At 42.9% G+C, this 144179-nt stretch overlaps 2 protein-coding genes across 5 annotated transcripts in view; both read right to left on the bottom strand.

Moving 5' to 3' along the window:
* Positions 1-39440: 39440 nt before the first annotated feature.
* On the bottom strand, positions 39441-91488 carry LOC137378032 (bactericidal permeability-increasing protein-like). The gene is made up of 16 exons (XM_068048071.1): positions 91411-91488; positions 90963-91106; positions 88876-88975; positions 83825-83953; positions 75316-75471; positions 74617-74680; positions 74406-74466; positions 68682-68773; positions 67951-68127; positions 59832-59891; positions 59511-59678; positions 59340-59407; positions 47258-47300; positions 46280-46343; positions 45314-45390; positions 39441-40953 (listed from the first exon to the last, which is right to left on the bottom strand). Exons 2-16 carry the CDS (start codon positions 91090-91092, stop codon positions 40912-40914), a joined length of 1431 nt encoding a protein of 476 aa, XP_067904172.1. The 5' UTR covers positions 91093-91106; positions 91411-91488; the 3' UTR covers positions 39441-40911.
* Positions 91489-133367: 41879 nt separating this feature from the next.
* Positions 133368-144179, bottom strand: part of gnas (GNAS complex locus) — a 392017-nt gene continuing 381205 nt past the window's right edge. For all 4 annotated transcript variants that reach the window (XM_068048067.1, XM_068048068.1, XM_068048070.1 and 1 more), the window contains exons 11-12: positions 138164-138231; positions 133368-135232 (exon numbers count right to left, since the gene is read on the bottom strand). In XM_068048067.1, coding sequence (XP_067904168.1) covers positions 135086-135232; positions 138164-138231 — 215 coding nt within the window. In that variant the 3' untranslated portion in view covers positions 133368-135085. The remainder of the gene's footprint in view (positions 135233-138163; positions 138232-144179) is intronic.

Below are 144179 nucleotides of genomic sequence, written 5' to 3'. Positions count from 1 at the left end.
TTACTATTGAGCTACCTTGAGCTGTTTGTTCACATCTCTGTTCCTGTCTCTTGGTTGTTAATCCCACCCCCACACTGACTTTGTGTTAGTTGATTTCAAGTGACTGCGTACTACAGCTGCTTCATCCGCTATCTGGTTGTATAAATTTGTTCCTCTCAGGAATATGTAAGCTTTTGATATCCGAATATTGGCTTCACATCCTGCCTCCAGCTCTTAGTTTCCCAGACTCTTATCTACTCTCTGTCTTTGAGTTCCAAAACTGTCTTTTGTTCACACACAGATACGAATATACGAACGTACGAACTCGGCGAAAGAGTAGGCTATCCAGCCCCTTGAGCCTGCTCCACCATTCTATAAGATCATAGCTGATGTATTTGTGAACACAACTCCACTTTCCTGCCTACCCCGAATATCCTTTGACTTCCTCGTTTGTCAAGAATCTGTCTACTACCTTCAAAACATTCAATGACCCTGTCTCCACTGCTCTCTAGGGAACACAGTTCCACAGACTCACAACCTTCTGAGAGAATAAAAATTCTCCTCAACTTTGCCTTAAATGGGAGACCTCCTTATTTTTAAACCCCTAGTTTTAGTCTCTCCCACAAGGGGAAACATCCTTTCAACATCCAACCTGTCAAGTGCCCTCAGGATCTTGTATGTTTCAATCAGATCACCTCTCATCCTTCTAAACTCCAATGAATACAGATCTTTCCTCATAAAATAACCCTCTCATCCCAGGAATCAGTCGAGTGAACTTTCTCTGAACTGCTTTCAATGCAATTATATCTTTTCTTAAGTAAGGAGATCAAAAGTGTACACAATACTCTAGATGTGGTCTCACCAATGCCCTGTACAACTGCAGGAAAACATTTCCACTCTTTTATTCCATTGCCCTTGCAATAAATGATAACATTGCGTTTGCCTTCTTAATCACTTGCTATACCTGCATACTAACTTTGTGTGTTTTGTGTACTAGAACACCCAGATCTCTCTGTATCTCAGAGTTCTGCAATCTCTCTCCATTTAAATATTACGTTGCTTTTCTATTTTTCTGGCCTAAGTGGACAAGTTCACACTTTGCAACATTATACTCCATCTGCCAAATCTTTGCCCACTCACTTAACCTATATCCCTTTGTAGACTCCTTATGTCGTCTTCACAACATACTTTCATACCTATTATTATGTCATCAGCAAATTTAGCAACCATACATTCTGTCCCTTCATCTAAGTCATTGATAAAGTTCAGTTTCTCCTCTTTCCACTGCTGGTGGATTCTGAAGGGGCTTGACTGGATAGACACTGAGAGGTTGTTTCCGCTATCTGGGGAATCTAGAACGCAGGGACACAGTCTCAGGATAAGGGGCCAACGACTTAGGACTGAGATGAGGAGAAATGTCTTCATTCAAAAGCTTGTGAATCTTTGGAACTCTCTATCCTAGAGGGTAGTGGATGCTCCATTTGAATATAGTTAAGGCTGGAATAGACAGATTTCTGGCGTCTCAGGAAAGCAAGGGATATGGGGAGCGGGTTGGAAGGTGGAGTTGAAGCTCAAGATCAGCTATGATCGATCATATTGAATGGTGGAGCAGGCTCGATGGGCCATGTGGTCTACTGCTCCTATTATGTTCTTATGGTGCAAAGCAAACTGGGATGCTTGACTACTTTCTTAGATTTAAACCGATATTAGAATATATTAATGTGTCCCATCCCAATATCTGGACTCCATGGGTTTACCTGGAGCAGGTCTCTTGTTCCACCTTCTCACCCAGGGAGGGCAGGCTTTCGGGTTAAAATGCACAGTTTGACTCAACATATTGGTTAATGAACAGACAACTGATCAATTCAGCCAGTCGAGTCTTTTAACAGATAATATTTTAAGAAAAATATTGGTTGAATTTCCTCCAATTAAATATTGGGAAGACTGGAACCATTCTCTTTGGTCCCCACCACAAACTTCACTGCCTCACCAGAGACGCCATCCCTCTCCCTGGCCACTGGTCTGAGGCTGAACCGGTCTGTTTGTAACCTCGGTGTCATATTTGACCCTGAGATGATTTTTCAAACACATATCCATGCCATCACTAAGTCTGCCTATTTCCACCATTGCCTGACTCTGCCATTGCCTCAGCTCTTCTGCTGCTGAAACCCTCATCCATGCCTTTGTGTCCTCCAGACTTCACTATTCCAACACACTACTGGCAGGCCTCCCACATTCTACCTTCCGTAAACTTGAGGTCATCCAAAACTCTGCAGTCCTTGTCCATTCTTGCACCAAGTCAAGTTCATCCATCACCACTGTGCTGACTGACCTATGCTGATCCTGGTTAAGCAACACCTCAATTTTAAAATTTTTATCCTTGTTTTCAAATCCGTCCATGACCTGGCCCCTCCTCATCTTTGTGATCTCCTCCAGCCCTACAATCCTCTGGCTACATGTGCTCCTCTAATTCCGGCCTCTTGAACATCTCTGATTTTAATCACTCCATCATTGATGATCGTGTCTTCAGATTCATTGGCCCTTCGCTCTGGACTTCCTTCCCTAAACCTCTCCACCTCTCTACCTCCCTACCTCATTTGCCTTATTTAAGACACTCCTTTAAATCTACCTCTGCCCTAATAACTCCTTATATGGCTCAGTATCATGTTTTGCCATGGGACCTTTTTGTTATGGTAAAGGCACTATATAAATGCAAGTTGCTGTTGTAATTATAGTAGATACTTTATCCAGAGAGGATAACAGTCATCATAAACAAACAATCTTAATCTCATTGGAAAACCTGTTCATATTGTTAAAATTGCTATTCCTAGCATTCCTTCTTTCAAAACCATTATTTCTAAATTTGCAGGAAGTTTTTCATCACCTGCCTCTGGCTGGAATCTAAAAAATTCCTTGTGGGAGGGGGATTTTATAGACCCAAACACCACTTAAATAGCATAAGAAAAATCCTTTGAAATACAAAGCCATGGATGTATCTGGCCTGTATTCCTTAATAAGCAACGTTTTTCACTCTGTGGCTTCTTCCTTGGTTCATAGTTAATTTACCATCCCTGGCCTTTGTTAGTGCAAACCATGACTTTGGATCAGTGTCCTTATCTCAACCATCTTCACCTGTTTTATTGATGAGCTTCAACAGCACCATCGTCAACCAGCCTTTACCATCAGCCTCCTGGAGGGGGTGAGGTGGTCATCACTACCCAGAGTCTTAACTGGACTAGCTTTATCAACCATGTGACTACAAGGCTCACAGTTTCTCTACAATCCTGAAGGTTCACATCAGGAGTGTGATAGATTATTTGCCATCTGCTTGGATGAGTATAGCTGCACAAACACTCAAGAAGCTCAACAGCAGCCAGGATAAAGCAGTCCATTTGACCAAGGCCCCATCCACTTAATATCCACCCCCTCTAGCATTATATATAGGATACATTTCAGCAACTAATTTCGACAGAACCTCGCAGCCCTGTTGACCTCTCTCACCACAAAAGGAGAAGAGCAACAATGTCATGGGAGCATTATCGCCTCCACGTTCCCCACCAAGTCACACACTGTGCTAATTTGTGTGTATATTGCCATTTCTTCATTGGTGCTTGTTCAATATCGCAGAAATCCTTACCTAATGCCATTGTAGGAGCACCCATCATCACCAGGATTTCACCAATTCAAGAACTTGGCCCACCACCTTGTCATGGCAACTATGGATGGGAAGTAAATGTGTCCTTACCAGCATCACCCATGTCCTCAAAACCAAATGTATCCCATCTGTCCGGGTTAAGCAATACCTCAATTTTAAAATTCTTATCCTTGTTTTCAAATGGCTGTGTTTGCTGACAATGTAGCCAATAGGTGGCGCAGTACTAGCACATGCACAAATGCAGCCTCTTCCACTGAAACGTCACTGTCTGTGACATTCAGGCAGCTGCCAGGATTAAAGATGGTGCTACTCAATTTGTCACTGTTAATGCTTAACTATTAGAATTGAATGATTTTAGCAGTAAAACTAGTAGTATCAAATTTGATGAACATTTTTTCGATAGAATTAAGAATGTGAAAATAGATAGAGCAGCCGATTCGGATGACATCCACATGATGGTCCTCATGGAGATGGAAAACATGCTGTGTGAGACACGACCTGTATTTTTAATAACTCAGTGGACTCTGGGATAGTTCCCATAGACTGGTTAGAGGCTACTGTAGTCCTTGTCTTTGTAAAAGGTGACAAGACAGACCTGGGTAACTATCGGCCTGTCAATTTATAGGACAGATGCTTACAGGAATCATGAAGGCTGCAATATATGATTGCTTCACCAGAGAGGGGCCAATAACCCAACGTGGCCTCATAAAATGATCATGTCTTACAATCTAATTGTATTTTTTGATGAATTTATGAAGATGGTGGATTAGAGAAGCCCAGCAGACATTGTCTACTTAGACTTCAAAAAAGCTTTTATAAGGTACTGTACAAGAGTCTTCTCTATAAGATTAAAGTCTCTGGTATTTGTGGTAATTTATTGAGCTGCTTTAAGAACTGGTTGGAGGACATGGGCAAAAAGTAGTCACAAGTGGATCTGTTTGGAGACTGATCATCAGCAGTGTCCTACCTACAAGGACTGTTGCTCTTTACTATATTTATACTGCAAAGGCTAGGGGTCCTGACAACATCCTGGCTGTAGTACTGAAGACATGTGCTGCAGAACAAGCCACGCCCCTAGCCAAGCTCTTCCAGTACAGCTACAACATTGGCATCTACCTGACAATGTGGAAAATTGCCCAGGTATGTCCTGCATGGGAACATAGGAAATAGGAGCAGGAGTAGGCCATCCTGCCCCTCGGGCCTGCTCTGCTATTCTACTAGATCATGGCTGATCTTCTACCTGAACATCATTTTCCTACACTGTCCACATATCCCTTGATATCTTTAATACCTAGAACTCTAGTTATCTCTGTCTTGAACATACTCAATGACTGAGCCGCCACAGCCTTCTCGGGTAGAGAATTCCAAAGATTCACCATCCTCTGAGTGACGAAATTCCTCCTCATCTCAGTCCTTCATGGCCTACCTCTTATTCTGAGACTGTCCTCTGGTTCTTGACCCTGCCAGCCAGGGGTAACATCCTTCCTGCATTAACCCCGTCAAGCCCTGTAAGAATTTTGTATACTTCAATGAGATCACCTCTCATTCTTCTAAACTCTAGGGAATACAGGTTCAGTCTCCTCAATCTCTCCTCATAGGACAATCTTGCCATCCCAGGAATAAGTCTCGTGAACCTTTGTTGCACTCCATCGATGGCAAGTATATCGTTCCTCAGGTAAGGAGACCAAAACTGCACACAATCCTCCAGGTGCGGTCTCACCAAGGTTCTATACAATTGCAACAAGACTTCTTTACTCCTGTACTAAAATCCTCTTGCAATAGAGGCTAACATATCATTTGTCTTCCTAATTGCTTGCTGCACCTGCATGTTAGCTTTCAGTGACTTGTGAACAATGACACCCAGGTCCCTTTTGGACATCAACACTTCTTAATCTCTCACCATTTAAGAAATACTCTGCATTTCTGTTTTTCCTACCAAAGTGGATAACTTCACATTTTTCCGCATTATATTCCATCTGTCATGTTCTTGCCCACTCACCTAGCCTGTCTAAATTCCCTTGCATCCTCTTCACAACTCAGATTCTCACCTAGTTTTGTGTCATCAGTAAATTTGGAAATATTACATTTGGTCCCCGCATCCAAATCATTATGCACAAAAAGCAGGGCAAATCCAATCCGGGCAATTACTGCCCCATCAGTCCACTCTCGATTATCAGCAAAGTGATGGAAGGTGTTGTCAACAGTGATATCAAGAGCCATTTAAACTGCAGTAACCTGCTCACCGATGCTCAGTTTGGGTTCTGCCGAGGTCACTCGGCTCCTGGCCTCATTACAGCCTTGGTCCAATCATGGGCAAAAGAGATAAATTCAAGAGGTGAGGTGAGAGTTATTGCCCTGGATATCAAGGCAGCATTTGACCGAGTATAGCATCAAGGAGCCCTAACCAAACAGAAGTCAATGGGAATCAAGAGGAAAACTCTCCACTAGTGGGAGTCATACCTAGCACAAAGAAAGATGGTTGTCGTTGTTGGAGGCCAATTATCTCAGCCCCAGGACATTACTGCAGGAGTTCCTCAGGGTAGTGTCCAAGGCCCAACTATCTTGAACTGCTTCATCAATGACCTTTCCTCCATCATAAGGTCAGAAGTGGGGATGTTCACTGATGATTATCCGATGTTCAGTAACTCCCCAGATACTGAAGCAATCTGTGTTGTTCCGATCAAATGAGGAGGGGTCGAAGGGATCCCCTCTTTTCCCTCTCCTTGTTTGCCAGCAACAGGGTTAATTTCTTTCTTTTAAAGTGGATATACTTGCCAGTTCAGCGAGTGTTTAACTATTTACATGCTATGATCATAAAAGAACCAATCAGATGGGTTTTCTTGAGTTTAACAAAGTGTGACGACTGAGGCGGGAACAATGCACTGTCAATTCAGTCCCATCGCTCCACAGGTCACAGCATATTATTAAAATTTTCCCACCCAACCAGAAAACAACTAAATTAAACACTCTAATAACCCCCAAAATAAAACAGGTATATTTAGGCAACAACAAATTAACAATTTATTTTTAAAAACTAAGTCTTAAACACTATTAAGATCAACCTATGTCTAAAGACCTTATAATTTCTTATCTTAACCTAACTTACCCATTCACACACATACATTCAAAACTATCAGTTAACTGGTTTTAAAAAGTGGTGTTTTAAAAAATTAGCTGTTTCTTAAGAATAAATTAAGAAGTAAGTCTTTGTGGGTTATCTTCCTGATGGATGAGGTATTCAAATGTGAAAACTAATCAAATGCTCCTCGAGGTCTCCAAGCAGATTTGATGAAATAGTCTGTTCTTGATAGGCATTCAAAACACTTTGGCTGCAGAAGGCATCAAACAGTTCTTTCAATGATGAGCACAGCGTCAGGCAAGCCCCCAATCGACCAACACTGAGGTACACATTATTTCACCACATGAACATTAAAACTTAAAATTGCAAGCCCTGACTGGCAGGACATTTGTATAGTACTAGCAGTTTTGGAATAATGGGGACCCAGTCGTTGCTTCTCCAATACATAGAAGAAGTGGTCAGACCAGTTTTACTCGCATGACTACCTGCCTGTCGCAGAGAATTTGAACTTCCAACAAAGGATTTTGAACTCAGAATGCCATGTGCTCCTGGAACTGAAGCAAGAAGACCTCGTTCCTGCCTGCTTGTATCTCCTACCCACGGAACTGAATCTGGTGAAAACATGTGAAACTCAAGGAGAGAAAAGTTTCCTACGTGAACAAGCTTTTAAGAAGAGTACTGGGCCCCAACGAAAAGCAAGACTACTCACAAAAGGACTACAGTGAGCTCGAAGCACTGTAACAAGATATTGCCTCAAACCCCTCTCTACTATATTTTCCATTTCTCTTTTCTGTCCCTATCTGCATGTGCATATCACAGATGCATGCTAGCATGGGCGTGTCATATATCCATAGGCATGAATTGTATTAGAGTTTAAGTTTTACTAAAATTTCATCTTTCTTCTTTAAACCTCAGAAAGCCTGTGTGAATTGGTTTATTTGTCTTATAATTGGAAGGTTGTGAACAAGGATTCACAATGGAGTAGCTCAAAACACAGTGTGTTTAAAATTAAACCCTGTTACACTAAGACCAGGTAAAGACAGCAAAACACCCTGAGACACATTTCTCACTTGGTCAGAACAACAGCAATAGCTCAACCTGAATTTTAAAACTGACAGGCACTCAGTTGAAACTTTAGTAATACAAACAGTCTCTTCATAGAGAAAGGGCTTGTTTCCATCAGGCAATTGACTTGGCCTGTAGCTCCTTGTAGAATTTTTGCTGAGAAAAATAAACAGCTCTTCTCTACAGTAGTACACTTCGCTGAAGGGTATGTCAAAACTGGTTTCAGCTGTTTTTTATAGAGTTAAGTGGAAACATTATACCTTGTGACTGACCTCTCCCTATTGCTGTCGCCTAGGTAACAAAATGCAGCTGGCACACTGTGCCCCAGAAATCCAAAAGCTTCTTCCACAGCACGTAATTAAGAAAGCTAATAGAATTTAAAAGGTGAGAGATTGCCGAGCTCTGAGATGCAAAATGATCTGGTTGTCCTGGTGCATGAATCACAAAAGGTTAGTATGGAGGTACAGCGAGTAATTAAGAAAGCTAATTGAATGTTATCATTTATCGTGAGTGGAATTGAATACAAAGTAGGGAGTTATGCTTCAGCTATATAGGGCACTGGTGAGACCACATCTGGAATACTGTGTACAGTACTGGTCTCCTTATTTAAGGAAGGATATAAATGCATTGGAGGCAGTACAGAGAAGGTTTACTAGACTAATACCTGGAATGGGCAGGCTGTCTTAGGAGGAAAGTTTGAACAGGCTAGGCTTGTATCTGCTGGAATTTAGAAGAGTAAGAGTCGGCTTGATTGAAACATATAAGATCTTGAGGGGTCTTGACAGGATGGATGTGGAAAGGATGTTTCCCCTTGTGAGAGAATCTAGAACTAGGGATCACTGTTTAAAAATAAGGGGTTGTCCATTTAAGACAGAGACGAGGGGAAATTTTTTCTTTCAGAGGGTCGTGAGTCTTTGGAATTCTGTTCCTCAAAAGGCAGTGGAAGCAGAGTCTTTGAGTATTTTTAAGGCAGAGGAGGATAGATTCTTGATAAGCAAGGAGGTGGAAGGTTATCGGGGGTAGGTGGAAATGTGGCGTAATCAGTTCAGGCATGAACACTGAATGGCAGAGCAAGCCCGAGGGGCTGAGTGGCCTATTCCTGCTCCTAATTCATATGTTTGTAGGTTCTCTCCCTGTCTTAAAGATACATTGTTTTAATCCAAGGAGAAAATAAATATGGTACTGTGACAAAATAAAGAGGTTAACTGTAGTTTACCTAAACTGACCTAAGTAAAATAACAAACTACGGTCCAACTTTCACACACATGCACACACAAATAGATTACAGAGTGGGCAAGGATAGATTAGTCGGATTAGAGTCCGGCGTAATAAAAAGGGGTATACAGTTTGTGGAGTTTGGTGACTCGGTTGTCTTCCGACTGAACTCAGTAGCCATGCGGCTTCTGGCTTGCAGATCTAGCCAGGTGGTTTGGTGGTTTTCCTGGAGAACAGCGAGGCAAATGATATCCTTCACAGGGTCTCTCTCTTCAGCAGTTATAGGCCTCGGTTGTTGCGGCCAGGTACAGGGGAGGTAGTAGAGGATTGTCGAGTGGCAAATGTAACACATGCATTCAAGAAAGCATGTCAGGACATAACTAGTGACTGCAGGCCAGTCAGTTTAACATCAGTGGTGGATAAGGTTTTGAAACAATATTCAGGGGAAAAAAATCAACAGGCATTTGGAGAGCTTTGGTTATTTAAGGAGAGCCAGCACGGATTTGTAAAAGGCAGATTGTGCTTGACTAATTGATTTTTTGATGATGAAGTAACAGAGAAATTTGCTGAAGAGAAAGAAATGGATGCGGTCTATATGGATTTTAAGAAAGCCTTTGACAAAGTACAACATAAAAGGCTGGTCACCAAAATTGAGGCTGTTGGAATTTGAGGGTCTGTGTCAGCTTGGATACAATATTGGCATAAGAACAGAAAACAGTGAGTCGCGGTAAATGGTTGTCTATCAAACTGGAGGATGGAAGATAGCAGCATTCCCCAAGGTTCAGTGCCAGGACACATGCTTCTTTAATATATAAATGACTTGAATATTGGAATACAGAGTAAAATTTCAAAATTGATCCATGATACAAAAGCTGGAGGTGTGGCAGACATTGAGGATGATACCAATCAACTACAACAGGACATAGATAGGCTAGACAGGACAGACAAGTGGCAAATGGAATTTAATACAGAGAAGTGTGAGGTGACATTTGGACTGAAAGGATAGGGAGAGGCAATATAGACTAAATGGTACAGTTCTAAAGAGTGTACAGGGACAGAGAATCTGAGGTTCATGTGCATAGATCTTTAAAGGTGGCAGGACATATTGAGGGAGTAGTTAGCAAAGCACATGAGATCTTGGGCTTCATAAATAGAGGTATTGAGTACAAAAGCAGGGAGGTTATGCTGAACTTTTATAAAACTCATGTTAGGCCACTACTAGAGTATTGCGTCCAGCTCTGGTTCCCACACTTTAAGAAGGATGTGAGGGTCCTTAAGAGGATACAGAGGAGATTTACCAGAATGGTTCCAGGGATGGTTCACTACAAGGTTAGGTTGGAGAAGTTGGTGTTGTACTCCTTGGAGCAGAGGAGATTGTGTGGAGATTTGACAGAGGTGTACAAGATTCTGATAAGTTTGGATAGGGTAGACAAAGAAAGGCTGCTTCCATTTGTTGATGGTACAAGGACTAGGTGGCACAATTTAAGATTTTGGGCAAGAGATGGAGGGGAAATGTAAGGATGAACTGTTTATGTAGCAAGTGGTAATGACCTGGAACTTGCTGCCTACAAAGTGGTGAAAGTGGAGACAATGAATAATTTCAAAAGAAATTGGATGAGCACTTAAGGGAAATAAACCTACAGGGCTACGAGGATAAAGCCGGGGAATTTGACTGATTGGATTGCTCTGCAGAGAGTTGGAATGCACTCGATGGGCCGAATGGCCTCCTTCTCTGCTGTTATGACTCTGACTGTAAGATGTGGTCTACTATTTTGTCCTTGTAGAAGACCTTGGCCATACCTCACTTGGAATAATGTGCCCAGTTTTTGTCTCCTCACCTATTGAGACACTAGAGTAATTCCTAGTATAAAACATTTTAATTATCAAGATAGGCTGAAATAGCTGGGACTGTACACTTTAGAGAAGTGTAAACTTAAGAGTGATCTGATTGAGGTTTATAAGATGAGAAGGGAATAGATTGGAACAACTTGTCAACTTGAACACAATTAAATAGGTTAGGGAGGACCAGAGGTCACAATTTCAAGTTGTATAAGGCCAGATCTAGGTTTGATGTCAGGCAGTGGTCCTTTTTCCAGAGAATACTGGGCCTCTGGAACAGGCTGCCATCTCGTACAGTGGATGTTAATTCGCTGATTTCCTTCAAGCGAGAGCTGGACCTGTTTCTGGTTGGGGGCGGATGTCACCTCTTACAAAAGACAGGTACTTCAGGGCATGAGTGATCTCCGAAACTAGTTTCAATCACCTCGATGGGTCGGAGAGTCATTTCCCAGATTCTTTTCCACCACTTTGGCCTGGGTTTTTATCTGGTTTCTTGCTTCTCCCAGGAGATCACATGGTTTTGGGTGGGGTGGGGAGTGTATATATTGTGATATACAGGGGACCACAATTGTGTGGGACAGGCTGGATCGACCAGATTGTATTTGTCTGTCTGTCATTGTTCGTATCACCATTAGGATTGACCGAGAGAACACAAAGCATGCTTTCCAATCATGTTGAAATAACAGGTGATTACTCTTACCCAAATTGATCATTGTCCGGGAATATATATTTTCAACAAATATTTACTGCTGTGCATGGCTGTAATGGTAAATGAAGGATACAAGAGCTGTGGAAGTAACTAAGTATGTTAGAATATTGAAACCATTAATACACATTTGGTTTTATCTCAGTAACACTTGGCAGTCTCAGAACTGGAGTTGCTGCAAGTATTTATTACACTGGACAGAACAATCCACCTTAAATTTAAGATACAAAATAATAAGTTAAAGGTCTTCCATGCAGTGTGCATTTGCTGTGTCACAATTACTTCCTGAATCACTTTCCATTTTGAAATTCATTCTCAGGATGTGGGCATTATTGACAAAGTTGGTATTTATTGCCCACCCTCGTTGCCTTGAGAAGGTGGTGATGGGCCACCTGTAATATTACTTGTTCATTTGATACGTGAACTGTTGTAAGACTCAAGTAATTTCCAAAGAAAAAGTGGGTTTTTACTATACTTTAAACTAGAACATATATGTATATGTATACAGTTACTGCACAAGCCACATCTAAACACATCTTACTCTGTTGGCTATTCCCACAACTCCCTGGTCATGTGTAACATAGACATATAATTTCCTGCAGTGACCTTCACTTTCAGTTCTTAAGTGGTCTGCTGTTAAAGTTGTCTCCATCCTGCACCATCTCCCTTTTTGCCAAAGATAAAAACATATGTACAATATACAGTGATGTTGCAGTTCGGACTAACGATACATGATTACATCAAAACATTATTTACAAATGAGTAAGTTTAACACTCTCTAAAATGTAGAGGAGGTTTTCTTATTTGTCTCGATCTTGTTATTGTAAACCTCTTCCTGGAGCTGAGCTCGCCTTGACGACTCCTCTGAGACTCTGGTGACTCGGAACTCTGGTTAGTGTGTTCTTCCTCTGTGCTCGTAACCTCTCTACAATCATCTTCAGACTTTGTTTTTGAACGTGTTCACAATGCAGCAGCGTTGTCACATGTAGTGTTGTCATACAGCTCTCTGAGTTGACTTCAGTTCTGTCTGAGAATCACACCATTGGGTGTCTGGACCTCATATTATCTGGGTTGGTCGCATATCTTCACAACCTCTGCAGGATACCAAGTTACTGACACATGATTGAGGACTTTGACCCTTTGTCCTACATGCCATTCAGCTAATTCTGGTCCTGCTTGCCTGTCATACAATACTTCATCTTCCCTTGTTTAGAAAGCTTATAAAAATGATGACTGGCAACATCACCATTCACCGGCAAGCCTGAGGAGAGACTCCCATCGTTTTGCCTCTTCGTGTCAAGACTCTCAGCTTTCTGTTGTCCATTTCATGGACCGACCCGATTCACTTGACCTGGATATTTTCTACCATCTTTGGTGTGTTACTGACTTCATGTATTGTGACAATATGTAGAGCTTGGCATACTGGACGTCCTGTGACAGCTGGTCGAGTTGTGTCTACAATATAAAACATTTGTGGTAGCCATTCAGAGCTCTCATAGCTGCACTCTAAGGTTATTGTACCAATGCACTTGATTGGAGAACCATTGTAGGCCGTCAGCCTAGCCATGGTGGGTCACAACGTAGATTCCCATTTCTTTAAGTGCATGTCCTTCAGTACATGGGTGGGCATAATATTTGCATTTGCTCTGGTGTCAGTTTTTACTCTGAGCTTGTGCTTGCCACTCTTCTGTAGACATATAACCCTCAGACTGCATGATAGCATTGACATGCTGATACAGATTAACTATGTGGAATGCTTACTCACTGTTCGCATGAGTGCATTCTTCATCCATGGCCTCCTGACAATCTGTCTCTGCTGTCCTGATGTACCTGCTTGGGCTTTTGTTGTGCTTTGGCATAGCTCTTGTTGTGTTTGCCATCCTCTCTTGTAGACGTTCTCTCTGCATGTGATCTGCCATCATTGTTGTATGCAGTATCTGAGCTCAGCCTTCTGCACTGTCTTGCCCAATGACCTTGCATGCCACAAGCTTTGCACAGGTCCTGGTGCGCTGGACAACTGCAAATTGGTTGAGTCAGGCCAGGTTTGCCACAAAGCTTAGTAGACTTCTGAGCATTAGTTACCATACCAATTGTTGTAGCCACTACAACGCTTGTAACTCTTGGTGCCCAGCCATGATGACTTCAAATTTCCTGCCATCATTAAGTAGTGATCTATGGTGTGCCCTTTCTTCTTTTCTAGCAGGTCTTTTTGAAAGGCCTCTATTGGAGTAGACGTAATTACTAGCTCTACAATCCGTTCCAACAATTCAATATCTAGAAAATCGCATTCCTAAGCCTTGTCTCAGCACCTTACAAGAAACTGTTCAATGGACTCATCTTGTCTTTGTTACGACCAAGGCGGGAGTAACGCACTGTCAATTCAGTCCCAATACTACACAGGACACAGCATATTAAAGTTTTCCCACCTACCGGAAATTTAGCCAAATTAAACACTTTATTAACCCCCCAGAATAAAAGAGACCAAACCAGGTATCTTCAAACAACAGCAAATTAACTATTTATTAATAAACTAAATCTTAAACACTATTGAGATAAAACACTTTATGACTTCTGCTTTCTCCTAACCTTCATGCACAAGCACATACATTGAAAAAACAATGGTTAAATGGTTTCAAAAATGATGTTTAAAATTAGAGCTCTTTCTTAGGAATAAACAAGTAACTGGGTTGTAAGTCTTTGTGGGTTATGTTCCCGGTTCGGTGAGGTGTCCCAGGGCCGAACAGTCAGATGCCACTTGAAGTCTCCAGGTGAACTTGACAAACAATCTTTAATGGATAGGCATTCAAAGCACTTTGGTTGCAGCAGGCGTCACACAGTTCTTTCAACAAGGAGTACAGCAATAGGTCTATTTGTATTTTTAAATTGGCAATCTATCAGTGGAAACATTACTGAAAATTCTAGAACTTCCAGAGATGCAAAAAGGCAATGGCAAGTCACCCCTGAAGCAAATACTTCTTAGAGATTGGAAGTAAAAAGGAATTTGCTACCTCTAACAATACAAAGATTTCCTTTCTATGTTTTTTTCCCTCCTTAGGTAATATACAGCCTGTAGATCAGTGTAGAATTTTTTGTTCAGGGAGAGAGATCCTTCCTTCAGGGAGCACATTTTTCTGGCCTCCAGATCAAACTGGTTCTAGCCAGTCTCTACCCACAGTCAACTGATACAATACAGCAGGTAGCCCCTCTCTCCTACTGTTGCCCAGGAAACAAGCTTGCTGCTGGCACACTGTGCCCAGAGAATCTGAAAGCTTCTCTCTGCCTTAAAGTTACACAGCACCATCACTAACCCCCCCCCCCCCCAACTTAGTTTTTAGAGAAGAAGAAAAAAACTACACTTCCATGACACTTTTGTTGGTAGGACAAAAGCTCAAGCATATGCTCTCAGAAATTTAGCTTCACCTTGAGTTGCTGTTCAGGAATGTCCATAGCTTGCTAGGGTTGTTCTGATCCTCAGCTGACAATCTTGATGTATTGATCCATGCAGGCCCTCGTTGCCCAGTGCAATCTTAATTTGATAGCTTGTATTGCTGGTTCGCTCACTCCGGTAAATACAATTGCATTCGCGATCAAAACAGTTTAAATTTAGACACTATGTCCAACCCCTTCCAAGCTATAACTGGATATCTGAAAGCCATTGTCTTAATGATCCTGCTTTTTTATAAATATAGGACTTTTTAAAGGTTTTCTTTTTCACGGTACACTTTTTTTCTTATTTAGACCGATGCATTTTCTGCAGGCCTGCCCCTTTAAGAATGAGACAACTTTTTTTAAACAGTGTTATGAGTGTTTCCTTTTTATTTGTTAAATTTTTAGCATTTGTGTATTAAAACTGAAAAGGATTCGAGAGATGCTGGAACTTTGAGTATTTTTTTTAAAAAAGGAGGCCACCAAAATGTTTGGACTGAGTTTGAACTGTAAACAGTTACTGGAAGGCATCTGTTTTCAAATAACCCAGCAGGGGTTGTTTTTGACTTGGGGAAATGTTGACAAAGGAGTGACAGGCCACATTTATGGACATCAGGAGACTTGACTTCTGGAATGTTTCTGTTTCAATTTGAACTGTTAAAAAGCCAGTTGGTGTTTTGTCTGCAACAGAAGAACAGCTGAGTTCTCTCTCTTGAAAACAAATCCTGCATCTTGTGTTTCAGTTTCCTATTTCCTCCTGTATTTGAAGAAACATTGCATGTTTGAAGGAACCTTTGCATCAGACGTGTGGGAACTGAAACCTTTGTTGCTCCTATTTGGAACCTCATTAGCTGCATCTCTTGGAAAGCCTACCCAAACTGATCATCAACATCGCCTGGAAAAAACTGTTCGAGGAAGATCCCATTGACAGCCGCCGACACACATTTGGGATGCCTAATTGAAACAAAGGACATCTTTCCATACCTTCCTTTCAGCCTAAGTGTTTTTTTTATTATTCCTTCTAGTTCTTTATAACAGCTGTAAACAAAAAAAACCCTTTTATTTTTCCCAGTTAACCAGTCTGTACGTATGTGTGTTTTTGTTTTATTTCTTCAAGGGATGTGGGCATCACTGGCAAGGGCAGCATCTATTGTCCTTCCCTAATTGCCCTGGACAAACTGAGTGGCTTGCTAAGCCATTTCTGAGGGCATTTAAGAGTCAACCAAATTGCTGTGGGTCTGGAGTCACATGTAGGCCAGACCAGATAAGGACAGCAGATTTCCTTCCCTAAAGGACATGAGTGAACGAGATGTTTTTTTTTTTAACAACAATTGACAATGGTCTCATGGTCAACATTAGACTAGCTTTTTAATTCCAATTTTCACCATCTGCCATGGTGGGATTCGAACCCATGTCCCCAAAGCTTTGGCCTGGGCATGTATTTGTGTGTGTGTGTGTGTGTGTGTGAGGCCTAGGATAAATAAGGGGCTTTAATATTTCAATTTGTGTGTATGTTTTACTTCATTATTGGTTAGGACTTGATTTATAATAAACTGATAATTTTTTTGTTAATTCATGAAACCTGGTTGGTGTGTTTTATTCTGGGAAAAATAGAGTATATGATTGACTGTATCAGTAGGTGGGAAAATTTAAATGTATACTGTGAATGTTGGAGAAGTGGGACTAGAATAAAGGGTGCTCTCCTCCTGCCTCGGTCGTGACATATAATTGGGGGCTCTTGTCAAAATAAACCCAACAGCGACAATGTTCAACTGTAAGTGGGCTAATAATAATTGAAAAAAGAAAACTAAACGACCAGGTTTCTTGTGTAATAGAGTCAAATCTACAACACCGGAATGTCTTTAATAGTTGCGACTATTTTGGCGAAAGAGGATGTATCCCTGAGTGATTTGAGGTATTTAACCAAGGTTAAGCTAATTGCATTGTAGCAAAATTGATGTTAGAGTTAAAACCAGGAGCTAAGAAAGTAGATATAATTGAAGTGTTACGACCACGGTGGGAGCAATGCACTTGTCAGTTCAGTCCTGTCACTCAACAGGTTGCAGCATATTATTAAGCTTTCATACCCAATCGGAAAACAGTCAAATAAAACACTCGAGTAACCCCAGAATAAACAGACCAACCCAGGTATCTTTAGACAACAAAAGAAATTAAATTTTAAACACTATAAAGATAAACTTATGTCTAAAGACCTTATGACTTCTTATTTTAATCTAACTCCCCCATGCATACACACACACTTAAAATTAACAATAGTTAACTGTGCTTAAAAGTGGAGTTTTTAAAATTAGTCGTCTCTTAAGAATAAATAAGTAAGTCTTTGTAGGTTACATTCCTGATGGATGAAGTCTTCTAATATGAAAAATAATCCAATACTACTCAAAGTCGTCACGTGAATTTGATGAAAATAGTCCGTCAGTAGATAGGTATTCAAATCTTTGGCTGCAGTAGGCATTAAACAGTTCTTTGAATGATGAGCACAGCAATACAAACAGTTTCTTGAAAAAGAAGGCTTTTCTTCTTTACTCAGGGAATTAACTCAGCCCTGTATCTCCTTGCAGAATTTCTGCTGAGAGTGAATAAACAGCTCCTTTCTCTTCAGTATGCCTCACTGGAAAGTCTATCCAAACTAACTTGTCTCAGCCAGTTTCTGCCAGTTTTTTCCAGTTTTACACACAGTTAAGTGGAACCATTACATTATGTGACCTCTCTCCTGCTGTTGTCCAGGGTAACAAAAATGCTTCTGTGGCACAATGTGTTTCAGAAATTCCAGAACCTTCTCCCCCTTAAAGGTGCACTGCTTTTAACAGAGTCTTAAAGGCACACATTGTTTTTAATCTGAGGAGAAAAATAATTATAGGTCCGTGACACCTCCGCCCTTGGTGACATGAAATGCCATTCCAGAAATGCGTTTCATTACAGTACAAAAAAAAAGAAACTAGAAAAACTATCCAATGTTTTTCACATTTACACCAATTCATTCTACTGATAATTTACTGCATTTTCTTCATACCATCGCCATCCATATAAGTTAACATGGTAAAATTCATGACAAAATGTCGGCGCTAACATTATTTTTCCCCGAAATAGGCATCATTTTTAGATGATAAGGCTGGAACAACAAACTCCATCTAAATATTCGAGCATTTGTGTTGTTATATTTTTGCACAAATGTTAATGAGTTAGGTCAGTGTATATTAGCATTTCTTTATAATCTAGGCGGATAATGTTTCTTTTTCTACAGTGGAATACTTTTTTTGATGGCAATTTAGTTTTTTTGAAAAGTTCCCTAGTATTTTTAGTACCCTAGTATCTAGTAGGTAGTGTTTTCTTTTAGGAAATCAAGGTCCCTACTGTAAATAATCTAATTGTTGGGTAATTTAAGGGGATAAATTAAGGGTAAGTCATGGCAGGGCAGCTCGTCAATGTGGAGTGCTCCTCCTGTGCAATGTGAGAAGTCAGGGATACTTCCAGTGTCTAGGGCGAACACGTGTGCAGGAAGTGTCTCCAGCTGCAGCTACTCAAAGTCTGCGTTTCGGATCTGGAGTGGCAGCTGGAGACATTGTGGAGCATCCACGAGACTGAGATTATCGTGGATAGTATGTACAGGGAGGTGGTCACACCGCAGGTAAAGACTGCTCAGGTAGAAAGGGAATGGGTGACCACCAGGCAGAGTAGAAGAACTAGGCAGGTAGTGCAGGAGTCCCCTGGGCCCATTTTCCTATCTAACAGATTTTTCATTTGGATACTGTTGAGGGAGATAGCTTCTCAGGGGAATGCAGCAAGAGCCAAGCCTGTGGCACCACGGGTGGCTCTGCTGCACAGGAGGGCAGGAAAAGGAGTGGGAGAGCTATAGTGATACGGGATTCTATCATAAGGGGTACAGATAGGTGTTTCTGTGGCCACAAACATGACTCCACAATGGTATGTTGCCTCCCTGTTGCTAGGGTCAGAGAGGACATTCTGAAGGGGGAGTGTGAAGAGTCAAAGGTCATGGTACACATTGGTACCAACGACATAGGCAGAATGAGGGTTAAGGTCCTGCAACAAGAATTTAGGGAGCTAGTTAGCAGATTAAAAAGCAGGACCTCAAAGGTTGCAATCTCTGGATTACTCCCAGTGCCACGTGCTATTGAGTATAGGAATAGGAGGATAGAGCAGATGAATGTGTGGCTGAGGAGATGGTGCAGGAGGGAGGGCTTTAGTTTCCTGGATCACTGGGTCTGTTTCTGGCAAAGGTGGGACCTGTACAAGTTGGATGGGTTGCACCTGAACCGGAACGGGACCAACATCCTTGCTGGGAGGTTTGCTAGTACTGTTGGGGGGCTTTAAACTAATTTGGCAGGGGGATGGGATACAGAGTGGAGGTATAGTAGGGGGTGATGCACAGTCAAATGTAAAAGAGAAACTGAGTCAGTCTGGAAGTTGGAGCAAATGGAAAATGCAATGCTGGATTGCATCTATTTTAATGCAAGGAGTCTTACTAGTAAGGCAGATGAATTGAGGCTGATGATTAGCACATGGGATTATGATATTATTGCTATCACAGAGACATGGTTGAGGGAGGGGCAGGACTGGCAGCTCAATATTCCAGGGTATAAAATCTACAGGCAAGACGGAAGGGTGTAAAAGAGGAGGTGGCACTGTACTGTTGATCAAGGAGTCAATTACTGTAGTAAGGAGGGATGATATCTTAGAAGGTTCCTCAAATGAGGCCATATGGGTAGAACTTAATAATAAAAAGGGGGCAATCACTTGGCTGTGTACTACAGGCCTCCAAACAGTCAGGGAGAGACAGAGGAGCAGATATACAAGCAAATCTCGGAGGGGAGTAAAAATAATAGGGGATTTTAACTTCCCAAATATCAACTGGGATAGTCTTAGTGCAAAAGGCTTAAAGGGGGTGGAATTCTTAAAATGCATCAGGAGAGCTTTTTGAGCCAGTATGTAGAAAGTCCTACAAGAGAAAGGGCAGTACTGGTCCTAATTCTAGGGAATGAAGCTGGACAAGTGGTAGAATTGTCAATGGGGGATCATTTCGGGTCTAGTGACCATAACTCTGAAAGATTTAAGGTAGTTATGGAAAAGGACAAAGATGGACCTGAAATAAAGGTACTGAATTGGGGGAAGGCCAATTTCAATATGATAAAACACGATCTGGCCAAAGTGGACTGGGAGCAGCTACTTGTAGGAAAGTCCACATCAGACCAGTGGGAGTCATTCAAACAGGAAATAGTGAGAGTTCAGAGCCAACATGTACCCGTTAAGGTGAAGGGTAGGACCAACAAATCCAGGAAACCCTGGATGTCAGGAAAAAAAAGGAGGCCTATGGCAGATTCAGAGCGCTGAAAACAACGGAGGCCCTAGAGGAGTATAGAAAGTGTAGGGGGGTACTTAAAAAAGTAATTAGGAGAGTGAAGAGGGGACATGAGAAAACATTGGCGGGCAAGATAAAGGAAAATCCTAAGGCGTTTTATAAGAATATTATGGGCAAGAGGATAACCAGGGAAAGAGTAGGGCCCATTAGGGACCAAAGTGGCAAACTGTATGTGGAACTGGAGGACATGGGTGAGGTTTTAAATGATTATTTTTCATCTGTGTTCACTATGGAGAAGGACGATGTAGGTGTAGAGATCAGGGAGGGGGATTGGGATATACTTGAACATATTAACATCGAAAGGGAGGAAGTGTTAGCTGTTTTAGCGGGCTTAAAAGTGGATAAATCCCCAGGCCCAGATGAGATGTATCCCAGGCTGTTATGTGAGGCAAGGGAGGAGATTTCAGGGGCTCTGACACAAATTTTCAAATCCTCTTTGGCCACAGGAGAGGTACCAGAGGACTGGAGGACAGCAAATGTGGTACCATTATTCAAGAAGGGTAGCAGGGATAAACTAGGTAATTACAGGCCAGAGCCTAACATCCGTGGTAGGGAAACTATTGGAAAAAATTCTGAGGGACAGGATTAATCTCCACTTGGACAGGCAGGGATTAATCAAGGATAGTCAGTATGGCTTTGGCAGGGGGAGATCATGTCTAACTAACATGATTGAATTTTCCGAGGAGGTGACTAGATGTGTAGATGAGGTTAAAGCAGTTGACGTAGTCTACATGGACATCAGTAAGGCTTTTGATAAGGTCCCGCATGGGAGATTGGTTAAGAAGGTAAGAGCCCATGGGATCCAGGGCAATTTGGCAAATTGGATCCAAAATTGTCTTAGTGGCAGGTGGCAAAGGGTGATGGTCGAGGGTTGTTTTTGCGAGTGGAAGCCTGTGACCAGTGGTGTATCACAGGGATCGGTGCTGGGACCCTTGCTGTTTGTAGTGTACATTAATGATTTAGCCCTGAATATAGGAGGTATGATCAGCAAGCAGATGAGATGAAAATTGGTGGTGTTGTAAATATTAAGGACAGCCTTAGATTACAGGATGATATAGATGGGCTGGGAAGATGGGCGGAGCAGTGGCAAGTGGAATTTAATCCTGAGAAGTGTGATGTGATGCATTTTGGGAGGACTAACAAGGCAAGTGAATTTACAATGGATGGTAGGACCCTGGGAAATACAGAAAGTCAGAGGGACCTTGGTGTACTTGTCCATAGATCACTGAAGGCAGAAGCACAGGTAGATAAGGTGGCTAGGAAGACATATGGGATACTTGCCTTTATTAGCTGAGGCATAGAATATAAGAGCAGGGAGATTATGATGGAGCTGCATAAAATGCTAGTTAAGCCACAGCTGGAGTACTGTGTACAGTTCTGGGCACCACACTATAGGAAGGATGTGATTGCAATGGAGAGGGTGCAGTGGAGAATCACCAGGATGTTGCCTGGGCTGGAGCATTTCAGTTATGAAGAGAGACTGAAAAGGCTAGGGTTGTTTTCCTTCGAGCAGAGAGGGATGAGGGGGGACTTGTTTGAAATATACAAAATTATGAGGGACATTGATAGTTAGATAGGAAGAAACCTTTTCCCTTAGCAGAGGGCTCAATAACCAGGGGGCATACATTTAAGGTAAGGGGCAGGAGGTTTAGAGGGGATTTGAGGACAAATTATTTCACTCAGAGGATGGTTGGAATCTGGAACGCACTACCTGAAGAGGTGGTAGAGGCAGGAACACTCACAACTTTTAAGAAGTTTAGTTTAGTTTAGAGATACAGCACTGAAACAGGCCCTTCGGCCCACCGAGTCTGTGCCGACCATCAACCACCCATTTATACCAATCCTACATTAATCCCATATTCCTACCACATCCCCACCTGTCCCTATATTTCCCTACCACCTACCTATACTAGGGGCAATTTATAACAGCCAATTTACCTACCAACCTGCAAGTCTTTTGGCTGTGGGAGGAAACCAGAGCACCCGGAGAAAACCCACGCAGACACAGGGAGAACTTGCAAACCCCACACAGGCAGTACCCAGAATTGAACCCGGGTCGCTGGAGCTGTGAGGCTGCGGTGCTAACCACTGTGCCACTGTGCCGCAGTGAGAAACTGATACTTTTGATCCAGCCAAATCGTTTCCTAGGAGTAGATCAATTCCCTCGACTGGCAAACTGTGAACAATTCCAACAGTAACCATCCCAGATATTAAGTTACTGTCTAGGTGTACTTTATGTAAAGGTACAGGTATATACTCCCTGCCAATTCCATTAACTAAAACTTTAGCATTCAAGGCGCTTTCTGGTGGAAATGTTATATCTTTCCCCAGCAAGAGTGTTTGGGTTGCTCCTGTATCCCTGAATATAATGATAGTTTTTCCTGCCTCACTTAAAGAATATGGAGTTACTTTCCCCTTTGACAAAAATTCATTATAACTTTTGGGTATCTTATTCTTAACCTTTACACTCACTTTAGTTTTTGTAACTGGTTTTACAGCAGCTGTTAAAGCTTCAGCCTGGTCTGCTACACTCAGTCAGTGTCTTTTCCTCTGCATTAGCTTTGCATACCCCAACAAGTCCTATGGGTTTACCTCACAATTTCCAGCATTCTGAACGAAGATGACCTGTTTTGTGGCAATGATAATACTTTGGCTTGCGAACCTCACTTCTACTCTCAGCACCTTCCTTTCTGGCCTGAGGAGCTGATCCTGGGGCATTCCCAACTGTTCCTTCTTGTCCCCAGCTACTTGCCTTCCTTTTACTCTCCCATTTTCTATCCTTCTCGGGTTAATGGGAGTGACGGACAACAGATTTTGGCCAATTCACAAGCTCAAAATCATCAGCAATTTCCGCTGCTTGCCTAGCTTTCAAAACTTTTAGGTTATCTACATGAGTTCTCACTACTGAAGGAACGGAATTTTAAAATTCCTCCAAGAGAATCAACTCTCGAAGGTTCTCCTATGTGATTTTCATCTTTAATGCTTGTATCCAACAGTCAAAATTAATCTGCTTCACAATCTCAAATTCTACATATGTCTGCCCAGCCAATCTCCGTAAGTTCCAAAACTTTTGACAGTAAGCTTCAGGGACTAACTCATACGCAACGAGAATAGCCTTTTTTGCCATCTCATAATCTGGAGAAGCCTCTTCAGGAAGCATGGCATAAACCTCAAGAGCTCTGCCTGCTTTGCATAAGCAGTGTCCAGCTTTCCTTTGGCCATTTCATCTGTTTGGCTATTTTTTCAAAATACATGAAAAATGCCTCTACGTCCCTTTCCTCAAACTTAGGAAGAGCTTGTATAAATGTAAACAGCTTTTCACTGGGTCCTGAGCTGAATTCTGATTCTTCCTGACCAGAATTTTCCCTGGATTCAAGACAACCCCTTTGTCTTAGTTGCATCTCTTTTAATCTAAATTCCCTCTCTTCTCTTCTCTGAAATGCTCTCTCTTTCTCACTTTTCCCTTTTTCCAATTCAAGTTTTCTTATTGCAATTGCTTTTTCTTTGTTTTCTTGTTCAGGTTCCAGTTTCCTCAACTGTAACTGAATTTTAGCAAATACCACTTCATCACTCTCCAACTTAATACCATCTTGTTCCTCATCATCGTCTTCTAATTCCAGATGTTGGGCCATTAGGTCAGTTATCACTGCTTTTTTGGCACCTGAATTCAATACTAACCCCAATTTTGGTGCCAATTCTTTTAGTTTATTCTTAGTTAAAGTTATCAACTCACTGAGGGAAACATTCTACTTTCCCAGAAAATTTTCTGCACTGCTAATGCCATTCTGATGCTATAGACTGTAGCTTATTACAGGAGAAACCTGGTTCTTTACTTTTTGTAATTGGCATTAGATTTGGATCCCAAACATCGAGTTTCCAATTAATATGATCCCAGATGCAAGAACAATATGATGCCAGAAGCAAGACCCCAATTTATATGTTATCCCAGAGACGAGTAATTCATATGATTCCAAAAGCAAGCCCTCTCCACCCCCCAGTTAGTCTGATTATGATGCCAGACGAGCCTCCAATTAAATATGCTATGACCATAGTGGGAGAAACGCACTGTCATTTCAGTCCTGTCACTCCACAGATCACAGCAAATTATTAAGCTTTCACACCCAATCGGAAAACAGCTAAATGAAATACTCAAGTAATCCCGGAATAAACAGACCAAACCAGGTATCTTTTGACAACAACAAATTAACTATTTCTTAAAAACCTAACTCTTAAACACTATTGAGATAAATTTGTGTCTAAAGACCTTATAACTTCTTATTTTAATCTAACTGCCCCATTCACACACATACACTCAAAATTAACAGTAGTTAAGCAGTTTTTAAAAGTGGAGTTTTTAAAATTAGCTGTCTCTGAGGAATAAATAAAATAAGTAAGTCTTTGTAGGTTACATTCCTGATGGATGAGGTTTTCTAATGTGAAAAATAATTAAATGCCACTTGAAGTCTTCACATGACTTTGATGAAAATAGTCCTTCAGTAGAAAGGCATTTAACTCTTTGGCTGCAGTAGGCATTAAACAGTTCTTTGAACGATGAGCACAGCAATACAAACAATTTCTTTGAAAAGAAGGCTTTTCTTCTTTACTCAGGAAATTAACTTGGCCCTGTATCTCCTTGTAGAATTTTCTGCTGAGAGAGAATAAACAGCTCCTTTCTCTTCAGTCCACCTCCCTGGAAAGTCTCCCCAAACTAACTTGTTTCAGCCGGTTTCTGCTGCTTTTACACACAGTTAAATGGAAAAGTTACATTATGTGACCTCTCTCTCGTCTGCTGTTGCTCAGTTTAGCAAAAACGCAGCTATGGCACACTGGGTCTCAGAAATTCCAGAACGTTCTGTCCCTTAAAGGTGCACTGTTTTAACAGTCTTAACAGCACACACTGTTTTTCATCCAAGGAGAAAAATAATTACAGGATCGTGGCAGAAGTAACAGCGCAACATTTGGAATTGGAAGAAGAAGAAAGCAAACCAGAGGGTAGGGCAATTGAATTAGCTAAAATTCAGTTACAGATGAAAAAACCTGAGCTGGAACAGGAAATGGAAAAATTTAAGCTTCAACAGGAAAACAAAATAGAAATTAGAAAACTTGAGCAGGTAAAAGAATTGAAAAAAACTTGAGTTTGTAAAAGAACTTACAATGAAAAAGTGGATAGGGAAAAAGAGAGAGCATTTCAGAGAGAACAAGAAAGAGAAGAAAGGGAACTCAAAGTTAAAAAGCTGAAACTAAAACAACAAGGTGGCCCTGACTCCAGTGAAGATCCTGGTGAGGACAGATCTGACCCCAGTCCAGGACCCAGCAGAAAGCTGTTTAATTTTATATAAGCTCTCCCTAGATATGTGGAAAGGGATATAGAGGCATTTTTCATTTCTTTAGAAAAGAAATGAAATGGGCAAAGGAAAGCTGGACACTGCTTATGCAAAGCAGGTTGATGGGTGGAGTTCATGAAGTTTATGCCATGCTTTCTGAGGAGGCTCCTCCAGATTATGAGATGGCAAAAAAGGCTATTCTCGCTGCATTTGGGTTAGACTCTGATGCTTACCAACAGAAATTTCGGAACCTCCAGAGATTGGGCAGATTTATATCGAATTTGAGAGTAAAGCAAACTAATTTTGATCGTTGGGTACGGGCACTAAAGATAGAGGCCACGTATGAGAATCTTTGGGAATTAATTCTCCAGAAAGAATTTAAAAATTCACTTCCTCCATTAAGAAGAACCCATGCAAAAAGCCAGAAGGTTTCAACAGCCAGACAGGCAGCGGAAATTGATGATGAGTATCCGCTTCTGCATAAGTCCAAACCCTTTGTCCATCACCCGCACAAACCCAAGAAGGATAGAAGGTGCGGGAGCGAAAGGAAGACAAGTGTTATCACGTTCACAAGGTTGGACATCTTGCGCAGAATGTTGGAAGTAGCGAGGTAAACCCATGGGACTTATTGGGGTACACAATGCCGAAGCAGAGAAAGGGGCCCTGACTGAGAGCACAGCAGATCAGGCTGTAGTTCTAATTGCAGCTGTAAATCCAAATACAAAAACCAATGTGAGTGCAAGAGTTGAGAATAAGATACCTGAGAGTTATAGGGAATTCTTGTCGAAAGGAAAAGTAACTCCTTATCCCTCAAGTGAGGCAGGCAAACCTATTGTCATACTTTGGGATACAGGAGCCACCCGAACTCTTTTGCTGGGGCAAGGCAGAACATTTCCACCAGAGAGCGCACTGAATGCTAAAGTTTTCGTGAATGGTATTGGTGGGGAGTATGTAACCGAACCTTCAGGTGCATCTGAAATGAGACCTAATGTCTGGAACGGTAACGGTAGGAGTTGTTCATAGTTTGCAGGTAGACAGGGTTGACCTACTCCTGGGGAATTGGCTGGAGCAAAAGTAGTAGCTTCTCCAGTAGTCACAAAGAAACCAAGTTACAGAAACAGAACAGATACAGGAAAAGGTTCCAGAAGTTTTTCCTTCACGTATGGTAGCCTGAGTAATGGTTAAACAGGTTCCATTGTCGGAGGTCAAATTGATACCACAGACAGATAGCCGAATATCTGAAACTTTCTTTGGGGATTTGGATAAACCCAAGGAAACATTTAATAATTCTTCTCTGATGATGGTTCAGCAAGCTAATCCACAGTTAAATAAAGTGGCACAATCATTCAAACAGAAGCTGAGGCAAAAGGAGTTCCAGAAAGCTATTATATTATAGATGGGATTCTGATGAGGATTCTGACCTGTGGACGAAGGATGGATGGTTGTTCATCAGATGATGGTACCGCCTAAGTATCACCGGGAACTATTCACATTAGCACATGGAATTCGTGTAGCATGACATGTTGGGATCTGGAAGTCCAAATCACATATAAGTCAACATTTTTACTGGCCAGGTCTTTCCAAGGCCATGGGGCAGATTTGTAAAACATGCCGTATGTGCCAGATTGTGGGAAAACTGCAACCTGCTGTAAAACTGGAACCTCTAATTCCCATAGCAGTTATTGGAGAACCATTTAGTAAGATGCTGGTAGACTGTGTAGGACCTTTACCGAAAACAAAAGCGGAACATCAATATATACTCACGACCTTCCCAGAGGCCATCCCTTTGAGGACAGTTTTGGCAAAGGCAGTGGTAGAGAAGTTAACCCAGTTCTTCACTCGATATAGATTACCGATTGAGCTGCTGTTGGATCAGGGTTCTAATTTTATGTATAAAAGTTTTCTCAAATTCTGGGTATAACACAGTTAAAGTTTTCAGCATACCACCCACAGACACGGGGAACTTTAGAAAGGTACCATCAAAACAATGATCAGGGCATACTGTCATGAATATTCCCATAATTGGGATAAAGGGCCAGAATTTCTTTTGTTTGCCACTAGGGATTCACCTAATGAATCTACAGGTTTTAGTCCTTTAAATTAGTTTATGGACATGAGATAAGAGGTCTGCTAAAACATTTGAAGAAAATTGTTAGAACAGAGGGATAAATCTTCTGTATGTGTGTTCCGAGAGCTTGCAAAGTGGCTCATGAACACCTTAAAGCTTCCCAAACATCCATGAAAAAACGGCAGGCAAGCATGCCAAGACCCAAACATTTCAACCGGGGATGAAGTGTTAGTTCTTTCTTTTCTTTTCTTTTGGGCCTCCTTATCTCGAGAGACCATGGATACGCGCCTGGAGGTGGTCAGTGGTTTGTGAAGCAGCGCCTGGAGTGGCTATAAAGGCCAATTCTGGAGTGACAGGCTCTTCCACAGGTGCTGCAGAGAAATTTGTTTGTTGGGGCTGTTGCACAGTTGGCTCTCCCCTTGCGCCTCTGTCTTTTTTCCTGCCAACTACTAAGTCTCTTCGACTCGCCACAATTTAGCCCTGTCTTTATGGCTGCCCGCCAGCTCTGGCGAATGCTGGCAACTGACTCCCACGACTTGTGATCAATGTCACACGATTTCATGTCGCGTTTGCAGACGTCTTTATAACGGAGACATGGACGGCCGGTGGGTCTGATACCAGTGGCGAGCTCACTGTACAATGTGTCTTTGGGGATCCTGCCATCTTCCATGCGGCTCACATGGCCAAGCCATCTCAAGCGCCGCTGACTCAGTAGTGTGTATAAGCTGGGGATGTTGGCCGCTTCAAGGACTTCTGTGTTGGAGATATAGTCCTGCCACCTGATGCCAAGTATTCTCCGAAGGCAGCGAAGATGGAATGAATTGAGACGTCGCTCTTGGCTGGCATACGTTGTCCAGGCCTCGCTGCCGTAGAGCAAGGTACTGAGGACACAGGCCTGATACACTCGGACTTTTGTGTTCCGTGTCAGTGCGCCATTTTCCCACACTCTCTTGGCCAGTCTGGACATAGCAGTGGAAGCCTTACCCATGCGCTTGTTGATTTCTGCATCTAGAGACAGGTTACTGGTGATAGTTGAGCCTAGGTAGGTGAACTCTTGAACCACTTCCAGTGCGTGGTCGCCAATATTGATGGATGGAGCATTTCTGACATCCTGCCCCATGATGTTCGTTTTCTTGAGGCTGATGGTTAGGCCAAATTCATTGCAGGCAGACGCAAACCTGTCGATGAGACTCTGCAGGCATTCTTCAGTGTGAGATGTTAAAGCAGCATCGTCAGCAAAGAGGAGTTCTCTGATGAGGACTTTCCGTACTTTGGACTTCGCTCTTAGACGGGCAAGGTTGAACAGCCTGCCCCCTGATCTTGTGTGGAGGAAAATTCCTTCTTCAGAGGATTTGAACGCATGTGAAAGCAGCAGGGAGAAGAAAATCCCAAAAAGTGTGGGTGCGAGAACACAGCCCTGTTTCACACCACTCAGGATAGGAAAGGGCTCTGATGAGGAGCCACCATGTTGAATTGTGCCTTTCATATTGTCATGGAATGAGGTGATGATACTTAGTAGCTTTGGTGGACATCCAATCTTTTCTAGTAGTCTGAAGAGACCACGTCTGCTGACGAGGTCAAAGGCTTTGGTGAGATCAATGAAAGCAATGTAGAGGGGCATCTGTTGTTCACGGCATTTCTCCTGTATCTGACGAAGGGAGAACAGCATGTCAATAGTCGATCTTTCTGCACGAAAGCCACACTGTGCCTCAGGGTAGACGCGCTCGGCCAGCTTCTGGAGCCTGTTCAGAGCGACTCGAGCAAAGACTTTCCCCACTATGCTGAGCAGGGAGATTCCACGGTAGTTGTTGCAGTCACCGCGGTCACCTTTGTTTTTATAGAGGGTGATGATGTTGGCATCGCGCATGTCCTGGGGTACTGCTCCCTCGTCCCAGCACAGGCATAGCAGTTCATGTAGTGCTGAGAGTATAGCAGGCTTGGCACTCTTGATTATTTCAGGGGTAATGCTGTCCTTCCCAGGGGCTTTTCCGCTGGCTAGGGAATCAATGGCATCACTGAGTTCCGATTTGGTTGGCTGTATGTCCAGCTCATCCATGACTGGTAGAGGCTGGGCTGCATTGAGGGCAGTCTCAGTGACAGCATTCTCCCTGGAGTACAGTTCTAGGTAGTGCTCAACCCAGCGGTCCATCTGTTTGCGTTGGTCAGTGATTATGTCCCCCGATTTAGATTTGAGGGGGGTGATCTTCTTGATGGTTGGCCCAAGAGCTCTCTCCATGCCATCATACATTCCTCTGATGTTTCCGGTGTCTGAGGCCAGCTGAATATGACTGCATAGGTGTTGCCAGTAGTCGTTTGCGCAACGCCTAGCTGTTCTTTGTGCAGTACTTCTGGCTGCTTTAAGTGCTGCGGATGTTAAATCGCTGGGGGCTTTCTTGTAGTTCAAAAGTGCAATGCGCTTAGCGGCTATGACAGGTTCCAGCTCTTCATTATGAGATTGAAACCAGTCTGCATTTCTCTTCGCACTTTTGCCGTAGGTGGTCAAAGCTGACTCATAGATGGCGTCTCTGATGTGGGCCCACTTGGTCTCAGCATCCCCTGTGGGAGTGTTTTGAAGGGCTGTTACAAGTGAATTTAGAAATTTTTGTAACAGCTGTGGGTGAGAAATTCTGCTCGTGTTGATGCGCGGGTGGCCCTTCTGCTTGGAATGATGCAACTTCTTTGGTCTGAGTCTAACCTTGCTGCACACCAGGGAGTGGTCGGTGTCGCAGTCCGCACTGTGGAAGCTGCGTGTGATTTGAACACTGTTTAAGGCGGCTCGCCTTGTGACAATGAGGTCTAGCTGGTGCCAACGACGTGATCTTGGGTGCCTCCATGAAACCTGGTGACAGGGTTTAGTGTGAAAGAACGAGTTGGTGATGCAGAGGTTATGATAGGTACACAACTCAAGCAGTCTCTGCCCGTTCTCATTCATCCTTCCAACGCCATAGCGCCCAAGGCAGGAGGGCCATGAGTCATGGTCGGCCCCAACCCTGGCATTAAAGTCCCCCAGCAGGAATAGGTGTTCGGTGTTGGGGATGCTGCTAATGATGTTATGGAGTTGTTCATAGAACTGGTCTTTAGCTTCAGGTGCGGAACAGAGTGTTGGAGCATAGATGCTGAGTAGGTGTACTGGACCAGAGGTGGTGAGCAGTCGGATGGACAGTATGCGTTCCGAGCCATTTGAGGGAGGCTCTATCATGCTGAGCAAGGAGTTTCTGATGGCGAAGCCCACTCCATGCTGTCTTGGTTCTTCAGGATCCCTGCCCTGCCAGAAGAAGGTGTAGTCTTGCTCTGCTAGAGAGCCACTCGCGGGGAGGCGAGTCTCCTGAAGTGCTGCAATGTCCACATTGAGTCTACTGAGCTCGTTGTTAATGATGGCGGTCTTCCGAGAATCGTTGATTTGTGTAAGGTCTTCCGACAGGCCAGGACACATAGTTCTGACGTTCCAGCTTGCAAAGCGAAGGGCTGGTACCTTCTTTCCTTTTTTCATGTTGTTTGGTGCGGTGTGTCAGTCCACCTTTCGGGCCTTTACAGGGTGAACTTTTAAAAGCATGGTTCAGTGGCCTATGTGAAGTGGTCAAGAGAATTGGTGCAGTAAATTATTTGATTAACACCCCAGATCACTGGAAAAAGAATCGACTGTGTCATATCAATATGTTAAGATAATTGTTACAACCAGGCAAGAAAGGGGTCTAGGGGTTCCCTTCAGCCTTTGTCTGGTTTAACCTAACTTAATTTTAAAAACACTGTGTTTCTCGCTCCCCCTCAGTGAATCCTTGTTCACTGCTTTCCAATTGTGAGGCAAAGAAATCAATCAGACAGTTGTTCTTAGATTTAAAGAAAAAGTGGAAATTTATTAATCTTAAACTCTAATTTGGTTAACGACTACGAATATGCAATGCGACCCACGCTAGCATGCATATGCGATAAACACAGACGCAGATAGCGATAGAAGTAGAAAGAATAAAGGGGAAAAGTTTGAGGCAATAGCTGGAATCTATTTACGGTCCTTTGAGCTTGATGTAGAGTCTTTGGTTGTCGGTACGTCTTGCCGTTTCATTGGGGCCCAGTGCACGCTTTAAAACCTGTTTTGATGTAGGACTCTTTTCTCTCTTCAGGTTTAAATGACTTCAGTGGATCTGGAGATTAGTGAGAGAGAGAGACAGGGAGCCAGACAGGAGAGAGGCTCTTGTACCAAGTTCAGTTGCAATTTGCAGTCCGACCCAAGCTATCCTGTGAGCAGCTCAAAACCAGACCTGGGCCAGATTAGTCATGTGACTTGCTGTTTAGACAAACTCCTGCGTACGTGGATTCCAAAGCTCTTGATGGGGGGTTGTAGTGCTGTCTCTCATACTGACAAGATGTGGATCACCATTGCCCAGACCAATCTCTGTTAATTGAATCAGTGAGCAGTTCCCATTGTCTTTTCCTAGGCAACTGTCTCTTAGAATGCAATTTTTTGACAGCCGCTGCTGATCTCTTGAAACAGGTCATCACTCCACTCCAGCAACAGTTTAAAATTAATTTTCCTGTGATGAAGTTAATATGCCTCATTCTTGGCAGGTGGGGGTCTTGATGACACAATTCTATCACTGGGAAGAGAATAAGCAAGCACAGGTATGTAGGCAGTAAGGACAGTGAAGAATGAAAAGGATGTTGATGAGGCAGAAGGAGGCTTAGACAATTCTCAAATTGAACCCCCAACGATCCAGTTAGCTAATACTGAGTCGCTCGGGAGATTAGATACTACACTTTCATATTTAGATGTAGAACAAGGTGAAGACCTAACAAGGCTACTCACAGCATTTAAAAAAGTCTGTAAGGATAAGCCAGGATGTACAACCTTAGCCACACATTATGTGGATGTAGGGGAATCCGTTCCTATAAAACAGCATCCTTAACGCTTAAGTCCAGAGAAACAGACCCAGGTAAAAGCAGAAATCCAATATATGCTGGAAAACCACCTAACTGAACCCAGTCAAAGCAGTTGGAATTCCCCAATAGTATTAGCCTGAACCTGATGGTTCAACTAGACTTTGCATAGACTACAGAAAAGTTAATGCAGTAACAAAGGCAGACTCCTACCCAATCCCTCACTTGGAAGACTGTATTGACAGAGTAGGCAGTGCCATGTTTCTTACAAAAATAGATGTGTTAAAGGGATGCTGGCAAGTTCCTCTAACCCCTGAGCTAAAGAAATATCAGCTTTATTCCAGTGCCAAGTGATACCATACAGGCTAGGGAGTGCCCCAACAACTTTTCAGAGACTCATGAACCCAGCGGTAGCCAGTGATCCTAGCTGTGTGGTTTACCTTGGTGATGTGCTGATATATAGTAACACTTGGAACAACTGGGGGCTCTGTTTGGAAGGTTGCAATCGACTAATTTGGTGATAAATTTTGTGGAAAAATTAAAAACGCAGAATGTCAGGCTGTTTTGATGGAGTTTACTATTACAGCCATATCACTTAAAGTTTATCCACATTGCAAACAAAAACAATGTTATTGCAAATGGTTTATCAAAAGTTTAATTTTGTTTGAGTTATATGAGCGCAGAGATTATATGAGCGCAAAGCAAAATTATATTAAATACAGGTAAAGAGTGAATGGGGATGAGTATGAGAATGTGTTTACAATGTTTTTATCTTTTTTTTTAACACATTTAATAATGGTGTTTCATTCCTCCAAGGGCTGAGGTGTTACGAGCATTTCCATTTTTTTGTTAAATTTTGAGAATTTGTGTTTTAAAACTGAAAAGAATTCAATAGATGCTGGAACTTTGCGTGTTTTATTTAAAAAGGAGATCGTCAAAGGTTTGGACTGAGTTTGAACTGTAAACAGTTACTGGAAGGCACCTGTTTTGAAATAACCCAGCAGGGGAGATGTTGACAAAGGAGTGACAGGCCTAGATTTATGGACATCAGGGACTTGCCTTCTGAAATGTTTTTAGCTTTAATTTGAACTGTTACAAAGCCAGTTGGTGTTTTGTCTGCAACAGAGGAACAGCTCAACTCTCTCTCTTGAAAACAAATCCTGTACCAAGTGTTTCATATTTGAAGAAAATCTGCATGTTTGAAGGAACCTTTGCAGAAAATGTGTGGGAATTGAAACTTTTGTTGCTGCATTCCTCCTGTAAGACCTATTTGGAGCCTCTGTAGCTGCATCTCTTGGAACGCCTACCCTAACTGATCGTCAACATCACCTGGAAAGAATTGTTCTAGGAAGATCCCATTGACAGCCGTTGACATGCATTTGGGATGCCTAACCAAAACAAAGGAACATAGCAACAGGAGTAGGCCATTCAGCCCATCGAGCCTGTTCCACCATTCAATACGATCATGGCTGATCATTCACTTCAATGCATTTTTCCCACACTATCCTCATATCCCCTTATGTCATTCGTATGTAGAAATCTGTCTATCTCTGCTTTGAATATACTCAATGACTGAGCTTCCACAGCCCGCTAGGGTGGAGAATTCCAAGGAATTCATAACCCTCTGAGTAAAGAAATTTCTCCTCATCTTGGTCCTAAGTGGCTTTCCCCTTATTTTGAAATTGTGCCCCCTGGTTCTAGACTCTCCAACCAAAGGAAACATCTTACTTGCATCTACCCTATCTATCCCTTTAAGTATTTTGTAGGTTTCAATTAGATCACCTCTCGTTCTTCGAAACTCTAGAGAATACAAGCCCAGTTTCCCCATTCTCTCTTTATAGGACTGCCCGCCATCCCGGGAACAAGTCTGGTGAACCTTCGTTGCATTCCCTCTATGGCAATAATATCCTTCCTAAGGTAAGGGGACTCCAGGTGCAGCCTAACCAGGATTCTATACAATTGAAGCAAGACTTCATTACTCCTGTGCTCAAATCCTCTTGCGATAAAGGCGAACATACCATTACCCTTAATTGCTTGCTGCACATACATATTAGCTTTCAGTGACTTATTGACAAGGACCTTTGCCCCTTTGTACATCTACACGTTCTAATCCCTTACCATTTAAGAAATACTCTTCACATCTTCCTCTTACCAAAGTGGATAACCTCACATTTTTTCATTATATTCCATCTGTCACGTTCTTGCCCACTCACTAGGTCTTTCCAAATCCCCTTGAAGCAGCTTTGCATCTTCCTCACAACACACATTCCCAACTAGTTGTCTGTCATCCGCGAACTTGGAAATATTACATTTGGTCTCCACATCCAAATCATTGATATATATTGTGAACAGCTGGGGCCCAAGCACTGATCCCTGTGGTACCTCACTAATCACAGCCTGCCAACGCGAGAATGACCCATTTATTCCTACTCTGTGTTCTACCTGTTCACAAATCCTTAATCCATGCCAGTATATTTCCTCCTATCCCATGTGCTTTAATTTTGCTAACCAATCTCCTGTGGGGGAATTTATCAAAAGCCTTCTGAAAATCCAAGTCGACCACGTCCACCAACTCTCCTTTAAGAATTCTGTTAATAACATCCTCAAAAAACTCCAACAGGTTTGTCAAACATGATTTCCCATTCATAAATCCATGTTGACTATGCCCAATCGGAAGTGTCCATTTATCACATCCTTTAGAATAGATTCTAGCATTTTCCCAACTACTGATATAAGGCTAACAGGTCTGGAATTCCCTGTTTTCTCTCTCCCTCCTTTCTTAAATAGTGGGGTGACATTTGCAACCTTCCAATCTGCAAGAACCGCTCCAGAAACTATAGAATTTTGGAAGATGATCACCAATGCATCCACTATCTCCATTGCTACCTCTTTCAACACTCTGGGATGTAGAATATCAGGTCCCAGGGACTTATCAACCTTCAGCCCCATTAATTTCTCCAATACAACCTTCTTACGAATACTAATTTCCTTCAATTCCTCATTCCCCCAAATCCCTTGGATTTCTAACTCTGGGAGATTTATTGTATCTTCCTCAATGAAGAGAGACACAAAGTAATCATTTAGCTTCTCTGCCATTTCTCTATTCCCCATTATAAATTCTCCTGACTCTGCCTGTAATGGATCCACATTTGTCTTAGCCAAATGTTTCCTTTTTACATACCTATAGGAACTTTTACAGTCCGTTTTTATATTTTTACTAGCTATCATTCATATTCTATTCTCCCTTTCTTTATCAGTTTCTTTGTCCTCCTTTGCTGTTTTCTAAAAGCCTCCCAAACCTCAGATTTACTACTCTTTCCGGCAACTTTATGGGCCTTTTCTTTTAATCTTATACAATCATTAACTTTCTCTGTTACCCATGGTTGACTGCCTTTATTTTTGGGGTTTTTGTGCCTTGAAGGAATGTATAGTTGCTGCAAACTATGTAATATTTCTTTAAAGACTATCCATTGCCTATGTACTGTCATACCTTTTAATGTATTTTCCCAATCCAGCTCAGCCAATTTGCCCCTCATACCTTCATAATTCCCTTTGTTCAAATTTAACAACCTGGCTTCAGATTGAACTACCTCACTTTCAAACATAATGTAAAATGCCATCATATTATGGTCGCTCATCCCTAAAGGTTCTTTTACAACAAGATTATTAATTATCCCTTTCTCATTACCTAATATTAGATCTAAAATAGCCTGTACTCTAGTCGGTTCCTCAACATACTGCTCTGGAGAAGCATCCCTAACACACTGCAGAAACTCATCCTCAACAGCATTAGTGCTCATTAGGTTTACACAGTCTACATGCAGATTGAAGTCACCCATGAATACTGTATTATCCATGCTACATGCTTCTCTAATCTCTTTTTAATGCCATGCTGCACACTATCACTGCTGTTTGGTGGCCTATAAACAACTCCTACCAATGTTTCCTGCCCCTTGCTGTTTCTTAGCTCCACCCAAACAGATTCCACATTTTGTTCTTCTGATCTGAGATCCTCCCTTACTAATGTACTGATCCCATCCCTTATTATCAGTGCAACACCACCTCCTTTTCCTTTTTGCCTGTCCTTCTTAAATGTCGAGTATCCTTCATTATTCAGTTCCCAGTCTTGGTCACCCTGTAGCCACGTTTATGTTATGGCAATTAGATCATCTCCATTTACCTCTATTTGGGCCTTTAAATTATCTACCTTGTTGCAAACACTGTATGCATTCAGGTAGAGTGCCCTTAACCTTGTCTTCTTGACATTCTGCATTCTAAGCCAAGTTGATGCCCCACCTTTGTTTTGCCTGCCTTCTAATGCCACTTGCTACTTTTCTACCTCCTGTTACTAGCTTTACTTCCTCCCAATTTGAGCTACCCCTCAGGTCCCATCCCCCTGACAAGCTAGTTTAAACCCTCCTCAACAGCACTAGCAAATTTCCCTGCGAGGATTTTACTTCCGGTCCTGTTACGACGTAGCCCATCCATCTTGCACAGGTCCCACCTGCCCCAGAACCAGTCCCAATACCTCAGAAATCTGATGCTCTCCCTCCAACACCAATTCTCAAGCCACATGTTCAATCAATCAATCCTCCTATTCCTATGCTCAATAGCAGGTGGCACTGGGAGTAATCCTGAGATTATTGCTTTGGAGGTCTTGCTTCTTAATTTCCTTCCTAACTCCCTAAAACCTGCTTTTAGGACCTCATCCCTCTTCCTACCTATGTCATTGGTACCAATGTGGATCATGACCTCTGGCTGTTCACCCTCCCCCAGAAGGATGTCCAGCAACCGTTCCGTGACATCCTTGACCCTGGCATCAGGGAGGCAACATACAATCCTGGAGTCACATTTACTGCTGCAGAAACACCCTGTCGGATCCAATTACTATCGAATTCCCAACATTATTGCTCTTCCACTCTTTTTCCACCCCTCCTGTGCAGCTGAGCCACCCGTAGTGCCACAGACTTTGTTCTGGCTGCACTCCCCTGATGAATCATTGCTATCACTAGTATCCAAAATGGAAAACCGATTAGCAAGCAAGATGGACTCAGGAAACTCCTGCACTGCCTGCCTGGTTGTCTTAGGTTGCCTGGCGGTCAACCATTCCCTCTCTGCCTGCATGCTCCTAATGTGCGGTGTGACCACCTCCCTAAATGTGCTATCCATGTAGTCCTCTGCCTCATGGATGCACAACAGTGACTCCAGCTGCCACTGGAGTTCTGAATCCCGGAGCTCAATCTTATGCAGCTGGTAACACTTCCTACAGATGTGTTCGTCTGGGACACATGGTGCGTCCATGACTTCCCACATACCGTAAGATGTACATTCCACTTGGCTGAGCTGCCCTGCCATAACGTAACTTTTAATGAGATGTAAAATCACGTACCAGTTATTCAGCAGTCAACTTCTTCCCCTGTACCGAAGAGAGGCAGCTACTGGAGGCTGAAAAAAGGTAGAAGAAAGAAAGGAGCCTCTCCCTCATGCTGCAAACTCCCACTTTATACTCTGTGCACTCAAATTTATTTTCTTCTTAATTTATAGTTCCCCTCCTTACCGAACCCCCTCAAATACCAAACTCCCTTCTTCACACTCTGTGCCCTCCATAAGCACTCAATGCAGACAAGCAGCAGTGAGTGTCCCCTCAATGTATTCTCTGAAAACAAAGCTGTGTCAGCTCTGCTCGAGCTCTGCTAAAGCTCAGAAATCAGTTTAAGCTAGTTACCTAATTAACCAGTTAAATCTACTCTCGGAATGGTTGTATACCCCTGTTTAAAAATACAAGAAACCTAACTTACCTCTTAACTGAAACAGGAATTTCAATCAATTGCTAGATGTAAACAAAACAAAAACTAGACTTGAGAGATTCACCTTTAAAATTCACTCACTTGCCAACTCCTTTCTTTACATTCAGTGCAGACGTCTTTCCATACCTTCTTTCCATACCTTCCTTTTAGCCTAGAATTTTTTTTAAATTATTCTTTCTGTTTCTTTGTAACAGCTGTAAACAAAAATCCCTTTTATTTATCCCAGTTAACTGATGTGTGTCTGTGCGGGCTAGGATAAATAAGGGGCTTTAATATTTCAACTTGTGTGTACATTTTACTTCATTATTGATTAGGACTTGGTTTATAATAAGCTGATTTTTTTTTGTTTATTAACAAAATCTGGTTGGTGTGTTTTATTCTGGGAAAAATCAAGTTTCTGATTAACTGTGTCCATAGGTGGGAAAATTTAAATATAAATTGTGACCTGTGGAGAGGTGGGACTAGAACTAACAATTCATTCCTCCTGCCTCAGTCGTAACAACAGAGCAGTTGCTTGTCTGCATCCAGCTACACATTGCAGTACCAGCAGCTGCCACAGTCAGCCTTTCTTACAGTGCTGTGAACCTCAAATGGCGATGTTGAGTTCTTCTTTTTCTTTTCAGCTTAGGCCCTGCTTAGGAAGCAAACAAAAAACAATTGGGAAGACAGAAACAGTAATGGCTGCAGCTACTGTTTTTCAGATTTTTCGACCCCTTTGCCAGATTAGTTGAAATCTCCATGCGCCTGGCAAATTTCCTGCTGTACTCTCAGAGTTTCAACACCTCCCAAGGTCCTATCTGTGGTCCTAGCTCCCTGCACTGTTGTGGGATCTTTAGCCACTCCAGGTAAGCAACCTTTGTTCTCTCTGTGTGTTCCTCAGAAAAAAATCAAACGTTGTCACGATGTAGTATTTGGTGGTTTTAAGAAAAAATATATCCCAAAATTGTCACCAATTACTTTTTCCTTTGATTTGTGAACTGTTGTAAGACAGACAGGACTACAAGTAATACCCAAAGAAAATGTGAGTTTTTATTATACTTTAAACTAGAACATATACATACAGTTACTGCACAAGCCACATCTAAACTCATCTCACTATGTCGGCTACACCCACAACTCCTTGGTCATGTGCAACATGACATCACTTCCTCCAGTGACCTTCACTTACAGCTCTTAAGTTGGTTTCACATACCACAACACCATATCCAGGAACAGTGATATATGTTCAAGTCAGGATGGAGCATAACTTGGAGGTGATGTACCTGTTAGTTGGGAGGGACTGCTGAAGATGCCTCGGTGAGTTTCTGCAGTGCATCATTTAAGACTGCACACCGCAGCCACAACACCATGATACTTTAATTATAACACCCCTTTTATTATAAAATATCATATTATTTTACTATCAGATGAAAACCATGGCAGATCTGTTAGTGAACAATGAAATCCATGTTAGGTTACTACTGAGGGGTAGCTAGGCAGTAAAATACTGAAACCCTTTATTGATGCTTTTCCTCAGCACATTTATATTTTGAATTTTGGTGTAGCTGCAGATCGAACAGCATAAAAAAAAACTTCAGCAACCCACTCATTTGAATACCATTGCAAGATCATGGCCCTGGATGTCACAGTGGTTGATGGACATGTTCATTGTGTTTTTGAAAAGAATCTGTATGCAAGAAATATCAACTAGTGTGTGGGAGGATGGAGATTCAGTTTTGTAGGATCGTTAATTTAGTTTCACAAATGTACGTTGAGAAGCACTTAATAAGGTGGATCGCACAGACTCAAATATATGTTCATCAAAGTTTGTATTTGATTTAAAAAAGCAAGAAATTACAAGGAACTGCATAGGAGATAGTGAGAACTCCACAAACACATACTCAAAAAACCTAATGCCGTATGGACTTCATTGAGGGGGAGTAAATCCTGGTCTCAAATAAAAGCCAAATACTGTGTATGTTGTAAATCTGAAATAAAAATAGAAACACTGGAAATACTCAGCAGTTCTGGCTGCATCTATGGAGAGAGAAACAAAGTTAATGTTTCAGGGCAATAACTTTTCACGTGAATTTCTGATGAAGAGTCATCAACCTGAAACACTAACTCTGTTTCTCTCTCCACAGATGCTGCCAGACCTGCTGAGTATTTCCAGCAATTTCTGTTTTGATTTCTGTTCTGAAACCATTCACTTATCCACAAAGTGAGACTTTGTTTCTTATTTATGAGGACCAAACCACAACGACTGAAACTAGTTTCACTTCCTTGTCGCTTTTTTTTTCATTAGGTGTCTTGCTTGATTGAAAAGTGTCAAATTAGAAATTAACATTTAACTGAAAATATGGAAAATTTTAATGTATGGCCTTGTGTAAGCTTTGCCAGTTCTCAGCTTAAGAAATAGTTGGATTGTTCCAAGTAATCAAAGCAGTCAAGTGCATGGTCTTGTTTCCATCACCATGTTTTGCTGGGAACGGCAGCTGGTTAAGAACGGTAACGGAGATCAGTCCCAATCACCAGAATATTCTGAAAAAACAGCAATATTACAACATTACAAATGATCCTTCCTTCTTTCTCAGCACAACACTGTTGCATGCTTTGAATCACAGCATCACAGTTTAACTCTAGATTCGAACTCCATGCATTTCCAAAGCTTGGCATGCCACATCTTACTATTTATTTCTTTCCCTTAATGCCAAATGGAAGGGATAGAATCATAAAATCATACAGCACAGGAGCAGGCTATTGGATCCATTGTGCCTCTTTGAAAGAGCTATCCCATTAATCCCACTCCCCTGCTCTTTCCCCATAGCTCTGCATATTTATCCAATTCCCCTTTGAAAGTTGCTATTGAATCTGCTTCCACACCTCTTTCAGGCAGTAGATTGCAGATCATAACTCGTGATGGAAAATAATTTCTCATTTTCCTCCTGGATTTTTTAACCAATTACCTTAAATCTGTGTCCTCTGGTTACTGACCCACCTGACAGTAGAAACAGTTTTTCTGCGTCAAGTCCTTCAAAACCCCTCATAATTTTGAACACCTCTATTAAATCTCCCCTTACCCTTCTCTGCTGTAAGGAACATTCCCAGCTTCTCTAGCCTCTGCACATGACCGAAGTCCCTCATCTCTGGTACCATTCCAGTAAATCTCCTCTGCACCCATTGAAAGCCTTGACATCTTTCCTAAAGTGTGGTGGACAGAATTGAACACAATACCCCAGCTGAGGCCTAACCAGAGTTTTGTAAAGGTTCACCAAGCTTCCTGTGCTCCTATTTAAAAAGTTAAGGATGCCACACTTTCTTTTAAAATTGGGTTATAAACTTGTTCTGCCACCTTCAAAGAATTGTGTATGTGAAGCCTCAGGTCCCTCTGTTCCTGCAAACCCATTTAATTTATATTGCACTTGAACTGTGGTACTGGATCTAATTTGCCCTAAGCTATTAGAGAACAGATCTTCATCTCAACTGCCTGGAAAGGATTTGAACCCAGGTTAGAAAGGACAGTGTTTGAAGCAAAGTAAATACTGAGGCAACATAGAAGGTAGTGTGGATATCAGGGTAGAATGAATCAGTTCTTCTGATTTTCTATTCCAATTAAAAATCAAGTCGTGATATGATTACTTTTCTAGTGCTCTGTTTCTAATTCCTCTTTATTTAGAATCTTCAGTATTATACTATTTAGTCAGGTAACAGACGACTGTATAGTTTGTACTCATTACTATAGAAAATATGTGAGGACAAGGTCATCTCCAACCAAACTTCAGAGTTGGCCAGTGAGAGGTCTCTCTCAAAGTTCTCCTGAGATGTTAACAGGCAGAAAGCAGAGAGTAGGAATAAACAAGTCATTCTCGCGTTGGCAAGCTGTGACTAGTGGAGTACTGCAGGGATCAGTTCACAATATATATCAATGATTTGGATGTGGGGACCAAATGTAACATTTCCAAGTTCGCGGATGACATAAAACTAGGTGGGGATGTTGTTGTGAGGAAGATGCAAAGTGGCTTCAAGAGGATTTGGACAGACGTAGTGAGTGGGCAAGAATGTGGCAGATGGAATATTATGTGGAAAAATCTGAGGTTATCCACTTTGGTAGGAGGAATAAATGTGCAGAGTATTTCTTAAATGGTAAGAGATTAGAAAGTGTAGATGAGCAAATGGACCTGGGTGTCCTTGTCAATAAGTCACTGAAAGGAAACATGCAGGTGCAGCAAGCAATTAAGCTCACGGTATGTTAGCCTTCATTGCAAGAGGATTTGGGTACCGGAGTACTGAAGTCTTGCTTCAATTGTATGAACCTTGGTTAGACTGCACCTGGAGTACTGTGTGCTGTTTTCACCCCCTTACTTAGGAAGGATATTATTGCCATAGAGGGAGTGCAATGAAGGCTCACCACACTTGATCCCGGGAAGGCAGGACAGTCCTGTGAAGAGAGATTGGGGAAACTGGGCTTGCATTCTCTAGAGTTTCGAAGAATGAGAGGTGATCTCATTGAAACCTACAAAATACTTAAAGGGATAGACAGCGTAGATGCAGCTAAGATGTTTCCCCTGGTTGGGGAGTCTAGAACCAGGGAACACAATTTCAAAATAAGGGGGAGGCCACTTAGGATGGAGATGAGGAGAAATTTTTTCACTCAGAGGGTTGTGAATCTTTGGAATTCTCTACCCCAGAGGGCTGTGGAAGCTCAGCCATTGAGTATGTTTAAAGTAGAGATTGACAGATTTCTAAACACCAATGACATAAAGGGATATGGGGATAGTGCGGGGAAAAGGCATTGAAGTGAATGATCAGCCATGATCGTATTGAATGGCAGAGCAGGCTCCATGGGCTGAATGGTCTACTCCTGCTCCTATGTTCCTATTTACATGTCATCCTCTCATGGAAACCTGTGCAGGTCTCATGTGAAATGGTAAAGTGATTTAGGGCAGGAGGCCAGTGTCTACAGGGGTATTCTGTAGTGAGGCACAAGTTTACAAATAAACGTTGTACCAAAAATGACAAAGATCATCCAATTGATCAAAAATGATATTTTGTGTTGTCATGTAAGTGTAGTTTTTTTTTCTCTCTTCTGTTTAAAAACTAAGGAGGGGCTATGTACCTTTGAGAGTTGTTCTCTCTCTCTGGGCACAGTGTGCCAGCAGCAAGCCTGTTTCCTAAGCAATAGCATGAGAGAGAGTGGGCCACCTGCGGTATTGAATCAGTTAGCTGTATAAAGACTGGCTAGAACCAGTTTCATCTGGAGACCAGTGATGCGTGCTCACTGAAGGACAGATTTCTCTCTCTTAGCAGAAAAATCTGCATTGCTCCACAGACTGTATATTGCCAAAGGAGGGAACAAACCCTGGAAAGGAAATCTTTGTATTGTTAGAGGTAGCAAATTTCTTTTTACTTCCAATCTCTAAGAAATTTTTGGCTCAGGAATGACTTTCTGTTGTCTTTTTGTGTTTCTGGGAGTTCTGGAATTCTCAGTTAAGTTTCTACTGATAGACAGCCAATTTAAAAATCCAAATACAGCTGTTGCTATGCTCCTCATTAAAAGAACTGTGTGACGCCTGCTGCAACCAAAGTGCTTTGAATGCCTATCCATTTAAAGACTGTTCGTCGAATTCGCCTGGAAAATTCGAGTGGCATCTGACTGATCAATCTGGGAGACCTCCCCAAACCAGGAACGTAACCCACAAAGAGTTACAACCCAGTTATTTATCTATTCTTCAGAAACAGCTCTAATTTTATTGAAACTGGTCAGCCATTGGTTTTTGAATGTATGTGTGTGTGCAGGAAGGTAAGGATAAATCAGAAGTTATAAGGTCTTTAGACATAGATTTATCTCAGTATTGCTTAAGAGTTAGTTTATTAATAAATGGTCAATTTGTTGTTGTTTAAATATACCTGATTGGTTCTGTTTTATTCTGGGGGGTTATTAAAGTGTTTATTGGCTAATTTCCGGTAGATGACAAAACCTTAATAATATGCTATGACCCGTGGAGTAATGGGACTGAATTGACAGTGCATTACTCCCGGCTTGGTCGTAACATTGTAATGAAATAGATGAAAGCTAAGGGTGCAATCAGCAAAATGTGCTCAGAATGCACTGGACAGTGTGTTGGTTTTGCCAAAATGAAGTTATGCTCAAATTTTCACTCATACTCAGTGGCATTACCCAGAATGCAGAACAATCTGCCATGAATCAATACTATCAAGCTACATAGTTGATCATAATCAAGACTGATTTAATACTCTTGGTTTTACTTTTTAATTGGCTTCAATTGACTGTTTTGATCTGCCCTTGGTACAACAGACCAATGACCAGCAGTCAATTTAAGCCACATGTGTGTCCTGCTCTGCTGTAATTGACTGAATTTAGACTATTTAAATTGAATTTAAAGCAATGCAGTAACAGCAAGAGACAGAGCTGGGTTAGGCTTTGATGGACAGCTTGTGCCGGCAGTTCCAGTTGAGTAAGACTGACTTTATGTGACTTCTGGTGCCTGTGCACCTGGAAATCTAGGCACAAAGTGATGAACACTCCTGAATGGGCACAATCGGTGGAAATTCACCATTCCACCTTGGAGGCCTGCCCGGTTTTGCGGGCAGGGGCTGCTTTGGGTTTAAAATTCCGTCATCTTTAGTACTATTTCATTCGATTCTGCCCAGATTATGCTAATCTCTGGGTGAAATCATGTAGAAACCGTACATCATAATGTTATTTGCCAATTAAAGAAAAGCTGTGGGCAACCATCCCCAGGCGGGAGAAGAAAGAAGAAGCAAATGACTTAGTCTCATTTGTTTCTTTAAGAGATAAGTGTTTTCTTGTGATTTCTTCCTGTTGGATAGATTGGTCTGTCAAGCATAATAAACATCACTATGAGGATCAATTACTCACCTGGTTCGCCTGAAGGAATGGGTTTACAAAGCTTAAGTGATTCACACTTGGAAGTGGAACTCCATTGGCCAGTTTTGCTGGAAAAAGAAATGATAATTTGCAACATTATTCATCGAACTGAATGATTGTAGTTTCACACATGTGCCTCTCACATTCCCTACACTCCTTCAACATCCCTATATTTGGGTATTAATTTATTGCGCAACAAGGGTAAAATATTTTTTTAAACTTTGGGAAAAAAATAAATTGGAATATTGGTTTAGCTCAGTTTGTAGCACTCAAGTTGGGAGATTTTGTGTTTGGGTCCCAGTCTAGAACCGGAGTACAGTGCAGTAGTAATGGAGAGCTAAAGCAGTTGTCTATTGATGAAACCAGTTCAGATGGATGTAAGAGATCCCATGGCACTATTTCAAGAAGAGCAGGCAGTTTGACTGGTGACCTTGTTAATACTTTTCCCTCAACGGTAACTGATCATTCATCCCAATTGTTAGGAAGACATTGCTGTGATCAAATTGCCTACAGCATTTACCGATATAACAATAGTGACTGGACTTCAAAAGTAATTCATTGATTGTGAAGCACTTTGAGATGTCTTGAAGATGTGCCAAAGATGATAAACTAATGCTATTTCTTTCTGTAATTTGGTGGGACATACTGGGGGCAATTTTAACCCAATCAGGAGACAGACGGGGTCGGTTGCAATGCAGGTTACCCCCACCCTGCCTGATTTTACTCAATGAAGTGGAATATTGGGAAAGGTATAAAACTGGTATTCCATCCGACAGCAAAACCTTTTTTTGCAAGATATAGTGTCAGAAACAGTCTCTGATATTAGCACTGTGCAAAGTGTATTCTTCTAGATTGCAGCCTGTGAGTTTTATGCCGTGGGGAAGTTGGATTCTAAGTGATGATGGTGCTTCATATTACTGTCCACTTTCATCTTTGATTTCTCTGCCATGGACTTACCATTGATTTCCGGTAATACCACCACCTCCGTTGCAATGCTCAATATCCGGTTTAAACTGTCTACCTGCAATAAGAAGCAGAGTATGAGTTTAATCATTATTAGAAAGGAAGTATTAACAGTTTTCTCTCTTTTTAAGTGCCCTTCCAGAATAGTGTGAAGTTTATGGTTGAGTACAGAAACACAGGCCAAAAGTGTAGAGATCAGAGGACCAACATGGAGTTGGGTTGGGAGGTATAAGTCTTAGAGTTGCCCATTTTACATGGCCTCAACAGGATAATTTATTGAAATATAAGCAACACACAAGTTTCAAAATAAAGACATTTTTAAAAGGCCTTTGACTGAATATTTTAAACTAAAACGTATGAACTTCTTCAACTAAAATAGCGGCATGTATCTTTATATGAATGGAGAGGAACTCAGTCAAATTCTGTTTTCATGAATGGTATCCCAGGATTTCTGTGGTTCAGTCTGTTGATAATTTAGGGCCACTGGTTTATCATGACTGAATAAATTAAATTCTGTTTACATTGAATTTTTACTGCTATTTTGGGATTGAACTCTGCAATTTTATCAATTTTTGCCTGAAAATACGACTAACTTTGCTACCACTGAAGGGGATAGAGTCTTTCCATAAATGGTCAAGAGCCTCTTAGACCAGAGGAAGGGTAAAGAACACCTTTCCCATAAATAGTTGCATGGTATGAAGATAGGGAGTGGTTGAATACTTGCCACAAGTGCTTTGGTCACCAGCCCTCGATACCAGGTTGCCACAAGTCACGATGAACAGATTATGATCTTCGAGCTGTGAAGCATTATTCTGAGCAGTTCATTTCAAAAATGGTGAATGACTAAGGCTGCTACATTGAGCAGTCCGTGGCAAGACTTGAGTTTTTAACCACAGCACCATCAAGCATTGGTCTCAGTGTGTTTCACAATAAACAAACAAAATTGTTCACCTTGTAAAAAGTTGTTCTTACCTTGAAAGGGCCAACATCAGAACGCCCAAGAGACAAGCGCAGACTATTCAAAAAAAATGTAAAAGAGCAGTATTCTACGTCAGAGGACATTGCCAATAATCATAGTTTATAATAATGATAGAACCTGAGCACACAGACTGTACATTTCAACCCCCTCAATAGATAATGTACCCTGCAGTGACGGTCTGTACCATAGCAACCAGGAAAATCTCAGGTTTAACCCCTGATCTGTGCTGAGCTAGTTAATAGTGAGCATTTGACAGGACTTGGTCTCTAAGAAAAATGAGGAAATTTCTGTCTATTTTGTACAGCTTTCAAAATAAAGAGAGTTAAAATGGAAGCTGCCTTTCCTGAGCAAAATTCAACATGGAGGACTGGAAACAAAGTCTTTGTTCAGAAACTAATTCAAGTTATTTTCGTGGTTGGAATAGTTTATTTGAAATATTAATGTATGCAAATTCACAGATAACAGGACAATCCTAAACACTCTGAATGCAGAGCAATTCGAGGAATCCATTATAGGGACAAAACTTTGTCTTGGGGAAATATATGGAGGAAGTACATGCTTCAGTTCATCCACACTGCAGCCCACATCCTTGCTCACACATTGGCCGGGATTTTATGTTGGGGCAGAGGACCCGCCGACAGCCTTAAAAGTCAGGGGCAAGCCTGCCTCCGCCAGGCCTGGGAGCCATGCAGAGATTTTACGTGGCCCAGGCCCTTAATTGGCCTCAAGTGGGACTTCTGCCCCACTGAGGCAGGAAGTCCCGCCTTCAGGAGCTGCTGGCCAATCAGGGGGCCGACAGTTCCTCAGGCCCCCTGATTGGCCAGCAGGAGCAGTGGCCACTCCTGGGACCGCACCCATCTTTAGGAGGATTGTTGATGCTGACGCTGAGGAGGATAAGTGGGGTTTTGGGGCTCACCGGGGACAATTGGCTGGGCAAGGCATGTGGGGGTAGGTTGGGAGGGGGGAATGTAATGCAGTGGGGGTGACTTGTACTGTGGGGGGCCCTCTGTGGGACACAGGATGCCCAATCAGGTGGGCCTCCTCCAGCTCGCAAGGAGGCCACCAGGTTTTATAGCCACGGCAGTGGGAGGAGGCTCTTAAGTGGCAGGTAATTGGCTACTTAAGGGCTTTAATTGGCCTGGGACTGGCAGGCCATTTCTCGCCATTGGCGCTTGTAAAATTGGAGCAAGGGCGGGAAGGTGTCAGGAATGGCAACACCCCGCCTCACATTCAATTTTATCCCACCCCCACCTCCAGCCCGCTCCTGCGGAGGGCGTAAAATTCCAGCCATCGTCTTGGACATCCATCACTCCAGTAGTACCCCATGCCCAAAGAATTGACTTCAGAAGTTCTTGTTTTCATCAAAGCTCTCCATGTCTTTTACCCCAGTCTACTTCAGTGATCTTCTCCAGGCTCAATCACACCTGCATACCCTTTACTCTTCAAACTCTAGTTTTCTTCATGCCACCCACGCCTTCTGTTCCACCATTTGCAGCTGCTTATTCAGCCACTCTAGTTCTGCCCTCTGGGTCTCCCTATCCAATTTCCTCTGCCTCACCAGCTCCAACCTTGCTTTCAAAATCCTCCTCAAAATCCTTCTTGCATCTATGCCTTTGGTTCCCAGCCTAACCTTCTCCATTTCCCCTCCTTACTCAGTGTCCATTGGCTGTTTAGTCTTCTTAATCTAAAGCATTTTATGATATCTTTCTGCCCACGAAAGGCACTATTGAAGTGTAAGTTGCTTTTTTGCATGTAATCATGTTTCTGGGTCAGTCTGTGTCTCTCTCAGTTCTTCAATCTTTTTCCATTTGACACTCCTGTGCAGTTTTTAGTTACAGCCCATTTCTTGTCCTTTAAGACTTCTTTCTTTCTGTTTTGATTCTATAGTCTTTGCTACATTATGGTAACAATTAGCATTTTTTATTTCCTTCTGAATTCTTCCAGACTTAGAACCTCTTATCAGAGCTGTATTAGCAATATAAACTGGGAGCTGGTCTTTTGCATTTGATCTCTTCAAGTTTCTATATAAAAGTGGAATCCAGAAAACCTATAGAGACTAAAACTCCAGAACAGGCTGCATGGAAGTTACTCTGCACAAAAGGATGTCATGATAACATAGGTATAAAAATACCTTTAGTTTTAATACAGTATTTCTCTCCTGGGTACTACTTTGCTTTGGTTTCTTCTTTTTATTTGATGCGTTCTTCCCCCTTTGGCCCTGCTGTACAATAGATATTCACTTTGCCAGATCCTCAATAGTAAATGTATCAGTTCAATCTCTTCTTGGTTCCCTTCTGCTAGTTCTGCTTTTGGCAAATGTATGTTTGTTTATTTCTAATGCCTTTTGACTTTTTACTGCAGCTGCAACTCTATTTCTGATTGCATTCCTATACTCTTTACAATCTGTGTGATGGGTTTTGTAGCAGTGTACAGTCGGCTTTGTAACAATATATTGGGTTCAGCTTTCTTTTACTGACCCACATTCTGCTCTGTCTTCCTTACATCATCTGTTTCCGGTTAATACATTTTGGGGTATTAATCCTATATCTTTTTCACCACTGATCATTTGTTTAAGTAGACTTTGAGCTTAAAATAGGTTAAAAAGTGCACATTACATCGTGTATTTTGCAGCTACAACAAAGTTTTACCCTCTCCTTAAAATGTCAAAAACAATAAAGCTGCTCATGCTGTGCTGATCCTCAACATAAAACTGACCCTCGAAACACAGCTGCTTACTTCATACACAAAGCCTCTGATTAACCTTTCACAGTATTCCAACCAACTCCTGTCCTAATGTAGTTATGCCCAGAACAAAGTGGCAATAAAAAACCATGCAGGTGATACTGGCCTTTGCCAGTAATGACATGAGCTCATCGCAAATCAACAGCTATTTACACAGTGCCCTATTTTCTTAAAACAAGCTTCTGATTTGCTACCAGTTGATTTCTTGTTACTAACAAAGACCAATTTCACCCAATATATCTCAGAACTGCATGTCAAATAAGTATGTCCTCTAAACCAAGCTGCTTGTATTTAAATTGAATTGATTTGTTTCAATCACTTTTAATGACCTGTTCAGTGAGTTTTCATCTGAGGACCACGGCAGTTTCGCCTTGTATATCAAAAGACTTCTTGAGTATTTTATATTTCTATCTTGTTCTCAGGCGTAAATCAGTCGTCCAAAAAGTGTTTGTAGCTTGCAGAAACAGCAACCAGTAAGTCACTTGAAGCCAGTGTGTGCTGTGACCAGCAAGAAAGAATCCGACAAATCAACCATGACAGTGCTTGAACTCAAGTTCCAAGTTTTGCAGCTTGTGGAAGGGCTGGAGTTACTGCAGTGCATCTGACAGTTTCCTCAACAGTCTCATGGTATCAGGTCAAACACGGATAAGGAAACGTCCTGCTGATTACCACCTACCACCCTCCCTCAGCGGATGTTGAACAGCACTTGGAGGAAGCACTGAGGGTGGCAAGGGCACAAAATGTACTCTGGGTGGGGGACTTCAATGTCCATCACCAAGAGTGGCTCGGTAGCACCACTACTGACTGAGCTGGCCGAGTCCTAAAGGACATATCTGCTGGACTGGGTATGCGGTGAGGAAACCGACAAGAGGGGAAAACATACTTGACTTGGTCCTCACCAATCTGCCTGCCGCAGATGCATCTGTCCATGACATTATTGGAAGGAGTGACCACCGCACAGTCCTTGTGAAGACGAAGTCCCGCCTTCACATTGAGGATACCGTCCATCGTGTTGTGTGGCACTATCACCGTGCTAAATGGGATAGATTTCGTACAGATTTAGCAATGCAAAACTGGGCATCCATGAGGCGCTGTGGGCCATCAGCAGCAGCAGAATTGTACTCAACCACAATCTGTAAGCTCACGGCTCAGCATATCCCCCCCTCTACCATTACCTTCAAGCCAGGAGACCAACCCTGGGTCAATGAAGAGTGCAGGAGCGCATCCCAGGAGCAGCACCAGACATACCTCAAAATGAGGTTTCAAACTGGTGAAGCCACAACAGAGGTCTATCTGCATGCCAAACTGTGTAAGCAGCATGCGATAGACAGAGCTAAGCAATCCCATAACCAACGGATCAGATCTAAGCTTTGCAGTACTGCCACATCCAGCCATGAATGGTGCTGGACAATAAAACAACTAACTGGAGGCGGTAGCTCCACAAATATCCCCATCCTCAATGATGGGGGAGCCCAGCACATCAGTGCGAAAGATAAGGCTGAAGCATTTGCAACAATCAGCCAGAAGTGCCGAGTTGATGATCCATCTCGGCCTGCTTGTGAGGTCCCCAGCATCACAGATGCCAGACTTCAGCCAATTCGATTCACTCCGCATGATATCAAGAAATGACTGAAGGCACTGGATACTGCAAAGACTTTGGGGCCTGACAACATTCTGGTAGTAGTACTGAAGACCTGTGCTCCAGAACTTGCCACACCCCGAGCCAAGCTGTTCCAGTACAGCTACAACACTGGCATCTACCCTGCAATGTGGAAAATTGCCCAGGTATGTCCTGTACACAAAATGCAGGACAAGTCCAACCCAGCCAATTACCGACCCATCAGCCTACTCTCAATCATCAGTAAAGTGATGGAAGGGGTCATCAACAGTGCCATCAAGCGGCACTTGCTTAGCAATAACCTGCTCACTGGCACTCAGTTTGGGTTCCTCCAGGGCCACTCAGCTCCTGACCTCATTACAACCTTGGTTCAAACATGGACTAAAAAGTGGAACTCAAGAGGTGAGGTGAGACTGACTGCCCTTGACATCAAGGCAGCATTTGACCGAGTATGGCATCAAGGAGCTCTAGCAAAACTGAGGTCAATGGGAATCAAGGGGAAAATACTCCGCTAGTTGGAGTTGTACCTAGTGCAAAGGAAGATGGCTGTGGTTGTTGGAGGTCAATCATCTGAGCTCCAGGATAGCACTGCAGGAGTTCCTCAAGATAGTGTCCTAGGCCCAACCATCTTCAGATGCTTTGTCAATGACCTTCCTTCAATCATAAGGTCAGAAGTGGGGATGTTCGCTGATGATTGCACAATGTTCAGCACCATTCGCAACTCCTCAGATACTGAAGCAATCCCTGTAGAAATGCAGCAAGACCTGGACAATGTCCAGGCTGGGCTGATAAGTGGCAAGTAACATTCACACCACACAAGTGCCAGGCAATGACCATCTCCAACAAGAGAAAATCTAACCATCTCCCCTTGACATACAATGGCATTACCATCGCTGAATCCCCACTATCAACATCCTGGGGGTTACCATTGACCAGAAACTGAACTGGAGTAGCCATATAAATACTGTGGCTACAAGAGTAGGTCAGAGCCTCGGAATCCTGTGGCAAGTAACTCACCTCCTGACTCCCCAAAGCCTGTCCACCATCTACAAGGCACAAGTCAGGAGTGTGATGGAATACTCTCCGCTTGCCTGGATGGATGCAGCTCCAACAACACTCAAGAAGCTTGACACAATCCAGGACAAAGCACCTCGCTTGATTGGCACACCATCCACAAACATTCACTCCCTCCACCATCGACGCACAGTGGCAGCAGGGTGTACCATCTATAAGATGCACTGCAGCAATGCACTAAGACTCCTTAAACAGCACCTTCCAAACCCGCGACGTCTACCATCAAGAAGGACAAGGGCAGCACATGCATGGGAACACCACCACCTGTAAGTTCCCTCCAAGTCACACACCATCCTGACTTGGAATTACATCGCCGTTCCTTCACTGCCACTGGGTCAAAATCCTGGAACCCCCTTCCTCACAGCACTGTGGGTGTACCTACCCCACATGGACTGCAGCGGTTCAAGATGGCCGCCCACCACCACCTTCTCAAGGGCAGCACAGTGGCGCAGTGGTTAGCACCGCAGCCTCACAGCTCCAGCGACCCAGGTTCAATTCTGGGTACTGCCTGTGTGGAGTTTGCAAGTTCTCCCTGTGTCTGTGTGGGGTTCCTCCAGGTGCTCCGGTTTCCACATGCCAAAGACTTGCAGGTTGATAGGTTAATTGGCAATTATAAATTGCCCCTAGTATTGGTAGGTGGTAGGGAAATATAGGGACAGGCGGGGATGTGGTAGGAATATGGGATTAGTGTAGGATTAGTGTAAATGGGTGGTTGATGGTCGGCACAGACTCGTTGGGCCGAAGGGCCTGTTTCAGTGCTGTATCTCTAAACTAAACTAATTAGGGATAGGCAATAAATGCTGGCCTAGCCCGTGACGCCCACACACCAGGAACAAATAAAATAAACTTCTATTGTTCGAACAGATGCGAAGAAGATGGAAAACCTGGGAGAATGGAATAGAATCCTGACAGGCAGTGAGGTGTGAGGAAGCATAATCAAGGTAGCTGTGGGAGTCGGTGGGCTTACAAGGGAGGAAGCAGTGTTGGATCTGGTTCTGGGAAATGATGTAGGGCAAGTGGAGTATGGTACAGTAGGAAATCATCTAGCTAACAGCGACCACAACATAATTTGGTTCAGAACAATTATGGAAAGAGACCAGAAACTATCAAAGGTAAAAATGCTGAACTGGGAAAAAGCTAATTTCAATGATTTCGGAAGGAACCAACAGAGGTCAATTGGAAAAGGTGATTGCAGGATAAAGCAGTAACAGAGCAGTGGAGTGAAGGGATAGTTCTGATACACACTAAACATATCCCTTTGATGGTAAAGGTACAGCATCCAAAGCTAATGCACTCTGCCTAACAAAGGAAATAAAAGTTCAAATAAAACAGAAAAAGGAGGCTTCTGACAAATGTCAAGAGCACGATTCAGATAATAACCTGGAAAATTATGGAAAGTACAGGAGGGAACTGAAAAAAATAATACAGGAGGCAAAGAGAAGTCATGAGAAAAGACTAGCACACATTAAATTGAACTTATAAAATGTAAGTGATTAGCTAGGGAAAGTTGGGCCTGTTAAGGACCCAAAGGGAAATCTTCATGTAAAGGCAGAGGACATAGCTAAAGTATTAAATAAGTACTTTGCATCTGTGTTCACAAAGGAAGCAGATGATGTTAAGGTCACAATAAAAGAGGAGAGAAAAGTTATCGCCAGGAAAGTAATAGAGAAGATGTACTAAAAAGATCAACATTACTGAAAGTTGGTAAGTCATGTGGTCCAGCATCCTAGATTGCTGATAGAAGCAAAGGTAGAAATAGCAGAGGCATTGGTCACAATCTTTTAATCCTCACTGAATATGGGAGAAGTGCTAGAGAACTGGAGAGTTGGTAATGTTATACCACTATTTAAGAAAGGGGAGAGGGATAAAGCTGGAAATTACAGAGCAGTCAGTTTCACATTGGTGGAGGGGAACGTATTGGAAACAATTATCAGGGACAAAATAAACTTTCATTTGGAAAGGCATGGGTTAATCAAAGAGTGCCAGCATGGATTTATTAAAGACAAATTGTGATAACAGAGAATGTTGATCAAGGTTGTGCAGTAGATGTATATATTGATTTTTGGAAACCTTTTGACAAAGTGTCAAACAGGAGGCTTATTAAAAAGATGAAAGCCCATGGAATAAAGGTGAAATTAGTCGTATAGATACAAAATTGGTTCAGTGACAAGAAGCAAAAGATAGTGGATCGATGAATGTTTCTCAGACAAGTGGACTGGTGATGCATCAGGTCTTTTTTGGGTCCATTACTCTTTGCAGTTTATATAAATGTCTCGGGTGTAGGGAGCAGCATTTTAAAGGTTGTAGATGTTGCAAAACCTGGCAAAATAGTAGACTGTGATGAGGGATAGTTATAGGCTTCAGGATAACATAGAAAGAATGGTGAAATGGGCAGAAGCATGGCAGATGGAGTTTAATGTGAAGAAATATGAAGTCATGCATTTCGAGAGGTCGAATATGGAAAGATGGTATACTATAAATAGCATGATTTTAAAAGCATAGATGAGCAGAGACCTTGGTGTCCATATACACAAATCCTTAAAAGGTGGCAGGGTAAGCTGCTGAGGTGGTTAAAAAAGCAAATGAATTACTTGGATTTATAAATAGAGGAATAGAATATAAAATCAAAGAAATCATGCTAGAACTTTATAAATCACTGGTTAGGCCTCAGCTGGAGCATTAGGGAAAACTCTGGGCACCACGCTTCAGGAAAGATGTAAAGGTCTTAGAAAAGGTTCAGGGAAGGTTTACCGGGATGTTAACAGGAATGAGGGACTTCAGTTCTGAGGAGAGATTGGAAAAGTTAGGATTGTTCTCATTAGAACAGGAAAACTGAAGAGGTGACCGAACAGACGTTTCCAAAATAATTAGAGATTTTGATAGAGAAGAACAATTCCCTCTGGTGAATGGGTAATAACAGAAGGTCATAGATTTAAAATCATTGGAAAAGATCGAGAGGGAAAACAAAGAGAATTTTTTTTTCACTTGAAGAGCTTTTGGGATCTGAAACACTCTATCTCCATAAATACTTTTAAAAGGGAGTTGAACAGGTACTCGAGGATGAAGCACTTACAGGGCTACAGATAAAAGACCGGGATGTGGGCTCTGTGCTCATTTCTATGAGCTTTATACCAATCAGTCCTTGAGTGTGCCATCGCTAGTCCACTGTGCTATCATTGATCAGCAGTGTTACGACCAGGTAAGAAAGAGGTCAAGGATTCCCTTTCAGCCTTCACCTGGTCTTACTGTAACAGGGTTTAATTTTAAACACCCCGTGTTTTTAGCTCCCCCTTGGTGAATGCTCCTTCACCGCTTTCCAATCATAAGGCAAAGAAACCAGCACAAACAGGCTTTCTTAGGTTTAAAGAAGAAAAGTTGAAATTTATTAAACTTAAACTCTAATTCAGTTAATGCCTATGAATATGTGACTCACTCATGCTCGCATGCGATACACACATGCAGATAGGGAGAGAGAGAGCAGAAGAAAAATAAAGTGGAAAGGTTTGAGGCAATCTCTGAAGAGGTTTTTTTGTTACAGTGCTTCAAGCTCGCTAAAGAGTCCTTGATTGTAGGTAGATCTTGCTTTTCGTTGGGACCCAGTATTCTTCTTAAACCTTGTTCACTGTAGGAGATTTTTCTCTCTAAGGGTTCATGTGTATTCAGTGGGTTTTGGAGTTCCGTGAGAAAGAGATGGGAGCAGACAGGAGAGGCTGTGGTGGGCGAGCCAGCCAGGAGAGGTCTTTTCAATCCAGGAGCAAATAGCTTTCTGCAGACTCTCAGTTCAAATTGTACAATTCAGGAAAAAACCCAGACTGCCAAGCAGGTTAGTTATGTGACTAACTAGTTTGACCACATCTGTTTGTGGATTGTATTGGAGCAGGGGATAGTTCCTTTGTTCCAAGCACTGTCTGTTAATATGCAAAAATGTCTTTCCAGCCAGGGTCCTGGCAACCCCTTGTCACAGCCCTTCTCTTCTTCCCAGCAACAGCTTGAAGTTTAATCTCCATGTGGCGAAATTAGTGTGCCTCATTCTTGGCAGGTGGGGGCCTGCATGACAGCAGGTTAATAGTGTCTGATTTTAAGTTCTTGGCTCTCAAATCTCCTTCCCTCTCTTATCCTGTCTTTCTGTCCACACTCACACTGCTTTGGGGCAAGTTTCACAAAATGCTACCAATATTTGAGTTTCCATTTTAAGAAGATAAGGAAAGTTAAAGACAAACAAAGGCCATTCAAAATCATTGAACCTGCCCCTCTAGCATTTTCATCCACCCAGCCCAATATCCAAACACTTCTTGAATTGCCCTTTGCTTCCAATACTTTCCAAATCTTCTGAGTAACAGTATTTGTTTCCAAGATCTGTTATGAATTTTCATTAAGTTTATGAAACTTTGTTCTACTGATTTTCAGAATTCACCTCATCTCTGCCATTTAATACTTTATATACTGCAGTGGGGCCACTCCTTAATCACCTTCTCACTATACCACAGCACTTGAGCTTCTCTAATCTTTATTGCTTTTTTTCATTTGGGATCAGTTTTATTGCTCTTCCATCCAATCTCTAATACCTGTATCTCCATTTTGAACTGTGAACACAACATTCTAAGTGTTGATTGTCTGGGCCATTATTAACATCTCTGTAGACTGATAGTCCGTTGCTTTGGTTATGTATCCAATTATTCTATTTGCTTTTTTAACTGTTTCTCTGCATTGCCTTGATAAGCAAATTCGATGGCCTGCACAGCTGCTTCTCTTGCTCCATCTCGTTCTGTCTCTCTCCCAGAACTGGAGTTTCCAGGTTAACAACTTTTATAGGCCACCTACACATCCTCCTTTCCACGGCCAAGATCCAGGGCCTACCCAACTAGAAATATTTCTCAGCATGTCCAAATAACAGCACTCTCCAGGTAAGGTTGCCAACTCTGGTTGTTACAACACCTGGAGGTTATATCACATGACCTACCTCCTGCAAGTCAAAGACATATTTCCTCAATCTCCAGTATTTTTATAGTTAATAAAGGAAAGTGATCAAAGAAAATGAAACACTGGAGGGTTGGTGACCTACCTCAAGGACTTGGTGCTGGATACTTTCACAAAAGAAATTTTACCTGTTTTTCCTTATATGAGTGGGATCTGAGAGCTGACCTGTTTTACATCATTACCTCGTTTCATAGATTCACAGTTGGAAATGCACACAAGGCTGTGAGTACTATCGACACAATGCACTGCAGCAACTCTCCAAGGCTCCTTCGACAGCACCTTCCAAACCCCCAATCTCTCCCACTTAGAAGGATAAGGGCAGCAGATACATGGGAACACCACCACCTGCAAGTTCTCCTCCAAGCCACACACCATCCTGACTAGGAGCTATATCACCGTTCCTTCACTGTCACTGGGTCAAAATCCTGGAACTCCCTTCCTAACAGCACTGTTGGTGTACCTACACCCCGAGGACTGCAACAGTTCAAGAAGGCAGTTCACCACCACCTTCTCAAGGGCAATTAGTGATGGACAGTAAATGCGGGCCTAGCCAGCAACGCCCACATCCCATGAACAAATGGAAAATAAGGCTATGAATCAAAACAGGCTGGTTCCTGTCGTCATTTTCACAGAAGCGCTCTCCCACAGTTAATTCAAATCATCAAGTAAAGATAGTTGACGGCTATGGTAAAAATAGCAGCTTCTGATTCGTCAGTAATAAGGTCATGAAAGCAACATGCGCACAACTGTCGTGGTGAGGGGGATGTTACGAGTAACATTTACGATCCTTAACACTAACTGCCTGCACTGCAATGTAAACAATATTATTGTTGCTTTTCATTTTTTTCAGCGTCGGGTAAGAGTTTTTACATAAACACTTTCTCCCCTCATGAAGGAGTCACCTTCTGTAGGGATACAACAGCCCTCCAATTCCTCACCTACTTGGGAATTCTTCACCTTTGAGCTAGATAGTGAAAGTTACACACCTGATGCATTCCTTGCCCAATGCCCACACTTGCACATATTTCCATAGGAGTCACTGAGTAAGAATCATGAGAGAGAATTCTGACTGAATATTCCTGGTGTGGCAACACTGAGTTCAACTACTGGTGGCCTTTCTGAGTTCAGCATAGGCTGATATTTGGACCTAAGTCCTTCCTGGTCTGTTCATGTAAATTGACTATGGGCAGCTGGCAATGAGTGGAAATTGGTAGGTCGATGCATTTGGGCACTCAATATTGAAATGAAGCATCTACCTGTTGTTATCTGTGGGTAGTGCACTTATCTTTGAGTCAGAAGATTGTTGGTTCAAGTCCCACTCGAGACTTGAGTATGTATTCTAAGCTGACACTTCAGTGTTTAGTACTGAAGGAGTGCTGCAACTTCTTTTGGATAAAACATTAAACTGAGACCCCGCTTGCCCTCTAAGGTGGACATAAAGGATCCAATGGCACCATTCAAACAAGAGCAGGGTGTTCTCCCCGTGTCCTGGTCAATATTTATCCCTCAACCAACATCACTAAAAGAGATTTTCTAGTAATGATCTCATTGCTGTTTGTTAAACCTTGCTGTGTGCAAATTGGTTGCCAAATTTCCCTATATTACACCAGTGACTGACCCTGTGATAGGCACTATATAAATGCAAGTTTTTCTTTCTTTCTTACCTGTTGAGTTTCAGCGATCCAATGAGTTTCATGTTAGAGATAGCTACCTTAGCAGACACACTGGCATACTGTAACGATCAGAAACACATCATAAAATATCTCATGGCAACTTTGAATGTAAAAATATTAGGATGCATCACAGACAAATAAGATTTTAATAACTGTACTCACGATGTCCAGGACAAAAAGCGGTGCGAGAGATGAATTTGGAAGAATTGCAAATGTATCAATAGCACCATACACTTGAACGGTGATGTTGTTCAATGTGGATTTCAGAACAGGCTGTCGACTGGCATGAAGGTTCATTAGTATCAGCATGTTGGGATAGAGCTTCTCCACCTGGAGACAGGTACAAGCTTATTAATATTTACATCATCTTCCCCTTGGGGACAGGGTACAAAGTGTTATTATCTGGAGACTGTGCCAGGGTGGAAGTGAATAGAGACCGTTAATATCAGGTAACAAAGTATGCAAACCTCATGAAGCACTTACCTGAGGTATCAAAACACCGAAGGTGGATGTGTTTAATCTGATCGGAAGGTGTTTTGGAATCTGGAGAAAACAAAAAGTCAATCAGCCAAAGTTGTTACAGTATTTTGTGTGATTATTTTGTTAAACAATTTGCAAAGGGAAGTGTGACATAGCAGTTATAAATGGAGCATAATCTGGATTTCAAAACCCGTGTGCACTTCTGAGGTTGGATTTGAGTTATTCTGTTCCCAATTGGCCTCACAGATTGTACAGATCCTGGCCCAGAGAATTTGGTAAACATTGAAAAGAATACAATATTTCTAAAGAATTTGCTCTCTATGATTAAGTTTAGATTGGTTTAAAGTGATTGATCGTTGATCTTGGTCATGTCCCTCAACCTGCAAACACGAAAAACAAGGAAACAGACTCTGAAAACCACAGCAAAATGGCCAAAATCAGGGATATAATTCTAACATTTATTGCACTCTGGGTATTCAAATCTAATATGTCCATTTTGAACCATTCTTTTCTAACGCTGTGATATAACCTCCACAAATGGAAAATAAAAATGAAGGAAGCTTCACTCTGGAATGTGCTTAATTTCTTTTGTTCTCACACCTGAAGGGATCAACATATTAAGATCTGTCATGCATGTCCCCACCTGCCAAGAATGAGGAATATTAATTTCACCACATGAACATTAATTTTAAATTGTTACTGGAGAAAGAACTGGTTAAAAAACCCACAATGGATCCTTGGCTGGAGAGACATTTCTGCATATTAACAGAAAGTACTTGGAAAGGACAAAGGGGCTACTCTCTGCTCCAATTTAATCCACAATGGTCTTTTGATTACCAGACTTTGAGGGTGAAGGAGCTTGCATTCTAGGTTAACTGCTAAGATATCCAAATACACAAACAGACATGCTCAAACCAGTTTAGTCACATGACTAACTGGCTGTTGCAGAGTTCTGAACTGAGTGTTTTAAATTGGTGAAAACAGTGTTTGAAGGCAGAAAACTCCTGGATTGAGAACACCTCTCTCCTGTCTGCTCTTATCTTGTTCTCACCAGCTTCGGAATCCAATGAAGACACCGGAACCCAAGAGAGAGAAGTCTCCTACAGTGAACAAGGTTTAAGAAGAATACTGGGCATCAATGAAAAGCAAGAATTACCTACAAAAGGACTACAGTGAGCTCAAAGCACAGTAACAAGAAACTCTTCAGATATTGCCTCAAATCTCTCCACTTTATTTTTCTTCTGCTCTTTTCTGTCTCTATTTGCGTGTGCGTATTGCATATGCATGCTAGCATGGAGGGGTGGTGTGTATCCGTAGGCGTTAACCGAATTAGAGTTTAATAGAGTTATAGAGAGATACAGAACTGAAACAGGCCCTTTGGCCCACTGACCATCAACCACCCATTTATACTAATCCTACATTAACCCCATATTCCCTACCATTCTCCTACCACACTAGGGGCAATTTACAATCGTCAATTTACCTATCAACTTGCAAGTCTTTGGCTGTGGGAGGAAACCGGAGCACCCGACGGAAACCCACGCGGTCACAGGGAGAGCTTGCAAACTCTGCACAGGCAGTACCCAGAACCGAACCCAGGTCGCTGTAGCTGTGGTGATAACCACTGCACCACTGTGCCACTTTTCTTCTTTAAACCTAAGAAAGCCTCTTTGTGCTCATTTCTTTACCTTATAATTGGAAAGCGGTGAACAAGGACTAAAGTGTGTTTCTTTTTAATTAGTGTAATTTATTGAGGAGTGAAGATTGTAGTCGGTAGTGTTTGGAGTAGAACAAGGCCCCTAGCATAATTAATATTTTTAATGAAAGGGATTAACTAAGTCATCTAAAGGTAATTCATGGCAGGAGAGCTCGCACCCGTGATCTGCTCCTCCTGCGCTATGTGGGAGATCAGGGATGCTTCCAGTGTCCCGAACGAGCATGTGTGCAGGAAGTGTATCCAACCTGCAACTACTGGCTACCCGCATTACGGAGCTGAAGCTGCGGGTGGATTCACTGTGGAGCATCCGCGATGCTGAGATCATCGTGGATAGCACGTTTAGCGAGGTGGTCACACCGCCGGCAAATGCTGCAGACGCAGGAAGGGAATAGGTGACCACCAGGCAGAGTACAGGAAGGAAAATAGTGCAGGAATCCCCTGTGGCCATCCCCCTGTCTAACAGATATACTGCTTTGGATATTGTTGCGGCAGTTGGCTAATGGGAAAGTAGCAAGAGCCAGGTTCATGGCACCATGGGTGGCTCAGCTGCACAGGAGGGGAGGAAGAAGAGTGGCAAGGCTATAGTGATAGGGGATTCTGTTGTAAGGGGTACAGATAGGCGTTTCTGTGGCCGCAAACATGACTCCAGGATGGTATGTTGCCTCCCTGGTACTAGGGTCAAGGATGTCATGGAGCAGCTGCAGGACATTCTGAAGAGGGAGGGTGAAGAGTAAGAGGTCATGGTACACATTAGTACCAACGGCATAGGTAGAAAGAGGGATGAGGTCCTGCAACAAGAATTTAGGGAGCTAGGCAGCAGATTAAAAAGCAGGAACTCAAAGGTTGTCATCTCTGGATTACTCCCGGTGCCACGTGCTCGTGAGTGTAGGAATAGGAGGATAGAGCAGATGAATGTGTGGCTGAGGAGATGGTGCAGGAGGGAGGGCTTTAGTTTCCTGGATCACTGGGTCTGTTTCTGGCAAAGGTGGGACTTGTACAAGTTGGACGGGTTGCACATGAACCGGAACGGGGCCAACATCCTTGCTGGAAGGTTTGCAACTGCTGTTGGGGGGTGTTTAAACTAATTTGACAGGGGGATGGGATACAGAAAGGAGGTACAGTAAGGGGTGATGCAAAGTCAAATATAGAAGAGAAAATGAGTCAGTCTGGAAGGCAGAGCAAATATAGACCTGTTAAGGCACAAGCGAACAATGCAAAGCTGGATTGCATCTATTTTAACGAAAGGCAGATGAATTGAGGCTGTTGATCAATAAATGGGAATATGATATTATTGCTATCACAGAAACATGGTTGAGGGAAGGGCAGTTCAATATTCCAGGGTATAGGATCTTCAGGCAGGAAGGGGGTTGGGGGGGTGGGGTGGTGCAAAAGAGGAGGTGGCATTGCACTGTTGATCAAGGAGTCAATTACTGCATTCAGGAGGAATGATATCTTAGAAAGTTCCTCAAATGAGGCCATATGGGTAGAATGTAAAAACAAAAAGGGGGCAATCAATCACTTTGCTGGGAATGTACTACAGGCCTCCAAACAGTCAGGGAGAGATAGAGGAGCAGATATGTAGGCAAATCTCAGAGAGGTGTAAAAATTAATAGGGTAATAATGGTATGAGATTTCAACTTCCCCAATATCGACTGGGATAGTCTTAGTGCAAAAGGCTTAAAGGGGGCGGAATTCTTAAAATGCATACAGGAGAGCTTTTTGAACCAGCACGTGGAATGTCCTACAAGAGAAGGCTCAGTACTGGACCTAATTCTAGGGAATGAAGCTGGACAAGTGGTAGAATTGTCAATGGGGGACCATTTCGGGAATAGTGACCATAACTCTGTAAGATTTAAGGTAGTTATGGAAAAGGACAAAGAAGAACCGGAAATAAAAGTACTGAATTGGGGGAGGGCCGATTTCAATATGATAAAACAAGATCTGGCCAAAATGGACTGGGAGCAGCTACTTGTAGGAAAGTCTACATCAGACCAGTGGGAGTCATTCAAAAAGGAAATAGTGAGAGATCAGGGCCAACATGTTCCTGTTAAGGTGAAGGGTAGGACCAACAAATCCAGGGAACCCTGGATGTCAAGGGATATAGAGGATTGGATAAGGAAAAAATTGAGGCTTACGGCAGACTCAAAGCGCTGAAAACAGCGGAGGCCTTAGAGGAACATAGAAAGTGTAGAGAGGTACTTAAAGTCATTATGAGAGCAAAGAGGGACATGAAACAACTCTGGCGGGCAAGATAAAGGAAAATCCCAAGACATTTTATAAGTATATTAAGGGCAAGAAGATAACCAGGGAAAGAGTAGGGCCCATTAGGGATCAAAGTGGCAATCTGTGTGTGGAGTCGGATGACATAGATGAGGTTTTAAATGATTATTTTTCATCTGTATTCACTATGGAGAAGGATGATGTAGGTGTAGAGATCAGGGTGGGGGATTGAGATAGACTTGAAGTAATTAGCATTGAAAGGGAGGAAATATTAGCTGTTTTAGCGGGCTTAAAAGTGGATAAATCCCCAGGCCCAGATGAGATGTATTCCAGGCAGTTATGCGAGGCAAGGGAGGAGATAGCAGGGGCTCTGACACAAATTTTCAAATCCTTTCTGGCCACAGGAGACGAACCAGAAGACTGGAGGACAGCAAATGTGGTACCGTTATTCAAGATGGGTAGCAGGGATAAACCAGGTAATTACAGGCCACTGAGTCTAACATCCATGGTAGGGAAACTATTGGTAAAAATTCTGAGGGACAGGATTTATCTCCACTTGGAGAGGCAGGGATTAATCAAGGATAGTCAGTATGGCTTTGTCAGAGGAGATTGTGTCTAAAAAAACTTGATTGAATTTTTCGAGGAGGTGACTGGATGTGTAGATGAGGGTAAAGCAGTTGATGTAGTCTACTTGGACTTCAGTAAGGCTTTTGATAAGGTTCCACATGGGAGATTGCTTAAGAAGGTAAGAGCCCATGGGATCCAGGGCAATTTGGCAAATTGGATTCAAAATTGGCTTAGTGGCAGGAGGCAGAGGGTGATGGATGAGGGTTGTTTTTGCGAGTGGAAGCCTGTGACCAGTGGCATACTGCAGGCATCGGTGCTGGGACCCTTGCTGTTTGTAGTGTACATTAATGATTTAGCCCTGAATACAGGAGGTATGATCAGCAAGTTCGCAGATGACACAAAAATTGGTGGTGTCGTAAATATTAAGGAGGAAAGCCTTAGATTATAGGACAATATAAATGGGCTGGTAAGATGGGCAGAGCAGTGGCAAATGGAATTTAATCCTGAGAAGTGTGAGGTGATGTATTTTGGGAGGACTAACAAGGCAAGGGAATATTCAATGGTTGGTAGGACCCTAGGAAGTACCGAGGGTCAGAGGGACCTTGGTGTACTTGTCCATAGATCACTGAATGCAGCTGCACAGGTAGATAAGGTGGTTAGGAAGGCATATGGGATACTTGCCTTTATTAGCTGAGGCACAGAATATAAGAGCAGGGAGGTTATGATGGAGCTGTATAAAATGCTAGTTAGGCCACAGCTCGAGTACTGTGTACAGTTCTGGTCACCTCGCTATAGGAAGGATGTGATTGCACTGGAGAGGGTGCCGAGGAGATTCACCAGGATGTTGCCTGGGCTGGAGCATTTCAGCTATGAAGAGAGACTGGATAGGCTAGTGTTGTTTTCCTTAGAGCAGAGAAGGCCGAGGAGGGATATGATTGAGGGATACAAAATTATGAGGGGCATTGATAGGATAGATAGGAAGAAACGTTTTCCCTTGGCGGAGGGGTCAATAACCAGGGGGCATAGATTTAAGGAAACGGGCAGGAGGTTTAGAGGGGATTTGAGGAAAAATGTTTTCACCCAGAGGGTGGTTGGAGTCTGGAACACACTACCTGAAGGGGTGGTAGAGGCAGGAACCCTCACAACATTTAAGAAGTATTTAGATGAGCACTTGAAATGCCATAGCATACAAGGCTACCGGCCAAGTGCTGGAAAATGGGATCAGAATAGATAGGTACTTGATGGCTGGCACAGACACGATGGGCCGAAGGGCCTGTTTCTGTGCTGTATAACTCTATGACTCTAAGGATTCACCAAGAGGGAGCTAAAACACAGTCTGTTTAAAACAAAACCCTGTTACAATAAGATCAGGTGAAGGCTGAAATGGAACCCCTAGACCTCTTTCTCACCTGGTCGTAACATATCACAGCATCTAAGTACGATAAATCCTTAATCCCTCTTAACAAGATGTGCAGACATGAAATTAACATATTCTAAATATACATTACCCTTCAGATATTGTACCACCAAAAAGAAATCAAAGGACTTCAGAACATAGGAACATTAAAGCATAAGAAATGAGGAGGAGGAGTAGGTCGTACGGTCCCTCGAGCCTGATCCACCATTATTTTATACATCAGCTCCACTTTCCTGTCCTATCTCCACATCCCTTGATCCCTTAGTGTCCAAAAATCTATCAATCACAGCCTTGAATACACTCATTGACTGAGTACCTACAGCTCTCTGGGGTAGAGAATTCCAATGATTCACAACACTCTGAGTGAAGAAACATCTCATCTCAGTCCTAAATGACCGACCCCTTATCCTGAGACTAACCCCCCCTTAGTTCTAGACTTTCCAGCCAGGTGACACAGCTTCTCAGCATCTACCCTGTCGAGCCCTCTAAGAATTTTATATGTTTCAATGCGATCACCTCTCATTCTTCTAAACTGTAGAGAATAGAGGCCCATTCTACTCAATCACTTTTCACAGGACAGTCCTCGCATCCCAGGATTCAACCTTCATTGCACTCCCTCTAAGACAAGTATATCCTTCCTTAGGTAAAGAGACTAAAACTGTACACAGTACACCAAAGCTCTACATTACTACAGCAAGACTTCCTTACTCTTGTATGCCTACTCCCTTGCACTAAAGGCAAACAGACTATTGTCCTCCTTAATTGCTTGCCTCACCTGCATGATAACTTTCTGTGATTCATAAACAAGATCTCCCAAATCCCTCTGAATACCAACATTTTAATAGTTTCTCACCTTTTAAAATTATTCTGCTTTTTTATCCTATCAAAGTGAATAATTTCAAGCTTTAGGCTTGAAAGACATTTTGAAATCTCAGAAAGTCAGGAAAACAGAGCAGGTTTGAAAATACATGTTGGGATTTCATTGGACAATTGAGATATGTAGTCCGGTACTGCCTTCTATTTCATCCTTGAGGAGCAACTTGATGTAACAACAATTAGCAAAATACATTGGGCTGGATTTTCTTCTCCCACCTTCCGGGCTCAGCGATCCATTTTTAAACAGCAGCCAGCACTGCCGACTCATTTAAATTTTTAAAGGAATACCCCCCCCAATGTACCACATTAGAACCTATTGCCCCTTTTCCCCCCTCAATAACAATTAAATATGATATTTGCCCTCCTCCCCCCTCCCCCTCAAAACACTTGCCTGCAAGACTTGACCTTTCCCCCTCCAAACTGATCAAATTGCAAAGGTCACCCCTTCCCACCCTCCCCTACATTAGTAATTGACATTTGATCTCGTTCCCTGCCGCCCCCCCCCCCCGCCCCCCCACTGCACTAAAAATCATAAGTTTCCCCCATTCCCCACCACGGTGGCACCAGCTTTCCCTGGTCGGGAAAGTGAAGGCACGTGAGTGCCGGCTGCTGCTCGGAAGATCGCGGCCTGAAGGTAAGATCGCTGTTGATTTTATTTAAATGCATTCATTGGATTAATTTAAATATGTTAAGCCGGGTCCTGTCGTCCAGTGGTAGGGGGGCTTGCTGCCACCAGGAAAATCTGGCCCAGCACTCCTGGCATCAGGCTCCATGGTGGGCACAATCTTCCAGCCCTGCCCCGCACCCCCCCACCACCCCCTGCAACGGAGCCAGACATCGGAATTTCAGTAACATCCAGGCCATTGAGTTTACAGTCGCCGAGTGAAAAAGATAGGGCTGGAGAAAGGGGTACTGAACATTCAAGATTTAACTTCTTATGTTTTACTGTTTTATTGATATTGAAAATTCACTGCAAACTTCATAACTCACACGTCATGAGATACAGAAGTAGTTTTAAAAACACAGTTTTTGGATCTGGTTTACATGTTTTGAAGTTTTAGCCAGCCGACTCAAATGGGACCATCCAGTCCAAATTCAGACTAATGGCTCCCTGAGAATCATCCCACATTCCAGCTATTTGGCAGCACAAACAGATGTTCCTCCAGTGATGGAGCCTTCCAATGACTGGCAACATTCCATTCCAAAAACTCATCCAGTCTGTGAGGATGTGGAATTTGAATGAGAACACTGTGTCCTCTGAACAAGAGACCAATACTTCAGGATCTACACTGGTTGTGAACAAATGGAACGAACAGTCTACGTACCATATTATCAGTGATGTTCATACGCAAGGCTCCAGCTTCATAATAGGCAAATCCTGCTGAATTAGCAAAGAAGTCCGACAGTCCCAAGTACATCATGTGTTTAGCTCGACTGGAGAGGCTAATTGGGGGTGGACGGAAGGGAGGCTCTTTATGTTGTCCCACTCTATAAAATTGACCCTGTAAAAATGATTTAATACATCAAACCTCAGGTATGCAATACATATCAACAGAGATGACAGATTATTGTTCTCAGAGGTTCTAGGTTATTGGGGAGGCACGTTTCCAGAACTGACATTTCATTTTTTGACATATCTATTCAGCCTTTTTCAAGTTCCTGTGTACAAATTATCTTCCGAGATCGCTGAACCAGTGGCAGAAAATGCAGCAAAGGGAACAATGACATGGGGCAGATGGATCAGAAACGGCCGAAGGGACAGACCCTATATCCCTTATTGGCTAGAATCCAAATCACACTTCATTCAGATAATTACATTTGACATTACTGTGTAGTTTTTGAGGGTACTCACCCTACAAGCCAACCAAACAAAACAGCTTTAAAAAAAAGACACAGGCCCCCAAAATGTTGATGACACATAAAAACTGAAAAACAGCCTTGAAAAATGTCCTATGCCCAAGGGTCACATTTCAAAGAAAAATGTAAAACACACTCACCCATAAACAAACACACACAGACACACACTCACACACTCACATCAGGAATTAGTAGATACCTTCAAATCCAGGTCCATGAAGGTGTTTGTGATTGCAATTGGATTAACCAGGGAATAGTCAAGCTCAACATATTTGTCAATGCGGGAAGAGACTGGGAACATAGAGGGAAAAAATCATTAAATATCAGACTGGGCTTCACAAAGTGAAAAATTATTGTCCTTGAATTGGTCACATTATGTTTTCAAAAAATTCTGAACTTCTAAAGTACACAGCTTTGGATCTCTCAGTAATTCTGCCAATGTCCTAGTGGGTTAAGTAGCTGTCTAGATTAATGTTGAGCTACACCAACTTGAAAGATCCCAGGTTTGATTCCCAGTCTGTGCTCAATTATCTGATCTGGGCCAGAGTAAAGGTCAGGACTGCAGTTGGTTCCTGTTCCAAGGTGAATGTGTGGACTTTTAGTGAGGGCAAAACTAGGCTTGGCCTTGATGTCCTCCATCTCTCAATGAGTTGGACATTCCTTCAGCTCAATGTCAAAAAGAAACGAAATCAACATTGCTGCTCTGTTTGCCCCCGAGATGAGTTTTCTTTTACTCCATATCTGATCCATTGCCAAGACGACATTCTTCCACCTCTAGAACACAGCTCTCTTACTCCCCACTGCTGCTGAAGCCCTAGTCCATCCCTTTGTCACTTTCAGCATCGATCTCTTAAATGTTCTCTTCACCAGGTTCCTCGCTTCCAACCTTCACAGATTTCAGTTAATTCAGAACTTCATTCCATGTTGTCTCCTGCACACTCATCACCAAGCTCCATTGGCTCCCTATACTCCAGTTAATTACTTCAAGATCCTTGTCCTCATCTTCAAACCCCTGCATGTCCTTGCTGTTTCCTGCTTTAGTGACCTTCCCTTTCAGCACCTCCCAGCCTTCCTTCTCTGATCCTCTGACTCTACATTATTCCTGGTTCCGTATTCCCTCTCCATCATCAGAGGCTAAACTCTTAACCACAATGCCCCACTTTCAGAATTCTCTCACAAAACAACATTATCTGACCAATGCCTTTATTTCATGTTTGACAAATTTGCTAGAGTTCTTTGAGGGATATAACAAGCAGAGTTGATAAAGGGGCACCGGTAGATGTAGTGTATTTGGATTTCCAGAAGGTGCCACATAAAAGATTATTAGGTATTGGGGGTAATGTATTAGCATGGATTGAGGATTGGTTAACTCACAAAAGACAGAGAGTCGGGATTAATGGGTCCTTTTCAGGTTGGAAAGACACAACTAGTGGACTGCCACAAGGATCAGTCCTGGGGCTTCAATTATTTACTATCTATATTAATGACTTGGAGGAGGGGGGCAGAGTGTAATATATCCAAATTTGCTGATGACACAAAAATAGGTGGGGGGGTGGGCATGCTCTGATGAGGTCATAAGGAATCTGCAAGGGGATATAGATAGGTTGAGTGGGTGGGCAAAAATTTGGCAAATGGAGTTTAATGTAGGAAAGTGTGAGGTCATGCACTTTGGTGGGAAGAATCAAAAGGCAGACTATTACTTAAATGAAGAGATTCCAAAAAAGTGCAGCACAGAGGGATCTGGATGTTCTTGTGCATGAAACACAAAATGTTAGCATGCAGGTGCAGCAAGTAATTGAGACGTCAAATGCAATTTTGGTCTTTATTGCTGGGGGTTGGAGTTTAAAAATGGGGAAGTCTTGTTACAACTGTACAGGGTGTTGGTGAGGCTGCACCTGGAGTACTGGCGAAAGTTTTGGTCCTCGTATTTAAGAAAGAATATACTGGCATTGGAGGCAGATCAAAAGAGTTTCACTAGGCTGATTCCTAGGATGAAGGGGTTGGCTTATCAAGAATGGCTAAACAGGTTAGGCCTTTATTCATTAGAGTTTAGAAGAATGAGGGGTGATCTTATTGAAATATACAAGATTCTGAGGAGGCTTGACAGGGTAGATGTTGAGAAGATGTTTCCACTAGTGGGAGAATCTCGACCTCGGGCACATAACTATGAATAACTATGCACTACAGAATAAGCGGACACTCATTTAAAACTGAGATGCGAAGGAATTTCTTCTCTCAGAGGGTAGTGAATGTCTGGAATTCTTTACCCCAGAGAGTTCTGGAGGCTAGATCACTGAAAGTATTTAAAGAGGAGGTAGATAGATTTCTGAAATATCGGGGAGTTGAGGGCTATGAGGAGCTGGCTCAAAAGAGGGGGCAGATCAGCCATGATCTTATTGAATGATGGGGCAGGCTTGAGGGGCCGAATGGCCTACTCCTGCTCTTATTTCTTATGTTCTTATGCCTTCGAATTCTTACTAAAAACCCACCTCTAAATCAGTAAATGACGGGTGTCATTTCGGTGGTAGTACACTCACCTCTGAATCCGAAGGAGAGAATGCTGCATTGTCAAAGGTTCCAGAGGTGAGATATTAAACCAAGGCTCCAGCTGCCTCGTCAGGTGGGCATAAAAGATCCCAAAGCACTAATTGAAAGAAAAGGAGGGCAGTTCTCCCTGGCATCCTGCCCAACACTTATCTCTCAGCCACCACTAAAAAAAGGTTATCTGGTTGTTATCTGATTTCTGTTTGTGGGAGCTTGCTGTGCACAAATTGGCTGCCATGTTTCCTACATTACAAAAGTGACTACACTCAAAAGTATCTAATTAGTTGTAGAGTGTTTTGCGATGTCCTAAAGCCATGAAAGATGCCATATTAATTTCATAATTTCCTGATTTCTTTTCTTCCACTGGAGGGAACATGGAAGGGGAATGATTTCCATATGGAGAGGAATAAGAAACAGTCATCCTAATGGGAGTTTCTTATCAAAAGCCAACCTATAGATAGATGCACCATTCAATGCTGAACTGAACCATACAGACCAGAGAGATTTGAGGTTCTCAGTTAGCTGAAATCAGCTGGAGAATTTTAGTTAACAATCTAGACTGGTGGGGGAGAAATCAGCCAGGGTTCCTGCTCTTGATAACTAGCCAGAGATTCATGCTGGTTAAGTGCAGGTTAAGTACATACGAACATACGAATTAGGAGCAGGAGTAGGCCACTCGGCCCCTCTAGCCTGCTCCGCCATTCAATAAATTCACGGCTGAACATACTCCATATTTCCACCTACCCCCGATAACCTTCCACCACCTTGCTTATCAAGAATCTATCTACCTCAGCCTTAAAACTATTCAAAGACTCTGCTTCCACCACCTTTTGAGGAAGAGAATTCCAAAGACTCACACCTCTCTGAGAGAAAAAATTTCTCCTCATCTCTGTCTTAAATGGGTGACCCCTTATTTTTAAACAATGATCCCTTGTTCTAGATTCTCCCTCAAGGGGAAACATCCTTTCCACATCCACCCTGTCAAGACCCCCTCAGGATCTTATATGTTTCAATCAAATCGCCTCTTACTCTTCTAAATTCCAGCAGATACAAGCCTAGCCTGTCCAATCTTTCCTTGTAAGATAGCATGCACATTCCAGGAATTAGTCTAATAAACCTTCTCTGTACTGCCTCTAACGCATTTACATCCTTCCTTAAATAAGGAGACCAATACTGTACACAATACCCCAGATGTGGTCTCACCAATGCCCTAAATAGCTGAAGCATAACCTCCCTACTTTTGTATTCAATTCCCCTCACGATAAATGATAACCTTCTATTAGCTTTCCTAATTACGTGCTGTACCTGCAGACTAACCTTTTGCGATTCATGCACTAGGCCACCCAGATCCCTCTGCATCTCGGAGCTCTGCAATCTCTCACCATTTGGATAATATGCCTCTTTTTTATTCTTCCTGCCAAAGTGGACAATTTCCCACTATTCCACATTATACTCCATTTGCCAGTTCTTTGCCCACTCACTTAACCTATCTATATCCCTTTGTAGCCCCCTTATGTCCTCTTCACAAGTTATTTTACTACTTATCTTTGTGTCATCAGCAAATTTAGCAACCATACCTTCGGTCCCTTCATCTAAGTCATTTATATAAATTGTAAAAAGTTGAGGCCCCAGCACTGATCCCTGTGGCACACCACTCGTTACAACTTGCCAACCAGAAAATGATCCATTTATGCCTACTCTCTGTTTCCTGTTAGCTAGACAATCTTCTATCCATGCCAATATGTTACCCCCTACACCATGAGCTTTTATTTTCTGCAATAACCTTTGATGTGGCACCTTTTCAAATGCCTTCTGGAAATCAAAGTACAATACATCCATCGGTTCCCCTTTATCCACAGCACATGTAACTCCCTCAAAGAACTCCAATAAATTGGTTAAATATGATTCCCCTTTCACAAAACCATGTTGACTTTGCCTGATTACCTTGAATTTTAATAATTGCCCTGCTGTAACGTCTTTAATAATAGCTTCTAACATTTTCCCTGAAACAGATGTTAAGGCCTATAGTTTCCTGCTTTCTGTCTCCCTCCCTTTTTGAATAAAGGAGTTACATTTGCTATTTTCCAATCTAACGGAACCTTCCCCGAATCTAGGGAACTTTGGAAAATTCAAACTAACGCATCAACTATCTCACTGGGCACTTCTTTTAACACCCTAGGTGAAGTCCATCAGGACTCGGGGACTTGTCAGCCCACAGCTCCACCAATTTGTTCAGTACCACTTCCCAGGTGATTGTAATTTTCTTGAGTTCCTCGCTCCCTTCCATTTCCTGACTTACAGCTAATACTGGGATGTTACTTGTATCTTCAATAGTGAAGACCGATGCAAAATATCTGTTCAATTCATCTGCCATCTCCTTATTATCCATTATTAATTTTCCAGACGCACTTTCTATAGGACTAACCCCGACTTCGTTAACTCTTTTCTTTTTTAAATATTTACAGAAACTCTTGTAATCTGTCTTTATATTTCTAGTTAGCTTTCTCTCATACTTGAATGTTACCTTCCTTATCAATCTTTTATTCATTCTTTGCTCTTTTTTATGTTCCATCCAATCTTCTGACCTGCCTCCCATCTTTGTGCAATTAGAGGTTTTTTCTTTAAGTTTGATACTATCTTTAACTGTTTTAGTTAACCATGGATGGCAGGTCCCACCCTTGGAATTTTCTTTCGCATTGAAATGTATCGATTCTGTGTATTCTGAAATATCCCCTTAAATGTCTGCCACTGCATCTCTAATGACTTATCCCTTAACCTGATTTGCCAGTTCACTTTAGCTAACTCTGCTTTCATGCCCTTATTTAACTTCAAAGTGCTAGTCTTGGACCCACTCTTCTCTCCCTCAAACTGAATGTAAAATTCAATCATATTATGATCGCTGCTACCTAGGTGTACCTTAACTATGAGGTCATTAATTAATTCTATCTCATTGTACAATACCAGGTCTAGTATAACCTGCTCTATGGTTGGTTCCAGAATGTATTGTTCCAAGAAATTATCCCGAAAACATTCTATGTACTCCTCATCTGGGCTACCTCTGCCCATTTGATTTTTCCACTCTATATGTAGGTTAAAATCCCCCATAATTATCACTGTACCTTTCTGACAAGCTGACATTATTTCTTCCTTTATACCCCATCCCACAGTGTGGTTATTGTTAGGTGGCCTGTAAACCATGTCCACAAGTTAGATTAGGATTGGGCTTAGCTATTTTTTTTTTCCAGCGTTTGCATTAATTTTTTTTATATATGACAACTGTCTAAGGTGAAATTCTAGCCACTGGAGGACAAAGTATCTGCTGCATGAGGCTTTGGAAGATCGTGGGCAGAGTGGTGTTGTGAAAAATAAAGCAACCTACTCTTCATGTTCTTCAGATGTTTTTCCAGTCCATTGACTACACTGGAGACTTTTGGACAAATCTGTATCAAAAATAAAGTAAATGGCAATTAGAAGATTAACAGATACTTGACCCGGCCCAGGGTTTGAAGGGTTTGTAATGTGAGTTCACTGTTGTTGTACAAACAGGCAGCTGAATTATTTGATGTGTAATTGGATATGAAGAGTTGTACCTTTCGGTTAAGAGAAGAGCGAAGGGGTTTCTCTAGGAACCTGGAGAAGCGATTGAACAGCCAGCTGTAAAATAAAAACAACAGTTACAGTTGGTTAAAATAAATTTGCAGTCTGTACAGCAGTCTCTTAAAAATTAGGTGGCATTCAAAGTAATTCTTGATATGCAGCAAATCTCACGGGTAAGTGAGGGTTTATGTTTGAAATTAAAGTCACCAAATGGTTTATTAGCTGCCCTTCAAGGCTAAGAGTAACTGTTGCAGGATTGAGCTGAGGGCCAAGACTGGCCAGGAGGAAGAGGAACGTGACCATAAAAACACATCTTAAAAATAGAGGAGAAGGAACAAATTTGCATTTATCCAGTGCCGATCACATCCTCAGGACATTCCAAAGTGCTTCACAGTCAATGAAGTAGTCTTTGAAAGGCAGTCACTGTTGTAATATGGCAGCCAATTAGCACACAAGATCCCAGAAACAATAATGGGGTAAATTAGCAGATCCACTGTTAATTGAGGAAAGATCAGATCAGAATTGTCTCTGGTGTCCTCTGCTGCCAAATAGCTGACCACCAATCACTGTCTAGGCTCAAATGAGGAATGATCAATTGAGCAAGCTTCTGGGAGGAGGAGAGAGAGGGAGAGGAGGAACTTGTGCAGGGGACAGGTAAATGTATGTCTTTCCTTAAGGACTGTGCCCATTACCTGCCTCTTCCATGAAACTTGATTTTTAATCTGCCAACATTGGCTGTGCAGCCAGCACTGTGCACTGCAGGGCGGCCAGTAGCATCCCGGGTCATTCCTATTCTCTCTGATATTGACAATCTGCTCACAAACAGGACAAACGAACCACTTTTCCTTCTGTAGAGACAAACACACAGGAGCAGTCACAAGACATTAGATGGAGAAATGATACACTATATGACTGACTGATAAATGAACTGAGTCCCCATGGCAAAGCCCGTTCTCAATGCCCCAGTTAAGTGTGAAGTATTAAGTTCCACCCTGTGAGAGGATGGGGGATTGGATTGTGAGGAGCATTTATGTGAATTGGGCACTCTTATAGTATTACACAGTATTTACAGCACAGAAATAGTCCATTCAGACCACCTGGTCACTGGTCTTTATCACACCCTTTCAGCATGTAGTTCCAGCGATAATGGAGTTGTTGACTAATGGCAGATATCTATCTCCATGAATCAGTCTGCAACAGACCCAGACACGAGATGATGGAGAGCTTTGGGAAACGTAGGCCCAAAGTCATCTGTTCCTCCCAAGCATACTGACCTTACCATGTCAAGTCTCAAATTACTCATACACTGTATCCCAAAATGTTATTTTCAAAAAGAAATCTATGGAATTTGCATTTGAATGCAGGGCCTCAAAGGTTAGAATCTCTGTATTACTCCCGGTGCCACATGCTAGAATAGGAGGATAGAGCAGATGAATGCGTGGCTGAAGAGGTGGTGCAGGAGGGAGGGCTTTAGTTTCCTGGCTCACTGGGTTTCTGGCGAAGGTGAGACCTGTACAAGTCAGATGGATTGCACCTGAACTGGAATGGGACCAACATCCTTGCTGGGAGGTTTGCTAGTGCTGTTGGGGGTTGCAGTTTAAACTAATTTGGCAGGGGGATGGGATACAGAGTGGAGGTACAGAGGGGGTGATGCACAGCCAAATATAGAAGAAAAATTAAGTCAGTCTGGAAGGCAGAGCAAATATAGACCTGTTAAGACACAAGCGAATAATGCAAGGCTGGATTGCATCTATTTTAATGCAAGGAGTCTTACAAATAAGGCAGATGAATTGAGGGTGTTGATTAACATGTGGGAATATGAAATTATTGCTATCACAGAGACATGGTTGAGGGAAGGGTAGGACAGGCAGCTCAATATTCCAGGATATAGAATCTACAGGCGTGACAGGGGAGGGGGTAATAGAGGAGGTGGCATTGTACTATTGATCAAGGAGTCAATTACTGTAGTAAGGAGGGATGATATCTTAGAAGGTTCCTCAAATGAGGCAATATGGGTAGAACTTAAAAACAAAAATGGGAAAATCACTTGGCCGGGAGTGTACTACAGGCCTCCAAAAAGTCAGAGAGAGATAGAGGAGCAGATATGAAGGCAAATCTTAGAGAGGTGTAAAGATAATAGGGCAAGAATAGTAGGGGATTTCAACTTCCCTAATATTAACTGGGATAGTCAGTGCAAATGGCTTAAAGGAGGAAGAATTCTTAAAGTGCATATAAGAGAGCTTTTTGAGCCAGAACGTAGAAAGTCCTACAAGAGAAGGGGCGTTACTGGACCTAATGCTAGGGAATGGAGCCAGACAAGTGGTAGAAATGTCAATGGGGGACCATTTCGGGAATAATGACCATAACTCTGTAAGATTTAAGGTAGTTATGGTAAAGGACCAAGAAGGCCAATTTAAATATGATAAAACAGGACCTGGCCAAAGTGGACTGGGAGCAGCTACTTGTAGGAAAGTCTACATCAGACCAGTGGGATTCATTCAAAAAGGAAATAGTGAGAGTTCAGGGCCAACGTATTCCCGTAAAGATGAAAGGTAGGACCAACAAGTCCAGGGAATCCTGGATGTCAAGGGATATAGCGAATTGGATAAGGAAAATAAAGGAGGCTTATGGCAGATTCAGAGGGCTGAAAACAGTGGAGGCACTAGAGGAGTATAGAGGGTGTAGGGAGGTACTTAAAAAAGTAATTGGGAGAGCGACGAGGGGCATGAAGAGACACTTATGGGCAAGATAAGGGAAAATCCCAAGGCGTTTTATAAGTATATTAAGGGCAAAAGGATAACCAGGGAAAGAGTCGGGCCCATTAGGGACCAAAGTGGCAACCTGTGTGTAGAGCCGGAGGAGGTTTTAAATGATTACTTTTCATCTGTGTTTACTAAGGTGAAGGACGATGTAGGTGTAGTGATCAGGGAGAGGGATTGTGATATACTCCAACAAATTAGCATTGAAAGGGAGGAGGTATTAGTGGTTTTAGCTGACTTAAAAGTGGATAAATCCCCAGGCCCAAATGAGATGTATCCCAGGCTGTTATGTGAGGCAAGGGAGGAGATAGCAGGGGCTCTGACACAAATTTTCAAATCCTCTCTGGCCACCGGACAGGTGCCAAAGGACTGGAGGACAGCAAATGTGATACCGTTATTCAAGAAGGGTAGTAGGGATAAACCAGGTAATTACAAGCTGGTGAGTCGAACATCAGTGGTAGGGAAACTATTGGAAAAAATTCTGAGGGACAGGATTAATCTCCACTTGGACAGGCAGGGATTAATCAAGGATAGTCAGTATGGCTTTGTCATGGGGGATATCATGTCTAACTAACTTAATTGAATTTTCCGAGGAGGTGACTAGACGTGTAGATGAGGGTAGAGCAGTTGATGTAGTCTACATGGACATCAGTTAGGCTTTTGATAAAGTCCCGCATGGGAGATTGGTTAAGAAGGTAAGAGTCCATGGGATCCGGGGCAATTTTGCAAATTGGATCCAAAATTGGCTTAGTGGTCGAGGGTTGTTTCTGCGAATGGAAGCCTGTGACCAGTGGTGTACCACAGGGATCGATGGTGGGACCCTTGCTGTTTGTAGTGTACATTAATGATTTTGACGTGAAAATAGGAGGTATGATCAGAAAGTTTGCAGATGACACGAAAATTCGTGGTGTCGTAAATATTAAGGAGGAAAGCCTTAGATTACAGGACGATATAGATGGGCTGGTAAGATGGGCAGAGCAGTGGCAAATGGAATTTAATCCTGAGAAATGTGATGTGATGTATTTTGGGGAAACTAACATGGCAAGGGAATATACAATGGATGGTAGGACCCTAGGAAGTACAGAGGTCAGAGGGACCTTGGTGTACATGTCCATAGATCACTGAAGGCAGCAGCACAGGTAGATAATCTGGTTAGGAAGGCATATGGGATACTTGCCTTTATCGCCGAGGCATAGAATATAAGTGTAGGGACGTTATGATGGAACTGTATAAAATGCTAGTTAGGTCACAGCTGGAGTACTGTGTACAGATCTGGTCACCACACTATAGGCAGGACGTGATTGCACTGGAGAGGGTGCAGAGGAGATTCACCAGGATGTTGCCTGGACTGGAGCATTTCAGCTATGAAGAGAGACTGGATAGGCTAGGGATGTTTTCCTTAGAGCAGAGAAGGCTGAGGAGGGATCTGATTGAGGGATACAAAATTATGAGGGGCAGAGACAGGGTATCTAGGAAGAAACTTTTTCCCTTAGCAGAAGGGTTAATGACCAGGGGGCACAGATTTAAGGAAAGGGCAGGAGATTTAGAGGGGATTTGAGGAAAAATATTTTCACCCAGAGAGTGGTTGGAATCTGGAACACACTGCCTGAAGGGGTGGTAGAGGCAGGAACCCTCACAACATTTAAGAAGTATTTAGATGAGCACTTGAAACGCCATAGCATACAAGGCCACAGGCCAAATGCTGGAAAATCGGATTAGAATAGATAGGTACTTGATGGCTGGCACAGACATGATGGGCCGAAGGCCCTGTTTCTGTGCTGTATAACTCAATGACTCTATGACTATGAATCAATACTGTTTCCACCGTCTTCAGAGGGAGCCTGTTCCAGAGATTGACCTCTCACTCACTGAAATAGTGGCTCTGATATTGATGGGAGCGGGCTGTGGAGACAGTATACAGAGTTTTGGATGTGAAATCTGGAACTCTATAGCCGTGATTTTTCTCCTCGATAGGTTCCCCATCTGGAAGTCAACCTAATTGACAGGCTTGGATTTTGGTCTGACCAGAGGACTCCGGAGCAGGCTACAACCGCAGGTACAAAGCCTGTATCTGCTACTGGGTGTGTGTGGACATCTGATCCCTGACCACAGATGCCAGTTTTCAGCCAATTCAATTCACTCCACATAATATCAAGAAACGACTGAAGGCATTGGATACTGCAAAGGCTAGGAGTCCTGACAATATTCCTGCAATAATACTGAAGACCTGTTCTCCAGAACTTGCTGTCCCCCTAGCCAAGCTGTGCCAGTACAGCTACAACACTGGCATCTATCTGGCAATGTGGAAAATTGCTAAGGTACACAAAAAGCAGGACAAGTCCAACCCGACCAATTACCACCCCATCAGTCTACTCTCAATCATCAGTAAAGTGATGGAAGGTGTTGTCAACAGTGCTATCAAGCAGCACTTGCTTCGCAATAACCTGCGCAGTGACGGACAAGGGCCTGAGCTGCCTGCAGCTAAAAAATCAACTGCTTGCCATGTACCTCTCGGACCTGGCATTCGTCATCCTCCGCAAAGTTACAGGCAACACACTAAAAGACAAGGCCGCTGTAATGCGATTGGTGGAAATTCGGATGGTTTGGAGAAGGTGAGACCCATTGATCAGAAGCTCCGATATCAGATTGATAAACTTGGGTTTTGCCGGGGCCACTCAGCTCCTGACTTCATTACAGCCTTGGTTCAAACATGGACAAAAGAGCTGAATTCAAGAGGTGAGGTGAGAGTGACTGCCCTTGACATCAAGACAGCATTTGACCGATTTTGGCATCAAGGAGCCCTAGCAAAACTGGAGTCATTGGGAATCGGAGGAAAACTCGCCGCTGGTTGGAGTCATACCTAATGCAAAGGAAGATGGTTGTGGCTGTTGGAAGTCAATCATCTCAGCTCCAGGACATCACTGCAGGAGTTCCTCAGGGTAATGTCCTAGGCCCAACCATCTTCAGATGCTTCAACAATGACTTTCCTTCAATCATAAGGTCAGAAGTGGGGATGTTCACTAATGATTGCACAATGTTCAGCACCATTCGCAACTCCTCAGATACTGAAGCAGTCCGTGTAGAAATGCAGCAAGACCTGGACAATATCCAGGCTTGGGCTGTTAAGTGGCAAGTAACATTCGCGCCACAGAAGTGCCAGGCAATGACCATCTCCAACAAGAGAGAATCTAACCATCTCCCATTAACATTCAATGGCATTACCATCGCTAAATCCCGCACTATCAACATCCTTGGGGCTACCATTGACCAGAAACTAAACTGGAGTAGCCATATAAATACCGTGGCTACAAGAGCAGTTCAAAGGCTAGGAATCCTGAGGCGATTAACTCACCTCCTGACTCCCTAAAGCCTGTCCACCATCTACAAGTCACAAGTCAGGAGTGTGATGGAATACTCTCCACTTGCCTGGAGGGGTTCAGCTCCAACAACACTCAAGAAGCTCGACACCATCCAGGACAAAGCAGCCTGCTTGATTGGCACTCCATCTACAAATATTCACTCCCTCCACCACCGACGCACAGTGGCAGCAGTGTGTACCATTTACAAGATGCACTGCAGCAATGCACCAAGGCTCCTGAGACAGCACCTTCCAAACCCGCGATCTCTACCAACTAGAAGGACAAAGGAGCAAATACATGGGAACACCACCACCTGCAAGTTCCCCTCCAAGTCACACATCATCCTGACTTGGAACTATATCACCGTTCCTTCACTGTTGCTGGGTCAAAATCCTGGAACTCCCTTCCTAACAGCACTGTGGGTGTACCTACCCCAAATGGACTGCAGCGGTTCAAGAAGGCAGCTCACCTCCAGCTTCTCAAGGGCAATTAGGGATGGGCAATAAATGCTGGCCTGGCCAGTGATGCCCACATCCCATGAATGAATCAAAAAAAGAAACATGAGTTGGTACCGGTAATATTGAATATCTCAGATATCCAGCTACTTGACTGATGCCCTGAGAAGACCTGAGAGTTGTACAAGTACTACTGCAACAATTGCTGGCATAAGAGTTTGGTAACAAGGGAATAATAAAAGGAAAGAGACGTAAATGTGGTTTAGTGAATGACGCAGCCACGGTCTTTAAAACAGGAACTGCAATTGTCAATACTATAGATTTGGAAAGTGTGGACCAGAAGGTTAGAACTCTCAGCCAGCTAGTAAAAGATATTTTGAAAAATAAGCAAAAGGGACAGAGTGGTGCAGATAAAGTAGGACAGGATTTGAAGGATGTGGTGACAGGACTGGTAAGAGTACTGGAAGGTCATGCTACACTATTAATGAGATAATAGAAAAGGTAAAGGCGGTTCACGATATTTCAAAATAATGAAAGTGTTTGTAGTACGTACAGTTCGTGGATGTTAGAACAAACCCGGGAAAATTTGAGGCAAATTGCTGCAGGACAGGCGCCGGTTTGGATAAATGAGACCCAGTTGAAGGGCTTAGCTAGTCACACAAATGATAAAATTACCAGGTGCCAACTCAGAAAACTTGTTAAGGTATGGAAAGGTCAGGAGTGTGTAAATACAAGATCTATGAGTATTGGAGTAGTGTGGGAATACCTGTAATTCTGAAAGATAAGTTAGGAATGCAATTAGATGAAATAGAAAATATAAGGGTAATGAGGGGAAAGGATTACATAAAATACTATGATATATTGCCCTATGTTGTAAAAATTGGAAAGGAGATAATTGAGACAACCTTGTCTAAGTGTAGTCTGGGAAACCAGGTGGTCATCCTATATCTAAAGCAGCAGAGTCAAAATGTGGATTTAATGCCACTGTAAATTGCACCATGGAGACGAGGAAAGCATTGTCAGGGCTAACCCATGTGGCCTATATGGGAAAGGGGAGATATTGTTTAACTACCACAGCAAAAGAATATCAGTAGGACACGACCGGACTTGTCCGGTGAGCAACAGTATGTTCTGTTTCAACCCACAAATACCAACCAGAGTAGGAAAGATGGTGTTAGTGGACGTACATGAACGAAAGACAGAAACGGTAACTGTGACAGAAAGTATGAAGGAGGACTTGATAAATTACCACCGGGAATACGAATAAACTATTCAGCCATTGCCCACAGACTTGGGTAAAGAGAAGCAGCAACTGGAGGCCATTGCTGTAGTGTACTACAATCTGGAACGACAGTCGAAGATGCTACAAGATGAGATCGACGAGATAGATGATTCCACTTGGTGGGACAACGTATGGAACTGGGGGTTAAAAGTGCAGCTACACCCCCGGTTTAGAATTACCTCCCATGTCCTGCTAGTGGTTTTGGTTCTCATGGTGTTATATGTGACATACTTAATTTGGAAACTTAAGAAATTAATTAAGAAATGTAAGAGGATGTGTGAACACATATTGGACAGTAACCTTAAAGGCAATCAGTATTCGAACTTGCTCTATAAAAATATAGATGATTAAGTATGTAACATGAGGGTAATCATATAAACTATTCGTGGGTACTTAAAATGAATTTAATGAATGGTAAATGTACTCTGACAATGAAATTACGACTGTATTTACACAGTGATTAATTATGTAATGGGGATGCTTAAATTGTGCTTTCTTTAACATGACACTGTTTACGCTCTTGCCTTGGAAATGAGATAGTAATTGCACAAGTGTACTACCTAAGAGATGTGAGAGTGGGACCCCTTAGGCATAGCCCTGCAAGATCAAAGGGGGCACTGTGGACCCAGTAAAAACATAGAAGAACTTAGTTGAGACACTGAGCCAGTTATACAACAATACACAGTGTGTCGAAACTGTGGGGGTTGTGTAAAAAGGGGAGCAGCAAACAGATGGCCCCGAGAGTTGCAGACAGCCCAGGAAAACAGGATGAGATTAGCCACGGTGCTAGCAGATTCAGTGTCCTTGCACAAGCCAGATAAGGAGTTGCCTTGGACACAAGATATGATTAGACCTACAGTTAGACAATGAGGAAGTGTAAGAAATGAGAAGTGCTGACCAGGCTCTGACGAAGCTAAATAAGGAATTATCATTATGTCATTATACAAGACCCCGATGAGTAAGTAAGAGGAGTGGGTCTTGGAAACAAGATTTAACCCCTGACTGAAACTTGGGACGGCATTATAATCTGGCACCAACACTCGTAAGAAGCACCGTGAGTCTGGGATTCAGAGAACAAAGGGCAGCCACAAGTCCAAGACTGATCACCTTGTGTCTTGACAGGTAGTATGCTGTGCAAGTTGTGAGTGCTTGTACTTGATGATTTAATATGTAAATAAAACATTTGAGGTACCTTTCACCAGTCTGCTGTTGTGAATTCTTTCGAGAAAGTGCAGATTAGGCACAGCACATTGAGTAGACAAAACAGCACCGTGGAATGAATCAGCCCCTTCAGGAGGGGTCAGAAGGAAAGTGATTAAAAAATAAAACAAAGACTAAATACTTACATAAAACGATACCTCACTCTCCATTTTCCACTTATGTGTATGTAGGCATTGACAATGGAGAGCTTAATGCCTGTCCCCGCAGAGAATCTTATTGCAGACTGAGGCAGACCAAACTGTCTAATGCGCATTCTGTAAAGACATTTACACAAGTTATTGTTTAATTCTCATCACAGCTGTGGGCAGGGTCTGAGTGCAGTGAGTTACGTGGAATAGAAAGTTTAAGGAGGTCACAATTGTTATAATGTTACTTCCAGAAATATTAACTTAAAAGCAAATTCACCCTAGCATTAAAATGCAGCTTAATTTGTTCAATGCCATTACACAAGATCCTACTAATTTCTATTACCTTCCCAATAAATCCTCCATGGCAGGATCCATAATATTAGGCTTGATATCAACTGCTGATACACAGTATTTCCTGTTATGTCGACATAACATAAACCTACTGGTACACCTCACTATGTTTTCTCCCCCGTTAGTTACAGATTTGGGTGGGAGTATAAGAAGGAACACGCAGGTGAACATTAGAAATCTCTGGAGGAAGTATATTACACAACACAGCTTTAACGCTCAATGACTTTGATTTAACAAGAACTATTCGGGGGAAGAGATGGCTGAAAGCTGAGTTGGTGAATTACCCCGTGATTGAGGTGAATTAGAATATCCTGTCTTCATGACAGCGCTGTCCTATTTAAATGCTGGCATCTTCCTATCTCTAAAGAAAGAATTTGTATTTTCACATCTTTCGGGCATCCCAAAGTTCTTTACAGCCAATGAAATGCTTTGGACGTGTAGTCACTATCGTAATATAGGAAACACAGCAGCCAATTTGCACACAGCACGATTCCATAAACTGCAACATGGTAATGACCGGATAATCGGTTTTTAGTGCCTGGTAGTCTTTTACATCCACATGAGAGGGTAGATCTGAAAGACAGCACCTCCAACAGTGCAGCACTCCCTCAGTACTGCACTGGAGTGTAAGCCTGCATTTTGAGCTCAAGTCTCTGGAGTGGGACTTTACTACCTTCTGTGTCAGAATCCACAAACTGCTACATGGTTGACACCCTGCACAATGAAGCATAGGCTGATCCTTGGTCTCCAGTGAAGTAGAGGTAGAGGCCACTTCCCTCTCCTGATAATTAAATGACTGGGCTAGTTTCCCGGAGCAAAACTCCCAGAAGCCCAGCTCCTGGTCTCAGGCAGCAGCAACTCATGCAGCTCCTCTTTGTTTAATTGTTACTGGCGAATTTCCTGTGACTGGCTCCAATGCACCACCTAGACAAGCAGGAAGAACGATGACAGTGAAATCCAATACATTGGAAAAATATTGGGACCAAAAGAGATCTGTGGAGGACAGGATATTCTAAACCAACCATTGCAGAGCAGCACATTACAGTCTGCTTAACTATATTGCATCCCACGTTGTTAAAGGAAGCCACGGAGGAAATAGTGAATGTGCTGAGGATCATCTTCAAATCCTCACTAGATACGGGTGAGGTACCAGAGGATTGGAGGTCTGCGAATCTTATACCATTGTTTAAAAAGGGTGCGAGGGATAGGCCAAATAATTATAGGCCGGTCAGTCTGACCTCAGTGGTGGGTAAATTATTAGAATCAATTCTGAGGGACAGGATAAACTGCCACTTAGAAAGGCACCAATTAATCAAGGATAGTCAGCATGGATTTGTTAAGGGAAGGTCATGTCTTACTAACCTGATTGAGTTTTTTGATGAAGTCACAAGAAGGATTGATGAGGGTAGTGCAGTGGATATGGTCCACATGGATTTTAGTAAGGCACTTGACAAGGTCCCTATGGCAGACTGGTCAGTAAAATGAAAGCCCATGGGATACAGGGGAATGTGGCAGGTTGGATCGAAAATTGGCTCAGGGACAGGAAACAAAGGATAGTAGTCGACAGATGTTGTTGCGAATGGAAAGCTGTTTCCAGTGTCGTTCCACAGGGCTCAGTGTTGGGTCCCTTGCTGTTTGTTGTATATCTTAATGATTTGGATTTAAATGTGGGAGATTGGGAAATTTGCAGATGACACAAAAATTGGCCGTGTAGTTGATAGTGAAGAGGAGAGTCGTAGACTCCAAAATGATATCAATGATTCGGTTGAGTGGGTGGAAAAGTGGCAAATGGAATTCAATCAGGAGAAATGTGAGGTAATGCATTTGGGGAGAGCAAACAAAGCGACGGAATACACAATAAACGGGAGAATATTGAGATGGGTAGAAGAAGTGAGAGACCTTGGAGTGCGTGTTCACAGCTCCCTAAAGGTGGCAGGACAGATAGATCAAGTGGTGAGGAAGGCATATGGAATGCTTTCCTTTATTGGCCTAGGTATAGAATATAAAAGCAGGGATGTAATGCTGGAACTGTATAAAACACTGATTAGGCTACAGCTGAAGTATAGTGTACAGTTACGGTCACCACATTACAGGAAGGATATAATTGCTCTGGAGAGAGTACAGAGGAGATTTACAAGAATGTTGCCAGGGCTTGAAAGTTGCAGCTATGAGGAAAGATTGGATCGGCGAGGGTTGTTTTCCTTAGAACAGAGGAGGCTGAGGGGTGACTTAATTGAGGTGTACAAAATTATGAGGGGCCTAGATAGAGTAGACAGGAAGGACCTGTTTCCCCTAGCGGGGAGGTCAATTACCAGGGAGCACAGATTTAAGGTGATTGGTAGAAGGATTAGAGGGGACCTGAGGAAAGACTTTTGCACCCAGAGGGTGGTGGGTGTCTGGAATTCACTGCCAGGAACGGTGGTGGAGACAGGAACCCTCAACTCATTAAAAGGTACCTGGACCTGCACCTGAAGAGCTGTAACCTGCAGGGCTACAGACCAGGTGCTGGAAGGTGGGCTAGTTTTTTAGCCGGCGCAGACATGATGGGCTGAATGGCCTCCTTCTGTGCCATAATTTTTCCATGATTCCATGGCTCTACATTGCCAAATCAGGAGCATAAGAACAGGAGGAGGCCATTCAGTCCTCGAGTCTGTTCCAGCCATTCCATCAGATCATGGCTGACCTGTATCTCAACTCCATTTCCACCCCTTTGTTCCATATCTCTTGATACCCATACCTATCAAAAAAAAACTATCTACCTCAGTCCTGATAGCTACAATTAACTCTCAGTATCTGCGTCACAGCCTTTTGGAGAGAGAGACTGGCTTTATGATTCCTGATTTTACATCTAACTGATATAGCTCTAACTTCCTCGTTTTTGATTCCCTCACCAGAGGAAATGTTTTCTCTTTATCTACCCTATTGAATCCTGTTATCCAATCCCTTTAAACTCATTGATCAGAACTCTCCCCAAGCTAAGTTTGTGCAATCTATTCTCATAAATTAACCCTTTTGCCCTGATATTATTCCGGTGGATCTGCATTGCACCTCCTCCAAGGACAATAAATCCTTCCTGAGGCATGGTGCCCAGAACTAATGCAGTACTGTCGATGGGGGTCTGACCAGGTGTGGGTTGTCACACTGAAGCTGTGTCATAGTCTGGCTCTGCAACATCCTGAATACTGTGCTCAGTTCTGGTCATTGAGTCACAGGCAATATCCAAGCAACGGAAGTGGTGCAGAGCAGGGCCAAGATGCTGTTCTCAAGGGTCCGAGGATTGAGTTATTCGGAAAGGTTAGGAAAGTTTAAACCATTCAGCCTTGAATAGAGGTAAATGAGTCAGAACCTTGCACTGCTATATAAGATAGCAAGCGGAATAGATTAGGTCAATCCTGAGCAACATTTCAAGTTAAACCACATGTTCAAGACAGAGGGATACAGATGTAAACAGACAAAAGGCAAATTCAGGACTGATATTAACAAACATTACAACATCAACTTGCATTTATGTAGTACCTTTAGCATAATTAAATGTCTCAATGTGCTTCACAGGAGTAATTTATCAAATAAAATTTGACACTGAGCCACATAAGGAGATGTTCAGGCAGGTGATCAAAAGCTTGGTCAAAGAGGTGGGTTTTTAAGGAGTGTCTTAAATGAGGAGAGAGCGGTAGAGGGACAGAGAGGTTAATGGAGCAAATTCCAGAGCTTTGGGCCTAGGCAGCTGAAAGCATGTCCACCAATGTGCTGGGGGGTGGTAGGGGGGTGTGGGGAAGGAAATTGAGGATGCACAAAAGGGCAGAATTAAAGGAATGCAGGATCTCGGATTTCTAGGATTGGAGGAGGTAACATAGATAGGAACCTCACAGAAAGAGTGATCAACACCTGGAATTGCTTGCTGGGTAGGATGTAGAAGGTCTGGAATCACTCAAGAGGCAGTTCATTATATTTGGTTTGTCTGGAGCAGGCTTCAGGGGCCGTATGTTCTACTCCTACATCTCTTTATTTGATATGCTCTAATGGGAGGATCATAGGTTTCTACAGAAGGATAAGCTAGATGCCCTGAATGGCTTCCCTGGTCTGTGCATATCTATGTGAATCAATTTCCCTTTTATCTCATTCCTCTCCTTATACACAAAATGGGTGTAAGGACAGGAGTGACTTGCACATGTGATAGAGGTGTCTGCATAACAATGATATAATCATTTGCCTGGCGGGAGCAGATTCAATAGTAGCTTTCAAAAGGAAATTGGAATCATAATTGAAAAGGAAAATTCTGCAGAGCTTTGAGGGAAAGAGCAGGTGGGGTGGGACTAATTGGAAAGTTGTTTCAAAGAGCTGGTCCAGGCACAACGGGCTAAATGGCTGCTTTTTTTTGCTGTGAGATTCTATGATTTCTTGTTGATTTTTGTCTTATTCGAAAACCTCTTATTTTCACAAGCTGTGAGTCTAATGCACATTACAGGGCTGGGGAAAGGATTCCTTTCATTTGTTCTGACCCAAATTGGTGGGTGGTCCACTTCTAGCTGCAAGTGTGTGTGCAATTTCTGCCCACCGTACTGGGGACTTGGTAACCATTTATCACCTGAGAAACAGACACAACGCGACCAGATTTCTAGATCATTCAAAAATGGATGTGGTCAATTTGGAGCAAATTATCCTCAAACATTTTCCTGGAGAACACTGCACTCACTTACCCTGTGACTTGGTAACGGAGGTGATGTTTCTTGCCTCTGATGTCTGGAATCCGAAACCCCCGCAGTTTCTGTTGCAACACCTGGATCCCGACCTGCCGACCTGCACGACAAACCAGATGCTAGAGAACACCAGAGCCTTCCAGTATACACTGGAGGACAAACCAGTCAACACATGCTCTCAGCCACACAACAATACACAATCTCCTCAGCTACTGGTTGTTACTGGGAACTGGAACATCTTATACTCCCCACATCATCTGCTCCACTGGAAACTCCTGTGTGAGTCCTGTAAGGCCCCTGGCATTGCCACATATCATGATGCTGCCAAGTCACTTGTAGCTTTGTGCGAGGGGAAAGTGTGGGGATATGTTTCAACGACCATTACATACAAGTACACAGAGTTAACACTGGTGTAAACATTGACCATGAGGCACACATGGCTAATCAGGAATCCCAGTGTGGCATTTCTGGTTAGTAAATTAACAATGAGTAATAGGCATGTTGGACTTGGGATTATAATACTCATATTCTCATGTAAACTTTAACCTTTTTAGGCATTCGTTGTTAAACGGTAAGAAGAAAAGCAGGGTGTGTGAGAGTTTGTGATCATTGTGAGAGATACTTCCTTTTGTTACTGAATGATGCTAGATGTTTTAGTAAATATACACATGTTAATTATGTTTGTCTGTATTGGGTATAAATTGAGCGCCTTTGGATAAAATGGTGTTGCAATAGCCACATGTGGCTAGTCAGCTATTTCTATTGGATGACACTGGATTTGTACATGACAACATAGATTTGTCCACATGAATGTGTGTTACATTGGATCCACGCACAGCAATCCATGTTAGTGCCCACAAATACACCTTGGTGCCACTTGATGAGATCATTATATATCAGTAAAGACAATTACACAATAATATCCATTTGTGTACACTACTTCATATTAACACAATCCAGAAACTGTACTGTCACAACTTGCATTTATATAATAATCCTCAGGTCAGACAGACATTTTGGATCTGGTTAATTGTAAAGAAGGTTTTTGAAAGCAGAGAGTTCGGAGGTACAGCAGAGTGATTTAAGGAGAAAGTTCCAGGGGCTGGGGCAGGAATGTAGTAGCTGCAAGTGTAGCCACCAGCTGAGGATAGGAGATGACGTGGAATGAAAAGTCACAGGATCGAAGAGTGCAAGAGGAGACACCAGGTCAAATGGGTCCCAAGGTAGGGTAAAGTAAGGGAAATTGATAAGAGGGGTAGAGGGAGCCAGTGGAAGGGTACAGGGAGTCAATGATAACACAGGGGTAGAGGGACCCGTGAAACAGAGGGGTATAGAGAGCCAGCGGAGGGGGACAGAGAGATACTGGAGGTGTACAGGGAGCCAGTGATGCAGAGGGGTATAGAGCCACTGGAGGGAGACAGAGAGCCAGTGGAGGGGTACAGGCCATCAGTGATACTGAGCGGTATACAGAGCCAGTGGAGGGTGACAGGGAGCCAGTGGAGCCCAATGAGAAGTAGAGCGACAGAAATGCAATATTGTGAGTGGATAATGGCAGTAATATTCTGAGTTAGTTGCAAAATATCGAGAATAGAAGAGCATTAGATAAATTAAGCCTCACGATGTTAGAAGCACGGATTAGAGTATCACCAGCAGTGAGAGAGAGGTAGGGGCAGAGATGGGTGATCTTTTGAAGGTGAAAGGTCATCCTGGTGGTGCAATGGATCAAGCAAAAACCAAATTTCAGAATCAAGCTCTGCACATTGGATTTAGCTCAAGGGCAATAGGGGAAGTTGATGGATTTGTAAGCACACATATCTAAGAGCTGATTAGGATTGCTTCAAGGTCCAAGAAGTGTCAACATTGGGGAAATGTTAGCCACAACATCACCTTTTTTTAAAAAACGGTGATATATGTCAAAATAAGTTAGATTTCTAAACCCAACTGCTTGAGAGTGAGATCACTCTGTTAGAGCTGATACATGGCCAAGTGTAGCAGTTTGAATAGTGACACCGTAATTGCTCAGAGTCTTTCAACCCTTACACAAGAAAAGCAGAGAGAGTTAGGCTAAATGGCTTGTCCACACTTACCATAGTCCAAGGCTTTCTGTGTTACTCTCACTTTCAATCCTGGGTTTGTACACAAGGTGTGCGAAGAGAAAAACAGGACAGTGACTGTCACAATCCAGATCATCTTCACAATCCAGATCATCTTCACCATCACCTTGACTCACACTGTTAATGCAGAGGTGGCAGAGAAATGTTAACTTCACTTTTAGTCATCTGAGAGTTTGGTTCACTTTCTCAGCGTTGGCGTGAATGCCTCCGGCTGAACCTCTGACCCCACATCCTCTCTATCACAAAGACTGCTTATGTCCACCACTTTAACATCTCTTGTCCTGACACATCTGTCACTGAAACCCTTAGTCACCTCCAGACTCATTTATTCCAACAATCTCTTGACTGGCCTTCTGTCCTCCACTCTCTCTAAAGTTCAGCTCATCCCACTTACCCATCACTTCTGCCCTCGTGTACTTACATTGGCAGCTAGTCCACAATGTGCCTCAAATTCATTCTAATTCCTGTTTTTATATCCCTCCACCCTCTCAATCTTTGTAATTTCTTAATGACCTGCAACATGTCCCCACCAGCCCCCTCCCCCTTCAGTTCCTCTAATACTTGCCTGTTGTGAAAATCTGCTCCCTTTACAGATGACTGTTATGCCTTCAGCTACCTAGATCCCACTCTCTAAGCCTCTCTGCCTCCCACTCCTCTTTTAAGACCCTCCTTAAAACCCACCTCTTTGAACAAGCTTTTCGTCAGCCTTTCTAATCTCTCCTTCTTTGGATCAATATCTGCTTCTCTGATACCTCTGTGAAACTCTTTGGGATGTCTTTCCAGGTTAACACCCAGAAATAAATGCAAGCTGTTGTTATTAATGAATGAGCCACACTTCTATTGCCTGGGGCTACATTCTCTATGACTCTACTGTCTCACCGACTGAACCAGCCCCATTCCTTGTTAGTTTAAATTGAGAAACATTGAAGGACCAAAGCCAAAATGCAGTACAACACCAAGGTTGTAAAGAGATGATAGAATAAATCAAAACTGATGAAAGGTCACTGACCTGAAACGTTAACTCTGTTTCTCTCTCCATAGATGCTGCCAGACCTGCTGAATATTTCCAGCACATTCTGTTTTTATTACTGAAGACTATATTAATGCAGCCTGGCTGCCCCCGGCAGTCCTGGTTACTCCTGCATCATTCTGCTTATACCTTTGTTTATGTTTTCAAAGGATTCATCCACATGCCTGACACAAGACTCCCAAAACAAGCTTTCTCCTCCAAGCTCCGTCATAGCAAGGGGCTACCAGGAGGGCAGCGGAAATGCTACAAGGATGTCCTTAAAACCTCCCTGAAAAAATGTGACATCTCCACTGATTCGTGGGAATCTCTTGCTAAAAATGGAGAAGAAGCATCTGCGATGGTGCCAGCCAGTTTGAGCAACATCGACATGCCCAGGCAGCGACCAAGTGCAAACAACGAAAGGAGCGTTTGGAAATTCGAGCATCCCATTCACTCGCCTCGGCAGATACTGCCTGCGCCAACTGTGGCAGAGTGTGTGGATCCAGAATTGGACTATTCAGTCACCTAAGGACCCATAACCCTGGAGTGGAAGAAAGTCATCCTCGTTCCCAAAGGACCGCCTAGGAAGAAGAAAGGATTTGATAGGGTAGATAGAGAAAAACTATTTGCTCTGCAGGGGTAGTCCAGAACAAGAGCTCATTTCTTGAGGGTTAATGACAAATAAGCACTTCCTCAGACAAAAGGTAATGGGAATCTGGAACTCTCTCACCCAAAAAGCTTTTGAGTCTGGGGATCAGTTGAAAATTTTGAAACTGAGATTGATAGATTCTGATTGGGCAAGAGTAGTAAGGGATGTGGAACTAAGGCAGGTAAGTGGAATTAAGATACAGATTAGCCGTGATATAACTGAACAGCAGAAGAGGTTCAAAGGGCTGAATGGCCTACTGCTGCTCATTTTTTTGGGAACCAGATTAGGTGGGAGTGTCAGGGAGAATGAATGATGATAATGAGCAAAACCACTTTACTGAGCCACAAGGAATTGCGTTCAATTACAAACCAAACTATGCTGCAGGACTCTCCGACAGACCGGCTACACTCTGCACCATCTCATTAATACACATAAACCGGCCTGTTTTAATAGGCTCCATTTTGCATATTTAAGAAGTTCTAATACTACCCTTGATTTCAACTGTTTCTGTTGAGGGCTGAACCCATTGTATAAGCTACAGAATCTGTATTAGTGTAAATAGCAGTAAGTCTGTAACCAGGAGCAGATTCGAATGTAGCCAGTCATTTCAGAGTCTGCACATGATACATCCATTTTCACTTTGTACTGTTTGATTCAGTTGGTTTGTGGGTTTTGTCGCAACAAACGACTTTCAAGCTCTCTCCCTGGGGAATTTAACAGTTAGGGCAGAGGAACTGATACTTGTGCAATAAATATAGGGACAGGTGGGGATGTTTGGTAGGAATATGGGATTAGTGTAGGATTAGTATAAATGGGTGGTTGATGGTCGGCACAGACTCGGTGGGCCGAAGGGCCTGTTTCAGTGCTGTATCTCTAATCTAATCAAATTCAATGCTGTATTGCACAAACTGTTGTGACAGCACTGTAATGGCCAGAATCTCCCAGGTAAGGACAGAATCAGAATGAATTGGCCAAAGGAAACCCTGTAGTGTAAGAGTGCATAAGATAAAGATGCTTTAGTATGTTTTAATGACTGACAGTTATGGCTCAGTGAGTTATTCTTGCCTGAGTCAGAATGTCATCAAGGCCACTCCAGAGACTTAGGCACAAAATCTAAGCTGACACAACAGTGTGGTACTGAGGGAGTGCGGCACTGTTTGATGTACCGCCATTCGGAGGACACGTTAAATCGAGGGCCTGTCTGTCCTCTCAGGTGGACATAAAAGATCCCATGACATCATTCAAAGAGGAACGTGGGGACTCTCCCTGTGTCACTGGCCAACATTTATTCCTCAGCCAACATCAATAAAATAGATGATTCATTCATTTCTACATTGCTGTTTGTGGGAGTTTGCTGTGTACAAATTGGCTGCCACTTTTCCTATATTACAACAGTTAATACACTTCAAAAAGTACTTCATGGGTTTGAAATGACTTTGGGTTGTCCTGAGACAAGAAAGGTTCTATAGACATGCAAATCTTTCTTGTCTGGGGAGAGATGACTTGTTTTTAGCTAACTAGTTGCTGATTTACCAGAATGATGCCAGGTCTGATCAGGGACTTCAGTTATGTTAGAGACTGAAGAAGCTCTGATTGTTCTTTGAGTGGAGGAGGTTAAGGAGGGGAGATTGAATAAAGGTGTTCAAAATTATGGGGAATTTTGATGAGAGTAAATAAGGAGAAACTGTTCCACTGGCAGGAGGGTCAGTAACCAGAGGTCACAGATTTAAGGTAATTGGCAAAAGAGCCAGTGGTGACAGGAGGAGAATTGTTTTTAATGCGGCAAGTTATGATCTGGAATGCACTGCCTGAAAGGGTGGTGGAAACAATTGCAATTGTAACTTTCAAACGGGAATTAGATAAATACTTGAAAAGGAAAACATTGCAGGTCTCTGGTGAAAGAAGAGGGAGAGTGGGATTAATTTCTGGCTCTTTCAAAGAGGCACAATTAGCTGAACAGTCTGCTTCTGTGCTGTATGATCCTGTGTACCTGGCTCCATGGAGGAGTCGCCCTCATTTGCTGTTTCCTTTCTCATAATAGGTTCTGAACCCACCTGAGGTGGTTCTTCCTGGGAACTTGCTGTTGTACAAGACTGGGGGAGGGGGACAGGGATTGAGAGACTCAGTGGGAACTTGAAGAAGGAACAGACCTCTCTCCAGCTGCAAGTGGAATGGGGAGTTTCCGGCTCACTATGAAGAGGGATGAACGCTAGGATGTGTTTTAAAAGCAATGTCCTGACCCAGACACTTAGATGCTCCAATGGATTCCTCCCATAAACACAATGTAAATAAAGTATATAAGTGAGTGTAAACTTTTGAGAATGCAACATTTAAAAAGACACTTTGTTTCTGTAATGTCAGCATTCAGCCAGTAGATGGTAAGAAATCCAACAAGTTAAATTTTCCAAACTCTGTTTATTTTTTCCTTTGCTGAAATCTCTCAACACCTGCTGTGATGTAGTTCTAAGGGCACTAGATGCTGCACAGTGCCAGACTCAAGTGAATGTGTCCACAGGTCTCTCAAAGGGATCAAGCGAGCACAATTCTACTCTCACCCACTGTTCACACACACACTCACTTTCTGTCTGAAGCTACTGGAGTGCGATCAGGAACCGAGAGAAGCTGATTTTCTAATATTTCTTGTTTAACTGCATCAAGGGAATTATTGCTGCCCTACTCAGTCCAGACTGTGATCAGGAACTCAGCAGAGTCCAGGAATTGAACCTTCCCACTGGGGCTGTCTCAGAATCATAGCTGGCAATTTAAGCCACCTGACCAGCCACCTGTCTGTTGTTAAAACCCAACACTGCGCTAAATGTAGGTGACACTTGAATCAGAACCCACCATTCAGTTTTCGTAAATTCCATTGTTTTGAACTCAAATAAAATTCCACCTGTAATGAAAGTGCTTCTGTTTTTCTGTTAAAATAATTTTTTGAGGAATTCATAGTTTTTTTTCATTCATTCATGGGATGTGGGTGTCGCTGGCCAGGCCAGCATTCATTGCCCATCCCTAATTGCCCTTCAGAAGGTGGTGGTGAGCTGCCTTCCTGAACCGCTGCAGTCCATATGAGGTAGGTATACCCACAGTGCTGTTAGGAAGGGAGTTCCAGGATTATGACTCAGCGACAGTGACGGAACGGTGTTATAGTTCCAAGACAGGATGGTGTGTGACTTGGAGGAGAACTTGCAGGTGGTGGTGTTCCCATGTATTTGCTGCCCTTGTCCTTCTAGATGGTAGAGGTCGCAGGTTTGGAAGGTGCTGTCTAAGGAGCCTTGGTGCGTTGCTGCAGTGCATCTTGTAGATGGTACACACTGCTGCCACTGTGCGTCGGTGATGGAGGGAGTGAATGTATGTGAATTTTGTGCCAATCAAGCAGGCTGCTTTGTCCTGAATGGTGTTGAGTATCTTGAGTGTTGTTGGAGCTGCACCCATCCAGGCAAGTGGAGAGTATTCCATCACACTCCTGACTTGTGCCTTGTAGATGGTGGACAGGCTTTGGGGAGTCAGGAGGTGAGTTACTCGCCTCAGGATTCCTAGCCTCTGACCTGCTCTTGTAGCTATGGTATTTATATGGCTACTCCAGTTCAGTTTCTGGTCAATGGTAGCCCCTAGGATGTTGATAGTGGGGGATTCAGCGCTGGAATGCCATTGAATGTCAAGGGGAGATGGTTAGATTCCCTCTTGTTGGAGATGGTCATTGCCTGGCACTTGTGTGGCGTGAATGTTTTTTGCCACTTATCAGCCCAATCCTGGATATTGTCCAGGTCTTGCTGCATTTCTACACGGACTGCTTCATTATCTGAGGAGCCGCGAATGGTGCTGAAAATTGTGCAATCATCAGCGAACATCCCCACTACTGATCTTATGATTGAAGGAAGGTCATTGATGAAGCAGCTGAAGGTGGTTGGGCCTAAGACACTACCCTGAGGAACCCCTGCAGTGATGTCCTGGAGATCAGATGATTGACCTCCAACAACCACAACCATCTTCCTTTGCACTAGGTATGACTTCAACCAGTGGAGAGGTTTTCCCCTTGATTCCCATTGACTTCAGTTTCGCTAGAAATGTTGGAGCAGTTTTTTTCAAGCGAGTCATCAAGGAGACACTGAAAACTGGTTTGGCAACAATGTTTACTGGTTGTCACATGAATCAAGTTAAAAATAGAACAGAAACCCTGGTAACAGGGTAAGATGTGGGCAGAGAAGTGACAGATGCCCCTTCACAGGACAAGCCTGGGAGCAGCAGCACGTACCTGAGAGGGCAGAAAACTCACAAGCTTTTGGTTATAGTGTCAGTGTGTTTTACCTTCTGGAATGAGATGAAGTTAGCCTGTTGCTGAAGAAGTGTCAAGGAAGGAGAGAAGACCACAACCCAGCTTGCTTTCCAGCAACTCTCTAAAAGACCCTGAGGAGTCCACTGTGTCAATTCATCTCATCTCCTGTCTTTGAAAAGCCTGCTAAATTACTTCTCAATGCCATCTGAAAAGAACTGCTCTAAAAGATCCGAGTGACCTGTCTATGTGTACTCAAAAGTTAGACTGAATACCAGTTTTGGAACACAACATATCTCATCTGCTGTTTTCTTCATGAATGAGCAAGTATTCAGCCCAATTGTTTTTCATGTCTGTAACAGAGCTCTGAATTTTTTTTAAATCCCTTTTATTTATCCGGTTAACTGTTGTACATAAGTATGTGTATTAGTGTGAGGGGCTAAGGTAAAAAGGGGACTTTAAATTTCAGTCTGTGCGTTTATGCTTTACTTCTTTACTAGTTAAGATTTGTTTTCTAATAAACTGATAATTTTATTGTTCATTAAAGAAACTTGGTTAGTTCTATCCTAGGAAAAATAGAGCATATGATTGACCGCACCAGTGAGTGGGAAAATTTAAAATATATGTTGTGACCAGTGGGGAAGTGGGATTAGAATAAACAGTGCATTCCTCCCACCTTGGTCATAACATTATATAATTGGGGGCTCTCTTGCCGGGATAAACCCAACGCCGACGACAGACAATTGTAAGTGGAGTAATAATAACTGAAAAAGGAAAAATAAGAACCAGGTTTCTTGTGTAATAGAGTAATGTTTACACCATCGGAATGTCTTTAACAGATGCTGTGACTTTTTTGGGGAAGGAGGATGTATCCCTGAGTGATTTGAAGAACTTAAACAAGGTTAAACTAAATGATTTTGCAGAACTGTTGGTGTTAGCTCCTGGTTTTAACTCTAAGAAAGCAGACCTAATTGAAGTAATAGCATACTATTTGAAATTGGAGGAAGAAAGCAAACCAGCAGATAGAGCAGTTGAATTGGCTAAAATTCGGTTTCAGATGAAGCAGCTTGAATTTGACAAAGAAAAGGCAATGGAAATAAAAGGGAAAGATCTGTGCCCAAATCAGGACCCAGTGGACAGCTGTTTAAATTTGTAGAAGCCCACCCGAAATTTGATGGAAGGGATGCAGAGGCATTTTTCATTTCTTTCAAAAAGATAGCCAAACAGATGAAGTGGCCAAAGGAAAGCTGGACACTGCTTATGCAAGGCAGATTGATGGGCAGAGCTCATGAAGTTTATGTCATGCTTTCTGAGGAGGCTTCTGCAGATTATGAGATGGCAAAAAAGGCTATTCTCGCTGCATATGTGATAGTCCCTGAAGCTTAACGACAGAAATTTCAGAACCTCTGAAACTGTCTGGGCAGACTTATATAGAATTTGAGAGGGTAAAGCAAAATAATTTTTATTGTTGGATATGGGCATGAAAGATGGAACCCACCTTAGGGAATTAATTCTCCAGCAAGAATTTAAAAATTCGCTCCCTCCATTAGTAAGAACCCATGTAGAGAACCAGAAGGTTCCAATGGCTAGACAGGCAGTGGAAATTGATGATGATTAAGAGCTTGTATTCCTTTTTATTCATTCATGGGATGTGGGTGTCGCTGGCCAGGCCAGCATTTATTGCCCATCCCTAATTGCCCTTGAGAAGCTGGTGGTGAGCTACCTCCTTGAACCACTGCAGTCCATTTGGGGTAGGTACACCCACAGTGCTGTTCGGAAGGGAGTGCCAGGATTTTGACCCAGTGACGGTGAAGGAACAGTGATATAGTTCCAAGTCAGGATGGTGTGTGACTAGAAGAGGAACTTGCAGGTGGTGGTGTTCCCGTGCATTTGCCGCCCTTTTCCTTCTAGATGGTAGAGGTCGCGGATTTGGAAGTTGCTGTCTAAGGAGCCTTGGTGCATTGCTGCAGTGCATCTTGTAGATGGTACACACTGCTGCCACTGTGCGTCGGTGGTGGAGGGAGTGAATGTTTGTAGATGGGGTGCCAATCAAGCAGGCTGCTTTGACCTGCATGATGTCGAGCTTCTTGAGTGTTGTTGGAGCTGTACCCATCCAGGCAAGTGGAGAGTATTCCATCACACTCCTGACTTGTGCCTTGTAGATGGTGGACAGGCTTTGGGGAGTCAGGAGGTGAGTTACTCGCCTCAGGATTCCTAGCCTCTGACCTGCTCTTGTAGCCACGGTATTTATATGGCTACTCCAGTTCAGTTTCTGGTCAATGGTAGCCCCTAGGATGTTGATAGTGGGAGATTCGGCGATCGTAATGCCGTTGAATGTCAAGGGGAGATGGTTAGATTCTCTCTTGTTGGAGATGGTCATTGCCTGGCACCTCTGTGGCGCGAATGTTACTTGCCACTTATCAGCCCAAGCCTGGATATTGTCCAGGCCTTGCTGCATTTCTACACGGACTGCTTCATTATCTGAAGAATCACGAATGGTGCTGAACATTGTGCAATCATCAGCGAACATCCCCATTTCTGACCTTATGATTGAAGGAAGGTCATTGATGAAGCAGCTGAAGATGGTTGGGCCTAGGACACTACCCTGAGGTACTCCTGCAGTGATGTCCTGGAGCTCAGATGATTGAACTCCAACAACCATAGCCATTTTCCTTTGCGCTAGGTATGACTCCAGCCAGCGGAGGGTTTTCCCCTGATTCCCATTGACCTCAGTTTTGCGAGGGCTCCTTGATGTCATACTCCGTCAAATGCTGCAATGATGTCAAGGGCAGTCACTCTCACCTCACCTCTTGAGTTCAGCTCTTTTGTCCATGTTTGAACCAAGGCTGTAATGAGGTCAGGAGCTGAGTGGCCCTGACGGAACCCAAACTGAGCGTCACTGAGCAGGTTATTGCGCAGCAAGTGCCGCTTGATGGCACTGTTGATGACACCTTCCATCACTTAAACTGATGATTGAGAGTAGGCTAATGGGGCAGTAATTGGCCGGGTCGGATTTGTCCTGCTTTTTGTGTACAGGACATACCTGGGCAATTTTTCACATTGCAGGGTAGATGCCAGTGTTGTAGCTGTACTGCAACAGCTTGGCTAGGGGCACGACAAGTTCTGGAGCACAGTTCCTCAGTACTATTGCCGGAATATTGTCAGGGTCCATTGCTTTTGCAGTATCCAGTGCCTTCAGTCGTTTCTTGATATCATGCGGAGTGAATCGAATTGGCTGAAGTCTGGCATCTGTGATGCTGGGGACTTCAGGAGGAGGCCGAGATGGATCATCAACTCGGCACTTCTGGCTGAAGATTGTTGCAAATGCTTCAGCCTTATCTTTCTCACTGATGTGCTGGGCTCCCCCAAAATTGAGGCTGGGGATATTTGTGGAGCCAGCTCCTTCAGTTAGTTGTTTAATTGTCCACCACCATTCACGACCGGATGTGGCAGGACTGCTGAGCTTAGATCTGATCCGTTGGTTATGGGATCGCTTAGCTCTGTCTATTGCATGCTGCTTATGCAGTTTGGCACGCAGATAGTCCTGGGTTGTAGCTTCACCAGGTTGATACCTCATTTTGAGGTATGCCTGGTGCTGCTCCTGGCGTGCCCTCCTGCACTCTTCATTGAACCAGGGTTGGTCTCCTGGCTTGATGGTAATGGTCGAGTGAGGGATATGCAGGGCCATGAGGTTACAGATTGTGGTTGAGTACAATTCTGCCGCTGCTGATGGCCCACAGCGCCTCATGGATGCCCAGTTGTGCATTGGTAGATCTGTTCGAAATCTATCCCGTTTAGCACGGTGATAGTGCCACACAACACAATGGAGGGTATCCTCAATGTGAAGGCGGGACGTCGTCTCCACAAGGACTGTGCGGTGGTCACTCCTACCAATACTATCATGGACAGATGCATCTGCGGCAGGCAGATTGGTGAGGACAAGGTCAAGTATGTCTTTATTTGTTTATTTATTTAGAGATGCAGCACTGAAACAGGCCCTTCTGCCCACTGAGTCTGTGCAGACCAACAACCACCCATTTATAGTAATCCTACATTAATCACATATTCCCTACCACATCCCCACCATTTTCCTACCACCTACCTACACTAGGGGCAATTTATAACGGCCAATTTACCTATCAACCTGCAAATCTTTGGCTGTGGGAGGAAACCGGAGCACCCGGAGGAAACCCACATGGTCACAGGGAGAACTTACAAACTCCGCACAGGCAGTACCCAGAACTAAACCCAGGTCGCTGGAGCTGTGAGGTTGCGGTGCTAAGCACTGCACCACTGTGCCGTCCCTCTTGTTGTTTCCCTACGGACCTGTCACATACCCAGTCTAGCAGATATGTCCTTTTGGACTCGGTCAACTCGGTCAGTAGTGGTGCTACCGAGCCACTCTTGGTGATGGACATTGACGTCCCCCATCCAGAGTACATTTTGTGCCCTCGCCACCCTCAGTGCTTCCTCCAAGTGCTGTTCAATACGGAGGAGTACTGACTCATCAGCTGAGGGAGGGCGGTAGGTGGTAATCAGCAGGAGGTTTCCTTGTCCATGTTTGACCTGATGACATGAGACTTCATGGGGTCCGGAGTCGATGTTGAGGGCTCCCAGGGCAACGCCCTCACGACTGTATACCACTGTATACTTCTGGTGGGTCTGTCCTGTCGGTGGGACAGAACATACCCGGGGATGGTGATGGCAGTGTCTGGGACATTGCCTGTAAGGTATGATTCCGTGAGTATGACCATGTCAGGCTGTAGCTTGACTAGTCTGTGGGACAGCTCTCCCAACTTTAGCACAAGCCCCCAGATGTTAGTAAGGAGGACTTTGTAGGGTTGACAGGGCTGGGTTTGCCATTTTCGTTTCCGGTGCCTAGGTCGATGCCGGGTGGTCCATCAGGTTTCATTCCTTTTTATTGACTTCGTAGCGGTTCGGTACAACTGAGTGGCTTAGATACAACCAGGTAAGGATGGCAGATTTCCTTCCCTAAAGGACATTAGTGAACCAGATGGGTTTTTACAACAATCGACATTGGTTTCCTGGCCATCATTAGACTAGTTTTTAATTCCAGATTTATTAATTGAATTCCAAATTCCACCTTCTGCTGTGGTGGGATCTGAACCCATATCACCAGAGAAATACCCTGGGTCTCCGGGTTACTAGTCCAGTGACAATACCACTACACCACCGGCCAAACCCTTTTTCCGTCACCTCCACAAACCCAAGAAGGATAGAAGGTGGGAGGGTGAAAGGAAGGCAAGTAGCTGGGGACAAAATGGACAACTGGGAATGCACGGGGATCTCTGCAGGTCAGAAAGGAAGATGCTGAGGGTGGAAGTGAGGTCTGCAAGCCTAAATCTTATCATTGTCACGAGGTGGGACACCTTCGTGCAGAATGCTGGAAGTTGCGAGGTAAACCATGGGACTTATTGGGGTGCACAAAGGCAATGTAGTGAAAGGGGCCCTGACGGAGAGTATGACAGATCAGACTGTAGCTCTGACTGCAGCTGTAAGCCTAAATACAAAAACCAGTGTGAGTGTAGGGGTTGTGAATAAGGTAACTGAAAGTTATAGGGAATTCTTGTCAAAAGGAAAAGTAACTCCTTATCCCTCAAGTGAGGCAGGTAAACCTATAGTTATACTTCGGGATACAGGAGTAACCCAACTCTTTTGCTGGGGAAAGGCACAACATTTCCACCAGAGAGTGCATTGAACACTAAAATTTTAGTGAATGGTATTGGCGGGGAGTATATACCCAAACCTTTGTATCGGTTGCACCTGGAGTGTGACCTAATGTCTGGAACGGTAACTGTAGGAGTTATCCATAGTTTGCCAGGAGACGGAGTTGACCTATTCCTGGGAAACGATTTGGCCGGAACAAAAGTAGTAACATCTCCAGTAATCAAAGAAAACCCAAATGAAGTTAAAGAGACAGAACAGTTACAGGAAAAGGTTCCAGGAATTTTGTCTTCATGTGAAGTAACCTGAGCAATGGCTAAACAGGTTCCATTGTCGGAAGTAAAACTGGCACTACCGTCAGATAGCCGAATATCTGAAACTTACTTTGGGGATTTGGATAATCCAAAGGAAATGTTATTTATCTTCTCTGATCCTGGTTCAGCAAGCTGATCCAGAGTTAAATTAAGTGGCACAATCAGTTCTAACGGAAGCTGAGGCAAAAGAAGTTCCAGAAAGCTATTATATTAAAGATGGGATTTTGATGAGGAAGTGGAGACTTCCTCACAGAGCTGAGGATGAAGAATGGACGGTGGTTAATCAGATAGTGGGACCACCAAAGTATCACCAGGAACTATTAAGGTTAGCGCATGAAATTCCTATTGAGGAGCATATGGGATCCAGAAGACCAAATCACGTATAAGTCAACATTTTTACTGGCCAAATTTTTCCAAGGACATGGTGCAGTTTTTTAAAACATGCCATATGCGCCAGATTGTGGGAAAACCGCAACCTGCCATAAAACTGATACCTCTAATTCCCATAGCAGTTATTGAAGAACCAGTTAGTAGGGTGTTGGTAGACTGTGTAGGATCTTAACAAAAACAAAAGTGGGACACCTATCATGCAGACGCACTATCATGGATATGGCTACTTGGTTCCCAGAGGCCATTCCCTTGAAAACAATTTCTACTAAGGTAATGGTAGAGGTTAATCCATTTCTTCACTAGATATGGATTACTGATTGAGACCCAGTCAGATCAAGGTTCCAATTTTATGTCTAAAATTTTTCAAAAAGTTTTGGGTAACTTGGGTAATAACACAGTTAAAGTCTTCAGCATAACACCCACAGACACAAGGAGGTTTAGAAACGTAACATCAGACCCTCAAAACAATGATCAGGACATTCTTTCTTTCTTTTGGGCCTCCTTATCTCGAGAGACAATGGATACGCGCCTGGAGGTGGTCAGTGGTTTGTGAAGCAGCGCCTGGAGTGGCTATAAAGGCCAATTCTGGACATACTGTCATGAATATCCCCATGATTGAAATAAAGGGCGAGAATTTCTTTTTTTTGCCACTAGGGATTCACCTAATGAATCTACAGGTTTTAGCCCTTTTGAATTAGTTTATTAACATGAGATCAGAGGTCCTCTCAAACTCATTAAAGGGTTTTGGAACAGAGGGATGAATCATCTGTGCTAGATTGTGTATACGTGTTCCAGGAACAGCTCATGATAGCAAAGTGGCTCAGGAACATGTTAAAGCTTCCCAAACAACTCTGACGAAGTGGGCAGACAAGCATGCTAAGACCCGAATATTTCAACCAGGGGATGAGGTGTTAATATTACTGCCTTTACAGGGTGAACCATTGAAAGCATGGTTCAGTGGTCTATATAAAGTGGTCGAGAGAATTGATGAAGTAAATTATTTGATTGACACCCCAGATCACCAGAAAAAGAATCGGCTGTGTCATATCAATATGTTGAAACAATATCATCACTGGGAGGAGGATAAGCAAGCGCAGGTATGACAAGCAGTAGGGAGAATGAAGGATGAAAGTGATAGTGAGGATGAGGCAGAAGGAGGCCTAGACAATTGTCAAATTGAACCTCTACTATCCGGTTAGCTAATACTGAATTGCCAATGAGATTGGACACTATGGTTTCATATTTAGATGCAGAACAACAAGAAGACCTGACCAAGCTACTCAGTATTTAAAAGAGTCTGTAGGGATAAGCCAGGACATACAACCTTAGTCGCATGTGATGTGGATGCAGGGGAATCTGTTCATATAAAACAGCACCCTTAGCACTTAAGTCCAGAGAAATAGGCCCAGGTAAAAGCAGAAATCCAATACATGTTGGAAAACTGCCTAATAGAACTCAGTCAAAGCCACTGGAACTCGCCAGTGTTATTAGTGCCGAAACCTTAAGGTTCAACTAGACTCTGTATAGACTACAGAAAAGTTAATGCAGTAACAAAGACAGACTCCTACTCAATTTCTCACTTGGAAAAACTGAAGGCTCCATTTGGAAGGTTGCAGTCGGCTGATTGGCGATAAACTTGGTGGAAAAATTTAAAAACCTGAATGCTAGACTATTCCGATGGAGTTTACTATTACAACCTTAGCACTTAAAGATTATCCACATTGCAGGCAAAAAATATTTTATTGCAGATGCTTTAATCGAGAATCTAACTTTGTTTGAGTTATCTGAATGAAAAGAGGGTGCAGAGCAGAATTGTATTAACGACAAGAAAACAGTGAATGAGTATGAGTGTGAAAACGTGTTTTCAAATTTTTTATCTTCTAGTTTTCCAAACTTTGTAATGAAATGCATTTAAAAATGGTGTTTCGTTCTTCCAAGGGTGGAGGTGTCATGAAAGTGCTTCTGTTTGTGGTTTTTTTTTGAGGAATTCATAGTCAAACTGAAGAAATGTTGGAGCTTTTTTTTCCAAGAGTGTCATCAAGGGGAGACTGAAAGAATTAGTTTGTCAACAATGTTTACTGGTTGTCACAAGACTCAAGCTAAAAATAGAACAGAAACTCTGGTAACAGGGAAAATGTGGGCATAGAAGTGACAGGTGCCCCTTGATAGGACAAGCCCGGGAGCAGCAGCACACACCTAAGAGGGCAGAAACTCAAGGTTTTGGTTGTAGTGTCTGTGTGTTTTGCCTTCTTTAATGAAATAAAGTTAGCCTGCTGCTGAAGAAGTGCCAAGGAAGGAGAGAGGACCACAACCCAGCTCGCTTTCCAGCAACTCTCTAAAAGACCTTGAGAAGTCATTCATCTCGTCTCCTGTCTTTGAAGAAAAGCCTGCTAAATTACTTTTCAATGCCACCTGAAAAGAACAGTTCTAACAGATCCCAGTGAGCTGTCTACGCATACTCGGAAGTTAGACCGTATGCCAGTTTGGGAAGACAACATTTCTCATCTGCTGTTTTCTTCAGGAATGAGCAAGTATTCAGCCCAAGTGTTTTTTTTTTAATGTCTGTAACAGAGCTCTGAATTATAAAAAAATCCCTTTTATTTTTCCGGTTAACAGGTGTGTTAACAGTATGTTAGTTAGTTAGAGATACAGCACTGAAACAGGCCCTTCGGCCCACCGAGTCTGTGCCGACCATCAACCACCCATTTATACTAATCCTACACTAATCCCATATTCCTACCAAACATCCCCACCTGTCACTATATTTCCCTACCACCTACCTATACTAGTGACAATTTATAATGGCCAATTTACCTATCAACCTGCAAGTCTTTGGCATGAGGGAGGAAACCGGAGCACCCGGAGGAACCCATGCAGACACAGGGAGAACTTGCAAACTCCACACAGGTAGTACCCAGAATTGAACCCGGGTTGCTGGAGCTGTGAGGCTGCGGTGCTAACCACTGAGTCACTGTGCTGCCCTTACATGTGTGTGTATGTCAGTGTGAAGGGGCTAAGGTAAAAAGGGGACCTTAGAATTTCAATTTGTGTGCTCATGTTTTACTTCATTACTAGTTAAGACTTGTTTTATAATAAACTGATAATTTTATTGTTCATTAAAGAAACCTGGTTAGTGTGTTCTATTCTGGGAAAAAGAGAGTATATGATTGACTGTATCAGTAGTGGGGAATTTTAAAATATATGTTGTGACCCGTGAAGTGGGACTAGAATAAACAGTGCACTCCTTCCCCCTCGGAAGTAACACACCCAACACCCTTCCCTTTGAATCCTCAACATTGTGATCAGAAATACCGTAGTCTAAAATGTTTAAGCATAAATGTTTAAGTTTGAATTCAAAGATCACCCATATTTTAAAAAAAAGACTTGCATTTATATAGAGCTTTTCACAACTTCAGGACATCTCAAAGTGCTTTACAGCCAATGAAGTAGCTTTCATGTGCAGTCACTGTTGTAACGTAAGAAATGCAGCAGTCAATTTGCACACAAGATCCCATAAACAGCAGTATAACGAGATAGTTTTCAAATAAGTGATGTTGGTTGAGAGATAAATATCAGCCATGACACCAAGGAGAACTCTCCTGCTCCTCTAGTGCAGTGGTTTTTATCCAAAAGGACAATGCATCACCAACAGTGTCAACCTATAAAATGTGCTCAGGTCTTTTGAATGGGACTTAAACCCACAACTTCTGATTCAGAGGCAACAATGTTACTACTGAGCCACAACTGACACCATTATGGTATTTGTGGGTATTAGCAACAGAAAGGGGCCACCTGCTAGTCTGATGATGGGGAACCATATTTATTTTCTCCTCATTGTAAAACAATGTGCCTTTATGACTCTTAAAAACAGTGTACCTTTAAGACAGAGAGAAAAGCTTTTGGATTTCTGAGGCAGTGTGCCAGCTGCACTTACTATCTAGGCGGCAGAAGGAGAGAGAGTTCACATGGTATAATGCTTCAACTTAACTGTGTATAAAAAAGGCTGAAACCGTATTACAGAGACTCACCAGCGAAGTGTGCTCCTGAAGGAAAGAGCTGTCTATTTCTCAGCAGAAATTCTACAAGGAGCTACAGGCTGAGTTAATTGCCTAAGGAGGAAAAAATCCCTTTGAAGAGACCATTTATATTGCTGCAGTAAAGTTTTGACTGAGAGACTGTCGGCATTAAAATCCGAGTGGATCCATTGCTAAACTCCTTGTTTAAAGAACTGTTTGATGCCTACTGCAGCCGAATGCTAATCTACTATCATCAAATCTGCATGGACACTTCGAGTGGCATTTGATTATTTTTACAATTGATATCTCACCGATCAGGAACATAACACACAAAGACTTGTTAACCTGGTTATTTATTTATTGTTAAGAAACAGTTAATTTTTAAAACATTTTTTTTTAAAAAACTGTTAACTGTTAGTTTTTGAGTGTATGTGTGTTTTCATGGTCTTGTAGTGTTTTTCCCGGGAATATGCGGTTTGCCTTTAAGGCTTGCAAAGGATCAGGATTGCTTTAAGAAACAGCAAACCTCAGGAGTTATAGGAAGGCGCATTTTTGTTGCCTTAGAAACAGCCATTTGGAGACTGCGATTCAAAGGGTGCATTCACGTTACCATAGATACAGCCACTGGGAGTGAGTATTAAGCAATACATTTGTTACAATTCAATTTTGAACTGGCTTTTTAGTTGAAGACAGTTTGTTCTAACAGAACACAGACTCAGAGGAAACAGACAGCAGTGATGACAGCACCTGGAAAAAAAGCTCTCAGCCATTTAAACTGAAGGAAGAGAAATTTAGTCTGTTTAATTATTATCTCTCAAAAATTCTAAAAAAAAAGTCAAGCCAAAACAGAGATCTCTGGCAATTTAAATTGAAGAAAGGGAATCTTTTATCCCTCAAAAATTCTAAAGTCAGCTTGATTCTATTGAAAGTGTTTGCAAGTCGTTAATTGTTGAAATTCGGTGGAGAAGGAAAGCATCACCTACTGCTAAAGTTTGACTAAGGACTGTTCTATTGTGGAAGAACCCTTTTTCCCACTTTGGACGACTGTGAGGACTTCAAGCAACATTGGACTGTAAATTTGCAAGGACTCCAATTTTTCATATTTTAAATGTTGTTTTTATTTTCATAGTGTTTAAGAATTTAGTTCTTCTAATTAAAGAGTTGATTTCTTGATTTAAAGACACCTGGTTTGGTTAGCCTCATTTGGGGGTTAATAGATGGTACAATTTGGCTGGGTCTTTCTTTAATTTGATAAGTTTTAAATGATTGAAAAAAGAGTTGGGGCGATGACACAAGCTTGTTTAACTCCTGTCTTAACCTCAAAGGGGTCTGTAATGCATCAGTTGCTAAGGATCATCGCTTGCACATCATCATGAAGCAGACAAAGGATGGTGACGAATTTTGGAGGGCAGCCATACTTCAACAGAATCTTCCAGAATGCCTCACGATTTACACAGTCGAAGGCTTTTGTCAAGTCAAAAAATGCTATGTAGAGAGGTTGACGTTGTTTCGACATTTTTCTTGGCGAGGTGTGAAAATCATGTCAGCAGTGTCTCTTAAACCCACATTGAGATTCGGGGGGTAGCTCTTCAGCAAGTATAATGAGTCGGTTCAGGAGAGCTCTTGTAATCGTTTTGGATTTGTTCTCTTTCTTGAAGATTGTCACAATCCTTGTATCCTTGAGATCATTCGGGACTTCCTCTTCATTCCAGATCTGTAATGTTAGTTCCTCTCCTCTGTGCTTAAGGATTTCAGCGGAAATTCCATCACCTCCTGCCACCTTGTTCTTCTTCATTTGGCTTTCATCACCTCCCCAGGCATTGGTGGAGTTCCAACCGAGTCTCTAACTGGATGTTGTGGGATGGATTTGAAAACACTCTCGTCAACAATGGATTCTTGAACGAAAAAGTCTTCAAAATGCTCCCTCCAAAGAGCGCTGACAGCTTCCCTTTCCTTGATCAGATCTCCCCCAGGCTTAGGCCTCAAAGGAGCTGGTCCTTGAGTACTTGGGCCATAAATGATCTTTGTGGCAGTGAAGAAGCCACGGATATCATTCATGTCAGCAGTGGGGGTGCAGTAGTTGCCTTGAGTGATGCACTGGTTCCATGGAATTTTACCACAGCAAGAGTCAGGGGGTTGAATTTTACCTTTGGTGGACGGGAACCCGCTTCTGCCTAGCCCGGGGATCCGTCCCGTATTTTATGGATCCCTGAGCTTTAACTGTCCGGAGGCGGGACCTCCACCCACTTGAGGGAGGAGGTCCCCCCTCAGTGAGCTGCCAATCAGTGGGGCAGCAGCTCTTAGCCCCAGCAGCGCCATGAGCGGTGGCCACTGCTGGGACTGCAGTCCAGCCGACGCCAGGGAGCCTCGGGGGAAGGTAAGTTAAGGTTGCGTCTCCAGGGGAATCGGTCCTTCCCTGGTGAGGCTGGAGTGGCCATTTGGGGGTGGGCGGCACTCAATCGGGCACGTTGTGCCTGATGGCCATGGCACCACCACCACCACCCCACCCCCCTCACCCCCGTGTCGCGGAAAGTCCGGCAGCTATTGCAGCACGCCCACTTGCCTCGGGTAAAATACCTGTGGAGGCGGGTGAGGGCCCTTAATTGGCCACTTAAGGGCCTTGATTGGCCTTGGGCAGGCAGGCCGTTTCCCACCCACTGCCCGACGCCATAAACCTGGCCGGAGGCGGAAGCAGGGCGGGTAGGCCTCCCGGAGTCTCCCGCTCAATTTTACGCTGCCCCCACGCCACCATCTGACCTGCTGGGGCGGCGTAAAACTCAGCCCATGGTCTTCAGAAGGAGGGAGAAAATAATCGAGTTTAGAAAGAGTTGATTTGCTCTTTCCTGCCATCTCGTGGCTGCAGACTGACATTACAGCAGTGCTTTAAGTAGGTAGTGAACAAATGAGGTTGGCTTGGGGTGTTTTGAGGCACACTGATCAGCTTTGCCTCAGACAGACAGATGAGGGGAGGGGACAGGAGGCAGAACATAAAAGGTGAGCAATTAAGATTTCCATACAAAGAACAAAGAACAAAGATAATTACAGCACAGGAACAGGCCCTTCGGCCCTCCAAGCCTGCGCCGATCCAGATCCTCTCTCTAAACATGTCGCCTATTTTCTAAGGTTCTGTATCTCTTTTCTTCCTGCCCATTCATGTATCTGTCTAGATACATCTTAAAAGACTCCATCGTGCCCGCATCTACCACCTCCGCTGGCAATGCGTTCCAGGTGCCCACCACCCTCTGCGTAAAGAACTTTCCACGCATATCCCCCCTAAACTTTTCCCCTTTCACTTTGAACTCGTGTCCTCTAGTAATTGAAATCCCCACTCTGGGAAAAAGCCTCTTGCTATCCACCCTGTCTATACCTCTCATGATTTTGTACACCTCAATCAGGTCCCCCCTCAACCTCCGTCTTTCTAATGAAAATAATCCTAATCTGCTCAACCTCTCTTCATAGCTAGCGCCCTCCATACCAGGCAACATCCTGGTGAACCTCCTCTGCACCCTCTCCAAAGCATCCACATCCTTTTGATAATGTGGCGACCAGAACTGTACGCAGTATTCCAAATGTGGCCGAACCAAAGTCCTATACAACTGTAACATGACCTGCCAACTCTTGTACTCAATGCCCCGTCCGATGAAGGAAAGCATGCCGTATGCCTTCTTGACCACTCTATTTACCTGCGTTGCCACCTTCAGGGAACAGTGGACCTGAACACCCAAATCTCTCTGGACATCAATTTTCCCCAGGACTTTTCCATTTACTGTATAGTTCACTCTTGAATTGGATCTTCCAAAATGCATCACCTCGCATTTACCCTGATTGAACTCCATCTGCCATTTCTCTGCCCAACTCTCCAATCTATCTATATTCTGCTGTATTCTCTGACAGTCCCCTTCACTATCTGCTACTCCACCAATCTTAGTGTCGTCTGCAAACTTGCTAATCAGACCACCTATACATTCCTCCAAATCATTTATGTATATCTCAAACAACAGTGGTCCCAGCACGGATCCCTGTGGAACACCACTGGTCACACGTCTCCATTTTGAGAAACTCCCTTCCACTGCTACTCTCTGTCTCCTGTTGCCCAGCCAGTTCTTTATCCATCTAGCTAGTACACCTTGGACCCCAAGCGCCTTCACTTTCTCCATCAGCCTGCCATGGGGAACCTTATCAAACGCCTTACTGAAGTCCATGTATATGACATTGACAGCCCTTCCCTCATCAATCAACTTTGTCACTTCCTCAAAGAATTCTATTAAGTTGGTAAGACATGACCTTCCCTGCACAAAACCATGTTGCCTATCACTGATGAGCCCATTTTCTTCCAAATGGGAATAGATCCTATCCCTCAGTATCTTCTCCAGCAGCTTCCCTACCACTGACGTCAGGCTCACCGGTCTATAATTACCTGGATTATCCCTGCTACCCTTCTTAAACAAGGGGACAACATTAGCAATTCTCCAGTCCTCCGGGACCTCACCCGTGTTTAAGGATGCTGCAAAGATATCTGTTAAGGCCCCAGCTATTTCCTCTCTCGCTTCCCTCAGTAACCTGGGATAGATCCTATCCGGACCTGGGGACTTGTCCACCTTAATGCCCTTTAGAATACCCAACACTTCCTCCCTCCTTATGCCGACTTGACCTAGAGTAATCAAACATCTGTTCCTAACCTCAACATCCGTCATGTCCCTCTCCTCGGTGAATACCGATGCAAAGTACTCGTTTAGAATCTCACCCATTTTCTCTGAGTCCAAGCATAACATTCCTCCTTTGTCCTTTAGTGGGCCAATCCTTTCTCTAGTTACCCTCTTTCTCCTTATATATGAATGAAAGGCTTTGGGATTTTCCTTAACCCTGTTTGCTAAAGATATTTCATGACCCCTTTTAGCCCTCTTAATTCCTCGTTTCAGATTGGTCCTACATTCCCGATATTCTTTCAAAGCTTCGTCTTTCATCAGCCGCCTCGACCTTATGTATGCTTCCTTTTTCCTCTTAGCTAGTCTCACAATTTCACCTGTCATCCATGGTTCCCTAATCTTGCCATTTCTATCCCTCATTTTCACAGGAACATGTCTCTCCTGCACGCTAATCAACCTCTCTTTAAAAGCCTCCCACATATCACATGTGGATTTACCTTCAAACAGCTGCTCCCAATCTACATTCCCCAGCTCCTGCCGAATTTTGATATAGTTGGCCTTCCCCAATTTAGCACTCTTCCTTTAGGACCACTCTCGTCTTTGTCCATGAGTATTTTAAAGCTTACGGAATTGTGATCACTATTCCCAAAGTAGTCCCCTACTGAAACTTCAACAACCTGGCCGGGCTCATTCCCCAACACCAGGTCCAGTATGGCCCCTTCCCGAGTTGGACTATTTACATACTGCTCTAGAAAACACTCCTGGATGCTCCTTACAAATTCTGCTCCATCTGGACCTCTAACACTAAGCGAATCCCAGTCAATGTTGGGAAAATTAAAATCTCCTATCACCACCACCCTGTTGCTCCTACATCTTTCCATAATCTGTTTACATATTTGTACCTCTATCTCACGCTCGCTGTTGGGAGGCCTGTAGTACAGCCCCAACATTGTTACCGCACCCTTCCTATTTCTGAGTTCTGTCCATATTGCCTCACTGCTCGAGTCCTCCATGGTGCCCTCCTTCAGCACAGCTGTGATATCCTCTTTGACCAGTAATGCAACTCCTCCACCCCTTTTACCTCCCTCTCTATCCCGCCTGAAGCATCGATATCCTGGGATATTTAGTTGCCAATCATGCCCTTCCCTCAACCAAGTCTCAGTAATAGCTATAACATCATACTCCCAGGTACTAATCCAAGCCCTAAGTTCATCTGCCTTACCTACTACACTTCTTGCATTAAAACAAATGCACCTCAGACCACCAGTCCCTTTATATTCATCATCTGCTCCCTGCCTGCTCTTCCCCTTAGTCACACTGACTTCATTATCTAGTTCCTTACAGGCTTTTGTTACTACCTCCTTACTGTCAACTGACCTCAATTGGTTCCCATCCCCCTGCCACATTAGTTTAAACCCTCCCCAACAGCGTTAGCAAAAGCACCTCCAAGGACATTGGTTCCAGTCCGGCCCAGGTGTAGACCGTCCAATTTGTAATAGTCCCACCTCCCCCAGAACCGGTCCCAATGTCCCAAAAATCTGAACCCCTCCTTCCTGCACCATCTCTCAAGCCACGCATTCATCCTGACTATTCTTTCATTTTTACTCTGACTATCACGTGGCACTGGTAGTAATCCTGAGATTACTACCTCTGAGGTCCTACTTTTTAACTTGGCTCCTAACTCCCTAAACTCTGCTTGCAGGACCTCATCCCGTTTTTTACCTATATCATTAGTGCCTATGTGCACAATGACAACTGGCTGTTCACCCTCCCCCTTCAGAATGTTCTGCAGCCGATCTGAGACGTCCCTGACCCGTGCACCTGGGAGGCAACATACCATTCGGGAGCCTCGTTTTCGACCACAGAACCGCCTATCTACTCCCCTTACAATCGAATCCCCTACGACTATAGCCCTTCCACTCTTTTTCCCGCCCTTCTGAACAGCAGAGCCAGCCACGGTGCCATGGACCTGGCTACTGCTGCCTTCCCCTGGTGAGCCATCTCCCTCAACAGTATCCAAAACGGTATACTTGTTTTGGAGGGAGATGACCGCAGGGGACTCCTGCGCTGCCTTCCTGCTCTTTCTCTGCCTTTTGGTCACCCATTCCCTTTCTCCCTCAGCAATCCTAATCTGCGGTGTGACCAATTCACTAAACGTGCTATCCACGACCTCCTCAGCATCGCGCATGCTCCAAAGTGAGTCCATCCGCAGCTCAAGAGCCGTCATGCGGTCTAACAAGAGCTGCAGCTGGACACACTTCCTGCACGTGAAGGAGTCAGGGTCATCAGCGATGTCCCTGAGCTCCCACATTGAGCAAGAGGAGCATGATACGGGTCTGAGATCTCCTGCCATTTTTAATCTTAAGTTTAAACTTAGTTAAATGAAAAAGGAACGAAAAGTTTTTACCAATCACAATAAAACCAGAGAAATCGAAAAAGCCTTACCTTATAAACACCCCACCGAGTCCTTTTTTTTTGGTTAGAGGAGGAGGGCGGGTGGGAGACACTACAAGTGTGGTGCCTCGGGTTTAGAAACCGCCCAAATATATAGTCTTTTACTTACCCAGCAGCCCCCTGGCCTCCGCCGAAAAACAAAAGGAAATTAAATTTACTTTCAAACTGACTTTCCCAGCTGCTCACTCGCTCACACTCTGCTCCCGAAAAAGCTGCTGCACTGAAAGGAAAGTTATTTTAAACCACCCAATTATATAGTGTTTTACTTACCCAGCAGCCCCCTGGCCTCCGCCGAAAAACAAAAGGAAATTAAATTTACTTTCAAACTGACTTTCCCAGCTGCTCACTCGCTCACACACTGCTCCCGAAAAAGCTGCTGCTCCATCCTCCTGGAAACATCAACTTTAGCTGGACATCTTCCTGAAGGTATCATCAGAAAATGAAAAAAAAAACATTTTTTAAATTTCCCCCATGATTTTTCTCCCATGTTATTCACAGCAGCATCCAGATTAACCTTTAATTCCTGGAGACTCCACAAGAACCCTGGAGTGTTGGCAATCCTATCTGTTCCACCCAAAGGGTGCATGCCAGCAGGTAAATCCAGGCCAATGATTCTAATCTCCCTGGGTTTAAGAGGGTCCAGATTTTATCACTTCATTTCACAAAGTGGAACTGTTAAAACACTCAGAAAATAGTTGCAAACTGAAAGATATATCCCAAGGCATAAATTACAGCTGATTCCTCAGCTTAAATTCTGACAGGATATCAGGGATTCACATCATCTAAAAACAAACTACAGATTCCTATCCAAACATTTAGTTGCTTGTTGGACTCTAAATAGGATGGATTTGAAAGTCTGTAAATGAAATACAGGAGAAGACCAACTGGTTCATCGAGGCTGCTGTGAAAGGTCATGGAGTAACTTCTGCAGAACATCCCCATCTCCAGAGAGATGCCAAAAAAACGAGGGGAGAAACAATGGACCAGTTTGGGGAAAAAAACTCTGGGAAATTCCTCTGACCTCCAAAGGCAGCTAAGCAAACATCAGGAGGCCATGGTGATTGAGACACATCCCTCAATACTTCACCCACATTCCATTAGCAGGCTATACTCAGTCCAGTTCCTTTCTGAACTGAGGGGATGGTAGCATAGTGCTTATGTTATGGGACGAGTAATTCAGAGGCCTAGATTAATGATGTAGAGACATGAGTTCAAATCCCCCCATGACAGCTGGGGAATTTAAATAGTCAAATGTGAAATTAGCAACAGTAATGGTGGCCATGAAAGTTCTGAACTGTTATAAAAGCCCATCTGGTTTACTAACCTCTCAGAGAAAGAAATCTGCCAGCCTTACCCTGTCTGGCCTATATGTGACCCCAGAGCCACAGCAATGTGGTTGACTCTTAACTGCCCACTGAAATTGCTGAGCAAGTCACTCAGATGCATTAAACCACTAATAAAGATGTATAAGAATAGAACGGGATGGATCACCCCCAGCATTGATCTAAAGACTGGATTCGGACACTAAAAGGCACACCCAGCCCAGTATATGCTGCAAAGTCCTCTTTACTGACATCTGCGGACTTGTGCCAAAATTGGGAGAGCTGTCCCACAGACCAGTCAAAGAATAGCCTGATAATCAGACCTTTCAGCCAATGTTCCAAACTCCTTCATCACCACCAGAGGTGGCAGCACAGTGGTATACCAGAGAGAGTGGCCCTGGGGAATTTAAAATACAATACTGACTCTGGACTCCATGAGATCTCATGGCATTAGGTCACAAATGGGCAGGAAAACCTCCTGATAAGTGTCTACCACCCTCCCTCAGCTGATGAATCAGTACTCCTCCATGTTAAGCACCACTCGGAAGACGCACTGAAGGTACAGAATTTACTCTGGGAGGGGTCTTCACAGTCCATCACCAAGAGTGGTTCAGTAGCACCACTACTGACTGACTTGGCCGATTCCTGAAAGACATAGTGGCCAGACTGGGCCTGCCACAGGTGGCGAGAGAATTAACAAGGGAAAAGCCTACTTGGCCTCATCCTGATCAATCTACCTGTCACAGATGCAATTGTCCATGACAGTATTGGTAGGAGTGACCACCGCACAGTCCTTGTGGTGATGAAATGGCATCTTCAAAGTGATGGATTTCCCCCCTCCCCATAGTGTGCAGGGCACTACTGGGTGAACTGGCATAGATTCAGAACAGATCTAGCAGCTCAAAACTGGGCATCCATGAGGCGCTGTGGGCCATCAGCACGTAAATTATTAGGTTACCAAACACTATTAACCAGAGTACTAAGTTTATAATAGCTAGATTTTAATAACAAATGACTTATTAACATAAACTAACATGTAGCTTTATGAGAACCCTTCTTTGTAGTATGGTAAAGTGGAAAAACTTAGGAAATAGGGCACAGTATGAACAAGACGTCAAGGCAGAGGGATTCTGGGAGATTGCCAAGTTTTAAAATGCTAACTTGCAGCAAAAGGGTGAGACCTTGAGAGTAGACAGTGAAAACAGCTTCTGTGTAGATTTGTCTCATAGTGAGAAAGCCATCCTCGAAATGTAAAGGTATCGAAATAAAGTAGTCAACACAAAAGAAAACCGCTTGCGCAAATTGGAAAGGTTAGCAACCATCACAAAACGATCCTTGGTTGGTTAAGAAAGGCATCCTTTAATACAAGTCTAATCACTGATTGGGAGAGGGAGGGTTAACTGGAAAGCTGCCAGGATAAAAGAAGTCTCGTCTTTGCTATTGTCCGGTAGAGAGCAACAAGAACAACGAGAGAAAATGAGAGAGAGACACCAAAAAGCGTGAAGCTGCAAGAGAAACTAGTTGTGCGCTCTACTGTCCAGTTTCAAATACAGGCAGTATCATCTGTCTTAGACTGTTAATCACTGTCTGAGTTTGTGACGAATTGTTTATCGGAAAACTTAACAAACTTGTCTTTAACTTTATCTCAATAAAGTCAATTCACAACAAGCTGTTGTGCTGCCAAGTCTGTTCCCACCCCTATCTTATCAAATCTTACAAGCAGCAGCAGAATTGTATTCCACCACAATGTGCAACCTCATGTCCCAGCATATCCCTCACTCTACCATTAACAGCAAGCTTGGAGACCAACCCTGGCTCAATGAGGAGTGTAAAACAGCATGTCAAGAGCAGAACCAGGACTGCCTAAAAATGAGGTGCCAACCTGTTGAAACTACAACACAGGATTACATGCATGCTAGACAGTAGAAGCAGCATACCACAGACAAAGCTATGTGATCCCACAACCAACAGATCAGATCAAAGTTCCACAATCCTGCCACGCAGAGTGTTGGACAATTAAACAACTAATGGGAGGAGAAGGCTCCATGAACATCCCCATCCTCAATGATGGCAGGCACGGCCTGTGAATGCAAAAGACAAAGCCAGAAGTGCAGGATGGATGATCCAGGTTGGTTTCCTCCCAAGGTCTCCACCATTATAGATGCCAGTCTTCAATCAATTTGATTCACTCCATGTGATATCAAGACATGACTGAGCACACTTGACACAGCAAAGGCCATGAGCATTGACAACATTCGGTTGCTTAAGACTTGTGCTCCTGAACTAGCTACGCCTGTAGACAAGCTGTTCCAGAACTACTACAACACTAGCATCTACCTGACAGAATGGAAAATTGTCCAGCTATGTCCTGTTCACAAAAAGCAGGGAAAATCCAATCTGACCAATTACCATCGCCATCATTCTACTCTCAATAAACAGAAAAGTGACAGAAGGTGTCCCGGCAATGCTATCAACTGGCACTTACTGAGCAACAACCTGCTCACTGATGTTCAGTTTAGGTTCTACCAGGACCGCTCAGCTCCAACCTCATTCCAGTCTTGGTCCTAACAGACAAAAGAGCTGAATTCCAGAGGTGAAGCAAGACTGCCCTTGACATCAAGGCAGCATTTAACCAAGTGTGGCATCAAGGAACCACAGTAAAATTGAAATCAATGGGAATCAGGGAGAAAATTCCCCACTGGCTGGAGTCATACCTCGCACAAAGGAAAGTGATTGTAGTCGGAGATCAATCATTTCAGCCCCAGAATATTGGTTCAGGAGTTCCTCAGGGCAGTGTTTTAGGCCCAATCATCTTCAGCAGCTTCATCAATGACCTTCCCTCCACCATAAGGCCTGAAGTGGGAATGTTTGCTGATGATTTCAGTGTTCAGTACTATTCAAATTCCTTGTAATAAAGCAATCTGTGCACCAACGCAGCAAAACCTGGACAACAATTAGACTTGGGCTGATAAGCAGCAAATGACATTTGTGTCACACATGTGCCTGATAATGACCAAATCCAATAAAATAGTCTAACCACCTTGGTTTGATATTCAACAGCATTACCGTCACTGAATCACCCACCATCAATATCCTGGGGGTGGGAAATCATTAGCGACCAAAAACTTAACTGGACCAGCCACATAAATACTGTGGCAACTTTGATGATTGTTTGTGTGGGCTTGAGTATTAGAGAATATATGGTACTTGGAAGGGAAACAAAGTAGCTTTGTGCTTTGGGGAAAGCACCTGACCTGGGTGTTGTTGTCAGGTCAGATAAGCATATGCTCTAGTAGTGAGAACAGTAAGCAAGACCTCTATGGGCGGCACAGTGGCGCAGTGGTTAGCACCGCAGCCTCACAGCTCCAGCGACCCGGGTTCAATTCTGGGTACTGCCTGTGTGGAGTTTGCAAATTCTCCCTATGTCTGCGTGGGTTTCCTCCGGGTGCTCCAGTTTCCTCTCACAGCCAAAAGACTTGCAGGTTGGGAGGTAAATTGGCCATTATAAATTGCCCCTAGTATAGGTAGGTGGTAGGGAAATATAGGGACAGGTGGGGATGTGGTAGGAATATGGGATTAATGTAGGATTAGTATAAAAAATGGGTGGTTGATGGTCAGCACAGACTCGGTGGGCCGAAGGGCCTGTTTCAGTGCTGTATCTCTAAACTAAACTCTACAGAAATCTTGTTAAACTTAGATCCATGATTTCAAGTGTGATTCATTTCAGACTGAGATGTGACATTGGCAATGAGGTTATAATGAGAAACAATTGTCATGAAAACCACACCTAACAAAATGAGACATATTAATTTCATCACATGGAACATCAATTATAAACTGTTACTGGACTGAAAAATAGCTTGGTTCAAAAGACTTTTGAAACATGACTGCTTGTTTTGCATTTGAAAAGACAGTTGAAAAAAGACAATGGGAACTGCTCACTGATTCAGTTAACAGAGATTGGTCTGGACAACAGTGATCCACATCTTGTCAGTGTAAGAGACAGCACTACACCCGAGAGCTTTGAAATCCACAAACCGCACATGCGGCTGTTCCAAATAAGGGGCTAGTCACATGAATAACCTACTGGCCAACTTGGAGTTTTGAATTGTGCTCACAGAACGGTTGGAAAACAGGCTGCAACTAAACTTTAAGAGAGCGCCAGTCTCCCTCTCTCTCTTTCACGAAGTTCCGGGGGATCCACTGAAGCCACTCAAAACTCGAGAGAAGACTCCTGCAACTAAACAAGTTTGAAAGTGTGCACTGGGCCCCAACAAGAACTGCAAGACAACTGCAATTAGAAACTGTACATCTAATTCACAAACAGTAAATGAACTCCAGCTATTGGTTCAAACCTTTCCCCTTTATTCTTTGTCCTTTTCTGTCTCTATTTGTGTGTTTATCGCGTATGCATGCTAGCGTGGGCGTGTCACGTATTTCTCGTAGTTTTATCCAAATTAGAGTTTTATGGTTAATAAACTTACACCTTTCTTGTTTAAATCAAAGAAAACCTGTCTGGTTGACTTCTTTGCCATTACAATTATAGAGCAGTGAACAAGGATTCACTGAAAGGAAGATAAAAACATGGTGTTTCAAAAATTAAACCCTGTTCCAGCCAAACCAGGTAAAGGGAGCCCTCGACCCCTGCCCCAATTAGTCGTAACACAATACCAAGATAAATTTGGTGATATTCAGGATTGTGTCATGGCATTTGCTGGAGCTGATATGTCTGCAGTCCAGGGAATTGAACCCTTTGATTCGACGGATGATGCCAGTTCCGTCAGCATGAAATGGAAAGTGTGTCTGGAGGAGCTCGAAGTGTATGCTGACAGTCGTAGTTTGTTTTTGGACGGGGCAATGGAGGTGCAGAAAGCACAACGATGGGCTTTATTGCTGTTCAATACAGGTGCTTCAGTGAGGGAGAATTTCAAGATGTTGCCTGACACGGGAGAAAAGATGGATAATGGACATGCAGTGAAAGCTTTGAAGGACGGTGATGTCAAATGCCACATTCTAAAGGAATGTTTTCTATCAAACGTGACACAAAGAGAGGGAAACCATAGCCTAATTTGTGATTCTTTTGAGGCAGGCGTCAGATGGATGCAATTATGTTGCGACAGATCTGAATAACCAGATAATGGATCAGGTGGTCCAACATTACAAGACGGACAAGTTGTGACACAGGCTGCTGGAAAGAGGAGGTGACTTAACGTTGGATGATACTTTGAAAATAGCGGCTGCATTGGAAGCAGTGGATGGATAAGGTCATATCATGAAACTTGATCCCATTTCGGGCATCGGCGCAACAAATTCTGAGGTTAATCGAGTGACACAACGGAATCCAGATACATGTAAATGTAAACAGCAAAATTCTGAGTGTTTCAGATGTGGCAACTTGGGGCACAATGGAAGAGATGATTACTGCCCTGCCAAGGGAAAGATATGCAGAAAATATGAGGGCAGAGATCATTTTGTCAAGAAGTGCAGAAGCAAAGCTGAACAGAGAGGGTAAAAGCAAAATACTGCGGATGCTGGAAATCTGAAACAAAAACAAGAAATGCTGGATTCACTCAGCAGGTCTGGCAGCATCTGTGGAAAGAGAAGCAGAGTTAACGTTACGGGTCAGTGACCCTTCTTCTTCCGAAGAAGGATCACTGACCCGAAACGTTAACTCTGCTTCTCTTTCCACAGATGCTGCCAGACCTGCTGAGTGAATCCAGCATTTCTTGTTTTTGAACAGAGGGGGTAGTCTAGCAAACCATGTAAAGGAAAGAGAGATGGAAGTAGTACAACTGTGAGACGGGTTGAAGATGCAGAGAGTGAGGACACAAATAGCAATCGTGGATACATGTTTTCTGTCAATGGAAGGAGCCATGAGAAAGTTCCAGGGATTGTTGGGGGTGTTGAAGTGAGCATTATTGTAGATTCGGACAGTGACAGTAATGTCAGCAGTAGAGCACTGTGAGAGGAACTGAAGACAAAGAGAATCAAGTGCAAAGAGAAAATGTGTCAAAAAGCTTTATCCTAACACATCTAAAACCCCACTTCAAACTGTTAAATGTTTCACTGTGAGTGCGAGAGCTGGAGATCAGAGGGTGGAGGCAGAATGCGTAGTGATTGAGGAGGATGATGAGCCTCATCTGAGTAGAAAAACTGGTCAAATCTTGGGGTTGCTACACATTGGATTGAAAGTGAATTCTGTGAAATCCTATGCAGACTTCGAGAGGAGTTTGGATCAGTGTTTCCAGGAATTGGGAAGTTGCACAACTGCCAAGTGAGATTAACAATTGATGAGAATGTGAAGCCTGTAGCTCAGCCTGTACACAGAACACCTTTTGGTCTGAGAGGGAAAGCTGAGGCAAAGATCAGGGAACTGGTTGACCAAGACATCCTAAAGCCAGTTGAAGGACCAACACCATGGGTGAGCCCTGTTGTGGTAGTACCTAAATCAAGTGGTGACATCAGACACTGCGTTGATATGCGACAGGTAAATGAAGCGGTAGTGAGAGCACGCCACCCAATTTCCACTGTGGATGAAATCAAGAATTGTGAACAAGCAAGGCATTCTCATAATTAGAGTTAATATGGGGATACCACCAACTGGAGCTTCATCCCGATTCAAGGAAGGTGACTATTTTTGTCACTCATTGTGGACTTTATCAATACAAGAAATTGCTATTTGGCATCAATGTGGCACCAGAGATTTACCAAACATGAAATCCATAAGGTGATACAAGGGATCGCAGGAACAGCCAATATCTCAGATGACATTATTATTACTCAATAGAGAGGCTCAATAACAAGACGCAGAGATTAGTATTGGCTAGATTGCAGTCAGCATGACTCACGGTAAATGCAGGCAAGTGCTTGCTGGGCGTGACAGAGCTAAAGTTCATGGGCCATAAACTCACGAGCAGTGGAATCAATCCTGCCAAGGACAGGATAGAAGCAAAGCAGAAGCACATAAACTACAAAATGCCAGTGAAGAAAGAAGTTTTCTGGGACTTGTGAGCTATTGTGCAAGCTAACCTTCACTACCCTGGCTGATCCATTGAGGAAACCAACCAGAAAGAATGAACGCTTCGGATGAAGAACAGAAAGCAGCATTCAAAGCTTTGAAAGACAGCTTGACAAGTGCTCGAACGCTGGGATACTATGATCCGAAAGCACCAATGAAAGTCATTGCAGTTGCTAATCCAGTAGGATTAGGAGCAGTGCTGGTGCAAAAGCATGCTGAGGGCTCAAGAATCATTGCTTATGTGAGCAGATCACTAACAGATGTGGAGAGAAGATATTCTCAGATGGAGAAAGAGGCCCAAGATTGGTGTGGGATTGTGAAAGATTCCATACATACTTGTTTGGCATCGAGTTTGAATTAATGACAGATCACAAGCCATTACAGATGATTTATTCTCCCACATCCAAACCATGTTCCAGAATCGAAAGATGGGTTTTGAGACTTCAGCAATACAAGTGGTTCACATTGCTGGAAAGGTGAACATTGCTGACTCGCTGTCACGACTCCTGAGGGAGGATCTTCACTAGAGAAGGAATCTAAATCGTTCATGTCGTTTGTCGCAGTTTATGCTACACCGAGAGCAATAACAACTGGAGAGATTGAAAAAGAGTCAGGAAGATCCAGATTGAAATGACATCAGACAGAGAATCCAAGCTGGAAATTGGGAGAATTACCCATTCAAGACATACATTGTTATACGAGATGAACTGTGCACAATTGGGAAGTGTATTGTCAGAGGTAATAGACTTATCGTGCCATTAAAACGGAGGCCTAGACTGGTGATGCTTGCTCACGAGGGTCACTTGGGAGTGGTTGGTATTAACTTACAAAGTATGGTGGCCAGGGATGGAGAAAGATGTGGAACAGTTTGTCAAAACATGTCATGGATGTCAACTTGCCAGGAGACCCAATCCACCAGAACCAGTACTCAGTAAACTGTTACCGGCTGGAGCATGGGAGGATGTAGCAGTTGACTTCTTAGGTCCATTTCCATCAGGAGAGTCCATACTAGTGGTGATTGACAATTACAGCCGTTATTATAAGTATGTGGTAATGAAGTCTACAATGGCAGAGAAACCAGTGTTTGCACTGACTGAAATATTTGCAAGGCATGGTCTACCAGTCACTTTGTATTCAGACAATGGACCAGAATTCATTTCACAGACCTTTGCAGATTACATGCAAGTCACAGGTATTCACCATCACAGAATAATACTGAAATGGCCACAGACAATTGGGGAATTGGAAAGACAAAACCAATCCCTGGGGAAATGGATGATAATTGCTCAGGCTGAGGGTGAAGACTGGAAGGAGATGTTGTCATATGTAGCCATTTATAGAGTACACATACTACAATGGGAAAGAGCCCAGCTCAGTTGTTATTTGGACACAAAATGCGCACCAAGATACCAGAGCTGAGAAACATTGTAGATGATCAGGAGGTTCAAGATTGTGATGCTGAGAAAAAGGGTGCTGCAAAGTTTTATGCAGAACACAAAAAGAAAGCTAGACAGTCTGATGTGATGCCAGGTGATGAAGTATTGCTGAGATAGGAGAGTCTAAGTAAGATGGATACACCCTATTATTCCAAGCCGTACATGGTTATTCTCAAGAAGGGAAAGTGTGACTGTGCAGTCACCAGGAGTACTGTATAATCGAAATTCTTCATGCATTAAAAAGTATCATGGTGATGCAGTGGTTAGCACCGCAGCCTCACAACTCCAGCGGCCCGGGTTTGATTCTGGGCACTGCCTGTGTGGAGTTTGCAAGTTCTCCCTGTGACTGCGTGGGTTTTCGCCAGGTGCTCCAGTTTCCTCCCACAGCCAAAGACTTGCAGTTGATAGGTAAATTGGCCATTATAAATTGCCCCTAGTATAGGTAGGTGGTAGGGGAATTGAGAGAAGGTGGGGATGTGAGAGGGTAATGGGATTAATATAGGATTAGTATTAAGCACACTACAGCCTGCCAGACTGAACATTGAGTTCAATAATTTCAGAGCATGACAGCCCCCCATTTTACTTTCATTTTTAGTTCTTTTTTCTTCCTTTTTTTAAATTCTTTTTTTACATTTTTTACAATCTTTTTTTTGCATTTATTTCATTTCATCTTTGTTTGTTCAGTTTGCTTACCCACTGTTTTTTTTCAGGTTTGCACTTGCTGCTGTTCAATATTCAGTGTATTTACACCTAATCTGTACTAATGCTTTGTCTTTCAACACACCATTAACATATTGTTTGCCTTTGCTCCATGACCTTTTGGTCAGCTATGTGGCCTGGTCCAATCTAGACCTCCTTTGTTATCTCTTGCCCCACCCCCACCTCACTTGCTTATAACCTGTGACTTTTCTAATATTTGTCAGTTCCGATGAAAGGTCACTGACCCAAAACGTTAACTCTGCTTCTCTTTCCACAGATGCTGCCAGACCTGCTGAGCGATTCCCGCATTTCTTGTTTTTATTTAGGATTAGTATAAATGGGTGGTTGATGGTCAGCACAGACTCGGTGGGCCGAAGGGCCTGTTTCAGTGCTGTATCTCTAAATAAATAAAGACGAACCAGGAGCTGAGGCGAAGGTGACATTCAGCAATTCAGAAGTCCAAGCTAGTGATGCTGTTGGCATTTCAAGTGTGATCCAGTTTAGCCTGAGATTTAACACCTGCAAGAACAGGTCAGAGGTTGGGTATTATGTGGTGAATTACTCAACTCCTGCCATCCCAAAGCCTTCCACCACCTATAATCATTAGTCAGGAATGTGATGGAATACCCTCCACTTGCCTAGCTGAGTGCAGCTCCAACACTCAATAAGCTCAACACCATCCAGGACAAAGCAGCCCACTTGACTGGTACCCCATCCACCACTTCAAAATTCACTTTGTCTACCAGTGCACTACGGCTGCAGTGTGTACCATCTACAAAATGCACTGCAGAAACTCAGAGGCTTCTTTGACAGCATCCCAAAAACCCGCAACCTCTAGTATCTAGAAGGACAGGGGCAGCTGATGCATGGGAACACCATCACCTTCGAGTTCCTCCAAGCCACACACCAGCCTGACTTGAAACTACACTACATTGCTGGGTCATACCTTGGAAACTCTACCCCATCCCCCAACCTAACAGAACTATGAGATTACCATCAGACTGCAGTGGTTCAAGAAGGCAGCTCATTTTCTCACGGGCAATTCATACTGACCCTGCCAGTGCGTCCACACCCCATGAATGAATAAAAAGATTGCAGCTAGCCTGCACAACACTGCAATGCGTTCCAGGAACCAATAACTCTGAATAGAATTATCGCCTAACATCTAATCTAACTATGTTTATGTAACCTGTACTGCTAGTCCTCCCTAAGCTATGTCAGACCACCCATGTTGATAGAATCTAACCCTTTATTTATTTTAAAGGCTTCAATCGCCTCTCCTCACAGTCTACACTTTTCTGAACTAAACAGCTCCAACATTTTCAGCCCATCACATTAACCAAGGGGTTTAAGAGATTTTAAACAAACTCCAGGGCAGTACTGAGGAATGACATTATTTCGAAGATGAGCAGTGGAGTTCTCGCCAAAGTTTATCCCTCAACCAACACCAAAAAAAGTTTACCTGGTCATTAGTTGCTGTTTGTGGGACCTTGCTGTGTGCAAATTGGCTGCAGTGCTTCCTACAACAGTGACGACAATTCAAAATTCGTAGCAAAGAATTTTGGGATGCTCTGAGGTTGCAAAAAGTTCTAAATAAATTCTAGTTTCTTTTTAGACAGCAAACCTCTTTTAGCTTACTATTGTAAACTGCCTGCGTGAAGGTTTCTTTGCAGTAATCATCACTTTCTCTAAGCTTTGTGAATTTACCATGCCCCAATGATCAACCCATTAGTGTTAAACTTCCAATGCAGCGTGTGCCAAATTCACCCTCTCATCCGGGATTAGATTTCTCCCCAGAATGATCATGGATCAGTTCTCCAGTAAGCACAATTTAATCTGAAAAAGCACAATGTGGTGGTGGTGATAGAAATTGGTTGCAGTTTCTTTCAAGCTGTCCTGGATCACAATTCAAATTCCTCTGTATATGTGCCAGTGCCATATGCAGATACTAACTTTGCAGTGTTCTTTCCCTCACCCCACCACCCCCCCCCCCCCCCCCCCCCCTTTCAAGGCATCTCTGTATCATATACTGTTAAAGACATGTATTTTGATTAATAACTTGCTCTCAAGCACAGTGCAGAGGATAGAAGAAAAAATGGTCCCAAAGGAAGTCAAATTCAGAAAGACTACATTTGAATCAGTGAAAAGATCACTAATGTAATCTGGGAAGCCCCAATGATATTTGCAATTTAGCTAGATGAACTATGGACACTGATTAACATTTTGGAAGCCAGCAAGTTCAATGCCAGAAATAAAAACAAGAAATGCTGGAACCACTCAGCATTTCTGGCAGCATCTGTGGAAAGAGAAGCAGAGTTAACGTTTCAGGTCAGTGACCCTTCTTCAGAACTGACAAATATTAGAAAAGTCACAGGTTATAAGCAAGTGAGGTGGGGGTGGGGCAAGAGATAACAAAGGAGAAGGGGCAAACAATATGTTAATGGTGTGTTGAAAGACAAAGCATTAGTACAGAATAGGTGTTAACGGACTAAATATTGAACAGCAGCAAGTGCAAACATGAAAAAAAAAGTGGGTAAGCAAACTGAACAAACCAAGATGAAATGAAGTAAATGCAAAAATAAAAGGTTGTAAAAAATGTAAAAAAGAAATAACTAAAAAGTTCAATGCCAGATTGGGTGAACAAACTGGTTTGCCCCACTTCAGGGATATGCGATTACTTTCCCTTCAAATACAAGCTTATGTATCCGTGTTCTGGGAGCAGCTCACGAGAGCCTGCAAAGTGCCTCAGGATCACCTGAAAGCTTCTCAAACAACCATGAAGAAATGGGCAGACAAGCATGCCAAGACCCGAACATTTCAACCAGGGGATGAGGTGTTAGTATTACTACCTTTTTCAGGGTGAACTACTGAAACCACAGTGCAGTGGTCCACATAAAGTGGCCAAAAGAATTGGTAAGGTAAATTATTTGATTGACACCCCAGATCGTTTGGGGCGGCACAGTGGTTAGCACCGCAGCCTCACAGCTCCAGCGACCCGGGTTCAATTCTGGGTACTGCCTGTGTGGATTTTGCAAGTTCTCCCTGTGTCTGCGTGGGTTTCCTCCGGGTGCTCCGGTTTCCTCCCACATGCCAAAGACTTGCAGGTTGATAGGTAAATTGGCCATTATAAATTGCCATTAGTGTAGGTAGTAGGGGAATATAGGGACGGGTGAGGATGTGGTAGGAATATGGGATTAGTGTAGGATTAGTATAAATGGGTGGTTAATGGTCGGCACAGACTCGGTGGGCCGAAGGGCCTGTTTCAGTGCTGTATCTCTAAATCAAAATCAAAATCAAAAAACCCTGATAACCTGCAGGAATCCTATTAACTTTTCCTGCACTGGCTGTAGTAAGCTTCCTGGGTTGCACTCTTACTGCAGTTAAAAGCCACAGCTTGCTCTGCGTTTTCCATCAGGGTCCCACCTGCACTCAGCAGGTGTGCCCTGATTAGCCTTACTGGTTTCCCCTTTAGTTTCCAGCAGACAGCTTTTAAATGCCCTGCCTTATTACAATGGAAGCACACAGGTCTCTGGGTCTCACTCTTCCTCACAGCACCTTCCTTTTTGCTGGAGGAGGGCCCCCTGTGTCTTCTGCTTTACTTTCTCTTCCAGGACTGCCTGGGCAGTTATCACCTACCCACCCTTTGTCCTTTTCGGATTTGTGGTGGCAATCAGGAAAGGTTCTCCCCTCCCCCCTCGGGAAACCGACATATAAATTAAAGCAAATTCATCAGGCAGAACGGCGGCTGGCCAGGCTCCCTGAACTCCCTGCTCCTCCATATGGGTTTTTATTGAGAATGTGAGTTTTAAAATTCCTCTAACAGGATTACTTCTCTGAGAGTCTCATAGCGGAGTTGTATTTTTAAAGCTCTCAGCCACTTACTGCTTTGAAACTCCAGATAAGTTTGATTTGCTTGCTTTTTGAGGGCTCTAAACTTTTGGGATAGGCTTCGCGTACACATTCAGAAGGCCCGATGACAGCATTTTTGGTCAGTCTATAATCTGATGAACTCTCATCTGGCAACAAGGAATAAACCTCATGGACTTTTCCAGTTAGTTTGCTTTGCAATAAGAGAGACCATGTCTCAGCTGGCCATTTTAGGAGCCTTGCCAGTTTCTCAAACAACACAAAGAACACTTCCACATCTTCCTCATTGAATTTTGAAATTAATTGAGTGAGTTTTCACAATTTTGTGCTCAGCGCTGAATTGTGTTCCTCCATACTGGCTGTGCTTTCACAGGAGTTGCTCTGTCACTCCTTAACTAACTCAAGCTGCCGTAACTCTTGCTTCGCATTCCTTCCAGAATATTCTCTCTCCTCTCTCATTCCTTCTCCTATCTTTCATTTTCTCCATGTTCCCTTTGGAAAGCTCTCTCTTTCCCTGAATTCCAATTCAAGTTTCCTTTGTTTGAATTGCATCTTTGCGCGCAGTACCCTCTCGGGGTCTGCTTCTAACACTGCTTTTGCTTCTTCAGATTTAAGGGAAAAATGGTTGGCCACTAGCCTCAGAATTCAGACTTCCTAGCCTTGCCACGTACTGTGATCCCAAACTGCTCAGCCGTTTTTCTCTCATCCTCCATGGATAGTGCTTTTAACTTATTCCAAGTTACTTCACAGTGACTTGGAGAGCTACTTGCTTCAATTGCAGACATGTTCATATTCATTCACATACAACCACAAGAAAACCTGTATTGATTTGCTCCTTTTGATTGGGAACAATTTGGCTTCCCATTTCCAATTTCAGTTGTTCATCTGTGGGTAACAATGTGGACGCTAGCACCCAATTTCTGTTACAACCAGGTAAGAAAGGTGGCTCGGGGTCTGTTGCTAACTTCACCTGGTCTTATTGTAATGGGGTTTAATTTTAAACACACAGTTTTGAGCTCCCCCTTTGTGAATTCTTGTTCACAACTTTCCAATTATAAGACAAAGAAATGAGCACGGACAGGCTTTCTTTGGTTTGAAGATGAAATTTTTTAAACCTTAAACCTAAACTCCAATACAGTTAACGCCTACGGATATACGACACGCCCACACTAGCATTCACACACGATACACACATGCAAATAGGGACAGAAGAGAGCAGAAAAGTCAAACAGTTTGAGGCAATCTCTTCTGTGCTTAGAGCTCGTTGTCGTCCTTGATTGAAGATATGGTCTTGCATTTCGTTGGTGCCGTGTTCCTTTTAAACTTTGTCCACGTAGGAGACTTTTTCTCTCTTTGTGTTTACATGTCTTTAATGGCTTCTGAAGCTGGTGAGAGGAGGGCAGATAGAGAGGTCTCATCAATCTAGGAGCTTTCGGACTTCGAATCCTTTGTTAAATTCAAATCTCAACAACAGCCAGTTAGTCATATGACTAAAACAGGTCAGACCACTTTTGTGTATTGGAGAAGCGACTACTGGGTCCCCAATTTTTCAACACCATCTGTTACTATGCAAAAATGTCTTCCCAGTCAGGGACTTGCACTTATTAAGTTTTAATGTTCATGTGGCAAAACAATGTGTGCCTCAGTCTTAGCAGGTGGTGGGTTTGCCTGACAGCAGGTATACATACACCTTTTGCAAGCGATATAAGGAACGTACATTTAAAGTCCTAGACCTTCACTGAAAGGTAGTATTATCTGTTTCTCCACTTCCCGACTCTGGGCAACACTTCAAATGCAAGGACAAAACAAACATGCTCATCACAAACCAGGTTGAACAGTTTAACCAGAGCTTTTCTCGAGTTGTGCTGGCAGACTTCAGTACTGGTGTTCACTAGATCAAACAGTGTCCATAACTGAAACATGGTTTGAATGGACGCAGTTCAAGGCTACCAGCATTCTAGAAACTGCAGCCCAACAGAAATCACCAATGGGAGGGGAAGAATTACCTTCTCTCAGTCTCCGAAATGATGAGCATGAAGACAGGAGACTGCAAAATTATGACAATTGAAAGCTTTTCTTGGGTGACTTACACAGCTGGTTAGCTTAATCAGCAAAAGCTATGTGTTTGGATGAAGTTCTGTTTGAATTATCCTACAGAGATATACTTAACACTATACTTGGCAAAATAATCAAAATCACATGAAGGGTTCATTTTGCACTTTCCAGCACCAAAGCTGCTTGTTCAATCTGAATCAGATAATGGCCTTGATGACACTGGATACCAAGTTTCAGCTCTGAAAGTTTAAGCCCGACAAATGGGTCCCCATCTCTGATCTAGGGAAGTAGATTTTGATGACTTTAGTGGAGGTAGCCCCGTCATTATTACCTCCATTATGAAGCGCTCAACATCTAGTAATTAATTGGGATGGTAGATTATACAAACAGCACAATCTACTCCAGTTGTACCACTCTAGCATATGGGATTTCAGTTTTATCCACCATCCAATTCTCTTCTACCCCCTTTCAAAAGGGCAATAAGTTATGCTTGGGTGCAGTTCAATGGATCATGACAACTCTTAGAAGTATCTACAGGAATACTCAGCTGTTGAGGATAATATGGTGCTCGTCTCATGACATTTTGTGGTACGTAGGCCACTGGGTGAAAGGGAACCTTAGTTTATTCTTCCCATTCCCACTCTGAAGTGGAGAAATTTATTTCCTTCTACCATGATCTCATCTGAATCAGGAAGCATCAAAGGATAAAACTAGGGGCTGAATGGTTGAGTATCACATAAATGTATTCACTAAGCTATCAAGGGAGCCTACATAGTTATTTCATAGAGACACTTTAGTTCAAGAGGACTTTGGGCTGAACCTTCCTCCTCAGCCTCCATAGAGGATACTTACACTGATCTATTAAGCCCCGTTCTGTAATGATTCATGATCAAACCACAGCTAGAGATTCTACACACAGGTCCTACAGAATTAGCCATTTACTCAAAGGATCATCCTGTATCTTCTTTCTGCGTTGAATCTGGAAAGCTCATTTTGTGACCAACATCCCATCATACATCATGACTTACATAAAGGAGAAATGACTTATTTGCCTTCCACAGAGAAAGGGTCTTATTTCTACTTTATATGTATGAAGCCTTCTACCATAAGTCCTGAAGATAAACTTCCAATATTTTTTCAAATCACAACTGGCTTGTATTGTATTCAAAAAAAATTCTGTTTAATTAAACACTTGAAGACCATTTTCGTGACACCCTGGTTTTAAGTGAATATACTATCCGAATCGTGATGAACCATGCAGACAAAAAGGTTTCATCCTTGGTCTGTGCCAAGTTAGTTGATCTCAAGAGGCAAACAGCTGGCTTGCTACCATTGGCTTCAGTATCCCAGGTTGGCAGTTAGGGAGGGTAATTAGCTAATTCAAAAATAACTCAAATGGATTCCCATCCAGTAAACATTTTCAGTGAAGTGCTTCTGTGGGGGCAAGAGAAAACCACACCCAAGCCACTGTCAGAGCCTGCAGGAGGAAAGGGAAGAAAACAAGAGAACATTTGCTTCAAAGGGGCATTTCGTGAGGACTGTATATTACAGAAAAACTGCAATAGAAAAAAATAGTTAGGCGTGCCAAGGGTCGACTCAAAAAAAGCTTTTGGGTGCAGTTTCATCCTTAGGTGTATTGATTTGGAGATAAGCCTATGCTATGTACTAATGGCTAGAAGTGAAGGGAAAAAATTCACAAGCAAATGTATAATCAGTTGGCCATCCAACGAATTTCATACCCATTCTATGCAATAGCAGAATACATGGCATTCGGTGGATATGGTGGCCATGTATGGCTTTTGTAAATACAGTTTTTTCAGTGGTCATTTGTTGCTCGGGCAGTGTTATGTTATTTATTATAAATTCCTCTGTAGGTTCAAATCCCATTACCAGACTTGAACACAAAATCTAGCCTGATACTCCAGTTCAGTGCTAAAGGTAGCAAGCCAGCTGTCTTTCTGATGAGCAAGGCTCTTCTACAATTTCAGGTAGAAGTAAAAGATCCTAAGGCACCATTTCTAAGAGGAGCAGGGGAGTTCTCCCCAGTGTCCTGGCCAATATTACCCTTCAATCAACATGGCTGAAAAAGAAATATAATCATCACCACATTTCTGGTTGTGGGACCTTGCTGTGTGCAAATTACCCACCATACTACAACAGTTACTATATTTCAAAAGTACTTCATTGCCTGAAAAGCACTTTGGGATGCCCTGAAGTTGATCCGGAACCAAAGAAACCAAATGTAATGGTTATCAGAAAAGTTGCTAACTTCTAGATTGTGCAGCTCTGTACTTTACCCAACTGTTAAATCACCTCTTTTATCAGCGGTTCCCATTAACTTAATAGTTAGACATATCTTCACTGAAACAGAGTCACAATAGTGCTTTTTATGATAGCTTCTGTGATGGGTAACAGATTTAGTACTGCATAGTACTAATCGCGTGCTGAAATAAAACGGGGGGGGGGGGGGGGGGGTGGGGGGGAGAAGAGGAGGAGAGAAGACAAGTTGGGAGGGGGAGGTGAGTAATATAGGCTAACACTGTACTAGATCTATTACAACTGTAATTTTAGACTTTGTACAAATTGTACAGTAATCTTAGACACATGAAAAAGTAACATACTCAAGACATAAAACACCTAGATATAAAATATAAAGCAGTGTAGTAGTTACTAAAATTACATGCTTTCTTATTGCTACAGTGATTTTTGCTTTTCGTACTGTACCACAACTTGTTCTGAGCATATAATTTGCATAAATTATTCAAGTTTAAGAAAAAAAATCCACACGTCTGCACTTGATGCTATTGTATAGTTAATATAAACAAAATTTTCTAAGTTATCTCTTTATTAAAAGAGAAATAAAAATGTGATTTGCAACTGGAATTCTGAGGCCAAATACAAGGGGTTACACCTTGCTTTGTATTAACTATACCAACATAGTACATCTGCGGTTGGTTGGACCAGAGGAGCCAGATCTGATGTTCACCATATTCACACAATGCCTACATTTTTAAAAAATATTTTTTTTTTTTTTAAAAAGGACTATGAATGACCAGAGACTAACATTTATAATTTGTAGCAAAATTTGGTTTATGTAGAAACAAGCCATGTTTGCATTTGGATAGACTGAAATGAGTTAAAGCTAAAATTAAAAAAAGCAAATGATGCTGCAATGACTGGTCACTTGTTAAAGACCTCACTTAAGTGGTTAATTTGCACAATTTTGTACTTTTTTTTAATATACTAAACAGCATTTTTCCTTCTTTATAAACCAGAAAAAAAAACTAAACTACAGATAAATTCCCTACCTTGAGCTAGTGCTGCAGATAGGGCTGACAAAGCTGTACAGCGCAATCAAACATACTTACATCTTAGCTCATTTTACAGGTACAGCCATAATCAAGGCACAAAGATCTTCTACAAGTTATTTTCAATAAAGTTGTACAAAATAATACATTTTACAGTCTGTACAAGAATAATAATCCAGCAGTAAAATAAATGAAAATGGAGGGATGAGTAAAGGAGTGAAGGGAAGGGCAGAGGGGAAGCCAGAAGAGACAGGAAAAAAAATATCGGACCAAAGTCCAGTTAATGAACAAAGCTGAAAGGTTCATCTGTGGAGAACTAAAACAGTGTGTGTGGTTATTTCTTTCTACAATCACAGGCCAAAAGCAGTTCATCACGTTCTAGGTCCAAGGACTGCCAAAGACTATTTTTCTTTTAAAAACTCCCCTCTAAAAAGCAGTGGGGTTTTATCAGATTTCTCTCTTTTTTTTTTGCACTGTTCAGATCTGCAGGGATTCAGCATCGCCATTCCACACCTTGACAGGCCTGGATAACATCACAGAGGAGATCTAGTCTTCAGTGTGGACTTGGCACCTTCACATTTTCTGTTGCTGTGAATGGATACAGGATCGATATTATTAGCCCACAACAGTGTTGATTACCCTGGAACAGGCTTTTCCCAATTGTGTGTGGGTTTTTGTTTTCTTTAAATCCTTCAAGTACTCAGTGTTCAGGGTGTTTTGTTTTGTTTTCGGTTTCGTTAAAGTAGTAGGGAAACCCACATGGAAATGGCCGTTTAGGTGATGCCATCTCACACTGTCCGGGGGACAGAGGCAAGCAAGAAGTTCTGCTGATGTCCAGCAGGGAGAAAAGTGGAGGGGTGCATTCGGAGAGAGACTGCACCAGTTCTCTTCCACCCTGTGTGGGCAAGTTAAATGAAGAATAAAGAGTCCAAGACACAAAGACAAGTGCTCTCCATCACAATAACTCATACTGACGAAGGTGCATACGTTGAATAATGTCCCGACAGTCATTGAACACCCTGCGGATATTCTCAGTATCCACTGCACATGTAAAATGAGGGTAGCAGTAGTGCCTTCCATCGCCACTTGCTGTGCTGATTCGCTGAAAGGCAAGGGAAGAAAATAGCTAACCTTCTTTGTAAACAAAATTAAGACAGCTCAAATAAGTTGGAACAAGGTATTTTGACCAGTCTCTCCCTGCAAGACAATTTGCTACAAACACCATTCTGCAGATATTAAACTTCCATCACACTGCAGCCTTCTTATACACATTCTTGTGATGTTCACTTGTACAATCCCACAGTCCCCTTAAATCATTCCTATTTAAACTGGGCTTCACCAGGGGATTTTGAAATTTCCTTTGTCCAAGATCAGTCATAAAACAAGTTATGCGCAACATATGGCAAATCACATATTTTGGGTTTTTTTGTTAATTGTGTTTTCTGTAATTATAGTACCGTTTCCCTTTTGGCAGAGCAATTATCTTTTAGAAGCAAAGAATTGGGGTACCCAGAAATGCATCAATACTTGTAGGAAGTTCTCCACACTGAACACCTTGAAAACAGCTATCAAAGAACCCCATGCTTTTAAGTTCCTTTCTAAGTTGACGAAAAGAAAAATAGACAATGAAAATTAAGAATCACATAGTAAAACACTTTCAGCAGATAGGTAACATACAACTTGCTGGGCTTTTCTGGTTGTTCTTGTCCAGTTTTCTGAATTTTAGGGTGCAGCATCCTCTGTTAGGTCCTCTTAAGAACAGGCACCTAACCACATGTGTAGTAGGAGCAGCCAGTTAATGAAACTTTAGGGATTTATTTGATGCCCTCAAAATATTTTTTTTTAATGCTTCAGCAGTGGCTAATACTTCTCATGAAGCTTTGCATAAAACAGGAATTTTCTAGTTTTGTCTTCAACTGCAAAGGGCAACTGAAACAGATTATTGGAGCCGTTCTATGGTTTGCATTATGCTGTTCAAAAATTGGAAGTGATCCAAGATGGCATCAGAAGGTGAGCCACCATCATACTAAACTGTGTCAGCTGCTGGTGAACAAACAATCCAGGACTTACATTTGGAGTATCACTAACAATGAAATCTTATCTGGAGCCAAGACTTTATTTAAAATCTGTGTCGATAGGCCAAAATCAATAAGGACTGGGGAAGCACGCCTCAATCAACATGGTTGCTGGATGGTGCCAAACACTTCAACAGATGGAGTTCCAGAGCTTTATCTCCCAATTTGATTACGTTTATTGCTTTGTGGAATTTAAGTAAATGAAGTAAAATTGTTATATTAACAGGATAATTCCTTCAATATTTTGAAAATAACTTGTACAATTACCAAGGGCATTTATTTCCACCTCTAAATCATTGCCTGCTTCTCCATTAACTCCTCCAATGAATTCTTTACCCGTGCCTTTGTGAACTCCAGAGTCTAACCTTGTTCTTGGTTTCCCACCCTCCATAGACTCTAACTTGCACAGAACTGCTAGTGTTCTATCCCACACGGTTTCATTCATCCATCATCCCTGTTCTCACTGATGTATATGGTGTCTGTCTTTTGCTGCATTTAATTCAAAACGCTTGTCCTTACCTATAAATTCCTCTATGGCCTTGCAATGCTCCTCCAATTAGAGATCCCCTTGTGAATATTCTGTTGCTCTGACATTAATCTTTAAAATATTGTTTCAGGTTTGCTTTTTGTATCTGATCAAGTATCTTGCATACGTGTGCAAGATCCCACCTGAAACAAATCTGTGGATGAAGATTCCTAGTTTATCAAGCTGTTTCTCATTGCCCATTCTTCAAACATTGGGAATCAGCCTTGCTGTTCTCCAGTGCTCGTACAAATAATAGGCCCATCCTCAGCATGGTATCCTCATTTATTTCAAACTGTTCAGGTGGTGCTAGTTAACATTCCATTGTGTTTTTATATAGGTAACAACTTGCTTCATTAACCATCTTTAACGCAGAAAAATGTACCAAATGCACTTCACAGACACCAAAAAATTGGAGCTGCAACAAAGGCGATATTAAGAAGGGTGAGCAAAATCTTGATCAAACTGTATTTTAAACAGGGTCTTAAAGGAGGAGGTGGTGGAGAAATTTAGGGAGGCAATTCCAGAGCATGGAGATGTATGAGGTCAGATTCAGAGGACTGGAAAGATGGAGTGGTTGTAGGGTTGGAGGAGATTACAAAGATAGGCCAAATGGTATTCATGAAGGACTTTGATCATGAGGACACAAACTTTAAATTTGATCAGTCATAAGTATAAGAAATTATACTGTATATTTGATTGGCACCCCATCCACCACCACGCAGTGCGGACAATCTATAAGATGCAATGTGAAACTTGCCAAGGCTCCTTTCGACAGCATCTTTCAAACCTGTGACCTCTGCCACCTGGAAGAACAAGGGCACCAGGCACATGGGAACACCATCACCTGCAAGCTCCCCTGCAAGTCACACATTATCCTGACTTTGAAATATATCGGCATTCCTCCACTGTCACTGAGCCAAATTCCTGGAACTCCCTCCATAACACCACTGTAGATGTGCCTACTCCATATGGACTGCAGCGGTTCACAACCACCTTCTCAAGGGCAATTATCTGGGCTCATCTAATTCTGACCCCTTGAGCATCCTTGATTTTAATTGCTCTGCCATTGATGGCCAGGCTTTCAGCTGCATAGGCCCTACGTGCTAGCATTCTCTCCCTACACCTCCCAAACTCTCTACCTCTCTTCCTTTAAGATTCTGTTTAAAACCTACCTCTTTGGACAAGCTTTTGGCCATCTGCCCTAATATCGCCTTAATGTGGCTCGGTGTATAATTTTGCTTTATAACGTCCCTGCATAGTGCCTTGGGACATTTTATGTTAAAGCCACTATATAAACATCAGTTGTTGCAATTAGGGATGGCAATAAATACTGGCCTTGCTAGCAACACCCACATCCTATTAATGGATAAAAAGAAAATTAAAGAAATGTTATTCCAGAGATTTTAAAAATATAGCTGCAGGCATTACTTACCAGGAACTCATCTCGTATGAAGTATTTGGCCCTTGTGACCCTTGGATCTTCATCAGGCTCTGGTGATGCTGTTATAAATAAGGTGATATATTATGCCAATATAAAGTTTAGACTTCTTTACCAACTAGTTTTTTTTTAAAAATAAGATATACATCACTGCAAAACAAACAGTCTTGTTGGAATTTGGATGTAACCCCCGTGTAATCTACAAGTTTGCCCTACCTACACAGGCAACAGATTTTGGTACTTTAAATCACCCCAAAAAGTAAGGCAGGCTTACTCTATTTATATCAACACTTGGCAATGTTTACATACACAATATCAGCAATTAAGATGCATGTTGAACACAAGTTTAGCTTTTAAGACAAAAACAAGAAATGCTGGAATCACTCAGCAGGTCTGGCAGCATCTGTGGAAAGAGAAGCAGAGTTAACGTTTCGGGTCAGTGACCCTTCTTCGGCACTCAAGGGTCACTGACCCGAAACATTAACTCTGCTTCTCCTTCCACAGATGCTGCCAGACCTGCTGAGTGATTCCAGCATTTCTTGTTTTTGTTTCAGATTTCCAGCATCCGCAGTATTTTGCTTTTATTTTAGCTTTTAAGAACCTGGTTTCCAGTGCAGCAGGGCAGTCTTCTAAAGCCACTTTTACATTTGAGGTGAGGTTCTGGAAGAGCGATGCAGAAATGACCCACAATCTATGTGTACCACTCTCCCCTGTTCTTCCACCACCGCTCCAAATCAAGGCCAGCATAAAAGCAAATTATTTTTGAAGGCTGGGGATCCTTGATTGATGGGTGTGCTGCTCTACATATGACCCACAAAAATGTGAATCGCTGGCTTCATGAGGGCTACAGAGGCCATTTGCCTTAAAAGGCAGTATTGTCAATGGCCAGAGAACAGCACACTTCCTGTCAACTGTGCATTGATAGCTAAAGCTAAAACTACACTTGTACTTTGTGTATGAAAACGGTGAGCTTTTCTCACCCAGAACTGAACAGTCATCAAATGTCTTGCTGGGGAACAAAAATTAACAACAGGTATTTAATCTCATTATTTTAAAGATGCTTGACCTGATAGGCTTTTGTTGTTATCACCAGTGACAAGTCACTTTTAAAAATTTATATTGTATCACTTTATGGTCAGGGGATATTCCTTCATGTCCTTGTGTATAGAGACATTGTTGTGATAGCACCTCATTTCTTTACCATAGCAGAATCATGAAACTGTAAGAGGGCACACAATTTCCAAAATAACTCCAAGTATGAATAAGTAAGGAGGCAGATTAAAAACCAATTGGGACCTTATAATGTGGAGGTTGAAATCTGGTTTAAGACCAAGGATCATCATCTATATTAAAAATGTCATGTCAGCATGTACTCAGTTTATGAATTGTCACTTTTGTGTGTTAACTTCCTCCCCCAGCTATTATAAATTCCTTTGCCCACATTTACAGTGGAAACTGCCAACTGTCACAAAGCACAAAGTAATTAATTACCTCTCCTGCCACCGGTATTACTACAGCATCTTAGTATTACATTGCTCAGCTTGTCCCAGAAAAATTCATTTGTTCCAAATTGTTATGAGTTTTGTTACTTAACTATAAGTAATCATACGTAACAAAATTGAAGTGCAAAAATGGGGAGATGATGGCGCAGTGGTAATGTCACTGGACTCATAATCCAGTGGCCCAGGCTAACATGGGTTCAAATGCCACCACGGCAGCCTGTGGAATTTAAGTTCAATTAATTAACAAAAAAAATATCGACTTGAAAAGTCATCTCAGTAACAGTGCCATTGATCACTGATTGTCGTAAAAACCGATCTGGTTCACCAATGTCCTTTAAGGAGGGAAATCTGCTGTCCTTATCTAGTCTGGCCTCCAGAGCCACAGCAACATGGTTGACTCTTAACTGCCCTCTGAAATGGCCTAGCAAGCCACTCAGTTCAAGGGCAATTAGGGATGTACAACATATGCTGACCTACCAGCGACGTCCACATCCCATGAAAGAAAACAAAAGGACAGATACTTAGAAACATAGAAAGCAGGAGGAATCGGCCATTCGGCCCTGCTCTGCCATTATGTTCATGGCTGATCATCCAACTCAGTAACCTGTTCCCGCTTTCCTCCCCCCATATCCTTTGATCCCTTTCGCCCCAAGAGCTATAGAGCTACGGGGCTGAGTTTGTGCCACGGAAGCAGGAAAAAGGAGTCGGGTCTGTTTTTGGGTCAGAAATCCGCCTCCAGCGGGAAACTGATTAAAGTTCAGATTTTCACGGGGGTGAGCCCTTAATTGATATGGAGATGGGTTTCCTTTCCATTTAGTGCCAATGGGGGCGGGAACAGAGCTGGATCAGATGCAGTGCATACGAGATGAGTTTCTAGAGCAGTACGTTGAAGAAACAACTAATTAATAACCTTGCTGTAAAGGAGCCATGAGGAAATAATGACCACAATATGATAGAATTCTACATTAAGATTGAAAGATATAGTTTATTCTGAAACTAGGGTCTTAAATCTGAACAAAGGAAACTATGAAGGTATGAGGGGCAAGTTGGCTGTGGTGGATTGGGAAAATACATTAAAAGATTCGACGGTAGACAGGCAATGGCTAGTATTTAAAGTAGTATTACATGGTTTACAACAAATATACATTCCTCTAAGGCAGAAAGGTAAATCAACCGTGGCTAACAAAAGATGTTAAGGATTGCATTAGGTCAAAAGAAGCGGCTTGTAAGGTTGCCAGAAAAAAGTGGTAAGCCCGAGGATTGAGAGTCCAACAAAGGAGCACCAAGAAACTGATAAAAGGGAAAAGAGATTACGAATCTAAGCTAGCCAGAAACATAAAGGCAAACTGTAAAAGCTTCTTTAGGTATGTGAAAACGAACCCAAAACAATCAGCAAGGACGAATGCCAGTCTATTGCAGGCGCAGACAGGAGCGTTTGTGGCAGAGAATGAGGAAATGGCCAAGAGACTAAACAATTACTTTGTGTCTGCCTTCATAGAGGAAGATACAGAAGATGTCCCAGAAATACTATACTTGGGAACCAAGGGACTTGTAAAAAAAAAATGAGGAACTGAAAGTAGTTAGCATCAATAAAGAGGTAATACTCAAAAAATTAATTGGATTGAAAGTTGATAAATCCCCTGGATCAGATGAGCTACATTCCAGAATATTGAAGGAGGTGGCAATAAGAGATAGTAGATGCATTGCTGGTTATCTTTCAAAATTCTATAGATTCTGGAAGGGATCCTGCAGACTGGAAAGTAGCAAATGTAACCCCACTATTTAAGAAAGGAGAGAGAAAGCAGAAAATTACAATCCTGTAAGTTTGACATCAGTAGTAGGAAAAATGTTGGAATCTATTATAGAGGATGAGATACCTGGACACTTAGAAAATATATAATATATACAAGAAATGCTGGAACCACTCAGCAGGTCTGGCAGCATCTGCGGAAAGAGAAGCAGAGTTCATCGATGAAGGGTCACTGACCCGAAACGTTAACTCTGCTTCTCTTTCCGCAGATGCTGTCAGACCTGCTGAGTGGTTCCAGCATTTCTTGTATATATTTCAGATTTCCAGCATCCACAGTATTTTGCTTTTACACTTAGAAAATATGATTGGGCAGAGTCAACATGGAGGTGAAAAGGAAATCATGTTTGACAAACCTGTTGGGAGTTTTTTGAGGATGTTACTTGCAGCATAGATAAAACAGAACCAGGGGATGTGGTGTACTTGGATTTTCAGAAGGTTTTTGTTAAGGTCCCACACAGGAGGTTTAGTAAACAAAATTAGAGCACATGGGATTGGGGGTAACATACTGCAATGGATTGAAAATTAGTTAACAGACAGAAAGCAGAGTGTAGGAATAAATGGATCATTCTCAGGATGGCAAGGATCAGTGCCTGAGCCACAGCTGTTTACAATCTATATAAATGACTTGGACATTGGGACCAATTGTAATATTTCCAAATTTACGGATGACACAAAACGAGGAGGAAATGTAAGTTGTGAGGAGGATGCAAGGAGACTTCAAGGGGATTTGGACAGCCTAAGTGAATGGGCAAGAACATGGCAGATGGAATATTATGTGAATGAGTGTGAAGTTATCCACTTTGGTAGAAAAAAACAGAAAGGCTGAGTATTTCTTAAATGGATAGGGGTTGGGAAGTGCTGATGTCCGAAGAGACCTGGGTGTCCTTGTTTATGAGTCACTAAAAGCTAGTATGCAGGTGCAGCAAGCAATTAAGGCAGCAAATGGCACGTTGGCCTTCATTACAAGGGGATTTTGAGCACCCGAGTAAAGATGTATTGCTTCAATTGTATAAAGCCTTGGTGAAACTGCACCTGGAGTACTGTGTACAGTTTTGATCTCCTCATCTAAGGAAGAATATATTTGCCAGGGGTATATGCAGCAAGACCTGTTCTCATACACCAGTCGCTGAAGGTAAGCATGCAGGTCCAACAGGTGGTAAAAAAGGCAAATGGTATGTTGGCCTTCATAGCGAGAGGATTCGAGTACAGGAGCAGGGATGTCTTGTTGCAATTATACAGGGCCTTGGTGAGGCCACACCTGGAATATTGTGCGCAGTTTTGGTCTCCTTATCTGAGGAAGGGATGTTCTTGCTATAGAGGGAGTGCAGCAAAGGTTTACCAGACTGATTCCTGGGATGGCGGGACTGACGTACGAGGAGATCGAGTCGGTTAGGATTATATTCGCTGGAGTTCAGAAGACTGAGGGGGATCTCATAGAAACCTATAAAATTCTAACAGGACTTGACAGGGTAGATGCAGGAAGGATGTTCCCGATGGTGGAGGAGTCCAGAATCAGGGGTCAAAGTCTAAGGATACGGGATAAACCTTTCAGGACTGAGATGAGGAGAAATTTCTTCACCCAGAGAGTGGTGAGCCTGTGGGATTCACTACCACAGAAAGCAGTTGAGGCCAAAACATTGGATGTTTTCAAGGAGGAGTTAGATATAGCTCAAACAAAAACAAGAAATGCTGGATTCACTCAGCAGGTCTGGCAGCATCTGTGGAAAGAGAAGCAGAGTTAACGTTTCGGGTCACTGACCCGAAACGTTAACTCTGCTTCTCTTTCCACAGATGCTGCCAGACCTGCTGAGTGAATCCAGCATTTCTTGTTTTTGTTTCAGATTTCCAGCATCCGCAGTATTTTGCTTTTAAGTTAGATATAGCTCTTGGGTCTAAATGGATCAAAGGGTATGGGGAGAAAGTGGGAACAGTTTACTGAGTTGGATGATCAGCGATGATCATAATGAATGGCGGAGCAGGCTCAAACGGCCGAATGGCCTACTCCTGCTCCTATTTTCTATGTTTCTAAGGGGAGTCTAGGACAAGGGGACACAGTCTCAAAATAACAGGCAGGCCAGTTAAGACTGATGGAGGAATTTCTTTACTCAGAGTTGTGAATCTATGAAATTCTCTACCCCAGAGGGCTGTGGAAGCTCAATCATTGATCATGTTCAAGGCAGAAATCGATAAGATTTCTGAATACTAATGACATCAAGGAGTGTGGAGATCGTGGGGTAAAATGGCAGAGAGGTAATGATCAGCCATGATCCGTTTGAATGGCGGAGCAGGCTCGACGGGCTGAATGGCCTACTCTTGCTCCTATTTCCTATGATCATATGCTTCTCTAAGTGTGGGACTCATTTAAGGCTGCGTTTGCTGACAACGCAACCACTAGGTGACGTAGTACGTGCACATGCACAAATGCAGCCTCATGCACTGAAATGTCACTGTCTGCAATATTTTAGGCAGCTGACAGGATTAAAGATGGCGCTGCTTGATTTAAAAAAATTACGTTCAATTGCTGTGATCCCACCCCAAACAATATCCCACTTCTCTTCCCCGGTGCCACCTACCGCGCCCATCTGCTCGCCGCTCATTCCCGGCCTCGCCGCTGCCTTCCCTCAGCCACTTGCTTCCCGCTTCAACTCCAACCCCCCCACCTGTCATCCACTTGTTCCCGCCTATCCCCCCTCCCCTT

This window comes from Heterodontus francisci, chromosome 16 (genome assembly GCF_036365525.1).
Source record: "Heterodontus francisci isolate sHetFra1 chromosome 16, sHetFra1.hap1, whole genome shotgun sequence".
Classification (NCBI taxonomy): domain Eukaryota; kingdom Metazoa; phylum Chordata; class Chondrichthyes; order Heterodontiformes; family Heterodontidae; genus Heterodontus; species Heterodontus francisci.
The sequence above is the reverse complement of the archived record's forward strand: the minus strand, read 5'-3'. Positions and strand labels throughout refer to the sequence as shown.

Excerpts from the sequence above, each read along its gene's own strand:
- LOC137378032 (XM_068048071.1), bottom strand. The coding sequence starts at position 91,092 with ATGGTGAAGATGATCTGGATTGTGAAGATGATCTGGATTGTGACAGTC. Across the intron at positions 74,467-74,616 it reads GCTCTTCTCTTAACCGAAAG|ATTTGTCCAAAAGTCTCCAG; the intron begins GTACAACTCTTC and ends TTTTTGATACAG. Across the intron at positions 59,679-59,831 it reads TCGGTGTTTTGATACCTCAG|GTGGAGAAGCTCTATCCCAA; the intron begins GTAAGTGCTTCA and ends ACCTGTCTCCAG.